Below are 144,179 nucleotides of genomic sequence, written 5' to 3' on the forward strand. Positions count from 1 at the left end.
CCACAAACTTGAAATTAACTAGCTGTGCATTACAATATCGATGTAGGTATTCAAAAAAAATCAATAATTAACTTTGTATATTTTTGTTTTTTAGGATTTGAGCTCTTCTAAAATATGTGTACTGAGGTATATTAATATTTTATTAACGTTAAGAATGGTAGACGATTCGTATATTTTAATTGGCAACTAATAAGCGCCTGATTTATCACACCGTGCATATATGAATTGAGAAAATAAATATGTTTTACCTGAATCTCGGGAAATAAAACCTTCCTGTTATCCTCATTTATAATCGCGATAATCGTGTGTCAGATAGTTATTAATGACGTACAATCGGAAAACTCGAATTTACTGTCAGATTCCGTTGACCACCCGACCAACCAATATGTAGGTACCTACTACCTTGAGTACCTACGATTACGTACGCTTCGTATATAGAAACGCACTAAATCCTATTTAAACAGTTAAACTGCAACTTTCGAGTTAACGTAAAAGTGTTATGAATTTCGTCAGCTGGTGGATGAGTGCACAAAAATGTAGGCGAAATAAAAAACGGTATAACAAATTCGCAGCTGGAACACAAAACTGGTGCGGTGCATCACTTCTACTGGTCGTGTTAAACGAATCTGACATCGATTTTGGATTAACGATCCTGTTAGCAACCTGTTGTCGTACACCCACAGTGCTGAATAAATACATACTTACCAAGTATTTTGGTTTTTACTTAGTGATGAGTTACGTCTTGACGTGTGCTTAAATAAGTCTCATACGTTGCAGACCGAATAGGAAAAATGGAAAGAAATAAATTGTACTGCAGCGTGCTGTTGCGTGAATTTTTAAATTTATTGAACAAAAAAATCATCATCATTATCATTCAAACGTCTAATTATAATTTATAATATTATGTATCGTCATAAATTATTGAAAATAGTAAGACTAATCATCCAAATCTATAATGTGCGTGTAACTAATACTATAATATTATAATATTTGGACTCGGCGTCGTGTGTCGAACTGTACAAACGAGTATATTTATGTTATTAGGTACAGTGTTAAAGGTATTAATCAATTTATTATGAGCTATAAATTACGATCAAGGTAACTATAGAGTACTCATATTGTTATACAATAATAAAGGCGTTTTGTTGATAATTAAAAATTCTAATAAAAATATTCAGTGTCTCCGCGGCGTGGTTAAATGTTTAAACAAGAAAATCAAAATCACTCCTTCTTGCAGTGGTAACATGAACAGCTCAATGCTGATTTGAACACCAGTTTTCTTACGCCCTCCAAACAGCGGACGTTTACTTCAACCTGAAATCAAAACAACAATCGGTCGTAATTAATACTTCATCGGTTAGCAGTGTTAATCAGAAGAAAAATACGAAATTCATCTCCGTCGGGAATTGGTGGAATGATAGTTCCATAGTAATAATTTCAATCATACGCTAGCTATAATATTAATGTTGCGGGTATATCATGATACTGGTGTTTGTGACTAAGACTATTAATGTTTCCGGACATAGTTAACGCTATCAACAATTATTATGAAATTTGTGATTTTTATAAGATAATATATTATTTATAACATCCCGGTATTGAACTCGTATAATATATGAATATGAATAGACTAAACTGGATTATACGTGTATAACATTAATGCTTGGCAAACTATTATATCAACGACGCTTCCATCGGCATTAGTCCAAAGTCAAACTTTAGTGATTGAAATTCAATTTGCTCCACTTTGCTGAAAACATTTTATAATCCACTTAAATGCAATATTAAGTCGATTAATTACGTAGACGGCACCACCCAGGTAACCATAAACCTAAATTTATATTAGTATTTTTTTTTTTTTTTTTTACTTCAGACAAGTAATTTATTAAATTCGTTTATATAGGCAGTTGTTTGTATAAAGTGATATACTATGTGCATTAAGTGCAATTGCACATCTGATGATTGACCAGGAGAAGGGTGTGGTTGTGAAATGTTGTGTTGTGAACAACTCTTGATCTACCCCCTCCCCCTTAAACCATACGTATCGGTTGCAACCACGAATGTCAGATAAATAGAGCACAATACAAACGGCAAGCCACATCAACTAATACCGATTCTTATCGGTTATTATATTAATTAAATTTTCATTTACAGAGTTGACGTGTTCACGTCACAAGCGTATTTGACATGCATAATTTTAATACACGAAACGCGTGTTAATATTGTATTTTTTTGACGGTAAAAATGTTGTTTATCCATCACAGTGATGCCCAACCTTTTTTGTTCGACGTGCCAATTTGGTAAGCTATCATCTGCAAGCGGTCCACCAAATATATATATATATATATATATATATTTTATTATTATCATTACTATTATAAAATAAATAAATATAATTTTACTTGTTAAAAATTTGTAATGGGGCACTCAGAATACCTTCGAGTGCCACACGTCGTGGACCTATGTCGTGGGTGTCAGCCAATTTACAATACACAAAATTATCCCGTAATGCCCCACTCAATTTAAACCAATACGTTTTTGATCAAAATACTCTATGTTTTAATATCAATAAAGAAAACAATTATTTGAATAGCTCTTATATTAAAAGCCAGCTAACTAAACATAAACTAGATGACAACGAAAAACGTGAATGTATATTTATCATGTTATAAGAAAATTCTGCAACTGATACCAAAAGTAATTAACCGTAAAGTTACTTTTATAAAAGTTGTATTGTGATACAAATCATAAACTTGACAAGTGGTCGTATATCTATACTCTATGTAGGTATACACAAAAATAAAAATATTTTGAAAATTGGAATTCTTGTGATTTTGATTTTACAAACATTTTATACAACATGTAAATTTTAAGATAACGGACGCCATCCAATTATGTTTAGCAAGTAATGTATCGATCAGAAATTATAATGATTCAATAATAATTATAGTTTAGCATACCGAAGACGCGTATACGTACATAGTGCAAACATTTTTAGCTTACGTTTTTATTTGTTGAAATATAATAAAATTTATAGAACCGACCGAGCCAGTAATGCATAAATAATAATAACAATATTGAAATACTATACATACATAAGGTACTGTCAATGGTTTGACCAAACGCACGTATGTCATATTAATTCGAGTTTTATTAACTAGCATTTCAATAACATATATTATATTATATTGCTCGGATGTTGCGATGTGAGGAATAACAAGTGTTAACAACGTAATATTTGATCTACTAGACGTTTTCTAAGACTGGTGCGACGACATTGATGCATTGAAGCATCGTATTTCATAATAAATCTGCCGAAAGCTACCTACTTATGAAAACCAAAGTATTTATTGATTTTTATTCCACACTATAATTTTCATCCGTAAAATGTTCGACGCGTAAATATTATGTCGTTTAAACGTATCGTAAAAAACGATAACGCAAACAAATATTTACCGGTTGCAAAAAGGTTGTTCTTTGAACGCAGTTTACACGTTACGAGTCTGTGACACTTGAAGTATCTATTACGGGATAAGATGTAATAAAGAAAGCCGCGAAGGAAATTCAAATTAAATGTTTTGGAAGGAATTTGCGTTTAGGTTAAATATATATTTTTTCAACCCTATCGCCTATTTGTTAGTATTGTTTCCAAAGATACGTAGCGACTAGTTTGTGCATACTCTGTAATTTATTATAACAATATAGATAGTATTTATTTTGTCCGTTCATTTCCACGTACGCTTCAACTACTAAAATTATTGGCGATTCTGAAATACATTATATTTTAAAGATTTATACTAAACGATTCAAGTATGATACGTGAAAGATTTCTTTTGATTTTTAGTGCGTGCATTTTTAATGAGTACATATGACATTTTTCTGGACCATGTTGGTCTCAAGTTGAAGAAAAATCTATGTCATTAGGTTGGGTTGGGTTATCTCTGCCGTCCTTTGCCAGAAGACATTCGGTAAGTGTTTTGTTAATCTTACTCTTATTGGAAAATGTTTTATTATACCATAGCTTTAATTCTTCATAGTTTTAATTAATAGCATCTCAAATATTTATCTAGATATCTAATTTTTCAAGAAATTTTCCGATATTGCATGATGTAGTGTAGTTTGATATTTCTGGCAAAAATTCTATTTGTATATTTACAATACATCACATACATATGATATTCAAACTAAATATAAGTACAATGATTCACAGTCTATTTACCTACATTAGTACATTAAATATCTTCTTTATAACAAAAAGGTGTAAAGTGGAATATTTAATATGTATAAAAGCATTCTGTCAAACACAAGTAACTACCTGCAAAAAAAAAAAAAAATGTTTAGTAATGTCGAACCTAGCTGTCAAAATATTTCAAAATCTAAGAAATGTTTTCATTTAACATGAGAATATACGTTTCAACAATATTTCAATCAACATAATTGACGAATATCTATATTATAAAAATATATTCCTTGGCACTTAATTTATTATATTGAAAAACAAATAACCGTTTCAGGTTATTTATTCCAAAATAATAATTTTAAACGATAAGCCTTCGGTAAACAACGTTAAACTTTTAAGTATACCTACTAATTAATGCTAGTCTACCCACTCAAAAATGGCTTGCCTGAAAATGAGAAATATACTATAGGTTCTTGATACTATGTTGGTAACGTTTTTCTGTATAAATAGTTAAGAAATAATTCGGTATATTATTAAATTCGTGAGACGATATTGTAACTTAAAATAATAATGTGATCTGGAAAATCATTGCAATTAATTTCCAATCCACCAGCGACATCCCGTTTACAGAGTGGTTCATGAAGAATGTTCACTTCTTTATTTATTTTATATTTGTACTAACATCTTTTTTTAAATGTGGTGTTTAAAATTTTCAAATGTTTATTAAAAACATAATATGATATGACAATGTATTTTAAAATATTAAATGTATCATGCCTTTACGTATTGTGGCCACTGGCCTATAACTATAATATAAAACCTATTATTCAAAAAAAAAAAAAAAAATGTATTTATTTGTACTGTTGTATAACGAAGCAGATGATTATTATGAAAATCATAGTTAACAATAAATTAATTTACCGTCAATTCATGATTGTAAAAATTGTCCGAGTTTAATAGTAGACTAGACTAAAATTTTTTTTTTATATATACATTTATTAAGGCTTCGACATCAAAGGCTTTTAGCCTGCATTAAATTAATATAAATAAGTGAACATTATAATTATTACAATTTATGACTTATGTTTATACTATGGAAGAATACATTGATTGCGTCCGTATTGTCTTCATTGAGTGCTTGATGGAGTGAGGTGGGGTTTTTGAGGATCTTGCGGGCTTCCGTGTATTTGGTGCAATTAATGATGATATTATATTCTAGTGTTAGTGTCTCATTGCAAGTATCGCATACTGGGGCTGGTTCTTTTCTTATGAGATAAGCATGAGTTAAAAGTAGTGGCCTATTTTAGCTCGAGTAATATTTACTTCATCTCTTCGTTTGGTGTTGGGAGGATATTTTAATTTTTTAATAGATAATTTTACTTTTCTCAGTTTATTAGAGAAGGATAAGTTAGACCAGACTTTTTGCCATTCTTCCATTAATTTATGATGTACAATGTTGAAATTTTCGGATGAGGTTAGTGTGTTTATCTTTGTGGAGGAAGGAGATGTGGTGGCTTCATAGGCTATAGAGTCAGCTTTCTCATTTCCGGGTATCCCAATGTGAGAGGGGACCCACATGAAGCTTGTTGATCTATTTATTTCAGATATTTTTCAGAAACTGGTTTCGTATAATTAAATTTTCAGTGTTTTGTTTACAGTATTCAGTCAGTTTGGTGTTGATGATTGGCGACCAGGCCCAGGGAGGGTGAGACGGTTGAATTTTATTTAGTGCTTGTGCTTGGAAGGATAGGTTTTCACTAATAGTTTTAAAGTTTTCAAATAATGTTCTTCTAGAGGGTAATAGATTAGGGGGTAATGGGATGTGAAGAATATGGTTGGTGATGTGATCAGGCGGATTTTTAATTTTAGTTACATATTTTAAGATATGTTTTTGGCGTCTGAAATGGAGGGGAGCTTCTCCTGCGTAGTAGAGTATACTGTCAACTGAGCTCGTCCTAAAGGCTCCTACGGCTAAACGTATGCCTTGATTGTGTATGGGTTCTAGCGTACTTAGCACTTTTTTTTTTTGCAAAATTGTAGATTATATCTCCATAGTCTATTTTTGATAGAATGAGGGCTTTGTAGACTGTGATTAGTCTGTTTTTGTCGGCACCCCAGTCATTATTCCCAACTAGACTAAATTGTACGTCTATTTTATGTCTAACCATAGCTTCTATATAATACTCTAAATCTAAACCATAGAATATTATTACTTAGTAAATAGTAAGTAGGTTGTTCCTAAAGTTTAATAAGTCAAAAGCTACTCGCTTGAATTTTTAAATATAGTTATTATCATCGTTTTCAAAAAGTTAGCCTTCTTAACAATTTCAAATAAAATAAGGTTCTTAATGGTACCCGTCTTGTGTGGAAGAGATGAAACACGAATAGTACACAGGAACATGCAGATACAGCAGATACAATTAATAGGCAATTACGTTTTCATTATGTTTACCGCAGCGGGCTGTCGTCGTCTAAACATTAATATCACATACAATATAATATATTATTATATAAATATTATAATATCAATATTTATGTATAGAATTATCGCGTCATTCGTAGGACGTATTCGACACAAAACACTAACAAAAGGAATTTCAATGATATGATCGATATAATAATATTATGTATAGATACAACAACACGCGCCGGGTGGCATACGTAAACACGTATATACTATATACAGGGTGATTTTTTTATCGAAGAACACTCATACTCATACACTCATACTTTTTAAATAATGAGTGTTCTTCGATAAAAAAATCACCCTGTATAGGTTAATAGTAGAAAATAATTTGTGAATGGACGCCTTCCCACTTTAATAATATTATTATATCTATTGCTGGAAAATCTTCCTCTCCAGCAGTCATGCGTGACGATGACGTCAATTTTCTGACAAAAATACGAAACTGATACGCACGGCGCCCATTGATATTTATTTTCATGGCCTAAAAGAGGTCTAAAAGAGGCAACGGAGAGTCGGAGAAGGACGATATTAGATTCGGACAAATATCTATAATTGTATCAAAAAATAACGATTTGTTATTGTGGAATTATGTGAAGTTGGATATTATTTATTTTAATCGATATGTGTTATTTATTCATGATACTAAGTCGTGATAGCCGGTTCAACTAAACACGGTTGTAACTCAACTAATTTTGGGAACAAATAAAAATCATACTTCCCTTTTATAATATAAAAGAAAATAATAAGACTATTTTTATAGTGGACTGTATAAAAGTATAAATTGTATATTTTATAGTACTATATAATTAATACGTATACATGAGCGTGGCTTAATGCTATGTTAGTCCTAACACAATACAAAATAAGTATAATAATGATGAAGATCAAGCAGGTGATTGATAATACAAAAAAAAAACAACGATTGCGTTCGATGCTGATGACAACAATTGTCGCATTAACAAAACATTAATAATAATAATAATAATATCCGATCTTTGAACGGAAGATATTAAGGAGGATCTATGGACCCAAAAAAAACCAACGAAGGTAAATATGGGACGATAACAAACCAGGAGATTAAAGACCTATATGGAGAAGCAGCCATCAATGGTGTCTTAAAAAGTAATATACTAAGATGGGCTGGCCACGTGTGGAGATCAGAGAGAATAATTGGACAAGTTATAGATTGGAAACCAAACACAAAATAACCAAGAGAACGCCCCAGACAAAGATGGAAGGATAGAGTGGACAAGGACTTAGAAAATCTTGGAATTGAGAACGGAGCTGAACTGGCTAAGGAGAGAGATAAGTGGAGGCAAGTGGTTGTTGCGGCAATGGGCCTAAATCGCTTGTAAAACGCCATAGAAGAAGATGAACGAACGGCTCATAATATAAAAAATAGACCATACGCATCAGACGGCTACGCACCAAACCACACACGTGACGAACAAAAAATTTAAAAACGCACATGGTTGGTAAATAAGACACTACATTATATTATTAAAGTGTGAATATGGGTCGGTCACGACGGTCATGAAGACGGACTGGTGTTGCTAAAAAATTCACGAGAGCACCGGCGTGATGCGTAACATGAACCGGCCTCATATCGCAACCGATTTATGTAAACGTTGAAAATTCAGACTTTATATTGGAAAAGATAAAATTAAAAATGTCTAATGATCTATTATGACATCATATACTAGTATGCATGTGTACATGTTATTATGTTAGTTAGTTATTTAAACCATAATCAATATTGTAAAGCAAAAAAAAAAAAAAAATGTATAAGTTAGGTTAAATTTAAACGCTATATTTTCTTTGTGAGACTCGAAGAGTCGGTTAAGAATAAAAAAAAATGAACCCAAATGCATTAATCTACCTAATATTAGTTATAAAAGTTGAATAAAAGTTTAAATCAGCAGATTGAATTTATTTTTTTTTCCATTAACAACCAAGAAGGTATATTTTTTTAAATTAAAATATGATTTGAATTTTAGTATGAAATATATTGTACATACAAATAATATACCAAATAATACAAAATGTAATAGAATCGTTAAAGTGGGGTAAAGTGATTTAATTCACTAAAAAATTCAAACGAAACAAGATCATATTTTAGAGAAAAAAACCAAATATTAATCTACAAACTTAGCTTAATCTTATCCATGTATTATACCATTAAGTTTTACATATTTTAAACAAACTTACCAAAGTAATAGCGTGGTGCAGTATAATATTATAGGGAATAAGGTGTAGGTTATAAGTAACTTGGATTTGTATTCGATATAATTATTAATTATTATATAAGTTGTTGTAACGTAATAATACAATACACAGCATTTCAATGCATTATATTTAGTGTGGTTTGTATGGTATCATAATAATATTATTGTAAGTATTTGTAATGAACGGACGGTGGTGCCGGAAAGTCGTTCTTCCCACGACGAATGGGTGGGTACCGTTGCCGTGGGGTGGTGGGTGATAGGGTCCGCCCGAAACGATGTACAGCCAGCGCACGTGTCCTGATTTACTTGGATTTAAAAGTGCGTTTGACGCGTACAACGAAGATAATAATAAACGCTGAGGAGAAAAAATGTATACATCATATTATGATAAAATATAATACTGATTTATACCATAATTTATATACCAAGTCGTTTGAAAAAGCGTTATATGATTAATGTGAGCTAGGTATACGGTAAACATATTATACATATTATATTTCTTTTTTTTTTCGCGACAAAATATTTTCACTTGAGAAATAACTCAATAAACGTTTGACATCTCACATACACATGCGAAGTTGTGCAGTTATAACTTATAACGTCGTTACATCACCTGCAACTGGTCTTATACTAATTATGTGCGTAAACAATGTTTTTGAATTTAAATTACATTAAAAAAAAAAAAAAAAACATTTGAACTATTATACTAACTTTATGGTTTTATGCTTTGAAATAAAAAAAAAAATATTTGCAAAAATCAAATATACTTATTATTATAATTATTCATTTTTTAATTCTATACATCTCTTATGGCTTATTATTTTTATAAATTTTTTAAATATTGCATTTTAAATTTTTGATATGGATACGAAACTACTTGTTAGAACGAATTGTATTTGAATGGTATTAACGAGATAATGCGATGAGCCCTGTATCAAATTACATTACTAGTGAGTGGTGGAAGGATAACCGACAACGATAACTGATAAGTACCACATTAAGTACCTATATTATATTACAAAAATAAATTAATCGATTCGATGTATGTATTATGTGCATATTATTTTTGTTATCTTGGCATATCATCGAGTGCATGCACAACAGGTGAATAATGTTTAATATATTGACAACTTAACGATTTACGAGATGGCTCACAGGGTCTTACATAAGTATACAACGAAACTTCAACGGAGAAGAATAATTTAGATACCTGAAATATCCAAGACGAGTACTCAACAAATTTCTCTCCTAGTTCGATTAAATAAATCAGACAAGGTACTATTAATTATTGTAATTCGTCCAGTTTGAAAAGATCGCTTTCCTATATTTTATTAAAAATCATTAGCTTATTCCTGACAGAATGTGAACGTAAAGGAAATTCATATTTTAACTAGGATGATTTTCAGGTCATTAAAATTAAATACATTTTTGATTATTAAGATTGTTATAGTATGAAACATTTTTTTTTTTTACTTTGATTTCACCTTTAGCAGCAAAGACATTGAGATTTACAAAAAATATTAACAACACTCTGCATACAATAAAATATTATAATATATCTGATAAACAACTAACTCACAATTTATTTAATAGTATGAAATAAGGCATAGGTAATTACATATTATGATAATATTACTTAAACAAAATTTCATAAAAACTCAAATTATTTCAAAATTAAACAGTATAGTATTTTTCACGAAATTTCAAAAGACTCCGTTACGACTTGTTTGAATGTTAAATTTCATCAAAATACGAAATCATATTATTATTATTTTTTTTTTTTTATTGGTTAAGCATCAACTACATAGGTTATTACTTATTAGCTTACATGTGTTAATTTCTACATTAAATGATTATATGCTATTGTACAATTCTATTTTTTTAAAGTATAAAATTATGCTATGAAAGTTTGAAAATGGACCAATTGCTTCGTACAGGTTGTCTGGGATGTTGAAATCTTTTCTAGCTTCGTTGAAGTTTGGGCAGTGGATGATGATATGTTTGATGGAGTAGTTTGTATTGCATGTTGGGCAAAGGGGTGGATCTGTCTTTGCCATAAGATGTCCGTGTGTCAGTTTCGTGTGACCGATTCTGAGTCGATTAAGAATCACTTCATTTTTTCTGTTTATGTCAGTGTATTTCGGCCAGAGCACGACAGAGTGTTTTATTTCTCTTAGTTTATTTTCCGTGGTCGTGTGCCACTGTGAGTTCCACAATTCAATACAGTATTTGTTTATGTTTCTTCTTATATCTACAAGTGAGGAAAAAGGAATGATTTCACCATCAGGACTGTTGACTGCATTTCTAGCCGCTTCGTCTGCCTTCTCGTTTCCCTTTATGTTGCAGTGACCTGGGGTCCATATAAATCTTATTTCTTTGTTTGATTTGGAAAGAAGGTTGCTAATTGAAAGAGCCAATGGTTCTGATAGGGTTTTGGATTGTAGATTTGTTAAGGCACTGAGTGAGTCAGAACATATATCGATTTTAGTATTATTGATATCGAGGGCTAATTGAACTCCTTTCAATAGTGCTAGGTATTCAGCTGAATAAATACTGCATAATTTATTGAGTTTGTACTGTTTGGTTGTATTGAGGTGTACTACTGCAAGTCCAATGCCCAAATCGGTTTTGGATGCATCCGTATAGATCTGAGTGCTGGTATTTGAAGTGTGTATTAGTTCATTAAATAGGTTATTATAAATAGTATTTGGTGTTTCTTTTTTAAGGTGTTCTGTTACGCTTGTATCAACTAGGTAATTTGGTTGTTGTCAGGTGGGAATGAGACTGCTTTCGCGTTGACATATTTCGTTATATTCAATGTTGATATCCATCATGAAATCATATTATTATTATTATTATTATTATTGTATTTAAGGTACTCTAACGTGTACATGTTAATTTAAAAATAATTGAATTTACGGTTTATGTCACACGTGATTCAAATATTTTAATCGTATCAAAATATTTCGTCTTTTATGCAAGTTTTACTATAATATCATTTAATCAAAAAACATGCACTCGAAAATCTGAACCAGAGGTCACCAATTGTTTCAAATCAAGATATTTGAGTAGTAATATTAAAGGTATCACATTATCAACTAGTCTACGATGGGGTGATGAACCGGAAAACGGTCTTAGTGCTAACATAATATTATATTATATTGTGCACACCCGCAGCATATTGCACAGATTTTTAATTTATTTCGTAAGATGACACCAGCTTTGTTACTTCTTATTTATTTATTTATTTTTTTTTTTTTTGTCCATCTTTCTCGACGTTGTTTTATTTATTATTATTTTTTTTTTTTACGAGGCACGTTTTTATGCGACCGATTATTATTAATCTCGTGCAGCCTATGTGTCCGTAGTCAGCGCACGTGTTGCAACTAAATCACGCGCCCAATATGAATTAAATCTCTATTGCTTTATGTAAAATGGCACGTGTGATGGCTATGACAACCATGATAAGTGTACAAAAAACGATTCCAATAAAAAAAAACGTATAAATACACAGCGTTTCGAGATTTATGAATAAAAAGCTCCAAACCGAACTCAAAAGCGATTTGTATTAGTATTACTACCTAACAGTGGTCCTCATCGGGTATTAAATATATATATATGAGTATATGTGTAAGTGTGTATGTTTCGACTCGTAAAATATTATATTTGTTTGAACAAACGGCCCTCGGGAAATCACCCATGTGAGTTATTTCGAGTCTTTCTCTCTTTCTCTCTCTCTCACAGTCTTTTCACATCCCTCGACGTATCCTTGACGATAACGCTTCAGTAAGCACAATAATACCAACATACTTTTTATCTAGTATATTTGGCGCCCACGCTTTCCACTGGATCTGAAACAACGAACTTCAGACACGTTGTCAAAATTAAAGCGAATTTCGGATCACTCTGTATAATATATAAAAATAATAACAGTAGGTGTATATTACGAATATACACTGAAAGGTATATTATCTGCGCAAGAGTTCAAAGTCTTTCGTGCGTCAATGGCGTAAATGAGTTAACTCCACCGGTGAACAACAATATACTCGTAATTCACGACGTAAACTGCTAGTCTTTTTTTGCCCTTGGCGTTCTCTTTTCCCGACACTAGTCTTCTTGGCCATTTTTTTTTTTTTTTGTGACTTTTTGAGACAGAACAAACAAAAAAAGGTTCTTGAAACATACACGATTTTTTCCTACTATATACCATAAATACAACAAGTCTTATGTTTCGGCCTTGGGGTGCACAAGTTTTCATTACGCGCTTTTTGATATTGACCAAAACTCGATCGGGGTGACTAACGATAAATATTACGCAGGTGGTGAGCATGCCCATAACATGTTTATAAGACTAGACACTGAGTGGATAATATGTATTGAAACGGTACAATAATTTATGCACCAGTGATAATAATATTGTAACATTTTACAATATTCAATAAAAAATGTATCTATATTGCATACACAATGCGCCGTGTTACACATTTTATTAATCATATAACACCAATGACAAGAGAAGTCATACAAAAATGATTCTGAACGCATCTAGGTCTCCTATAGTGTTATAATGTTGAAGTTTCTATTCAATTTTGGTTTTTCATAAGTCATAAGATATTATTAAAACTTTTAACTAACCATAAAATACAAAAAAGTTTTTAATATTTTCATCATACTGTGCATTATACGATAATGTAATCAAACATAAAAGTTGAAGTTTAAAATCTATTAGGCCGTTAGTATTTTAAATCACAGTCAAACGGTTTTTGGTAAAAAAAAACATAATTCAATAATATAGTGAAATATCGAGAGCAAAATTATGTATGATATTGATTTATAGTGTCTCTGAGTAGAAAATTCTAAAAATGCCCATTCGTTGAAAGAAAATTAAATCCAACGTACGAACAGAAATCTTTGAAATGGTGTTTTACATTTTAGAAAATATACAGGTATTTATTGATGCATAAAAAATAGAGATGTAAACATGTTTTTATGGGTTGTCCAAATTGAACGAAAAGAAGTTTTTCATTTGATTGAAATTAATATTTTTCGCTTCACTCATAATAAAATGGAAATCGTTTGATATAACATTTTCTAAACGGATAATATCTTAACACTGGATTTGAGGAAATAACTAAATCTCTCATCAACATTTTTATGTCTTTTACCACACGTATTTCATAAAATGTGCAGTAATATATTTTTACTCCCACGTCTAGAATAAAAATATATACTTGGCTGTATTTATAATATATATGCATTATGCACGACACTAATACTTTTGAATTCAAATGTAGTTAGTATAATATTACAATATAAGTTGTTACTTTCCAATCATTTACATTTTGCGTACTAAATAAATTGGAAAAAAAATTATATTCACTATAAACTAATATTTTTGTATGAAAACTATGGAAAAAATAGCTTTACCAACTACAATGATGATTTGTAACCATACTATTCATACCTAAAATATTTTGATTTTCCTATAATTATTCCATGTGTAAATGTTTTATATCATACAAAACAAGAAGCACGTTTGCAGAATTCAAGACAAAAAAAAAGCATAATAATTACTAAATTCAACACATGTGTTTTTAAATCAAACCTTTACAACCGAGTGATGATGCGAAGTATTTTATAATACTTTATGGCTATATCGTTTCTCGTGCGAAGCTCATATACATTTTTACAATTTTAAATCCGATAAAGCTGTTCACAAATCTATATACACTCACTATGGTGTTTTATGTAATACATCGACTTAAGTTCGTGTCTATATGTAGATGCGCGTTTAAGCCAATGATATTATCAATGGGAGATATTTTTTTCATTTATATTCATGAAACATTAAACATCATTTAACTCGATTTCCATCGAGATGACATATACTGTGTTTGCATTTCAGAAGCATTATAAAATGTTTTTATTTTTTGTTTTGGTACTTCAACGTGAACATTATATTTCATGGTAATTGTACACTCGGTCTGTTATTATGTAAGTCGATTTTTAAGAAAAACAAAAACTTCACGATAAATATAAATGTAAATACTAAATTATTCAATATGCAAAATGAAAACAGGAAAAACCATAAATTGTATTATAAGTACTATTACTTATAATTTTAAAATAAAATACGAATATATATGCTCTAACTTATTTGTATACTTGAGTATATAATATCATTTTTTAATCAATTAGCTAACGGAAATAAGCTATTCTTTAAAAATGAACAGCATTTATAGAACATGTAGTTTTAGATAACTATAATATGAGAAATATAAACGTGTTTTTTTTTTTTTTTTTGCTATTATACGTATGTACTCAACTAATACAAATAAATTAATAAATTAGACAAATACCATATCGTGTCTAATTGATTTACTGTGGTTAATTAATCTAAACATTTACATTAAAAAATAAATCAGTATTATATTTATTATGTAATCAACCATATTATAATATTATCTGAAACGTATACTCGTATATCTCGGATGTTTATTTTATTTTCCCTGCGCCATTAATAATTTTACTAAATAGATGTAACTATTCGGCTCGCATTATTAACTAAACTGAAACGGAATAAAAAACGACGCGCGACGCGTTAAAACGAGTGAACTATAATAATAACCATTTGTAAAAACGCAGTTTTAAACAGTTTTTGATATCATGAAATAAGCAAGTTGTAGTGGGCTATACCAACAATTGACTACAACTCAACTTTTATACCATATTCGGTAACCAGTTGTGAACATAGTTACCACGCCCACGCACGACAAGACACTCGACGTAGTTGCTGTGAATCCGGCCAAGTCAAAACGTAATTTGGCTCGTGACGGAATATTAATATGTTCTCTTTAACGTTACGCGTCACGTACGATGCGCATACGACCCACGCGCATTATTTATATTATATAATAATGACATGTTACCCATTATTATAACAAAATCATATAATTAAACGGTGGTAATGTTAGCCATTTTTATAATATTGTTAAATACTTACGTTCTCGGTGTCCATGATGTTGCAGCATTGGCCAACGGACGTGATACGCTGGTGTGGGTTGATCATCACTGTGTCCGCGGGTGACGGTACCGCCCATGATTCGCAATATCCTCTGCACGCGTTGGTCGTGATGGGGAATTCAACGCAGTTGGGTATGCTGATTTTCCTTGTGTGACCTGTCGATGAGATGACAAACATAATATAATAAAAATAATAAAGCGACGCGTTGACGTTTTATATCGTGTGTGTGCGTAATTTTATAGAACAAATTGCAGTCACGACGACTGGCGATGGCGGTTAGGTTGGTTATCAAACATTGGACGACTTCAGCATTGCGACGACCGGTCAGTACAACTGCGAAGAATTGAAATGTATGTTTTATATTTTGCAATAATTACTATTTACTACTCATATTTAATTTTTAATTCACGAAATTAATTCCTTCTATTGTTAGACTGGTAGACACCTTGGTGGTGTTTTAGTACCCGAAGTCAGCTGAATGTTCCCTAAAAATTCTTTTTTTTTTTTAACAACAAACCGTAACACAAACAAATAGTGTTTTAATTGACTTTCAGCTTCTCGTTATAAGTTTTTAATCAAATCGTGAAAATTTAATATTATTTCTTACGTTGTAGGTATATGTTATACTACTTAAGACCTTAGGTATATAAAATCGAAAGTTGATTTTCCGCGCTTTTCGATATCTCGGGTCATAAAATGAATAAATAATAGTAATGGCAAGCGGTGGATCAAAAATGGAAGATTTAGTTCAACAACGGTTTGGTTAAGTCAGGTATACACGCCAGCGGGGAACACTGATTAAAGGTTTTTTTTAGCCACTCAACAACAATATTATAATACTCGTGAATTTTAATGAAGTCTGTATCATGTTAGGTTAATAAAGCACCACTAGCACATACCATTCTTTTTCCCAACCACAGTTGTGTTTAACTCCTAAAGCCATTCCACGACACTTCGAAAGGCATTGGTGGTTGGTGGAGGGGGATGAAATGGGAGACATCGGTGATTATGGAAGATTGTGGTGATTATGGTGGTGCTATACTATCGTATAGTCTTACAATATTTTTCAGAAGCCCATAAAAATTATGTGGATTTATTTGTATAGATGTGGAAATGTCGTATAATATGATAGACGTCGTCATTTATCGAACAACACGATAGTAATATTACCATATCAAATTAATGGTCCGTATACTATTTACATGATATTCGATAGTATTACATAATATTATAAATTATTATTATACTGATATGATCCATACAAATGCAGTTTCGAAAAAAATATTTAAAAAATAAAATATCGTAATTTATAGATATACTATGTCTTTTTGAGAGATGAAATGAAATTCGACACACACGCTATAATTTTCGGTACTTTTTTAGATTGATATTATAAAAAAATATGGTTATTTAATACAACCATTGAGTGTAATATAAATATTATTATAGTCTGTAAACGAATTAATATTATTATAGTCTTTATCGTGGCACAATATGTAATAGTTTTAAACGGTTCTTACACAATATTGTAGCAAATTTTCGATACATTTAAAACTAACCCATTAAGCTTTACTCTACAAATGACACTGGTCATAATTATATTATGGTTCAAAACCAAAGAATTCTACATAACATTTTTTCCCATTAATTATTTGACTTACATATTATACAAGATGAATAACGCTTGGTCAATCACATAAAAATTATTAAATCTCCAAGTACAAAAATCTTGAATTTTTTATTATATATAACCAATGGAAAAAAAAAATCACGTGTTCCTAACTATGTTAGTAATTTATATCGAAAACTTGAGTGAAACGTCGTAGAAATGTCGTCGACACCCGTGGAAGTTACGCGGACGGCGTGAGAATTATGCTTGTCCCAGATGCTGGGCGATGGTTTGAGAAAAAAAAACGCGTTTTCTCAAAATACTTACACTGCACGCGGTGAGCTATCTCATTTATAAATGGCTGATAAAAAGAAATGAAAACAATAAATTCGAAAAACTAATTGTTATAATAAGTAAGAGTAAGTATAAAGTTGTATAGAAAATAAATATATAGGCGCTGATACAGATACAATAGAATATAAAAAGAAATAAGGACGAATACTATACAAATGACTCATATTTATGGCGTCAAATGGCGACCCGGATTAAGCGTCGTCGCCTTTATAGAATAAACAAAATGAGCGTAACGATGAAGACCGTTGCCGAGATAATGACACACAAATGTCCACAGTTTAGCTGTTTTCGTTTCAATCACACGCTTGAAGGCCATAAATTGGCATATGTAATATCGTATTATTTTATGCTTGTTTTAGTTGTATGATTTTTTTTCAATACTATGCTTAAATATTCACATTCTGGATTGATAAAAAAAATCATCCATCAGCTCTTGATTATCAAACTGCGACAACTTGTACCTATTTACAAGTATTATGGAGCAAAACACCTTTCTGATAATAAGGTTGTTATGAAAAAAAAACCAAAACATATCGGTTATCGAATATTATAAATCATTTTTATGACCAAACATTTAAAGCTTACACAAGCCAGTGTTCTGAAAATTTTACTCGGTGCTGACTGTTCAAGCATTTTATTTTATGATCTGTGTCTATCCGGTACCAGTTGTCTGTATACCATGGGGTGTACGATCATGATTTTTATTAATTGTCGTGTACTCACCTACTTTGTGACAACCCGGTTTCTGCCAAGTGTTAGAACCAATAGCCAACTGGGATGGTAGGATCGCCAAGATGAATATCAAGATCATTGCGGCGCTTTTCCACCACCGAAACTTGTTCATAGCACTGAAGTTAGACATCAGACTCGATCTGAAAACCAATATTTGTTTTACACGTCATTATATTATTTATATTATTATTATTATTATGATTGCTTTGATTAATGAATTCTGAAATGTTAAAACACTATTACAAATAATTTATATAATATGCAATATTTATGGTTTTTTTTTTTTAAATAAATTAAAAATATTTCTGATACGTTTCGTTGGATTTAATATCACGTGGACGTGCAATAAATAAAAAGTACTAAACATAAAAAATATAAATTTCACGGTAGAGTGCTCAAATGATACAAATTTTCTGCAGATATAACTTATGCTACATATATGTAAATATGTTAACTATATACAGTATGTCAGTATGGTATTATTATATAGTATAAATATCAAATATGGTATATAATATATAATATGTTTTATTTAGTAAGAAATATAAATAGATTTAGGTATACTATTTAGTATTAAATCTTTTATCGGGTATAAAATGTAGATATTATATGAACAAGAACCAAAAAGAAACGGTTATTAATAATTTTAATAATTAGATGATACTCTATTGATTAGAAACATGGTAACCATGATAAAAGTCACTCGACAAAAGAGCGTAGGACGAATTTCGAGTTATTCCTTTTTAGTTTTTGTCTTGAATTGTTTTTAATTCAAATCCTCCATAGTAAAACATGACTTCACTATTCCACCGAAAATATATCGTCTAGCATAGCATTCGGACAATCGAGAAAGAAATATAGGTACATCTACATACTTCACTAGTTTTCAACTAACACGACTACTGTATAATATACGAACATAATACCATTTATTTGTATAAATATTATTGAAATATGTATAATCATTAATATTTGTGCAGCACTCATTAGTTTTTCAATCTAATAATTTTATTTCAAACGTTCCAAATGTTGGTACTGAATTATTCAAAAATTCAAAAATTAATTGCGTGGTGAAAATTAAAACGCTAGCTCTTAAAATAAGATTTCTTTTTACTGCAAATTCACACTTTAATACTTTTACCCCGTTAAAAGTTTTAATTGTGTATTCTGAAATGCCAATTCTCTTAATGGATCCTATGAAAACTTATAATACAAACGATAATAAACGACACAATTCTAAACTAATAAACCATATAAACTGTTAAAACCAGTGCGTGTGTACAGTGTATACGAAAAAAAAATTATGTCTGTTGTATTTTTATATTTTTAAAACACTGAAAGTACAACACTATTTATTTATCTTGTATTACATTAAAATTAAAATTAATATATCAATAATTTTTAATTACAAAATAATTTAATAATTTTCATGATACTATAACAAATTTCGTACAAATTTAAGCTGCCCATTATCCACTCTGTTATTTTTTTAGATCAGCAGCAGGCATATTAATATTAAAAATGTTATATTGTGAGTGGTATCAAGTAGAATGAAACTTAAAAAAAAAATGTGTTCATTGAGTAAACGAAATAATTTACGTAGTTGTAAATTGTCACGTTTACGTTTTATAACGTTCCACTATGTTCTACATTATATTATTTTTAGGGAACAAATTATATACTTAAAGATTAGTGATTTTGTCAGTCATGTCCATTAAAATTAGTACTTTGAACAACAGAGCTGGTAAATTAAGAGGTTGTTAATAAATCACGTTCATAATATTCTTTTAAAAAATTAGTTTAGACTAATACCAGCTGGTATCAATAATAGTAACTTTGAATATTTTTTCTCAATATTAAATGCCTAATGTATCGCTAAATGTATTACTTATAGTCATAATACACCAACCATTCGTACAAAGCAAACGAGCGAGTATGTAAGTTGAAAAATAATTATCTGTTTACTAGAGTGAGTTCCATTAATAGTAACTTCCCACTAGCTTATATAGTCGATTGTTTATTGGAATCATAGAAGAAGAATTAAAAATAAAAATGACTAAATGTAATGCTAAATTTACCAAACATTCGTATAACTTTGAAACGGGCAATTAAATGAATTGTATTGATATAATGGTTTTAAACTACAACTTACTTTGACATGACGAAATTTGATTATAAGCTGATACCATTATTATGAAAAATTAATCGTGTAAACTTTATGTGAAGAACTTACTACAATTACAAACTGGCATTCAAATTTCTTTATAATAAATAGCACCAACGATTAACCATGAATTCAAAAATTATAAATTTACTCAAAATAAATATTTTTATTCAAATTAGAATGTTGAATGATAGATTATAGTATCGCTAATTTTATAATTGGATTCTAGACAGCAGCAGGCCCGTATACAGGAGGGAGGGGGGTTAGATGTTCAACCCTCCTAAAAAAAATTTTAAGTAGGTATATATTTGTAATATAACAAAAACTAACTACACACGTCTTTATATATATAATATGTATAATTGTACAACTACAGTTTATTATAAGTATTTGTCCATTTCCCTCTAGTCATTACATGTTATCTGTTTTAGAAAATGACAAACGTATACTTATTATGTTATCGCAATCTTGTCGGAAGGCGGACTTAATCGCTTTATAGCTGTTCAATTGTTTCGTGCTCGCCAATATTGTGCAGTCTGTTTTTCAGAAGTATTCAGTAATGTTATAAAATATAACGTGTATTTAATTTGATTATATTTCTTAATAACTATGTGTCTGTGTATCTGTTAACTGTTACATTATATGTTATTCATTTTTTTGAAAAATGAAACGAAGTTTGCCATATCAGTCGTCAATATTAAATTTTTTTCCTAAGAAAACCAATCAAACTAAATTGGATTCAGAATTAATTACTACAGAAGAAGTTCCGTGTGTGTCTACTACTGAAAATGGTGCAAGAGAAAGTACTGTAGATTTACCAGAACTTCGAGATATTGGACGGTATGTAGATGTTAGAATAACTGAAAATAAATTGAAGTACGATTTATTAAAAAATCCGTGGATTCCTTCTTCAAATTATAATTTTCCGATAGTGTCAAATAGAAAATTTAAATTCCAAATGTCTTGGTTAACCCGATTTTCTTGGTTAGTTTATTCAAAACAATTAGAAGGAGCATTATGTAAAGTATGTGTTTTATTTTCTAATGAGTGCACCGGAAAAGGTTCAAATCAAAAAGTGGGTCCTTTAGTAAATAAACCTTTTATTAAATGGAAAGATGCTTTAGAATATTTTAAATTACATTCTAATGTAGAATAACATAAATTGTCTGTTATACGCGCGGATGAATTTTTAAAAATAATGAATAATAAAAAATTCGACATAGATTTGGAAAATCGTGCTAAACTAGTTTCAATTTTTGAAACAATTATTTTTTGTGGTCGTCAGGAAATGGCATTAAGAGGAGATAATGACAGTGGACCTATTAACAATAACGGAAATTTTAGATCGTTGTTAAGATTTAGAGCGCAATCTGGAGATTTTATATTGAAAGCCCATTTAGAAAATTCAGCAGCTAATGCTGTTTACATAAGCCATCTTATACAAAACGAGTTAATACATATTTGTGGTGCATCCATCCAGACTCAAATAGTAACCAAAATTAAAAATGCAGGTTTTTTTTTCTATTTTAGCAGACGAAACTTGCGACATATCACGAGTAGAACAAATGTCCTTATGTGTAAGGTATATTGAAGATTGTCGTATTAGGGAAGATTTTTTAACTTTTATTCCTATATATGACGCATCAGGAAAAGGATTAGCCCGTACAATAATGATTTAAATAGAAAAATTAGGTTTAAAAAAGGAAAATTTAGTTGGTCATGGCTACGATGGTGCTTCTTCGATGAGTGGTATATTTAATGGAGTTCAAAAAAATATATGCGATATAATACCTCACGCTTTATACGTTCATTGCGCCGCCCATTCATTAAACCTCACCATTAGTAAATCATGTAACATTCCCGAAATAAGAAATTGTATTGGATCTATATCTACAATAACTTCATTCTTTCGAAAATCTCCAATAAGGTCAGAAGTTCTTAAAAAATTCATAAAAGACTTAATTCCATGCGCACGCCACCAAACACTTTTAAAAATGTGTGAAACCCATTGGGTTGAACGCCACGACAGCTTGTTACGGTTTAAAGAACTATATTTACCAATAACTAACACATTAAGGGAACTCGAACAGCATCATAATTTAGAAACATCAAAACTTGCATTTCAACATTCAAAAACTATGACCTCAAGTTCGTTTGTAATTTCATTGTACATTACTGAAAAATTATTTGCTTTAACACTGCCTTTATGTAAATCTTTACAACAAATAAATGCAGATTTATCCGAATGTTATGAAAATGTCAATAACTGTGTGCAAGTTATTAATTCAATTCATGAAAATAGTGAGGAAGAATTCCACAAATTATTTTTAAATGTCAAAAATGTATTAAGCCTAGTAGATGAAACGGTTAAAACGCCACGATTAATTAAGCAATCTACCTATCGCAACAATATTTTAGCAGATTCGCCAGAACAGTACTATAGGAAATCAATTTTTTTGCCATTTTTAAACTACTTCAAAAGTCAATTAATTGAAAGATTTATAAAACACAATCATATTATTTTTGGTTTTCAATATTTGATTCCAAGTATTTTAATCAAATTAAATCCCAGTAGTAATGGGTTTAAAAAATGCATTGATTTTTACAAAACTATTTTACCAACTTATGAAACTTTTGAATCAGAATTGAAGGTGTGGGTGGAAAAATGGAAATCAGTACCCGATAATGAACTTCCTAAATCTGCTATCGATACTTTAGGCGTCACGTCGAAGGACCTTTATCCAAACATTTGGTGTTTAATATCCATACTTGCAACGATCCCGGTGTCGACTTCGTCTGCAGAACGTTCTTTTTCAACTTTAAGGCGATTAAAATCCTATTTGAGGAATAGCTGCAGTGAAGACCGTCTAACAGGTTTAGCCTTACTGTCAGTCCACCGAGGTATCCAAATAAATATTGAAGAAATAATCAATACATTTTCCAGAATGTCACGTAAAGTTAACTTTGTTTTATGAATCAAAAATTGTATTAAACCATTTTTTTAAATTATTTATATTTTATACACACTATTATTTTATATTTTGTAATGTATAATATGATTAATCAAATTATAATAGAATTATGTATTTTTAGTTCATGTATTAAAAATATTTTAACCCCCCCCCCCCCCCCGAAAATGTATCCTGGATACGTGCTTGGACAACAGAATGCTTAATTTTAAATGTAGGTGTAATAAATTTGATTAATGAACAAAAATGTATTATTTTTCTTCTAAAAATGTACATGAATCAATAAGAATATAGAAAAAAATACTTAAACATCGCAATGATACAAAAAAGATCATATTACTATCAAACGTAAAATAAAAAAAAATTAACACATTAATTATCATACTTGGATTGTTTCAAGAGAACCCAGAAATAAAATTTAAATTTAAAATGTCTTGAAGACTTATCGTATTATATTATAGATATTATATAGATGTATTTTCTTCATTTATAATAAAGTATTTTTTCTTTATGGTTATTTACATGAATAAATTTAAATTTTTTTCTCATTATTCCTGTTTTGTTTCAGCGTCTATACAGTAGTAAAATATAAAAATAATGGTCGTCCGCCTCCACATTTTTTAGTCGGTTAAGGAACTTTTGTTATTGGAATAATAACATCGGGAATCAAGAATTTAAAATTCAGTCACTTTAGAAAATCCTCGGATCTTCCCACCCCATAGAATATAATAGTCTGGTACCTTATAGAGTTATATGAATCATAATGCTATGGTGTAAGAAAAAATATGAACGTAAAGGTCTGACAATAAAAAAAAAAACTCAAAACTTTGTTCATGATCATTACAGACGTGTCCTGCTGCGTTTACGTTCACGTCCAACTACCTACATCAAGGTAAATAAAAACCAAACGCATCTGGACTAGTTGAGACAAAATTATCAAAGAAATTACCCCATCACTGTTGTATTGGTGCGGCTCTTAAATAGAGAACTCTCTCGTTCGTTCCCGACGGCGTTTTCGAAAAATTAGACAGTTATCCAATGCCCTACTTAACCTCATACTTAAATTAGTGCAATTTTTTTTTTACGTCGTTTAGTGACGACTATTCACAGAACAGCTCCGACCCGAGTTGGGAAGGGCGCGAAACTTTCACGATAACGCCCGAGAAAAATAAAAATCGATGCCAGACGAATATACCATATATCCTAGAAACGCAGTTAAAAGTATCAAATGTCCACGTATTTAGTTCTCGTCGAAAATGTGACGGAACAGCAACCCGTCGCAGATAATACGAATCGCCCTCGAACTGTCATAGCTATTGCCCATAATATATTATTACGTAATGCATACCGCACGTGTTAAGGTATGTATATAATTTTATATTGTGCATGCAAACAATATCGTCACCGCCACCACCACCACCGATGAGACGTAAAAACTTTGACGGTGCGATAAACTTACAATACGAGACTCCATTGAAATGCAATGTACGTACAATATAGGTGGTCCAGTTTGTACGATGTATCGTGCATATTATTATTAGTTATTACCCACTTCGTGGATGGAACTATAGCTCTAGCGTTTTTTGAGATTTGGGAAGGTGGGAGACGATGATGAATTTTCTCGGTGAATAAAAATAATTGGTATCAATAATATTTTACTGTGTTATTTTTTCTGAAAACATATTAAAAATCATTTCGGTGGCAATTTCATTAAATGCTTCCATTTCCATAGTTATCAGGAATGATGGAATAGTTCTTCATTAAGTTTTGAGTCTTCTCAGTTTTCGTCGCACAAAATATCGCTTATTACCTGCGTTAGTAATTCGATGGGAAAATACGTCAACAATCGGATTTTCGATAATATTTTAAAACGAAAAAATATGTTAGTATACTTTGCGAAATTAATTTATTACGTTTCAAAGTGTTAAGCTACTATCTGCTACAGTATCATGACAAACTGTATGATGAATACTATTTCTTTATTTAGGTTTATTTATCCACCAAAGAGCTGTATTAAAAATCATACGGAACGAACATTTTATGGAAGGCTAAATCCACAATTCACAACATAATGATTAATGACCGCTTGAGTAATATATATTTCTGAATAACATGAAACACTTATAATTTGAATTCTTTTAAACTAGGGCCGTTTGTTTTGACCCCAACAAAAAGATTTTGAAAACGTTCTAAACAATAGAAAAAGATATGACATGTCTTTAGTTTGAAACTCCTCATAAAGCGTAAGCTTAAAACTATAATACGAGCGCCACGATATCAATTATTATTCATGATATTATTCAGGAACAAATTGAACATTATTATTTCTAATATATATTAGGAGGTAAAAATCTTAACATAAAAGTATTGTGTTCAGATATAATTAAGTATTTTCATTTTACAAATATTTCTATGCAGCTGATAAATTTGTATTTATATTATTATTACATTCAACGAAATAAGTATTCCTACAAAAGTTTAAAACGTTCCAAATAAACAAACTTCATTTTAAAATTGTATAATTATTTATTTTCATTTCAAAACTTTGTAATATTTACAAAATGTATGACATTAAAAAGTGTAATGGTATTACTAGATTTTCAAAAGTAGAAAATAAAAAAAATTAATAATAGATACCTATCAAAAATAAATTAAATTTACAAAAAATATATAAATATGATTAAAACATGCCTCAAAGAACAAAAATATATAGTCTGTCTATTAAGATTTTGATGACTTACACCGAAAATCTAAAATTTAAATTTATGTGTTTTCAAATTATTACATAAAGAGAACGTAACGCTATATAGTACATAATATTTGAATCATTTTTGTATTGTAAACTTATAAGAGAGAGTTTATATATTGGTAAAATCACTAAATATTTTTGCACGCCCGTTTTTTTTGATATTATATTAAATTTTAAACAAGACGCGAGGATTTTAAATATTTTATACACTTATGACGTGCTTAAAAAAATTTAATATCGTTAAAAAAACGAATGTACAGACTTAAATAATTTAGTTTTTTAAGTTCAATAATAGATCAGTTCACTCATGTACTTATCAAATGTATAACTACATATAATTGGTTCTCTTAAACACAAATTTTCAATATCGAATGTTTGTAACACTTAGTGTTTGAAAATTTCATGAAATTTTAAATTTTGAAATATTTCAATTATTATTATTTTTGTAGTTTTGTCTTGTAAAATATTAAATAATTAATCTAAATAAATTAAATACCTCATTAGTTATTGAGAATCATTTTTTCTCAGTTTCAATGTGTAATAATATGTTGTATTTTTTTACTGTACCTATTATTTGATGTAAAAATTTAAAATAAATAAGGATTGGTAGGTACGTATAATATGTTAAAAAGCAGATCATAGCTTTCTTGATCATGAATCTTGATGACATTTATTTGTATAATTGTATATAAAAACAGAATACAAATTTTTAAAAAAGCACTTAGGTATACATGTATGTTTATCATATACTCGTAATGTTATGCTATGTTATGAAGATCATCGTTTCTTGTTAATGATAACATGTATTTATATAATTATATAAAAGAAAAAACATAACAAATAATAAAAAGAAATACTAAACCCCCGATTTTTAGGAAACAAATACTTAGGTATATATTATAAAGATCACAGTTTTCTTGCTAATCATCCACATGAAATAATATATAGTTATAATTTATATAATATAATAAAAATATAAAGCAAAATAATATTTGAAAAAACACAAAAGACCTGATTTATAGGATACCACTTTATAAAGATCATAGTTTTCTTACTAATAATTAACATGTAATTATATAATTACAACTTAAATAGTTAATTAATCACTTAAATGTGGATTAGTGATGAGAAAATGATAACACTGTAATCTAGTTATCTCCTAAATTGGCGAGAATATAAAATTTATAATGCAGTAGGGCCAAATAGTGAAATAATCAATACAAATCTAATATTTCAAAATGAAATATTTCCCACTTTAAACACTAGTAACACTATTTTGTATTTTGTAGGTGGATAATACATTGTGTAGTAGACGTGACTCCCTCTGATGAAATAATTTCGCATAAAAATTAAACAAAACATATTCCTTATAATATCTTAATATTAAAAAAATACTTTAGTAGAATGGATAAGTTTTATTGTTTTGGATTAAACGTAACAAGCACATCGTATACGTAATATCAATAAAAAGAAACACATAAATAAGCAGTAAAAATGTCTATTCTACGTAAAAAAAACTTATAACCAGTGATAAATTCACTTTATTCTTATATAAACCTCTTCGTTTTAATATTATTGAATTACCTGTAAGAAAAAAAATATTTAAAAATAACGTTGTGATCATGTTACATGAATTAAGAATTGTATTCGAATTGAAAAAAAAATATTATAAGATAAGTCATTTTGGATACTATTTTGACTACGAGCGAATTAACATTTTAAACGACTTATATTAACTAACCAACGAATTCTAAAAATTAATTCATATTAACCTTCATTTAGTTATTCAAAAGCTGAATATATTTGTTTAATAAATCAGAGTATCGTTTTAAATCATTTAATCAGAAATTTCTATTTTCCGATTATTTTAATACAGGATTTTACAAAATCTTCCTAATAATACCTATTGAAAAAAAAATATTTGAAATACAAAAATTTGACTGGAATATTAAGCAAAAATTTAATCTGATTGAAATTTAAGCATAAATTAAATAGATTATAATATTTTCAGAAATTTATTATTTTAGTTTTAAATAGAAAAATCAAAAACCGTATTTTGGTAATATTTTTTAAAAATCTAGGACTATAATCACACTTTATAAAAGTAAATTTGGTTTTTTTTTTATTCAATTGAAATCCTTAACTTCGATAACGTTGTTTAAAACGTCATGCGTACTTAATTAATATATTTTCCAAGAAAATTTGGATTTGGAGTTTATAAGTTAATATTTCAAAGATGTATGATGACTCTTTAATAATGGATTTAACAATCAACACTTTATGGATACTTCGTATTTATTTTAAAACGTTTATAGAAGAACTATACATTAAAAATAATAAAATCTCTCTATCATATTGTAAAAAAGATTTAAATACAATTGAGGGTTTTTACGATTATCAGAGAAAACAAAAAATAGATAAATCATAAAAATAAATGTTTAGAAAGTTACATAATATATGACTTTATGATTATTATATAAAAAGCATTGTAGACATACAATTCTAGTTGGTTGGCTAAAATATAGGAGGGTTAGTAGACTAGCGTGCTAGGAATTATAAATTACTTGAACATTTCAAAAATAATTTCATAGTAGCCGTGAAAAATGTTTTAAATGTTTCATACGACATTTTCCACTGCTAAACTGTTGCTATTCGAAAACGTAGATATTTAAAACCTACATTTTCCTGCACACCTGTACTTCACAACGGTTACGTGTCAACGCTATACGTCTGTCATGATAATAGTGTTATTGTATTATTATTATTATTATTATTATTATTATCATTATTATTATTATTACAATTAGTAATTACCTACCAGCCGTATATTGTTGGTGGTTTTCGAAATGCCGGTGGAAAAACGAGCAGTGCGTGTGATATATATAATATTTAAGTGCGTAGCACATTATTATCATCATCATTACACGGTGCAACTTCTGTGTCTTACCGAAACGGTCGTCGAAATGAAAACGTTTGTGCCTGAAGGGTGGTAATAAACAAAGTCGCGACTAATGCGTTGCGATTTGTAGACGACAAGGGTTGGTGCTCACGGCGTAGGAGGTGGACGAGTATAGCGTATACAAATCCGCCCGACATTGGATCGCTCCGGAAAGTTTTCATGCAGTTCGTACCTATTGTACGGTCTGTACCCCGTCGAAGCGGAGTTTCGGATTAAAAATAAAAATTACAAAACAAAACGGAAGCCTAACGAAAGCGCCGCGCCGTGCATTCGCCGGCAGACTAGGTAATAATTAACTGCCACTAAAGAATCTTCAATTGAACACGCGACGTAACTTATTGCTGACGCGCAACCATCCGTGAACTTTGAAATGATTAGAATCCCGTTGACAGTCGGTGGTGTTTTGAGACTACTTCATCTGTAAGTCCTGCAGTGCACACTCAAAAATCCGTCATATTATCGTAATAGACAGTGTTGAATCCAGGTATACTTCAGGGGGGTGAATGCCCCCCCTGACAAATACAACTTTCTGACTTTCAACAAAATGTACTTATTTATTAAATGCACAATACTAATTTAAATATAAATAATTAATAGGTTTCTAATTTATTTTGTAATTTTTTTAATATTTATAATTTCTGAATTGTAATAAATTAAAATAATACAATTTATAATAGGTGGCGACCTTAGATTAACCTTAGATTGATTTAAAAATTTTAAAAAAATAATTTGTTTTGTAGTTTTCTATAAATTTGAAATGTCTAAATTATAAATTGTAATAAGAATAACTACCTATTAATAGATATAATTCATAATAGTAAAATGACGTATCACCGTTCACCAATGAAAAAAAAAAGTGAGCCCCCCCCCCCCCCCCAGAAAAATTGTCTGGATTCAACACTGGTTATAGATATTGACGTATCAAAACGATGTATTGATATAATAATATAATAATATTAATATTCGTGTAGTCAGGGGCGTGTCTAAGGGGGTGGGGGAGGTTTGGGTGTTCAACCCCCCCCCCCCCCCGAGATCTTAACGAATTTATTAAAAGAGTATCGCTTAATATTTGTATATAATTGAAGTTTTATATTAAAAGCATTTGTAGGAAACTAGTGTATTTATATAAACCATTATCGTCATTATCGATCTCTCTACTACTAAAGAATAGATTACATTGGCCATCGACCGTAATCCGTGAAATCTATATGATAAATTATTATTATTTTTTTTATTTTTTAATGTTACTATTGAAGTATTGAATAATTTGACATCTGACCAATGTATATTGTATGAATATTGTATAATGTAAATATATTCGACAAATTAATACATAATAAATAAGTACAGTTGAAATGAAATACGTGTTAGTAAAAATATTGAACACCCTCCCCCCCCCCCCGAAAAATTTTTTTAGACACACCCCTGAGCGTAGCCGACTAACAATTATTATCGATTAAAATTTCGCAAGAAAAAAATCGACCAGCAACAAAACGTCATGTTGATCGTTCTTTCTATTGAAACGACGTACTATTATTATTAATAATAATACTTTTAGTAATGGACATAATATGAGTAAGAGTTTTTTTTTTTTTTAATCATATTTTATATAAACTAATTATGTAATATATTTAAGAAAAAAAAATTGTAAACACAGTTTACACGAATAATCTTCGTTTTTGAATCGAATTGCTCAAAAACAAAAAAACTATCTTAGCACTTTTACTTTTAGAATAACTATTTTAGCGTTAAGTTTAAACGACTGTCAGATTTCAGATTAAATTTAAAAGAAAAAACACGCACAAAACTCACATTTGTAAATTCAGGAAGGAGAATTTATTTAAATCTTTATATTGACCTGAAATAAAATAAAATTTTTGTGGCTTGGTGAGGCGCGGTCGTACGCTCAATCTGCGGAAACGCACTGAGCGTACGTACCGGCCGCAGTTGCTAGCTCCCGGATGGGTAACCACTCGGGATTTTTAGCAACATATCCTTGCCACACTTACACAAACACGTGTTACAACCCTACCCAATTAAAAAACCTACAAACAAATATACAAAAATAATCCCTACCGTACCACCCCACACCCAATGGCCTATGTTGCCACGGGTTCTCCTTACAAAAAAAAAAAAATAAATAAATAAATAAAATTGGTGTTTTAATATCTTTCTATATATAAATAAGTTACGATCATTATAAGAACATTTTCATAGCTAATAAGCTTAATATGTTAAACATTAAAGGTAATAAATATTTTGTTCAACGTGTCATTATATTATCAGTATACTATTTATTAGATTACATGACTCTATATGTGACTTGGTGAAGCACAGTCGTACGCTCAATCTGTGGAAATGCGCTGAGCGTACGTACCGGTCGCAATTGCTAGCTCCCGGATGGGTGACCACCCGAGATTTTAGCAACATATCCTTGCCACACATACACAAACACGTGCTACAACCCTGCCAACTCAAAAACCTACAAAAAAAATATACAAAAATAACCCACACCATACCACCCACACCCAATAACAAACGTTGCCGCGGGTTCCCCCACTCGATAAAAAAAAATTACTCTATATTCTATGGAACCGTTTGAGTCCGAGGGTAATCATTAGAAAAAACTGTATTATTCATTCTTAATTCCTGATTTTTATTCCAATAACAAAAGTCCCATAACTTACTACAAACTGCAGAGGCAGACAACTATTATATATTTATATTCATATTTTACTACCACAAACACAGAAAAAACAATAACAATAAGAAATAAATTTAAATTTATGCCTGTGAATAACCATAAAGTAAAAACTTCATTCTGAACGAAAATAATAAAACTATATAGGTATAATATACGATAAATCTATGCCTCAAATTTCTTAGAACTTATCATTTGACATTTACATTTTAGTTTTTTGTGTAATCTTAACGGTAAATCCAATAATACAAATGTGGTTCTTACATGCATATATCACGTATAGTAAAAAAAACGTTGTAACAGCAAAATTATTATTTCCAAGTGTTTTTTGATAGGTTTATTCTTCCATATTTAAACACTTTTCATGCTATCTAATCACAATGAATAAATAAATAGATTGAAGTAAATATAAATTATTAAAGTGTTGAGTGCAAAGTGACACATTTTTGATCACGACTGTGTAAAACTCAAAATGGATAGCATTCTACGAAGTCAATTATAAATAGTTATTTGCGTTACAGGCTGTGTTTTTTACATATTAAGCCTAATAATCTGTAATTACTGCAGTTTATATGATTGCAGTATTGTTACTATAACTAATATGTTTACTGGCAACAGAATTTCACGTAATACGCCGTTATCCCTAAATCTCTCGAAAATATAATATTATATTGCTGATGTTCATATAAATATTTTTTGAACCAATCCCCTTGAACAACCTACCTGGATCCGATAGCGCCTTACAAAGGGATTCAGCTGAAATGGTAAAAAAAAAACTGATAATCGTAACCGATAGTGACAACATAATATACAATATGGTTAATATATATACGTTAAATATACGAATAATAGGCTACAGGTGTGCAAAAGATGGAGAAAAAATGGTTTCCACGGCGGTCTCAATTTGACCCCAACCCCACCTTCACAATGCCTTGCACATATATAGCCTTGGCGGATCCAGACATTTCGGCGTGGGTCTATTTGGGCGTATAGTCATTTTTTTCATAAAATTATTTTAATCGCGTTTAGATAATATAATGTTAGCATTTATCTCACTTTCGTCGTTTCCGTATGAACTGTATATAATAATAATAATAATAATAATACATTATATATTATACTGTCACACATCATAATCTATATTACGATAAAAGTATACCTATACGATGTATCGATAGACGATAATTGAGTAATATAAGATAGTCAGTCAAGTAGTCAGTAGTTAGAAGTCACCATGGCACAACTAATCAAAATTTTAATAAGTTTTTAATAAGGAGAATACAAAGTGGTCGAAACACCTTCTTTTGCAGATAGAAACAGGCAAAAGTCCATAAAAATACATCGACGTTGATAAATTTATTTTAAAATTAGTCAGCGATTATGATAATCGTAATATTATGAGTTTTTTAAGAGGAATAGCACATAATTTAATTATGATGACCTGAATATTTTTATTCATGATTTTTATAGCATTCTCTTAATTATAGGTACCTAATAATTATATACAGTTTTTATACGAAAATAATAATATAATAAGTATAATTTTTATAGCATTCTCCTTATTTTAAATTATTTATATATTTATATTTTATAGTGACCTACCTAATTTCTTACAAATGGCCTTACGGCCATACGCCGAAACGGCCCTATGCCGAAACGGCCACGTCGAAATGGCCACGCCGAGATAACCACGCCGAAATGTCCTAGACCGTAGCCTTGGAAACGATACAATACGCGTGTGAAGATTGTATGATAATATAATAATATTATATAGACCAATTATTTCTTTTTACTAAAAAGATTTTAAGCGCATATTTTGATAGTTATTTGTGCATGAACTTCCGAGCCCTATATATAGTCAGAGAGACCTGTCCTGTGAAACGTACGAAAATCCTATCGGGCGTGCAACAGGTTGTTAGATTGTCGAAGACGCTATTTAATAATTGTGACATCGCGAAAGTTGTGAACCGTACCAACAATTGCACAAATCGTAATGGCATAATTATGTACAGTGGTACCCGCACTTAAGATAATAATAATGTTAATACATAAGCGCAAATGTTCGAGAAATGTAAAATGTTAATAACAAATGGCTACTGCAAAGTTCTATAGAAATTACACGAGTATCAAATGCAAATCTCTGGTAACTGAATTAGGCGTGCAAATATGTTCAGTTTCGACAGTCCAAAAAAACACACTTTCCTTTGTAGTATTCTCGTCAGTAGTATTACTTGTTTACATTTTCAGGTCACGGTAAAAAATATTTTTAATTCTTATAAAAGTATGGTATAACAATAAAATAATAATAATAATATATAAGGATTGCATTCCTAGAAGATTTAAACCGCCATATTGAAAGGCAATTTAGAGAATTTATAAGCAAAGATTTTTTTTTCATTTCGTGAAATATAAAAACTCCGAACGCCTATTTCAATGTGAATACCTAACATTAAGTTTAAAGGAATCTTAGCTTTCCATTAGTAACGTAATAAAATTGTATACCTATCGACAGCGGCGTAGCCAGGATTTTTTCGGGGGGGGGGGGCTGATTAATTTTTTACACAGCGGTGCATTAAATACCTATTAGCAAGGCCGAAGCTATAGAAAACTAACAAAATAAAGATGACAATTTAAAATTAGTAAAATACAATTTAAGACTTTTTGAGTGAATATTGTAGACCATTGAAATAATTTTTAAATTTTATTAACATTTCGGGGGGGGGCTGCAGCCCCCTCAGCCCTCCCCCTGGCTACGCCACTGCCTATCGATTATATTAATACTACTTGTCTATTTATACTCTAAAACAAAGAAATATATAATATACAATAAAACAAATTATATATACGAATATATATATATATAATTGAGTTGACTATGGATATTTACGGTGTACACTGTACGTACTACGTACACACTTCGTACGAAATTCGAAAATTATTAGGCTAATAAATGAAGTACTCTGAAAATAGTTTTTCAATGTATAAATTCTATGTATTTTTGCTTGCAAATATTAACAAAATATAACCCTTGTTTCTTGTTTGCCAGTAAAGCGTACGTCTAAGATAATTAAAACTTATACCTTTTCAAAGTTCACAAGATTACGAAAGTAAAAAGCAGTGTTAGGATTAACAAAAAATAATTAAGACCCAGATACATTTTACTTTTGAAAATATTAAAACATTGCAGATTAATACTGAAATGAAAATAAATTGTTCTGGTTAAAAGCAATTAATATTTCACGGCGCATATAAGTTTTTAAAGGTTGAGATAAAATGTTGTGGTTTTGTGCGATTTTACAGGACAAACCATGAACACCAAAATACAGACTAAACAAAAAGACGCATTATATAGGCCTAATATTTTTAATATGTAATTCGATAAAACACGTCTCCCGTCCCCCCTCCCACCCAGCTTATCTACACTGAAGGAATGTTAACCGATACGATTTCGGAGCGAAAAACCTACTCATTTTCATTCATTTTACTAAACTTATTGTTTCAAAACTCCTCTATTAGTAAGCGGGATGACACGGAAAATGGAAACGCATTGTTAAAACTATTCAATTTAATCGAATATAGTTGCACGTTTAATGAATATTACGAGTTGAATAAAAACCAAATTACTTTCGTGCTCGGTCTAACGTAAAGAAATGTGTATCAATAATCATGTCTAGACTACTTTCACGTAATCACGTCTGTATAATTTTCATCGCGTTACTCGTATCCAAAGCGATTCCGTGAGAAAATATGTTCAAAAATGCCGGACAAGATTTCTTTCATTTCGACTGAAAAACAAAGTCGTTAATAAGAACATTACATTGGAAGCAATTATACAATACCGAGTATTTTTAGAATCCGTAGAAAATTACCTCTACTCTTCCAATGCGAATTCTGAAAAACTTAGATTTCATCTACTATACGACAACGTCGAAAACGCTTGTTTTATAACTATTATTATTAAATATTTTTACAACGAAAAACACCATATAATTAATGTAATTCCTTTCCGAATCACTCTCCGAAATACTTCAAAATCATCCCAAGGCCATAACAGACATCATCCAATTCATCACAACAGCAAACCTTCAATCCAAAATCTAGAATTAAGTTCTCTCATTTATGTTTCTTACTGTGAATATTTAATTTAAGCTATTCATATTTTATAAGCCCAATGGCCTATGCTGCCGAGGGCTCTTTCCTAATAAAAAAAAAAAAAAAAATTAATGTAATAACGTAATATTATATGAATGCTGACCCGTAATTTGGTCAAGATAATTATATCCGGCGAAAATTGATCCGGTTCAAAAATAAGCTGTACAAAATATGCCCGGTTGTAAAAATAATAAAAATAAATATAAAATACAAATATTTAAGAATTAGGATTATAATTTTGGAAAAATATTCTAGAATATTTTAGAATACAACTATATTTCTTTTAAAATTTGTATAGATTAAACAATAATTTATAATTTATACATTAACTAATTATTTATTTTTTTACATTTTACCTGACGTTTTTAGCCGTATATTTTTGGTATAGCTAGGTTCTTTTTGAACCGGATCAAATGTCGTGGATCAATTATCACCGGATATAATTTATCGGACCAAACCACGTGGAACCAATTAGGTAGCGGTAACTCTATTAATTAAACGTAAAAGTTATCTTAACAAGACTCAGAATCGGGCACACTCAAATCTCCCACAGTTTCTTAATGGCCATAGAATTGGTGTTCAAGTCGCCCACCAATCTTAATATTCTTACAAAAATCCAAATATACCACATCAGAACAAGCTTGCAACCTGCACGAATCATTAGCTGAATACTTTTAAATAATCTCCAGTCATCAATCATACAGAATTCATCAAAGCCGCCAAACTTAAAAACAAATTAAAAATATACTTAGACTAATTAAATAAGAGACAATACATGTAATTAAAACATTTGTAGACCCAATGGCTAATGTTTTCAAGAGTCATTATAATAAAAATTGAAAAAATAAATAAACGTAAAAACAAGTAGAACTGATATTGTTTATGTTAAACACTGTACGAATGCTTAATTGACACGGACTTACGCAATCATTTAATATTTTATCTATTGTGAATACTTTCATTAATTAATATAATCTTAAAAGAAATGGAAACAACAGTTTAAGACGTTCTTATTATTTTAAACCCTTAAAACCCAAAACGACGATTTAGCGTTACATAATAGAAATAAATCCAGAAAACAAGTAAAGTAAAAATTAATGATCGTAGTCCATTAATAATTTTATTTTCAATGTTATCATAAGCATGTACTTATATATATATAGCTGTATAAATATCGTGGGCGTTCTGTTAAAAGTTACTAAGTGACTTTTTCTCGAGGTTACTATTAAACTAGCAGATAGAAAATTGCAATATTACATTCTTAATAAAACTTATATCAACATCAAGGAATAATAAATTGTGTCATGAGGTTTGTTATGTACGACCATTTTATGTTTGATAGTTGAACAATTTTCATTTATAGCCATCGTACCATTTTATTTGTAGTTATTTAATTACTATAAAAAAAAACTATGAAAACTAATAACACATCCTACGCATATTTCAATCGAAGTCTGCAATGTTAGATTTATTTTATTTTGTTTACCAATATGTTATGGATATTATTATTATGGTCGTGGTTAATTATGCCGATGTTAGCCACGACTAGAGCCCCTGAAATTCTTACTGATATGCCGATTTTAAACATAAAACAGTTTTCAGCTGCTCAAATAAAGACTATTCGTAAAATTCAGAAGACGATTCGGTTCTGTTTTAGTTTAGGTTTTGATTTCTACGATGAAAGAACTGTAGAGAATTGGCGTCGTTAGCTTGTTACCGCTTGTCCGCTTCTATTTACTGCCAGTTATGGTATACAACGAAATAGTATAATATTATGCATTCGGTTCGAGGTACAATTACTTCCACACTAAAAGATAATAACTACGTTTTTCGTCTTAAAATTTGTACTCCGTTGCACTGCAGTTATTATACGTCGAAAGAAAAAGAAGAAGGACTACACACGACAACAGAGTATATTTCGAGACCGGATAAATGGCAGGACCCGAATACAGCATTTCTGTAATAATATTGTATACGACGATCATTATTCTATACATTATTTTCTATTTCTATATATCATTATAATAGGTTGGCGACAATATCCGAGATTAGGTCGATTATCGGCATTCGAGTTTGTCGACACGAGTGTACACTCGCCGGAAGACTCGTCGAGTTTGATAATATAATATAGTCAGCAGACTCTGTGGGATGAAAATAAAATTTCGCCGTTAAAATATAGTACCCATCATGCGAACTGCTAAACGAAAAACGTGGACTTGGATACATATTATTCGTTCAGCCATGCCACAATAATATGTGTATATAATAATAATATGCATATTAAATTATTATTAGGTATATTATAATATAATATTATGACGGTATAAAACCACTCGATTTAAACCCCGAACACTTTGTCCGAACGATGAATGTTTCTAATTTTGATATATTGTGTTCGAGTCTGCGTGCGAGATTTGACAAAACTCTGTTATGAGAATAACAATCCGCAGATTTTTTTCCTCGATGAATTGATTACTATTGGGTCTCATACCTATGAAAAATCGGATCACATATTTGAGCCATCGGGAAACTTTTCATTTATTTTCCTCTCAATGCTTATGCATACAATAATATGTACGTATTAATTATAAGTATAACGACTGTAAATAAAGACGACAACGTTTTTGCGGAGGCCGTGCGTCCATTTTCCGGCACTTTGAGAAGTTTACACAACTGTATGTTTTATATTGTGATTTGTGACGTACACAAAATTTGAAAACGCTGAAAATGGCCGAAAATAAACAACCGTTTGTTTTCGTGCAGACTTCATTTTACCACAACAACGTTATTAGATTATTTTGCATTTCGTTCAATAATTTTTGGAACACTTAAATGTATTTATTTTAAATTTATGCGAAAACACTTTCAAGGCGTGCGCAAATCATCATGACCGTTATAGTCTCGTCATATTTTAATTTTACATGCCCATACTTGGCAATGCATAATATTATTGTTCATATTTTAATTTTCTTCCGTTTGTGGCAGTCATTAAAAAATGCAATGATGATTTATTTCATTGTTGATTAAAGTTCATAACAAGAATATTTTCAACTAAATAATAATATATTTACATAAAATATCCAATTAGAGTAGGAATAAGTATTGAAAAGAGGAATTCAAAGTTAACACTTACTACTTTGAAATCGAAGTTAATACAAAAATAATGAGTTAGCATATTGAATATTTTATAAAACGAAAGCTTTACCCGACGAGTAAATTGTGCAACAAAAAATGAAGACCGAACACATTCCAAATTCTCTGTACGTCAAATTAGTTTTGTTACACAAAAATTTGTTGTAAGACGAGCGCAAGGAATAAAAGAGGTAAAAAAAAAAAAATGTTTTTATACAATCGTCGTACCTATACTTAAATTACATTTTGTCGACAATCTGTGGATTAGCTGAATACAAGAATGTATGAATATTAAATAGTCGTGGAAAGCTGATACTGCTGAATTTGAAGTAAGGCGGACGTCACGCCTCACTCACTTTTCAGCACTCGGTATTATAGACGGTATTAACTAAGGAATTCTTAGGCTATTATCAGAAATCATTTGAAAGCAAAGATTTAAAGCATTTTAAACTGACTTTTAAAAGGGAACAGGTAGAAAATAATATTATGATTATCAGTTATTTAATTTTACTATACAAAAAAATAAACCCCACCGAATTTAAAGTTTAGTTTACATTGTAAAAAAATTCGTTAAAATATCGAATTAAAACCATTTAACAATGATAATATTATCGTTAAAATAATATACGTTAGTAATATAAAAATGTTCGCTATGCACATTGCACATGAAGGACGAAACACGCAATTCTATAATTAAAATATTTTTATTGGTTGACTAATAACATTTTATTGTTATTCTTTAACGTTAAAAATATGATTTAAAGTTTTAACTAGACAATAAAATAAGTGTACAACTAATAAAACTGTGATTTGATATTGACTTATATCATACAATCTATACGTTTATGATAAATAAGTATGAATGTTAAACGAATAATAGCAAGACACATTTGTCCAGCGACACCACTTCAGCTTATTAATATATACATACAGCTATTCATTTATATAGATATTATAGTCATATGAAGTCGAATAGGTATCTGTTTTTTAAACCTAAAACTTATAATCATTATATGTCCTTGTTTAAATCACATCGGTTTTTGGTCAGTCAACAAACCTCGACTCCGCTGACAATCAACTGACAGTAATGTATTATAAATTCATTAAATTTATCATTACAGTGCTCGACTCTGGGGGGACGCAGTGGAGCAGAGTACCCCAACAAATTTTTCAGGTATTTTGGCGTACTTCTACTTTATTTTTAAGTGGAACGCAAGGGACGCTGCAACGTTCTGCGTTTTTATCAAAAAATACGTGATATCATCATAGTTTTTCTTACCATGGATTTAATAATAACAATTATTATTATTTAATTAATTATCTTTAATCATTTTTCATAGCCTATATAATATATTATCAGTTAAGTACCACTTTTATCATTATTCACTAATATTTGTTAGCAACTAATAAAGATTGTTTTTTTTTTTAAATTTAATTTTGTAAGTTTAAACTGTCTTATTTTCTTAGTGTTAAAAGTTACTATAAGTACCTAAATCTAATTGATTAGATAAAATAGATATAGTAATTGATAAAATCGTTAGGTAAATTATAGTAATTTATAGTTTATACATCACATATTATTAAAATAAATACAATAAAACAAATAATTAGATTTTAACATGCACTTATTTAAAAATGTTCTTATAAAATATTTTTAAAAAGCTTTATTATTATTTGAAATTACAAGGTTTCTAACATAAACTATAAGATCGTAATTTACTTAACGAAAATATTTATATTTAAAAAAATTGTAAAAAATCAGCCATTTGATTTAAATAAGTGTTTTTACCATATACATTTTTCTAAAAATCAGATTTACAAATTGGCTATATTGAATATTTCAAAAAAAATTTTATCAATTTTTAAGTTTTTTATTTTCAGTATTAAAAAATAAAAAATAAAAAATGTATTCTAAAAATGTAGCGCAAGTGTCTATGAATTATATTTAAAAGAAATTTTTTAAAAATATTGGTTAGAACAAAAGTTATTTCATTTGTCAGAATGTCAGATCTCTGTGGGACACCCTATATATATATATATATATATATATATATATTAATATTATATAATATGTTTAGGCTATGAAGAAGGACTCAAAGACACTTTAAACGTGTTAACTTGCATTGTCGGTCATAATTTATTTTAAATTTTTCAAAAACATGACATTTGAAATAAATTTATGAAACACGTAGCTCTGTAATATATATAGTCAAACGACCGACGTAATAAATGATTAGTTTCGTTATGGGTTGTGTAATAAAATATTATAAGTAGGTAATATTATCATACTTATAAAATATAAAATATGTTTTTATTGCATAACTTTACAGGCACTTATCTTGTGTACACATACTTTTGGATTATTAATATTGATATGTTCGATAGTTTTGGCATTCGTCTATTTCAAATTTAAACGTGACATATTTTATTATCTTTCATCGTCATGTTTCACATAACACTATACTATATGCTCTTCTTTGCCAACATGTTTTAAACTGTCAAATAGTATTGTTGAACTTATTTTCTCGAGACAATCTCTTTTATTATAACATTATAATAGGGTTTTTATTTTTTACATGGGACGGCTCGTAGCGTATAAAACATTTCATCGTAAAATGGGCTTATGGCGTCTAATATATTTATTTTGTTAGCCATTCGTCTAAACATGAAACTCGTACGATATTACGTCAAATACTTTTTTCCATAAAAATTATTTCACCATTTGATCACACTCGTGATTTAAGATATTAGAAGTTATTGAAGAGTTTTTATATTGTAATATTTTGTTATCACGGGAATTTTAAGACTTGCATCAGTGGTGAAAAACAAAAATAAAAAACCAACACGAATTCGAAATAAAATAAAACCATTTTAATTTAAAATATAATATAAATGATTTTCCACTGTTTTAGTAAGAATAGTAAAGTAAAACTGTCACGATGAAAGTGTTTATTCGGTCTGACTGTAGACGATAAAACTATTTCACTAGTTTCAAAATGTTCAATTTAAACAAAAATAAAACGCAACATAAAAATACGAATCGCCTACTTGCTACTCTTGTTAAGAAGTACCTACAATACACACTCAAGATTATGCTAATCCTACCTGTATGCGGATTAGAGTTAATTCGATTTCATAAATCGTATTAAATAAATAATGCACTTCACTACATTAGCTTAATATGCGTATTAAAAATTTAGTTTAAATGAACCGAACTCCCAAATTAGCTTAATCTAATCATGTGTAAACTCTCGCAAATAAAAATGATATTATTGTTAATCCACTAAAATATTCATCTATTCTTAGTTTGTATTGGTTTTAATTTAAAAAAATCGGAATTCATCATTCAATGTATTTTTTTTTTCCAAATATGAAATAAAAACAACAATACTTAAAAATCATCGCGATTATAGTGAAATTTATTCATACAATATAATTTGATTCATATTTTAACCAACATTATAATTTACCTAATTTAAATTTGTAAACAAACCGATTAATATATCATCAAAACACGAGTTCGAATATTTACTATTACGCATTGGCATTACCATTTCAAGTACCGCATAAAAAGTAATGCATTACTGTTCACCGTCACAATTTATTTTTCTATGTTTTTAACACCATAATTATTTGCACTATTTTTTATTTAATTAACTCTTTTCAATCTATTTCTTTTTGATATTTTAATTTATTTAAGTAGGTAACAAATAAAGTGCTTTATTACAATTTTAATTGAATAGCGAGTAAAATAACTTAATTACTTTTGACTCTCGGAAACGAGTACTTAACGTAACTTAATTACCTGTATATTCTTTCAAGCAGATAGATATAGCCACACTACCTATCTGTTATGACTTATCATAAAATTGAAATTACATTTGTTTACAATTGAAAATCGCTTTGTTCCTATAATTTAAGATATTTTTTTACATACAATTAAATTTGTAATATTGGTATTATGTTTTCATTTTGATTAAAATGCAAAATGTTCATATAGACCGGTGTGACTGAACATAAATACACATCGAAATGTCTATGAACTTAAACGTGGTTCTTCGTACCCTTATTTAATTTTAATTCGCAATGAAAATGCACGTAGAACATTATAGGTATAGGAGTACACCGGAATCAACATCTTACGTATTCCATATTATTTACCAATACATTCCATATACCTTTAACAGATTCAAACGGTAATTTCGGAACTAAAACATTATAAAATAATTAGTGTTATAACTGTTATGAGAATATTATTTTCCAGAATCACAAAAAAAACAAACATGAGAAAATAATTAGCGTCTAGCATTAAAAGCATAACATAAAATTGTACTCAGTTACAAGTATACGAGAAAATAATAGATTGCTCGTAGTTACGTCGTTTATTACTATTTTATTTATAATAATTTATATGAACGAACACAATTTTAATCTACGGAGATTCTGAAGTATCTACCCACGCGTGCTGTTGGGTGAATGGCCAACGATGTGAGATCCGTCAACGTACCTCGCTGTCTATAAGGTTCACCACACATTTTTTATTTATTTAGTTCTACTCCGTTTTATTTTTTTACAAACAAATAAGTTTCGGAAGCGTGAATTGTACCACCTGCGTGTCACGATGTAATATAATATACCCAATAACAATGTATCTATATTATGCGATTAAAGTCCATTTTTCCTTATTCTTTTTTATTCCTCGTTATATAATATTACCATACTTATTTATAATAATAACTTATCAACGAAATCACATAGGTAGGTACTACAGTAATCCCCTCCAACGCTGAATTCCAAAAAAATTAACATCGACATTATTGTGTTGGTTTTAAGCGGTAAATTTTCCTCATCATATTATTAAACAGTTAATGTTTTTCTTTTAATCACGTCGTCACAATAAAGTAGGTGAATTCGATTTTTTACTTTTTAATTTTATCCACTCAAACATACTTTTTCTCTTTTCGCCATAAATATTTATGTTATGCAAACGACACGAATTATGCATTGATTGGTTTTTGAAAATGCTGGCGAATTGAATTCACCGCATAATGTTGTTAAATTTTAAAAATTAAAATACAAATGCGTATTAATTAGTTTAAAACTATACCTATATTGGTATATTAAAATATATACTTCCCAGTTCAATGTAAATATTATGTTATCATAAATAATTAATATAGTCGTTCATTGTTTTTTTCCCTTTATTTTCAGAAGTGGCCTAAAATTTTTTGCCCCTCAGTTTCCCGGAAGTTATATGGGTGGTTGGACGTGTTATAATAATTCTATTAAATATCAAAGGATTCTCATTTTATTAATAAAAGGTTAGGTTAGGTGAGTTTAAAAAAAAGTGTTGTACTCACAATAAAATTGTTAAAAACCTAAGCTGTCGATAATTTATAATATTAGATGCATAATACAGAATTTATCAAACACCATACGTATCCAAGTGCTAATAGACTCCAGTCGTCAATAAATTTATGAAATGATAATTATTGGATTTTATTTATGATGGTAACATTTGTATCAATTAACAATCGATTGGCTAGAATTGTGTGTCATTTTTTTTTTAAAATTAAAAACGTATGTAGTGCTTAAAAATATAGGTACGTTAAACTTTAAACACAATCAATTATGTATTAAAGATTTTAATTTTTTTAGATTTCCTGATATATTTTAACCCTACCAATAACTATAGACACCTATTTTTCATGAAAACGATTTTGGGTTTCTACCGTGATAAAAGAAAATAATTAGTAGCCCTATCCATCAAATTGAAATCAAGTCAACTGGTTTTCTTAGGAGATCATAAGTTTATATTTGTTAAGTAGTTTCTTCATAATATTAACAAGACGAAAGTATTATTGGTGGGTGGCTTCTTCATTAAAAATGTTCAATTTTTTTTTTGTCGATTAGCTCATACTCTTATTTTGCCGATCGTGTATATTATTAATAAACAAAAAAATTTAGTTTACTAAAGTATAACGATTAACTACCATAAGGAGAAAACTATAAAACATTTTGATGAATCTAATCACTTGTTAAATTTCGACAATATTCATCAAAAATCGAAAATTTAATTCTATATAATATATCAATGCAATATTTGGAAATTTAATATCATGTGAATATTATTTAGAGATTTTAAGACCAAAGTTAGAAAACAACTTGCGCTTTAGGTGTACACCTTTTTTCATTTATATTGTTAAATAATAATGAAGCGCAAATGATGTAGAACCTTTTAAACAGCCAATGCGCAAACGATGTATAACCCAAAAATCGAACGATGCATATAATTGTCTTACAAAAAAGGTCAAAATTAACAATAGTGATGCGCAAACGACAACCGGCGCTCTGGTGTGTCAATTAATCGATCTGTGCATTAGTTACCCGTTTATAAGGTTTTAGGCAAACAATTACCTATTAAAGTATCTATACAATGCCTTAAGGGAACTACGTAACAATAGAAAAGATCTAGATTTTTTCAATTTATCTATCAATAATTCTCATAAAAACTATATAACTGTCTAAAACTATTAGTAATAAGTTCGTTATAATTTTATTTATTCAAATACCTAGTTAAATTTATATTCTCACACTTGACTTATCGTTTATCACTATACAGTACCATATATTATACCTACTTATATTTTATTTAATTAGATATATTATTATGATTAATTGTTTACGGCATCGACAACGAAGTTATGAGCCGGCGTTAATTTTTTTTGAATTTACATTATTTGTATTATGTTTTTATTTATTATTATTTGTTATTATTATTATAAACCTATGTAAATATTACACTGTATTATACTGTAAGTTTTAAAATTGAAATTGGAAATGTGTTATATAAAATAAAGATTATTATAGTTACAAGTGTTTGTGTGTAAAACAATTATAATGTTTTATAACCATAGTTCTATGAAACTTAAATTCAATACTAATCAAAATTAAGAAACTTCAAACAATGAATATTTAATATAAGTTCATATTAGCCAACATTAAACAATATTTACCAAAATATGAGTTACCAAAAAAATTATTTTTAAACTGTATAACAGCATGGAATTATAGTGTATTGCGTTGCATAAAAATACTTTTAGAAACTGCGAATTTAACACTAACAGAGTCAGCTTTCCTAACTTATTTTTCTAATATAAATAATATAATGATTAATTATTCATAAATTCGTATTAATATAAATAATAAATCACTATCCTGCGTCTAGGTAAAAGAAACAAGAGAAGTGCACGGAGTACAACATTGTGTAATATGTACCCTGTCCCATTGTTTTTTAATATTATATTTAAATTGGTTTTTCCCGTTATCATAACAAAATAATGGGTTAGCTAAAAATTGATTTTGGTGAAAGGTTTTCATCGACAATAAAATACTATATATCAAATAACGGGTTTTTCTTAGTTCTGTTTTAGTTCTATTTCCGTAAATATTGTTCTCAATTAAAAATAAAATAAAACTGTAAGCCTATATTGTGAATAATTTACATAGACTTTACAGTTATTATTTTACTTAAAATATCTTAACATAACAAAACATATTTTATTCTTTAATTAGATATAAAAGTTAAATTGCATTATACTAATGACGACTGAGTATAATTACTGGTTTCATATAACATGGTCTTATTTCCAACGGTTGAACGAAATAAATTATAGTTATAACAAAAAATGTGTTGCTTGATGAAATATATTTGTCGTGAATAAAATTATCTCGAAATTTGAAACTGAAACTGAAATTGGAATTTCTTAATGACAATTATTAATTAATACCATTAATTTTGATGTTCGTCGTGTTTAGTTGTGTATGAGTATCAATATTAAAGTACTGAATTGTTCTGATGCATAATAATTTAGCATTAAACTACACACTCTGCAACTTCTCGAATGTTCGACGAATTTAAGCGTCTAATAATATCTTCGTTAGCATCGATCACCGCCAATGATTTCAATATAATAATAATGTAATAGTTATTTATAATAGGTATACAGATTTAGAAAATATACTTAAAGAAAACATATTAAAGACTATGGATATGTACAAAAGAGTAATATTACTGATGTTGACAAATTCAACACATTTTTTTACTAATGGTAAAAAAAAATATCGTAAAAAATAATTACAATATTTTACCACTACTTATATAAATCGTACATAAAATAACAGTTTAATACTGCACAGTGCTAATTTAATCTATGAATCTATCATATTGTATAGAAATTAACAAGGAGGGGACAAAATATAATTCCTAGATTTCAGACACTCAACTTGGAACTTTGTTTGAACAAAAAAATGTACATTATTTCTTGGCTTGGCCATAATCTCTTTATTCGCTGAGTTCATTCGTTTAGCCACTGAGCCACTGAGATGATCAATAAAATAAGGCCTGTTTAAAGTGCGATGTGTGTTTAATCTTTACAATAGATTGAACGTCCAATGCGATTTTTTTAGAGCACTCGCAGGACTACTCTATCAAGAGAAAATAAAATTATCATACTCTCGTCGTTGTACGACCAATGAGAAATATTAGACTTTTAAAGAAACCCATGAACGAGGACAGTATTTAGAAAACTAAGAGAAGCCTTTAACCAAACAGCCACAAATAAACTGACTTCATATATGTATTTCAAATGAATTGCTGTATTCATATATTATCATAATTTGTATTGCATGAATACGAATAGTGATAATAAATTATACGTTTTCTTATGTTTCTCTGTACAAAATTTATCACATTGTAAACCAATACATCGTGCACAAAAAAAAATAAATCCAAAAGATCTTCCTATATACTTTGAATTGGCTTTACTCCAAGCAGCAATAAAATAAAATAATTGTATATGATTATTCATACATAAAATGATAAAAGTCGGATTGATAGAGTGTATTACTCGGAAGTTATTTGAGAGTATTATAGTTTATAAGGACTCAATAACCGTTGTATTATGACGTGTTTGTATGTATGTTGTTTATTTTTATTTCTTTTCATTAAATATAATATTTTTTTTTACTACGAATTTTTTTCAATAAAATCACTAACTATCTAAAAAGCAATTTTCACTCGAAAATGAAAATGATACATATAGTGGAAATACTATTCGATGTAATTAATTTATGTTCTAATTTTATTTGTCATTAATTGCTTAAGTATTTACTTGTTTCCTATTTGAAACGTCGCTTCAAATATTTACATGAACTAACTTGTATAGAATTATATAGTATGACTGAGCTCTATAATCTACAAATATGTAGTTAATTTACACCTACTACAATTGTTTGTAAATTTGTATAGTTCAAACCCATCAAACGGCGGTATTTCCGTTTGTTGCTCATTTGTATGGTTACATTATTCAATTATTGTGACTGACAGTTTTAGATTAAATACAAAACTATAATACTTAGGGAAACAGCAAGCAGTAACAGTCTAATAGACACGCAATAGGTTACCAAATATGTCACTCAAAAATTAAGTGCAAAACCACAATAAGTGCAGCAGTAGGGTAGAACGTGTAGTTCTGAATGTCACAAATCTCTAAATTGTAAAACAAATAATATCTGCACACATTTTTAAATATTGTAAATTTTTAATGATTGTTAAAAGATAACAATTACTCTTTTAGTTTTGATTTTGACTTTAATTGTGATATTAATTTAAATTATAATGAATGAAAAATATTTATTATTTATCCAATATAAAATTGAATCTTTTCTAAATAATTTTTCTATACAATTTAAATTGTTTTATTTGGTGTGAACATCAGTAACTAATAGGTAATGCTTTAAATTAACTTTAACATACTACGGATACCATAGTTATACTAGTAACAAATTATTCGTTAAAAACATGTAATATACTGAAAAATAATTTCAACATTAGTCTAATGTCTTTTACTATAATTTAATATACACGTAGTATAATTTCTGGTAGATTTAAATCACACTTTTAATACAAGTATAGAAAAACAACTTAATATTTATTGTCCATATTAGCGATTTTGAGTTGTTAAATATTTTTGACCTTAACTCATCATCGTTATTATGTATTGTTATAATATTATGTTGACAATTAATAAAATACGTTTAGTAAATGGCAATGATTCGAGGCCAAAGGTCTCAAAGTAAATAGTTTGATACAAATCCCATGGATTTAGAACCGAGGTGGCAAAGCTGTTAAGGATGTAGAAGTATCACGTGTGTGCCACCACTGTTGCAAGTCACACGGTCACGAGACAAAGCCTCGATTTTCTGAAGAGTCCGTTGAGCAGATCCACGATGTCGCGATAAACATTGCAATTGATAAATGAGATCGGTTCAACAGTCACAACAGCAGAGAAAAATATAAATCGTAGGTGAACACAGTTGATTCACCAAAAGTGATAAAATCGAAAGACTACTGACTTATCCTCCATTAATAGTCGTTTGTCATTTAGTCATCGACAGTAGCGATGACGTCCAAACTGGGTAACCCGATTATTAATCATCAGGTTTGAGATCAGCCGGTAAAACGTTATGAATTCGATATACTGATATTGTAACAATCAGTGGTGAAAATGATACGTTAGTTATGCCGAACCAGTTGAGCTCTAAAGAAATATCTTTTAGTATAATATCACACTAGATATGTGCCAAATTTGATTTCTGATTTATTACTAAATACTATTTTTTTGGAATGATAATTGATAATGTACCTAATATAAATTTCATATTTTCATTCCAAAAAAACGTAGATGCCTATAGTAAACTAAATATATATATCATATTAATTAATTACTTTTAAAAAAAAATATTATGGTATATTAATCATAAAAATAATTTAAAATATTGTTCAATAAAAAATTAATATATATATATAGGCCAATGCTCATTTATCTAGTCTATAAGACGAATAAAAATATATGTATACATAATACTCTGAATATATTTATACTATAATCATTATATTATATTGTTATATTAAATGGATCGTTAAATTAAATTATTGTAAAATAATAACAAAATACAGATATTGTAATAAAAATACATGCATCTGGCATCTGCCATCACAAATTACGGTTGAAATTAAAAATCATATTTAACTTATTTATAACATAAGTCTTAAATATTTCGCATAATACACACGAATCCATTAATGTACTTCATTTATTATAAGTATAATAAATTACTAATAATTACTAAAATATATATAAACAAATTATAATATTATTTTTTTTATTATTAGGAGGAAATCTCAGCGATCTGGGTCATAGCCTCATAGGGTCTGGAATGATACGGCAGGGTTTTTTTTTATATTTTGTTTTGTAGGTTTTTAAGTTGGTATGGTTGTAACACGTATTTGTTTATGTATGATAAAGATATGTTGCTAAAAATCCCGAGTGGTCAACCATCCAGGAGCTAGCAACTACGACCGGTACATATACGCTCAGTGCGTTTCCGCAGATGGAGCATACGACCGCCCCTCACCAAGCCACATTTTTATATTATTGTTACCTATAATATAATATTTTTATGTTATTGTATTAAATTTGATTGCAAAAAAATCTTTAAAATAAAAACCTAGTATAATTTGGTACAATTTGCCAATTTAAAATAAATACAAGTAAACACAAGTCGATAACATTCGTATGGGCCGCTTCAACTACTCGTGCTAAAAATGCATGTAGTAATATTGCATAACCAACGCGCCGTTATACATATTAAAATCACTTAAGGACAATAAAAATACATATACTTCTCTACATTCATTGATGATGTACCTAAAGACAGAACATCATAATACATTTTATTTTCAAAAAAAAAGTTTAAGTGGAAACTAATTCTTCAAAATTGCATACATCAAAACTTAATATGCATAAAAAAAAACTTTTGTGGTTTTAATAAAAACGTTAATTTCAAATTTAAAGCAAACGACGACGACTGCAACAGTAATTTTGATAAAAAGTGGTGAATAAAAATAAATCTTTAGTTATGTTTTTGTAGTTAAAACACCAACACAAAAATCAAATTGTAAGTTTAACGCTAAGGAAATTTATTATTATTTAAACCAAACGATAAGTGGATCCTAAATCTTAATGAAGATCCAATTTCACTAGTAACCAAACAATGCAAATGATAATCAGATCTAACCATAATCTGACTAGTTATTCATATAGAAATAAATAATTAATGTTAGTATTATGATAAGAACATTGTAAACACGCGCTGCTTCTACATATTATGAATAATGTAATTCACGATTATCCTTTCTCAATAATGCTAAGTACACCTATACACCTATCATTACTTCCAATTGTTACGCTGGCATAGGTATTATGTTTATGTATGACGTCAATGGTGGCGTATATATTATATAAGAACTTACATTGTACGTACAGTGTACATCGATAATCATCGATCACAAAACGTCATAATACTGTGTAATCAGTTCTTGATACAACTCAATTGTAAGTCACATAATTACAACATTATTATAATCATAGATACTCGTGCTTTTATAGGTACATACTAAAGAATAAATGCCAACAATTTTAAGTCTATGCAAGTTTCGATTTTAACAATTTGCATTGGAAAATATATTATTAAATAAAAATTTAATTAATTTTTAAAGATAACAGCATATTATAAATTACAACAGAGGATATACATTTTTAAACAACAATTTACAGTTCAAAAATATTATTCGTATTATTTTGGTTAATATTAATATTAATATGTATTTCAATTGAATTATCAATTTATAAATGAAACAAAATTTGACGCCAAAAAGTCAGTTAAATTAAACATCTGTACTGTGTACATTTTAATCCTTTTTTTAAAAAAACAAATTTTTAGTAAGATCGTATAATTGTAAGCATTTTACAATGTCATCTTTCATGATACGTCTACGAGTCGAATATTCGAACGATACCTTTCAGTTTTTAATAGTATGATATATTAGGTAATGTGATTACTTGAACAGTATTTATGCAAGAACATAAAATTTACTGAGCGCAATCGAAAGAGGGACCCACCGAAAACAAGCAAACAAAATTAGTTGCATACATGTTAATCGTAATAATTAGGGAGAAACAAAATGTTGATTGATTAACAAAAATGGTACAAAAAAAGTTATAGTGAACAATAAATTCATATTTTATTATACAATACATCGCCATTATATTACAGTAAATGTAAAAGCTTATTTTGTATCCGACAAATCTTAATCGCATGGTAAAATAGGTACCGACCTACCTACTACGGTGTCTACGAACAGCTATAACGTCGATAACCATTGGTTAGAACTCGCCTTTACTTGATTTTATTAGTGAGTTATAAATTACAATTCATTTTCCGTCAAAATAATAACAGTTATACGTAATCATAATATTATATTATATTATATCAATATGTTATTGTCTTGCATGGTACTCTGACGTAGATACCGTGAGTCGTATTATACTAATATCTATTTACCGGTTAAATAATAACTTAAAAGGGGGTGGAGTGGCCGAGTAGACTAAAGCGTCGGTTGCGACGCACGCAGTCGCCGGTTCGAATCTCGGTCACGGGCGGCATCGCTCTTTGGGCATTTCGCGGTGTCTGGAGAAAGAGGCCGCCGGCCCCCCACCGGGCATGGCAGAAACCCACGGGTGCCCATTCAAAATTCTACCAAAAACCCAAGTGTTAAAACCTACAGTACCTTCCCCTACAGTTCCCCAGGCTAATGATCTCAGTTGTCGAAGCCCTAACCATAAAAAAAAAAAAATAAATAATAATAACTTAAAAGTACAAAAAATATGTAGGCTTTTCGATTAAAAGAAAATTTTTTTTAAAACGTAATGAAGAAATAACTGCGTGGTAGTTTACATAAATTTACTGTTGTAACTAGTTCATCTTCAAGCTCACAATCATCAGGTAATTATAAAGTTTTAATAACAATTTTATACAAATTATTTCATTAGTGATGACTAGAGGTCGAGACATAACACATTTACATATTTGTCCGTAAAGTAAATAGAATAAACCATTTTGATAAATGGATGTAAGATTGAAAAGTTTATAGTACATATTTTAGTAATATTATGTTATATTGTTTTTTCATAAATGCAAAACAGAAGTTACTAAAGAATTCCCTAACGAAAATAAAATCACTGAAACTGAAAAATCCACTTAATTCCGTGATACTAATACTAATAAAAAATGTGCAATTGATAATTCTAATATAATTTTATTGAAACTGTGGTATGTTTGATTGATAAAAATTACATACTAAATCCAGATTTACCACCAAACTTAAATACATCAAAGATATGCAAATATCGTATGCATTTCAAAATGTAAAAATGTATCTACAAATTGTTCTTATAATACCTGTCACAAACTACTAAAATGAAAACCATTCGTATACAAATAATAAACTGTGTTCATGTCCAGACATAGGTATGTATGATAAGTGGTACAAGAATAGTCCGAAAAAAATTATATCCGTAATAAAATAAATAAAGGCAAAACTCGTTTGGAACACTCGAAAAAAAATTTATATCATTTAAAAATTACAACTCACTTGAACCAATTATTATATTATTTAAGAAAATTATTAATCTGTTTACTAATAATATTAATTGTTGAATAATTATCGTTATTGATAGATAATTACATTATTTTTTTTTTTAATTTATGACAATATTAGCATATTATTATCACGATTGATTTTAATCAAAAACGTTCTACGTTATGGACAAGATTATGAAAAAATATTGTAACAATGTTAATCCTCTTTGATATTGAGAATTGATTACATATTTTTCATTGAAAAGTCTCTCTATATATTCCACCATCTGAATCTGACGATGGATTTACTCCGTTAATAATTTCAATTTCCTAGAACACTTTTCTAGTTTTGTGATGCACGTAATGTTTTCTATCCTTCGCTATGGCTGCAAAGTGACAAAAGCATTCTAGCCACCAATACTTACCACAGACACAGAAATTACAGTTTAAAAATCGGCCGTATTTAGGAAGAGTCTCGTACAATCGGTATTTGATGTAAATTCATATTAACGGTAAAGTAATAAAATAATATACTACGGTTTAATATGAACATCCAAAATTTGTTCTATAATCAGTAGTAGTTTTGTTATCATCTAAAATAACTGGTCCTGTACCCTATGATTGAAATTCCTCGCGATCCCATGATCATCTCTCGTGATATTTTCAATATATATACACGCGTGGTATAGGTACATACATGCTATAATTGTTTAACGCATCAGACAACCTACGTTTAAAATATTCGAGGCGAAACCCATTTAATTGCGATAATGTTCGAGGTCTCGTGTGATAAACTGATAACAATATACCTATAAAAGAGCGCATAAGTACAGGGTGGTGGTCCCCTCCCCTCCTTGATGCGTCTCCCGCCGCGCTCCGTTCCGCCCACCGACCAATGGACAAAAACTTACGGAGTGATGCGTAGGTGGTATGAGCGCACTGAAATTACGGGCGTATTAAATTATATGTATATAATATATAATAATAATATTATTGTATATTGTTTTGTGATATAAACGTTGTGTAAGAATCGTTGGATTTATTTGTTGTGTTATTTAAAAAATATTATGACATCTAATGTGTAAAAATGAAAAACAACGTCGCCCTGTCATAGTATAACATAATGCCTATGGCCTAGTCAGCTACCGCCATACTAGAAATTATCATGTCATTAAACTAGAACGATATGTATAGAATAAAGCTATAATATATGTATGACATTATACTATACACATACAACACGTTTAAACTATGTATTGTCATGACATCAACATCAACAACAATAATAACAGTTGTGAAGAATAATTACTACATACACTATATAGCAATTAAATGATAATAATATATTAAATATGCTGTTCAATATTAATGTCTTAGCTGTATAATAATCACTCTGGTAATCGGAATAGTATTGACACGAACATCGCAACAGGTGGCGAAGAATCGTGTATTTTTGATGCAAAACTCCAAGCCATCCCCTCGCGCATAATAAACCATTATTATTATTAATTAAAAATTACAATTGAATATGTATTTATGACTTTGTAACCCGATAATAAATATATTATATCATAGTTTATGTAAACATATTACTCACCTCTCGTGTCCGGCGACCACTTGCCGATCGACGACTTCGATTAATGAGCGAGTGGCACGTGCTTGTAGACGACGACTGTACCAGCGATACACTGACTGGCGTTCGTTCCCCCCGCGCTGAACACGGCACTGAACAACCCCGTGACGAACGCGGCGTGTGGACGGTCTTCGCGCCACCCGCGCCGCCCCTCCGGTCATGGATCAGTGGATTTTTTCCGCGCCGCCTGGCGAGACGATCACTCCGGTACTGTTACGATAACAGTACCTATCGTCGCCAGAAATAATGTGATGGCCAAACATGCATAATAATAGTATCGTGTCAGTAACAGGTCTGTTAAATATTTATTGTGCTAAGCACTAGCTAGAACTCGAATCTGCTATGCATGATGTATTTGCATACAACTTATATCATTTTTAATAATTATAAATATGACAATAATTTGATTAGAGGTAGGGTTATAAGTCGGTAAAATATTAATTTCATTTTCTACAAAATGGGTGTGCGATAAAAATAAGGTAAAATATGCGTTGTCTGCAATAACACCCATTGACGAAATGACGACACCCCATGAAAGCTTACTTTTTATACTTGCATTTTATTCTTTGGGTTTTGTAACTTTGACGCTTAGAATTTACCATAAATTTCACTAACTTGAAGTCAATTACATGATTAATTAAGATTGTCTATTAAGATCGTCAAAAATAATCTGTATTTATAAAAAAAAAAAAAAAATTAAGCCAACTTACCCCATCAACAAGTTGATTTCGTATAAATATTATAAAAAACTTATTTATAAATTGTTGTTTATATTTAAAAAAGAAAAACACTATACTAAAAAAATTAAAAGAAGTTAATAATTTTAAATATATAATAAACAATATTTTTATATCTTTATATAATATAATTTTATATTTGTAAAAATAAAACTAGTATATACCATACAAATATATCTTTAAACAAGCAATGTTTGAATAAAACTTCTTAAATAATTTATACCTGACCAAGAGTTAAACATAACACCTGTATTTATAAAAAAAACAACAATATTCAAATTACACAAACGTCGAGCAAGATGTGCTCTTGCTGCCCCTGATGGACGGTTTGAATATATTTGTATGGGCCGAACTATATAATAATAACATAACATAATAATACTTATATAAGCGTATTATAATAATAAAGAATAATGTGTTATTGATATTTGATGTATTTTTAATAATTATGATATGGTATACCGGTGTTGATGCAAAAACAATCTATGATTAACCAATGATTATAGTTTAAAATTTTTTTTTATTTAAAGGTCAAAGGTTAAATTTTGATTTTGAGCTTAAAAATGTTTACTTCATACCCATGTATGGGCCAGTAAAAATATTCGCTGCCCCTGACTTGAAACTCTGCGCACGCCTATGCTAGGGTATATGACCTTTTCATTATTTTGAAACTCTAATAAATTGTATGGACATAGTTATGAATGTTATGATGAATAATAATGAAGCTTTAACCTCCGCGTTTGGAGACACTGCCAGTTGTATCTATATTATAATAATATGAACCTAACAAATTATGCTTTTTTTATTCAAATTGATCCTCTTGTGCCTTCAATAATTTAACTATACAGTAATTTATACATTGAAATTTCTGACATTTACCTCTCAACCCCCCCCCCCCCCCCCAAATCATCATTTTCCTGTTTTTCGTGATATGGATTTTGTACATTTTATATTATATTAATTCAATAATACTGTAAAGATGAGACGGCGTTCTGGATAGGCTATTTAGCTACATGTCACTGTTGTGGCAGGATATTATGTACATTTTTCGACATCGCATAACTGAAGTCATATTATTCATAATCATAACTCTATAATTTATATTTATATTTTCAGAAAAATAAACTCTACAAAATAGCTATTATGAATTTTTTTTTGGAAACAATTAAATAAAAAAATATATTTTTTAACTTTTTTATAAAAAACATTTAAATAAATTAAAATATGAAATAATTGTAGTTCTTATCCCTGCGAGTTCTATTTCAAAACCAGAATATTGATATCTCCATTATTTCAGTGGATATCGCAAGGGGTAAATCCTCGCGGGACACCCTGTATAATGTAGCCGAATCCTGAAGAGAGAACCCGGCGAAAGCGTGCAGATGGATATATTAATATTATATTGCAGTGGCGTATTTATGGGGGTGGGGGTGCTGGGGGTTTCCACCACCCCCCCCCCCCAAAGAATTATTGAATGCGTCTGGAAACCTTAAATTTTAAATATTTAAATATTATAATAATAATTATATTTATAAATTATTGTATTATGATATGACACCCCCCCTAATCAAAAATTGTAAATACGCCACTGTTATATTGTATTCACTGTGCAAGTATTATTGTCATAATAATTATTGCATGTACGATTAAATGGCACATTGTTTCGTAGAGCCCGCGTCTTCACGTTTAAGTCTCGTACGCAATTGTTGTGTGTTGGGTACGTCTTAAAGTCAATCCGGGCGATAAAATATAGAGCTGAAAATAGAGAGCGGCTCGAAATTCAGTTTATTGTAATGTTATTAATTATTATTATTATTGTATGTAACATCGGATTTCCAAATAACGACGACGTACAATATATAATTATACGTCACGACAGGAAACGACCTTAAAACGCGCGGTTTCCGCGATGGTTCTCGATCGTTCGTCGCGGTAGTGCAAGCGATCGCGTAATACTATCAATGTCGTCAAGTGTGAGGTGTGAATAAATCGACTATTTGCAGCGATCCGTGGGCGGACAAACGACTTTTACGATATCATAATATTATTATATAGTTAAGAACTTACCTCCTACGCGTCGTGCGTCATAATGTATGCTTTTTATATGGGCAAAGACGGGGACCAGTGGAACACCAATTTCCGAACAAGACGAAAAGCCGGAATCGCGTAACTATCGTCGTATATAAATATAGATATGGGGCTGTGTGCCTGTATATATGCCTACGATATGATAATTATGATATTATAAAAAAAATAAAAAAAACGTTTAAGCCGTCCGTTTTTCTAATTAAGATTCAGAAAAATTTAATTTTTAATACATAGGTAATATTTTATACTGTAGAAACCTACATATTATAAGCCTACCTGTATAATGCAACGTTACATTCCGATCTTATATTATTCTAAAAGCAATTAAGCGCCATTGTTTTCCATAGTCTTGCATAAACTTGAATTTACGAACAACTATGACACAATATACTTCAGCTATGTATTAGCATGCCATATTACCTATGTTATTTATACCTCTTTTGTCGTCCAAAGTACATTATCGAGCGTTCAAACACATCTAAAGAAAAACTAAACGGATATTAAATATTATATTAATGTGTTTTTTATTTTTATTTAATCTATATAATATAGTATACCTGTCAATTTTTATAAAATTCAGTTTTATATTGTGCGCAGATTTACTTACACGATAAATCAAAACTAACTTACTAACCTATAGAAATAAGCAAATGAAAGAACACTAGCTATCTCGTTATTGACTTTTTTTAAAAACGCAAAAAATGTGGTCATTTTCTTCTTCAGATATTCTGTATATGAATGCCACGAGTATAAGTTGTAATAACATAATCCTTAAGCCCGCAATATTATTCCTTACACGAGTTAACTAAAGATATAACAAAGAGCACTTCATCTGAAACACGCTTGTTTTTATCGTTGTACACGTCATATTGAATGAAAAAAAAGAAATAATAAAATATTATGTTTTTTAGTTTTAATATACGATTATTATTCTAATCAGATAATTTTTGTTATTATTTTTATCATATAATATCATAATATTTAAAATGTACCTATCCGAATTCGAACTAATTAAAATATACATATAAATTATAATTTTTTTTTTATATATATTAAATCTTACAAAAAAGTTAATTAAAGAATAGTAAGTATACTACTGTTCTTTGTGATGTTCTAATGAACAACCGTTAATCGAACGGAGTAATTGAATTAACTATTAATCTTTGATAACGAATATAAACACAACATAAGTTATAAAAATTTGAATACTTAATGATAACCTAATAAATTTATTCAACTAGATAACAATGAAGTTTCTTAATAAGAAAAAATATTTGAATTATAATCACTAATTATAATGAATACTGAATAGGTACTAACCAAAATTGAAAATTATTATCTAACGAAAAATAATGGACATTAATAATATACTATTCATAACACACGCGGAGATACAGTTGACAGAATACAATACCTATTTAAATTTGTTAGATAGTAAAAAAAAACATAAAAAAGTATCTTCCCGATATAAAAAAAAAATTATAAATCCAAATAATAAGAACAAAAATTAATTTTAAATACATAAATCAGATACCTAACCAAATCTAAGTGCCATTATTGCGATAAGACTTTAACAACTTTCAAATTGAAATTTTACAGTATCTCATAACGATACTCGATAACCATAACAACCTATTAATGAAAATTGTATACCATAATACTGTATTTAACACATACTCAGCCTGATAAAAATATTTAACTTACATTTTTGTTATAAATACCTATTATATGACAATATAACTATAAATACAATATAATGTGACAAACACAGAAATAAAAAAAGAAAAATATATTTATTGTTAATTTTTTAATTCATAACTATAAATATTTATAATAAAATAATGTACCTATGTAAAATCTAATATTATATTTGTTTTATTTAGTGGTTTTATTATTGTTTTCTTCAGAACTCCAAATAATGATTTACAAATATGCAATGGTTGCAAACAGTATAAAACATTTTTACTTGTTATGTGAATGCATTTGTCTAAAATTTTGCTTTCAAAATTCAAATTCATAATTAATAAAAAAAAAATACAACACTGTTCAATAAACATCATAAAATGAAGACGAGTTATCAACATTTTAAATTCTATATAACTTCTTTGACCAATAATTAACAATTTTAAATGTTCAAATAATAAACTCATTATTAAATCATTTATTGTAATTCATAACATAAAAATATTATTTACTAATTAGCGTGATACTAAAAAAAATATAAAAATTACTCTTAAATTAATTTACATAAGTGTAAATGTTCAACTTATATGAATCTACACAAGTATTCTCTTTATTTTTGGATATAGTTACTTTTAATAGACTGCATATTTTGTAATAGCTGGTCATTGTGTATCTGTAAATTTACCATAAAATAAAATATTAATATATTTAATAAAAATAATCATAAAAGGTGGTTTCATTCATAAATAAAATGAGTACATAATTATCTGAATACTTGACCAACTCGATAAACTTAATAGTATTTAAAATAGGTTTATTAATTGTTTAAATTATAATATTTTAGTTTGAGTGAACAACTTTTAAGAACCCTTAGTTAATCTAAATTAAGATATAAAATTGATGATAGTCCAGACAAATAGATTTTCATTTCGAAAAAATTAATATAAAGCTAAATTTTGGTACTTATTTATATATAAACAATGTGTGAAAATTTTAACATGAGATCTTATTGTGCGTGTCAAAAGTCACAAAAATGATCTTTTTTGAATAGATCGTACATAATATAATATATTTAGGTAGATTTTTTATACATTATTTGTAACCTATAATGGTAAGTACCAACATTTAACTTTGGCAATAATTTTTTGAGTTGAAGCAACATTTTTTTCCAATTTGATTGGGCTATAAGTTAATTTTATAGAAATTATATTAAATCAATGAGTCTATGAATTCATTTTTCCTTTATAACTTGGTAGCTCTTTATAGAATCTACCAAATATAATGTTGATACTAAAAAAAAATCAAAACTTTTAATGCAGACTTAAATTGAGTATTAAACATAGATTGCTGAGATAAAAAGGAAAGGTTATCAGAGGTACTAATTAGGAAAATATAGAAAAATATTAATTAAAAAAAAATCTTAACAACGTAAAAAAGTGTTGTCAAATATAGTTTTAACAAACAAAAAATAATTTTTTTTTATTTTATTTATTTTACAATACGGGACGAACCCTTTAATACATGATTATAATAGTATAATAATAATAGTTTTGTTTATGGAAACGAGGCTCAATTTTGGAGAGAGAATGAAGGGTCAGTGTTGGCAATGTGCATAAGACGAATGATCGATGAGTTAAGATAGTAGTTTGAGGAAGAGAAAGGTATATGAAATGGAACAGATGATCGTGTACGGCGGGAGGGGACATTAAATGAGACATGGGATAGTGATTCAGGACTGTCAATTTTAGATGAAAGAAGATTGAATAGAAATGTCAAGTTAGCTGAATGACGACGATCGGCGAGGCTTTCTAAGGAAAAGAGACGTTGGATTGGCGTGTAATCGTGAGGCGGACAGACTATCTTTAGTTTGTAAGCAGCTTGATGGAGGAATTTTCTTTGAACCCTTTCTATCATGCTACGTGCGGAAGCGGTGGACGGGTCCCAGAGGACGGAACCATATTCAAGGATGGGACGCACTACGGAGCAGAAAAGAGTTTTCAGAGGGGAGAGCAAGTGGAAGTCTGAAGAGACACGGTTTATGAAACCTAGCAGTTTAAGAGCTTTACAACATATTATCTGAATATGCATATTAGGGCACAGGTTCCGTGTGAGAGTAAATGAGAGTAATATTATTATTATTTTAATTTGTTTACTAAAAATGATCATATGTACCATAAGAAAAAAATTCCCGAGTCTATTGTTAATTAGCTTAGTGAAAATCACCTGAATTATTAATAAATAATAAATACCATATACCTTAACAAACTCTTTTGTTTCCTCAATGAGTTCAGCATGTTTTTTCAAAGAGTTAAAGGCTTTTGTAAAAATGTACTTCTTTTCTTCCTCCATTTCACAAATCCTGAAAAAAGTGTAAAATATATTAAATAATATTATAATAAACATATATTTAGGTATTTTAAACAATCAAACACCTATACTGTCTAAACTTACTGCTGACATAAATTATTTTTTTCTTCTGTTTTTACTTTAATCTCAGTATTATCGAGATTAATACTTTTCATTTCAGCTTGAATCTCGTACAACCTATTTTCGTGCTCTTGTTTTTCCTAAAATAATCATTGGATATAGTAATTTAATAAATTTAATTTGAAAAATAAAAAAATAAATACAATATATATAAATCCAAATGAAGTATTGGAGTTAATATAGTGGTACTACTAGTACTATTGATGGACACTACCAATGTTAAGCGACAATCAAATAATTAGAATATTTTTATACGTAACACCAAATTTAATAGTTTTTCAAATAAAATAAACCTAAATACCAAATACTATTAGAATTGTTAAGAGTTACAGACTATAGTTGAGGTTAAATAGTGCAATAGTGTTTGGACAAATTATATTGAGTTAATCAAAAGTTGTAGTTAAAATTAATTACAACTAATAGACATTGTTTATGATTTACATTATTTTCATTCAAAAGTATGTGGTTTTATGCATGTATAATCGCATAAATAAAATATATTTATTAAATGGGAGTATGGAGTGATCAAGCTTAACTCGAGTTCAATTTCTCAAAAATTATATATTTTTTTGATAATTTTTTTGTTTTTTATTAACAAAATTTACCCTAATTGACATAGGCCATTGGGATACAAGGTTTATTGTTTAGTTATTTTATTATTATTTGTAAGTACCAACATCAACCTTTTTATATATAAATATTCTTACACAGTATACAAACTTTACGCTTCAAAACTAAGCGCAGTACAAATTATTTAAGATTTGATGGTACTTACTATTTTTCATATTTTTAAATTATTGCAAAAATAACACTTATGAAGATGTTTTACTATATTAATTGTAAACTTTTTGATCTATAAACTTTTTTTTATCAATGTAAATTGTAAAAAAACTAAAAAAGATCAATATTTTTAAATTACTATAATGATATATAGATAAATTATTTTGAAAAGTTCTAAGAATTCTTTACTTTTAATTGAGCTTATTAATAATTATAATTTAGAGACTAAAAAGATTATATGATTATAAATTTAATTTTGCTGTCTTGGCAATGAACATTTAGAATATTAAAATCATAATTACCTCAAACTGACGATCAGTGATTTCTAGCAGGCGTTTTTTATCAGCATCACGTTCAGGACCTAATTTTTCAGCTATTTTCTTCAATTTATTATACTCCAGCTCTGCCTAGGTTCGCATAATAATATGTTAGTAGTATACTTATTTAATATTTTCATTAAATTTGTAACTTACTGAGTCCAGTTCTATTTGTATAGAAGCCATTTTGTGTTCAACTTCTTTCAGTTTTTCAACATTTTTAGTTTTTAAACTTTTCAGTAATTCATCAACTTCTTTCAAAGATTCTCTTATGTGCAAAGCAAGTACATTCTTATCCGCTATTGCATTTTCAAGTTCAGGTAATACAACAATATTTTCTGCACACAGTTTATTGTACTGTACGAATAATTTGTCCAGCTAAACAATACAAAGTTAAATAATTATAATCAAGATAATTACAATAATTGAATTATAGTTGTTACTAGACCATATTCTATAAATAATTAAATATAACTGATAAAAAGAAAAAATAAACAGCTATAAAACATTAATACGACTTAATTTAAAATTATCATATTTAAAATACCAAAAAAATGTAATCAATAATGTAAAGTTTAAGACTAATGGCCGTTGTCGCCGATGTCCTTTTGATCAATAAAAAAAAAAAAAAAACATTAATATAATTAAAATGTTTATGAAAATAATTAATTAAAAGTAAATAAAATAACTATGTGTTTAATTATAGATTTTGAGTAAAAAAAAATATTTGCAAGTAATAATCTATAATTAAAACAGAATGTAATACTAATTAGTAGCTCTTTAGTAATTGAGTGTTAAATTAAATACAACCTATCAAATAGGTAATACTTTTTGAGAAAGATCTTTTAAAGAAATACTAACTAATACTAACTTTTAATCTAACATCAACAACATTTAAATCTTCAGAATACACTATATTTGAGTATTCTTCTAAACAATTTGTTTCATATTGTATGTCTTGTTTCAGACTAATTATATCTTCTTCAATATTTTTTTTATCGACTTGAGTAATCTGTTGACCATTGATACAACTATTGACCGCATTTAATTCCCTTTGTAAGTTTTCAATATCTTTTTCTAAACAATATCAAATAATAATATAAATGTAAAAAATATGAATTAACAAATTTTAGTTTATTTGTCTGTAACTGACATAAGTTAACATACAAATTTAAATGTTTCAAGGCAACATAAGAAAAAATACTATACTCTAACTCATATAAGAGTAATCTAAGGCAGCCACAAATTTTTGTGCAGTTTGGTCATACACACCTCTCAATTAACTGGCTTTTTATTAATGCCGGATTATATTTCAAACAATCAGCCACAAATTTCAAAATATTCATCTTATACATCTTATCAATATATGAGCTAGGCAGTTGCTGAAATAATAAAGTGAGGATTCTAAGAGTACAATACTTGGTGTATATTAACAACATCAAATACCTATGTCATGAACAAAAGCCTGCTGCCTGAGGTAACTCTAATATGAGAAATAGTATATAAATATACTATCAGTGTATCAATGAAAATAAATAAATAACTCATTATTATTGCACTGACTAAGGTTTAACTTCAGAATTCAATAATAAATTCCAACATAAAATTGAAATACAAATACATTTTGAAAAAGTTTACGCTATAATATAATTTATCAGGTTTATATTAACAAAAATTATGTTAAAAATAAAATATCAAACAAAATTCAAATGTTATCCCACTATACCTACTCAATATCATAAATAAATAAGTTATTAAGATTGAATTTAATACCTTGATAAACACGTTCGTCTTTTTTCTTTGAAATATATTCCAGTACTTCTCCATGACAAGTTTGTAAATCTTTGATATATTTTTTTGAGTTCACAATATCTTTTTGTAATGCAACTTTCATAGCTTTCATTTCCTAAAATACAAACATATTTTAATTAATATATTCCTTGGACTTTTAACATAAATAAACATACTTAGACAGATTAGTTTTTATTTTATAATTTAATTATTACGCTTTGCATATTCTATTAAAAACTAATAGAATAATATTAAAATGAATAACAAATAGCTAGGTAATTTACCTTTTACTAAGAGTGTAATACCTGCATTATTAGTCAAGCGTAAAAATTAGCAGGTATAAAATTTTTATAATGTGTATAATTAAATTAGAGTTTTTTTTAACATTATAAATACAACTAAAAACTAGAAATTTAAATAGTAATTTAAAAACAGATTAAAAAAAACAACCATAACCATTGTAGAAGGTTAATAATTAATATATTGAAATGTCAAGTTTATAATTCTCATATAATAATATCAATGTACTGTACTTTTTGTTACTTAAATTTTTCAATACCTTTACTTTTTCAAGTAATTAAATTATTATTTATAGCATTTAAGTAGTTTATTTAATCATACCTCCAATTTCTGTTCTTCAGTAAGGTCATTTAGTAAATCTAGCTCTTCTTTATGACTATTAACTTCTGCTTCTAGTTTAATCAATAGTTCTTCATCAACACCGAGTGTTTTTTCTAATTAAAATAAGAAATAATATAGTTTTATAATTACAATAACATAAAATAAAATAACATTAACAAACTATAATTTTCCAGTAAGAGCTCTTCTTGTTTCTTAAGGAATTCTTGATCTGCAGGTTTATTAGATCCTCTACTCTCAACTTGATATGAATTTAATAAAAATGGCAAGTACATCTATAAACATAATTTACATTTATTAAATAATAACTAATTAAAAATATACTTTTGTAATACATAAAATAAACAAATGTTTTATAAAAGACTAGAATTATCCAAGTCTTTGATAATTTAAATAAATATAACAAAACAATAATTTAAGTTTACTTATAAAACTTAAAATAAGAGTGTAGCAAGCACCTTAAATTCCACTGTTTGTTCATAATCTTCATCTTCAGACTCGTCTGGATCAAGAATTGTTGGATACAATGTATCCATAACGTTAAATCGATTTTGAGTTTCACATAATTCTACTAACCAGAGAAGTAAACCAACTACTTGAGGAAAGGAATGACTAGCATTTACTATATAAACATAAAATAAAAAAGAATCATTATTATAAATCTATATTTAAAGGTTTAACAAAAGAATTAGTGTTACACCAATCATGATTAAATTTTAGTTTAAACTTAATACTTAAAAATCATAGCTGAAATTAATCAAGTCACTATTATGACTATATATTGTACTACTATAGTTTACTAACAGAAAATATTATATTTCCTTCAAAATTAAATGGAGTTGAATACATAAATAATTAATTTAAAAAAAGAAATCACATTACTAGTATAACTATCAAACTTATTATTTGATTATTTTAAACTTAAATATAAATTAAAAACAAATATTAACTCTATAAGCATAATAAATATTACCAGTAATAAGCCATGATTTATCCACTTTTCCTTTATAATAATACTTTTTCATTATTTTGGGTAATTCTTCCATGTATTTGCTTTTATTTAATACTTGATTTCGGTCTAGCTTATGTAATAAATACTCGCACATATCAGTAAACATAGTAGTTGTCATTGGCTTCATACTACCATTGTTCAAAATGTGACTAGCATTAGGAGCAGTCAAAAAATAGTTTTGAATCTACAAAATAAATACTTAAACAGTATCAAATAAGACTTATTTTAATTATATTATGTATTATAGAACCTTAAGTACTATATAAAAATTTAAAAAGTTAAACAAATATTACATACATATACTACATAATAATAATATAATGTTTCTGCCATAATCACGATGATACACACATTAACAGTCCTCTCATTATGCAAGAAATAGAAACAGCCCTTGGTAGCAACTAGCAAGAAAAGCAACGCACGCGAAACAGACAATATACCCACAATCTTTATTCTTAACCTTCCAAAAAACGGTAGAAAATCATGTATCTAGTTACCGTCCTGTCCGTCCCATAACTATTATATTATGCTCCATGACAAAACTACTAGACAAAATTATTAACACAAGATTAATGTGGTATCTAGAAACTAACAATCTATCTCAAATCTAAAACACGGCTTCCGCAAAAATAACTCTTCTTTGGGTCTCTAGCAATTATTTTAAATGAAATCAAAAAACCTTCAATAAAAAGCAATACTTCAATACTTGGTATTAGTCAGCCTTGACCTACAAAAAGCTTTCGACACTAATTGGCGGCACAAACTTATTAAATATATGAAATATTTGAATCTTAATGGCAATATTATTAACTTTACCATAAATTATCTCATAAATAGAATAAATCCAAATAATCCATATTATATCCAATAATAGATATAATAATATAATAATAATCCAATCTGCTCATTCCATTCTTGAAAATGGCAGTCCTCAAGGTTTTCCTTTAAGCTCAACTCTCTTTCTGATGGCATTCAATGACCTCCCATCTATCATAAGTCCCCTAAACAAAATCATAATGCATGCAGATGAAATCAATATATTTTGTAGGGGCAATAATTTACCAACAATTATTCAATAAATACAAAATTGTATAAACAACTTACTATCATAGAGTAAAACCTCAGACTTTACTTTCTCTCCAGTTAAATCACAACTTATCATTTTCTATAAGAAAAACCACCCCTACAACCCTCCTCTAAAAATGGAAAACACAAACATTCTTAGAGTCTTCAATATAGAAATACTGGGCCTAACTTTGACTCAAAGCTCTCATGGCATACACATATATCCAAAATAAAAATTGAAGTTAAATATAATAAAAACACTAAGTAACCTCGAATCGGGAGCAGAAAGCAAAACACTACATCAAATACACAACTCAATAATTCTCTCAGCACTAGAATACGGCTCAATACTATGTGCAGGTGAAACTTCAACTACAATCAAGACATTAGACCCTATTCACAATACAGCCCTAAGATTGTCAATAGGTGCTTTAAAAAGCAGCCCAGTTTTCAGCATTATAAACATCACAGGTTCAAAATCACTCGAAAAAAGAAGAATAAAATATACATTAGAATACTCTTCAAGAACAATAATAGCTACAAAAAATCTGATTAGCACAATATTAAGAAACTCAATTGGCAGATATCAAATTAATGATCTAAGCAACCTTGGCACTTGTACAGCCACTTACGCCTCTGACCTCAAAATTATTCTTATAAACCAACTCAACCTTCAAGTCTCTAAGCAGCACCCATGGATCACCGAAAATTCTCTCATCTATTTCAATCTAACTCTATACGTAAAAAAAGAAACCGGCTCCAACATTCACAAACCAAACTCCTTAGATTTATAAAACAGCCTTCCACCACATTGTCAAATTTATGTAGACGCATCCAAAAACATAGAAGGAACTGCAATCGCATTAATTCAGTCAAACTCTCAAACAGCACTTTAGATCCCAGCTTACAAGTCTACTTACACAGCAGAATATCTAACTCTTTTAAAAGCCACAGAATTAGCTGCCACCTCGGATAGTCAATGTACAATCATATACACTGACTCTCTAAGTGCTCTCAAAAACTTAGTGAATCCCAAAAAGGCCAACCCCATGTGTGCACCCATATATTGAACATTCTATTCATATACAAAAATACATCAGTTATATATGGGTACCTGGACACAACAGTATACCAGGTAATGAAATTGCAGACGAAATAGCCAAAAGAGCAACCAAAGAACAAACCGAATTCTGGAATATTACAACCCATTTCGACAAAAAACATCAAATAAATGCTAACCTCAATCAAACATGTCTTGGAGATTAATACAAAATGACAAATTAAGAGAACTTAAATCCTCCAACCTCTTTTGGATGCACGATTTGTCACTACCATGCAAACATTAAATCATCACCGACAGACTACGAATTGGCCACACATTATAAATTCATGAGCATTTAATGAACAAAAAGGAACAACGGATATGCACCTCATGTAATACCGCGATCACAGTAAAACATCTTTTAACTGAATGCCTCCCCAACAATCTGTGTGAAATACTTGCACCAAACAAAGAGAGAACATCATCACTTTTAAAATTTCTCAAAGACACCTTCTGCATAAAATATAATAGCATTAACAAAATTTAAAATATCACACAAAATGTAAACATATTTCTCTTAAAACTTATTGTGTCAATTTTTCACCTATTTACAATTTATTATTTTGTAAAAATTAAGTAAACTATAATTTTTATTTTGAAACGCCAATAACCCTAGTAGTTGAGGTGTATTTGTTAAATAAAAATAACAAATATGAATATAACTTATTCAAAACACAAAAATAAGTTGTTATCTCAGACAGAATAAAAAGAAATATTTTATTATTAATTATATAATTAGTACTTTATATATAGCTGTTTGTTGAAAGTCTTTTTCAGTCAATGGTCGCACTTCTTTTCTATTCTTAAGTACACCACCATAGTTACTATAACGTGATTCTGAGCTTAGCCTTCGATTCCTACAAAAATATTAATTTTTATCACATGATATATTGGTTAATTTAAATTTAGAACTCAGTAAATAATATAGTTACTTGTAACTAGAATTTATTCCTGGTAAATTTGGATTAAGCCCAGGTGTAACACATGGTGTAGATGCAACTAAATTAATACCAGTAATATTCATGGATGTAGTTGAACGAACTAAAGTATTCCTTTGTTGGTTGGCTGGCTTTTTCACAGTTGATGACCATTGTTTTGGATCATGTGCAGATAAATTGTCTGAGGATGCAGATCTTTTTTTTGCAGAGAATCCAGGTTTCAAAAGCAGTGATTTTTTTTCCATACCGCGACTTTCTCGACGACTCAATCTATTCAAAAAAAAAAATTAATCATAGCTATAATAAAATATTGCATAGCTAATTAGCTTCACAATTAGTAGCACCGATCACCTAATTTATCTATGACATGTAACAGTAGACTTTTTAAATGGGAGGCCACTATAAGATATTGCATACGATTACACGTTACATTTCTTATTTTTAGATGCTTTGATTTGAATCTGATAATCAACTTATAAAAATGGGATTATGATGTAGGTCTCTTGATATATAATGTTGTAATATATTTTAAGCACTTTAACACCACTGTACACAACAATGTATTGTAAAATTGGTTTATAAATGAAATTTATTTTATTTTAAATATTAGATGCTCTTAGTCTAGGCTTTTTACATAGGTATATGGACATAGATAGATTAATGATTTTTGACTATTTTAACATGATAAACTAATATTAATAGCCTTTAAACAATAAGAAGCTAATATTGGAATTAATGAATACTTTATATCATTTCCATCAAATGAATTCTGTCGTCCAAATGTGCCAAAAGTGTTTCGCCCAGCTGCTGACGAACGTCTTCCAAAAGATGCCTTCTTCATTATTTTATGTTTTTATTTCATTGAATATGTTCAATCTAAACAAAGAAGAATAGAAATTTTAATAATATTATTGAAACAAATATAACATATTATTATGTGACATTTCTAATAGGTACCTATTTTATATACAACAATAATTAAACAAGTTATAATAACAATAATAATGACTTAAATCGTTTTTAAAAACTGAAATTTCAATAATTATTGAATTATAAGCTATAAAATACAATTTACATAATTACAAGCTAGGTTCATTATTCATACCCACAAACAACAATAAAGTTTATACATTTGAATTTTGTATTAGTAACAATGCGAGTTATATTTGTAACGTTAAACTCTGTAATCTAAAAATCAAATTGCAAACTGCAATATATTATACTTTATACTTACTATTTTGTATAGAGTACAGACAATACAATTTTCATATTTAAAAAAAAGTAATAACTAAAAAGGTAAAACCACTAACCAGGAATCAGAAATTCAGAAAGCAGTAGTACGACAGACGAGTAGATTCGTTATTATAAACATGAAAAAAAAAACGGTTAATACTTGAACTTGTTATCATATTATTATTATTATTATTATTATTATTATTATTATTATTATTATTATATCATTGCTAGAAAATAAACGGTTAATATCAGTACATCATGGAAGAAAAATAGACATGAACATGAAGGAAGCCGAACAATGCATATCAAAATGGTCTGAAATCATCGCATTCGACGCATTGTGCCATTCGCCATTGCCATTTGCCACGCATTCCACCAGAATGTGTGTCAGAACATTAATGATGTTTTTGTTTTTATATGAACAGCACTACAGCAGAAGGAATTTATTAATTTTTTAATATTATATTTTATATTCCCAATATTTCCCATTGATGCAACTCATGAAATAGAAGTTATTTTAAGACTAAATTTTTCTCGATCGAATATAATATGTTTCCTATAATAAACAACTTCTATAAAAAGAGATATAGGTAGATGTTTTAAAAATCCTGTGTGGTCCCCTGTCACATGACTTGCCAGAAGACGCCCAAGCCCGAAGAAGAATTATTAAACAGTTCGAAACTAATCGCCTGGAGTTCATCCGCATGGTCGAGACGATTCTGTCGACCAAGGAAAAGGATGAACGCGAGGAAGAGGCCTTGCGAAGGGCATAGGGGAACGTGCGACCGCCCTGATGGAGAACGAAACATCCAGAGTGGTAGACTCCGGTCGGCTCGCCAATCGGATGACAGGCACGCGAATTCAAGGGCGGCGGACTCCGGTCAGCCCGAGAAGAACAGGAAGAAGCCAAGTAAAACTTGTAATGTAATTAATATTTGATAATGTCAATAAACGATGGCGGCGCCGCGGAAGCAATGCGAAAGCAGATCCCGCGGCGTCGTCGGTTAAAACAGAAAAAAAAAAAAAAAAAAAAAAAAAAAAGATGTTTTAAAAATACATTCGTATTTTTTATAGGTATGTAACATAATATACAATATTTATTTTATTTTTAATACAATAAAATAATATATTACTACTACCTTCATCATTTATGAAAATAAAATGAAAATATATAATAATTTATATATAATATTGTATTATGTAGTTTAATAATATAAGTAGTAATTACACATTATTTATATACCTAATAAAATATCCAAAAATTGATATTGTATTATATATATATTCAAATTCAACCCAGCTGATATGAATTAGATTTAATTTGGAAGTTTTATGTCGTGGGTCATGACATTACAGAATATTTAATGTTCATGAGCGTAGAATTATAAATATTTACTACGTTTACGTGATACGTGTTACTGTTCTTAACTTAAACCATTTTATTATAAGTCGATCCAAATTGCCAATTTTGTTTACATGTGAGTTTTTAATATTAAAGTGGTATATCTATGCTGCAGCGCCTGCAGCAGAATTATTGTGGCCAGTGCTCGAATTGGAAAATTGAAAGAAAGGGAACTCAAGTAAAAAATTCAAAAAACAGCGTTCCAACTAAACATTTATAGAGTACTAACCCGTGGGGGGCTTTGTCCCCCACACTCCCATGATTACTACCACAGTATCACTATATTTTTATTAGTTTATATATTTTATTTCTCTTAATGTTAATATTTAAAAATAATAATAATGTATTGAATAGAATTAAATTCTCCAACACTTACGAGTTTATTTTATTTTTTACAGTAGGTATCTATTTAATATTTTATAAGATTGAATAAATACAAAATAAAAATATTCATTGGCATTTAATACCGCGTAGCTCGTATCGGCGTACCCGTGCGTTCTTTTAGAAAAATGTAGTATGGGAACGCTATTTAAAATCAAAAGGTAGTATAAGAGCCGAATTCCCATGCGCCCCCCCCCCCCAATTCGAGTAGTGAAAAAAAAAACAAAAAAAAACCTAAATTCGCATTACAAACATCACATTTTAGAAAAGACCTTCTTTACATTGTCATGATCGTGGGCAGAACTTTGTAAAATAATAACATTATCTTTTATGAATGAATTATCCACAGACTGTTTCTTTTAAAAAATAATAAAGTTATTTTTAAATTACTTGAATTAAATTATCGACGGTAATATAGTTTAAACTATATAAAAAAATAATATTATTAACCGAATTATATACTTTAAAAAAAAAATTAATTTGAATTTTATCACTTAAATAGTAAAATAATATTGAATAATACCTCTTTAAAATTATTGCGAGATCTCGTGCAAATTATAAACGCGAGGTGACGGATTTAAATCCAAATTACCATATTTTTTTTTGCAAACACATAATTATAATGTTTTGGCATGATAGTATAATTAATAACATTTTTTTTTTTTAAATTGTTATTAAATATTTTATATTTTCATTCATAGTTATTTTAAGATATAGGTAAGGCAGGGGCGTATTTAAGGGAGGGGCACATGGGGCCCGTGCCTCCCCCATTCACCGTATTTTATACTTATTTTTATTAAATGAGTAATTTTACAACTCTACACCCCATGTACGTAAATTTGAACTTTTTGTTTGTGCCCCCCCCCCCTTAAGACATTTCTAAATACGCCCCTGAGGTAAGGTACTTATGAGTTATGACATATAGTCTGACTTTATTCTTCTATAGATTATTGAATTAATATTTAAAAAAATACTAAAATTAAGCATATTGAAAAACATAAAATTATTAATAGGGCAGTAGTAAGAACCAGTAGCGCCAGAAAACCAAATTTGTACCCTTCATCCTGTTATCCTATTACGCTAAAAATAAACGACAGATTTTTTTTAATTTATCATTTTTTTTTTTTTTTTCGAGAATATGAAATCTACACACAAAGGTATAATAAGAATATTTACTACAATTTAATTTGGAAAAACCTGAATAGAGTGAGGGAAGAAACCATCCAAGTGATCGCACTTCCTTTTGCTTAGATATAATTTAATATATATATATATATATTTTTTATTTATTTAATTAATTAATATTATTAAAATTATCATATTTTAATTAAAAATACCATTCGATGAAATAGCGCCACTTGCTAATTGAAACTATGGCCCGTGCAAGATGTATATTTAATTTTTGGCCCTTGAAATCAAAAAGGCTACTGACCCCTGCATGGCTGCATTATAGTACTGTTAGTGACCAGTCATTTATTAAGTACATTATGTAATTTTTATTTTTATCTGATGCTATATATAAGGTCTGTATGGGCAAATCATGGGCAGAAAATACTACTTTGAATATTGCATGTTTTTGTATGAATAATATTAGATGCTAATATTTCCTCAAGAAATAATCTAAAGGAAATCTAACAGTTCATTAATCTTTGTTGGAAATTGGACATTAACAGGTTATTATTAGTATTTAAATTATAAAATACTAAAATTAAAATCAATAAGCATCTAGATTTCCTATTACTACTTGAAGTATTGTATTAGTATTACCTTTTTTTGCAAAGATGATACCAACTACCAAGTGTTATAACTTATAAACATATTAAATATAAACTATTTCTGCAGTAGAACCTGTCATTTCGACTGTCTTCATAAAATTTACATCATGTTATAATTTATATTATACAACATCTAATTCAGTCCTGTAAAGTATTTGAGTAAAAGTATTCAAATACTTTTTTAAGTATTGAATACATTTTTAAATACTTTCAGCATGAAGTATTTTGAATGGTATTTTAAATACTTTTTTAAGTATTATTATATTAAGTACTTGTTTGTATTGAATACTTTGGTTTTTTTATTTCGAACATTTTATTTTTTCATTAAATTCAATACTTCACTGCCAAGTGCTTCAGTGGAACGGGTATTTAGTTTGGGTAGAGCAACCATGACCAAAAAGAGAAGCAGTATGACTGATGAACATTTTGAAAACATCATGTTCTTAAAATTTAACAAATATTTATTCAATCAATAATACATAAAATAAAAATTATTATAAACTTACTATGTGTCTATATTACGATAAATCATTAGAAACCTACTTTAAAAACCAAAAGTACTTGAAAAGTATTCCAAATACTTTTTAAAAGTATTCTTTACAGGACTGATCTAATTAAAGAACTTAACACCATTAACACAAGCAGCTGCTTTGAGGTTCCCACACACTGTAATGGTGGCGGTAACATTCTTTTGTATTGGTAGTTCTGTAGCAGTCGCAGTAAATTCTGTCTGGACTGACTTTACCGCTGCAGTCTGTGTGAATTTTTAAGAAGATGTAAAAATTGATGTATGTGTTTAATTGTAATTGTTTTATACCAAGTATGAAACTTGGGTAAAAAGTGTAAATCAATGTTAGGTTATTATAACACTGAACATTAATAGACCAATAAACAATGATTAAATAACTAAATAAGTTTAATTTAAGATAAAACATTTTAAATAAATCAAAGAGTAGGAAAAAAATCATAACATCTTATTGATGAGTAATCATCAAATATAACATTTTTCAAAGAAGTTAATTGCAATTATTAATATGGAATACTATTAAAACGACATACTCAGGGGGACTTGTTGAACATGAGCATCTTTAGGATGACCAATTCTCAAAAACTTTAACAAATCACTGTCTCCATGGATATGCTGTTAGTGATACACATTATCTTATTAGCCTGGTTGTGTATTCTTGTTTGTATCAGTAATATGTACAATCTTCATCGTAGTAAAGTAAACAGTTGAATTTAATATACTCAATCAGAATTCAAACAATTAACATCATAAAATAAAATAATAAAATAATATATATTGGAAATTACCGAGAGATCATGATGATCGCTGTTGAAATTCTACTAACTGATTATTAATAATATGTGCACTCCTGTAAAAAAAACAAGATTTTAAATTACAACATAAAAATTATATGACATTATTTTTTACGCCAAAGTACTCTTCAAATTTTAATGAACAATAAGATAACCTAACCTAACCTAACCTATTAATCATAGAAGTATCAAACCAAGATTGATAAATGTATACACAATAAATACTAAACACACAGCAGAGTATAGTATTAATATAGTATTAGTATTTAAAGTAATAATTTTTGATACTAGTTTTAAAATTATTTTATATTAAGCAGAGCTTGAATTGGGGAAAAAAATTGAAGGCGGATGAAAAAGTGTGAAAAAATGTTTGTAACTGAAAATCTATTGTCTTATTTTGAATAAAAATAAAAGACGGACTCGGGGATGAGTTCATCTACTAGTCAGCAATCAGAGACTGGCTTGTCCACCGTATTATATAATTTGTTTCTACATTATTTTTAAGAATAAAATATGAAAACAGACAAAAATGCATCTTATAATATGATGAATTAAGAACACTGAATAATACAAATTACAAAATATACCGAAGTATACCGAAAATGAATGAAAATATATTTTATTTTTTTTATAAATGTATTATATTTTCGTTCCAAATTAAATCCTAACACAGGTATACTTGCACTATACCCAATATCAAACTAATATTTTTTTTTCTCTCTATTTGTTCATTGAAATGATCTTAAGATCTTTGTCAATGCGTATCACAAGTGGCCAAGTGGGTAGTAGGGAGATCATATTGTGATATATTTATCTATGTATATAATATATATCATAATATACATGATACTACCCCCCTTCACCAAGAGGAGACATGTGCAGTCTTCTCTCCCAGTAGAGTGAGACTTAGTTGGAAATTGGATGATGGATGATGCAAACCGCAAACGGACGACAGCACGAGAAATTGGTGATCGCGTAAAACCACGCAATTTTTTTTTTGCACTTTGCTATGAATTGTACCAATGACTGTGTGACCACTACGCCACTCGGGCTTACTATTATAATATAAATATTAATATTTAATTTTCGGTAAAAGATAATTCAACATTTTAAAATCAATGACTGGCCTGTCACTTACCCAGTCCAGTTAACGATACAACAGTTGTCAGTTTGTATATTGTTACTATGGTAAGTGTTACTTCAAGAATATCAACTATCAAGGATATCAAAGATGTTAAATTGTGGGATGTTGCGACATTAACAAATAAAACTAAAAAATTCTAGAAACAAAATTCTATAACAAAATGGGTTTTTTAGCATTTCCCAACATAATTATGGGTATTCAAATTTCCAATCCAATGACATGATATAGGTCACTGTTTTAAAATTATGGGAGATGAAGTCCCTCCTAGTTATGCCACTGAATGACACCTTTTTCTAACTATTGTTTTTCATGATAACATAAAATATATTAATGCAACTTACTGATCGTCGTAATCGTAATCTTCTCATTCTTTTCACTCTTGCTTGTGTTTGTTTAAATGAGTAATTTTTAGCTGCTTCTTGATGCCTGCCCAAAATGATAACAAATAAATAGATATTTAAGAGTATCATAACAAAAATTTCAGTCAAAAAGAAACAATAAAATTAATTTTAAACGAATAAGTCCAAGTCAAATTAAATTTTATATCAATTTTAAGAAGAGGTAGACCGGACTGTTAAAAGTCCTAAACCTAAACCTAGTTTTAAAAACCCAACCAAACTAAACTTGAAAAATAATTTTAAATCTCATAATTAATTCAAACTTCGAAAAAAAATATTGACTAGTAAAGTATTAACATACTAAATAATATGATTGATCGAATAAAAATCAATTTACCTGATTATTTCACTGTTATAAATACTTCGAACAGACTGTGTTCTAATTGGATCTAGACATCTTTCAGCCAGAGCATCTCTCAATAATGGAACATTCATGTCAATTATTTGAGGCTCATGGTTGTGAGGAGTTCCAATAAAAATTCGTTTATCCGTCTCATCTTTATTTATAGATGCTGTACCATGACACATTGGGCGGCTTCGATTTCTTTGTCGCTCACATATTAAGGTTATTTTATTAACTAGTAACTTTTTCTTATAATATTTATATCCCAAATCATCTACATATATTTTTGTATTGCGTTGAACACCGGGGAGGATTCTGTATACTCTTGGTTCATCAACAATTATTTTATCAGGTAAATCTTCATTAGGAACATCTTCATCAGGAAAATATTCATCAGGAACATCTTCATCAGGAAAATATTCATCAGGAACATCTTCATCAGGAACATCTTCATCGTAATCCTCTTTCTTAATGATTGGTGTAGCATAGTCATGGTCAACTATCTGGTATGGAAATTTTATTTCTTCTTTAACATGCAGAATGTGATAATTGTGGTCAATCAAATGCTGATTTTGAACTTTAAAGTGATTTTTCTGATCCATATTTATGTATATATTAAACTTATAACCTAAACACAAAACAAATTTAAAAATTATTAAATAAAAACATAAACATAAATAATTATAAATTAGCTGACAATTTATTGCAGGGAGCACTAAATTAACGCAAAGATAAAATTGATCAGGATGAACTAGGACTAAACACTGAAATCAAAATATTGAAATTTAAATCAATGTAAAACAAGGTTTAGTGATGTACTGCCTAGTATGATTAAATCTTAAAATTAACTATTATCAATTGATGTAAATGTCCCTCCTTGTTCTACCAATTTACCTGCTCAAATGCTCAATTTCTAACTTGAATATATTTTTTTTTAATTTAAATCAGAAAAATGTTTGACAAAAAACATATTAAATAAACATTAAATTGATTTATCTATCTCCTGAAAGCTTATGCTTGTGTTGGATATAAAGAGTTATAAAACGTTAATTTTTAACTTCAAATTATGTATAATATAGAAATAACATTAATAACATTAATAACATAGAAACATATTATATTAGATTTTTACTTTCAGTGTGATTAAAAGAAAAATAGAAAATACAATATCAGAAACAAAACTTAAATACAAGCAGAATATAACAACTAGGTATAAAAATCATCACAGGAAAACATTAACATTTATCATATTTTTGCTTAATGTTTCATAATAATTATTAACCCTAGAATAATATATTAAAGTTTGTCTATATTTCAATATTTGTAAACAGCCAATCAGTTATAATTGTTTTCACACAATTAGGTGATACACATATTGCATTTTTAAATTAATTATTCATAGAATTGAAACAAGTAGGACCTAGATAGTTCAGAAATATTTGACCGAACGAGGCATTTGTATAGGCTATAGGGGCATTATATGCTCTGTTTTTTCATTTATTTTGTTAACATTGTACCAAGTGTTTATATTTTTAACTACCCATAATATCTCAAATGGTTGGTAAATTAATTTAAAAAGCTATACGTTTAACTCATTATAATTGAGTACTGTTGACCCCAGTAAATGCTAAACCACTTCCTACCAATTATGTACCTGATGAATTAATTCGTTGAATTATGCTATTAGCCAATAAGTATTTAATTTATGGCAAGTAAGTATAAAATTTGTAGTGTTTAACATTTCAGATTGATTTCAAATTAATACAAAACTAGAGTGTACATTATTTCTTCAAAACTAACATTACCGATGTGTGATAACCAATCACATCACAACATCTGAAACAAATTAAATATAAATTAAGTACTAACTAAAAAAAATAGTTTAAATATATAATTTACATAATATAATAACACATAAGGTATTTCTGCTTTTTAACATAGATAATTGAGGAATTGTTATTAGATAAATAATAGGTAATACGTTTATAATAATTGAGACCTTGAAATTTAACTATTTACAGTTTAGTACTAAATATTTACCACAGCATCATACTTTTTGTAAACGTTTAACAATAAATTCTTAATAGGTATTTAAAATCATAATATTGAAATATATGATGAAAAAACTTAATAATAGGTACTTCTATAATTCTGCAATGCAGAAAAATATAGCTTTGGTTTTGAATTTAATATTGTATTCAATACATTACTTACCACATTTTACTTTGAACAACATTTGTAGATCACAATCAAAATAATATTAAGTACAAAATATTAGCCCGGACATCTGATTTGGATTGAATTTCTAGGTTTTTGTAGAAGCAAAATATAAAAACAATACACCTAACATAAACATAAATTAAGTATTAGTTATTTTAAATGAGAAGATATGTCAAGAAAGTTATTGCCTCTATTAGTATTTGGCAATAAAAAATGTTATATTAATTTTATAACTGCACATTTATGTCATAAATTATTTTTGAAAAATCATTTTCCAAGAAAAATATTATACTTCAAACAAATGTTACCTACAATTACCTATAACAATGTAATTATTAAAATGGTTTATATGTATATATGTATGTAATTAAAAGCTAGTGTTCTGACAATGAACAGAAGTTTATTATAATAATATTATACTGTTAAAATAGGTACTGTTGATTGTTCTGTTCAAATATCTAGATATGGCTATTGGCTTTCTAGTTTCTATAGGCTTCAAAACATCGTCTAAAACCGTGTTTTTGAGTTTTTAACTACCCGATTGCTCTTATCAGAATATCAGCTATAACTGTTATCAGGGGCAGATCTGAAAATATCATAGACGTATTAATTAATATGTTCATCAAATTTTATGTTGGCAACAAATTTTATGCGGCCACGACGTCTCGTCATAATAATAATATACAATAAAAATGAACATTACAGCTTAGTGCTTAGTGCTTAGTGCTTACTGCTTAGATCATCTAAGCATTACGGTAGTGCTTATGTTCTATAAATATCTTATATTTTATTCGTATATTGATTATCTATACACATAAAATCCAATTAATCCAAATACCACTTGGTCACTGATCGCTGTAACTCAAAAACCACCGCGCCAGAAAAATGGATTTTCAAAAATGTTGCGTTTTAATGGAGTAATATTAACAATTATAATTATTCACTGCCAATACGTATTGTGCAATTGTGCTGCTCGGTTGCCTGCGGCTTTCCAGTTATCTGCAACGTATCGTTGTTCTTCGTGTCGATAAGAATAAGAATTTTAAAAATTGAATTGATTTGATATTATTATAATGTTATACAATTGTTTTGAATTATGTTTTTATATTTTATTCCTGGTAAGTTGGATTATTAATCTAAATTTTTAATTAGAAAACTAAAACCTATGTCCAATGAAATATGACATAATAAAGCAAAATTAAAAAATTTGGTTTTTTTTCAGTTGGTTTATTTTCCGTGGTCTTTTATTCCTTTGGTTTTAATGTTTTAGTTTTTTTTCCGTGGTTTTTTTTGTACTTGGTTTTTTTTCCGTTTACCCCTTAGATCATATACTATGATATCCCAATGATATATTGAAGCACATATAAACGAGTAAACGACGATCTAAGAATGCAAGAAATTATTATGATTGAATGCAGTAATTTTCGTCCTGTATTTTAAATGACTGTAAAACCTCTTTAATGGATATTAAAAAAAAAAATGGGCGTAAATTCACGGGAAGTTTTGTACATCACTAGCTACACCGGGTACGAGGTATTGGACGACAAATTAAACACAAATTTTGAGTCATATTGAGTTTTTAGTTGGTATTTTTAATGGACAACGAAGTGCACGGGTATCAGATAGTATTGTATATACTATATAATCATAAAGATATGTTCATGACAATATTAGTATACTATGCATAATATAACGTTTATGCCACGATATAGACAGTGTTGTAGAGTATTTGAGTAAAAATATTTGAATAAAAGTATTCAAATACTTTTTTACGTATTGAATACTTTTTAAAATACTTTTATTTTTGAAGTGTTTGAACGGTATTTTAAATACATTTTTTTAGTATTGAATACTATTTTATTGAATACTTTTTTTATTCCTATAATTCTTTATTCATTGTCAAATAATAATATTATAAATATAATATTATTTTATCATTTATGAACAATTCGATATAGGTTTTAGTTTTCGTCTATTAATAGCCTAACTAAATATGTTTTACTCCAAGAAACCGTCTGTTTATCGTCGACGACGATCGCAATTCGCAACGGTACGTTATCGGTACCTACTACCCTAGCAGTGCGTCAGTAGAGAGAGTGTTTAGTGTTGGTGGTGCAACAATCACCAAAAAAAGAACTAATATGACTGCTAAGCATTTCGAACAAATTATGTTCTTAAAATGCAACACACAAATGTTCGATTAATATTATAATTTATATTAATATATTATGAATGATTCAGAATTAAATTGATTTTTTTGTTTTGTATTTGAAAATTATGTCAAATACTTTACTGTAGATAGTATTTGGGTGGTATTTTAAATACTTTATTTTATAAGTATTTGAGTAATTACCTACTTAAATACTTTTTAAAAGTATTTTTTACAACACTGGATATAGATATCTTCTCTATACATCGTGGTCTATGCTATGCATTGAGTTTTGGCTAGGAATCTCATAACTTTCCGGACTACTGCAGTCTTTAAAATTGTGTGTAGTACGAAAAATTTAGTGTGCAGTACGAAATTTAAAAGTGTGTTATTCTGGTTATTCACACTAAACCTTTATAATAATACATTCTATACAATTTTAAAATAACAATATTAATACAGGATATCAGAAAGTTCTTCGACCACAAAGAATAAAAAAAAACTATAATATTTACATTTTGCATACCTAATTTAAATTTATTTTTATTTATTTCTGATATTATGTGTTATTATTTTCATGAATGTTGTACACTTAAAATGATGAGTTATATTTAAAAAAAAATTGTTTTCAACAAAAATTCTATTTCACAAATTTGTTTAAAGAACCTTTAAATTTGTTAAATAGAAGTTCTACTTTATTTAAATAAAATTATTTATTGTAAATACATATTAATATTAATTGATAGGTTGATAGGTACTATGTATAATTTAGATTTGACTGATTTGGGACTATGTGTGTATTGTGTATTACGAACATTTGGATATTTTAGAGACTGGACTACTGTTACTAATCTATTCTGTGCTACTGCCCCACACATAAAGTAAATAAATTGTCTATAGTTTCCGATGAAAAAATTGGTATTGCAACTTTGCAACGACTTAGCAGGTTTTTATTTAATTTGATAAAACATTTGACGCCGTGTGGCATTCTATAGTCATTCTACATGCTACAATAGTCAATGAATTACCACAGGATAAAATGGATAAATTAAATTTCAATTCATAGTCAATGTTATAGCAGTGGTCACGGGGTTACTATACATATTTATTTATAAGTTTTATTTTTCAACTTAAATCAATATTATAGATATACGCTAAAAATAAATATATTACATAAATTATGACATTATGATTGTTTGTCAATATAATGATTAATGACTAATATAATATACTATACGACTAACGAAATTCATTTAAAAATTCTTCCTTCCGAAATTCGTTATGTCACAAATTTTAGTCCTAGTTTAAACTTCAAATAAACACTTATAAAAAAAAAAATCATTGTCTTAAAATCTTAAATGTATTATATTTAATATGTAAATAAACGGGTTGTTATTTAAATTTGAAAAACATCATATATATTTTTACATAATATTGATAATGGTTGTTATATTAGTCACCTTTTTTTATGGCTTACCTATTAAATATTGTTGACTGTTGTTGCACATTTTATGTGTACCTATTAAATTATTATATGAATTTTTTATTCTAATGACGTATAATTTAGTTATTTTTTTTAAGGTACCTACACATATACTTTGATTTCCTCAACGCCATATATACTTATGGACATATTCCACATGTTTTAAAATACATTTTAGTCCCAGAGCCATCGTCATAGCATGACACATTAATAGTAATAAAAATATATGTTTTCATTTTTCAATGTTGATTAATTGTTTATTCAAGTTCCAAGGTCAAGCATGTACATGGAAATATTTTAATAATGCAAATATTGTTAGAACCATAGACCATAATATAAAAAGTAGTATCTATATTATATATTATTATATCTATATTATACCTACACTATAGTATACATATTATAATCGAAGTGTGCTAAATGATGATAGAACCGTACGAGCCGTACGAGATATTGATGATTATATTGAGTAGACATAGCTGTTAGCTAAGTAAATAATATGTCCAACTTAGTAAAATGACATCGTTAAGGTTGGAGGGGGAAGGTGGCATTCCCTCCTTGTCATTATTGGACTGGGTATGGGCTTGTGTCGGGCTAGTTTTGGGTCGTTAGCCCGCAAACATGATTCGTATCAACTATCATTACTCATTGTTAAATAAAATTTAACCAAGATTCGTGGCTCGTGCTAATACACGTAAAAAATTTGGTGTAGGGTGTGGGTATCTGTCTGTACCTAATGTATTTCTAATATTTATGTATATTAATTAATAGATCATAGAAGTACTATTATGGTCTATGTCACGATTTAAGATAGTATATCAACAAATTATTGTAGTAAGTTGTAATTGTAATGTAATGTAATTGTTAGCAAGCGATTATTTTCAGTTTAATTATGAGCCAGTCAAAACTTATGCTCCCCACTCTCAAAAACTGAGATGACGCTACTGATTTAGTATGAAGGTATACATGTATTTATAGCATACCTACTATACTTATTGGCCTATTACTTACCTACCTATAATTTTATTTTACCTAGTTACCTACTGTTATAGTTATTAGGTTATATTAAATAAGTTCCTAATATTATATATAGGTTTATAGCTTCTCATTTATTTCAACTATTCACAAGTTAAAAACCATAATATGCACATCTAGTTTCTATAGGTACTATTTTAGATCTTTAATTTCTTTATTTTTTAAATTTTATTCTATAAGCCATGTTCAATTGTATTGAACGGTAAACTGTGTGTCTGTGTCGTAAGGCACACAGAGTGAGCAGTCTGCTATATTTATATAATTATATTAATAAAATTGTTTAATTTTTATATATTATAATATGATTTTAATGAATTATTGAACTTATAGTACATTTTTTGTATTCAATTTTCTACTTTAATTTATGTCATAAATTAATAGTTTACTGTTTAACTAAAAGGTATCCGCAATGTGCCAGTGTATCACTATATTATATATTCATTGATTGTTGGGCAGTACGTAACTCCCTGGGTCAGCTGTATAGTTTGATTATAAAATGAATCCTTAGGTGTTCAAGTTTTCCTTTTCCTTATAAATTACAAATAATTATCATGTTAGTTGTAAATTTGTAATATAGGTACTCGTATTATTTAGTCATCTGTACCCAGACCCCGGTGTATTGTCATAATGAATAATGATTATGCCATTTATGAAACTTTGATGTCATAGTTTATTATTATTATTATTATTATATGGGAGACCTCGCTAGCTACTATTCCAATTATTGTAATATGTTTGCAATACACCGTTTACATTGGCGGTTAATTAAATTAATATCCGTTACAGTTTTAATTTTTGGTCTTCAATGTATCTATTTAAATAATATTTTATTCAATAATAATATTATAAATTATTGTAATGAGTATTCTCATTGACGCGTGATTAGCGTGGACGGTTATTCGAAATGTGGACGGGACTGGACAAAAAATCCATAATATTGCATAACCTAGCCATATATATATATATGTGTGTGTAACATATTCAAATTATGGATTTTAACCACGCCATATAAATAAAACTGAAATAGAAGAGGTAGCTATAATAACGTATAATCATTAATCGTACCGTGTTTATGACATCGTCCGGTATTAACTATATATTATGTAGTATGTACTGCCGTCGAATGGTCAAGATCCATTAAAATTTTGAGAGGTTCCATTTATATCTTGAAATTCGAGATATCGGGTTCCTCCACAAAAAAAAGGTTAGTTTCCATTTTCCTCCAATATTTTAGCAAATATTTTTGTTGTAGACTTGTAGTATTACATTCTGTTTTAAAAAGATAAAGTAAAACTAGGATCACATTTTACGCTTATCGGTTGATGATTACATTCTGGTGACTGGTATCGGCTATCTATATTAGCTATCGGTTAAGCCTAATAAAGATACGTATACTGTTACTGTATACATTATATAAAATACGGGAATATACGTATATACTTATATATATTTTATTGTGTAGGTATCAGTTGTTAGTGATTATTATGATTACACCATTAAGTGAGACAGACACACGAATGTATAGGATTAAAGGCGCAGTTTCAATAAAAAAAAACTAAGGATGCTTAAGCTATGCATTTTGTCATTTTAGTTTTTTTTTTTGTAAGAAGTTTTTTATACATATAATTAACAACATTATTTGAGGATGCTAATTTTAAAATTGGGTGTGCTTAAGCCACCCCCTATTTGGACCTATGTATACGATATACTCGCATTAATAAGACTACACATATTTTAAGTAGCGAACTGTACATCGAATAGTGTCTATAGTGTTGGATGTGTTTATAGTTCTTTTGTGTCTATTGAATTTTAATTTAAACATGTCTGAAAAAGCGGCGTTTATTGATTTATTTGTATTAAACATAATACCTGACAAATATTTTTTTTTTGGCTATGCATAAGTTATTTGTATTAACTATTTTGTTGTTTTATTTATTGGAGGAAAATGTTCAAGAATTATTTTTTATATTTTTGGTGTAAAATGGACAGTGGAGCAAAATGGTATCTCATTTTTGAAGGAAAATGGCTACGGCCAAAATTTCAAAAGAGTCTATATTCTATAATTTATTAGTTATTACAAAGCTTAAAACTTTCAATGACTTACGTCTTACAGCACATGATCGCAATATTTTATATGTGGGCAGTTGCCAGTTGGGCTAGGATTGAGATACCTATTTAGTAAATTTGAAATCAAGATCATTGATAATATGTCATATATTCTCGAAATAAATAAGAGCCATAGTCCTCAGTTAAATTTTGAATAGTGAACAGGAGAAACAGGATGAGCGTCATCTGCCGTGTTAGAGGATATCATGAATGCGAATGTGGACCCTAAAATTATTAAGGCTTACGTTTAATTTAAATTCACTGATGCGTCCTATCATATTTTGGATGTTTTAATGATGAAGGTGAATATTTAAATACTTATTTAATAGGTTAATTTATCATTGCATATTTGGTGTATTCGTATCAACCATGGTACATTAAACTTTCACATCGTAGTTGACAATATTCTCTTTTTCTATACCTCAATGTGTCTATTATATAGTCTATACCATACTACAATGGCATACTTGAACCTGAATTTTTCTTTGTTTTTTGGCTGGGGGATTAATATATTTTAGTTTTTCCTTTTTCATTACTAATAATCAAAATTAATCAGAAAAATACATCTCATAAGAAATTAATATTCTTTTGAAAAATTTTTGGTGAGGTTTTATCTCCTACTCCGTTTATACGTTCTGGTAACGCGTGTATAGCTAGGTATAGAATTGAGGGTAAATATTAAACTTTTTTTTCTTCTCGTTTACATATTCTTTCTGATTCGAATTGTTCATTTGTTCGTCTCCTATCATATTATTTTGTTGAATCGAGTATTATTAGACCATTACCATGCACATTATGAAATGATACAATTTAGTGACTACCCAATTTTAAATAAAGAATATATATATATTTATATATGTCACTACTCAGTAGTATACTAGTATACTATAGTATTATATATAATATATAGTAATAATATCATCAAAATAGTAATACGCGCTTGTCTGACTAGAAAACGATAATTCGATAGCGGCATAAATCACATAATTTAATCGCGGTTTCGTATTTATTTATTTATTATTTTTACACTGCTGCGTGACGATCATCGTAAGTATACATCGGTCCGGCCGTCCGCGCAACCGCAGTGTGTGTCTACCGTAGTGGTGCCTCGGCGCTAGTAGTATTATTGCTTTACACGCCGCGGCTGTGATATATATATATTTTTTTTAATATCTTCATAGGTATACCCACTGTTGAGTAACAATTCACTATTCAGTAATTCAGTATGCACCCGAGGGCGGTGCGCGACAACAGCTGTTCGGAGTTTACATAATATTATTATTATTATTGTTGTTGTTGCTGTCTTGTGTCCGGCGTGAGGACCGATCAGCAGCTGCTTCAAGTGTTCCAATCGCACTCGGCACTTTCGCAGTTTCGTCGTGCTCGTACTACAGTCTACCTACCCGCGTGCGTTAGTCGATGCGATATTATTGTACCTATTTCAAATAATACAATTGATATATTATTATATTATACCTACGTGTTTTCAGCACGTGGAAAGGTGAGTTTTTAATTTATTTTCTAATAATAATAAGTAATTACTGCAGTTTATCTTTACAATATGTGTTATATTTCTGTGAATTGTGATATATATTTTATAATTTGTGTATCTGTTTATAAAAACTATAGGCAATAAACTGTGCGTTTCATTTTTAGTTTTTCTCGTAGTAAAAAATGACTCGTCGCGATCATCGCGATCAATATACCACGTGCATTAAAAAAAAAAAAATAGTATTTTTCTCTACCTATACTAATATTTTCGTATATTGTGCTCGCTTAGGTTTACGCATTTTAAAACAACTAGTCATAAATTACTAGTTATTTCAATGTTTTTATATATATATAATTTAAGGTGTGCCATAATCTACGTGATATCGAATTTCGTTAGTCTATTGAAAACCAATGCCTAAGAATTACGATCAGTGGCGCCACGAACATATTTTTTGGCGCCAATTACTACAAATAATATTAAGGTAGGCAATTTTGTTAAGGTGTAAAATATTTTCATGTTCAACTATCATTTTTTGATTTATATTAAATAAGTAATTTGTCGATTTTAACATTTGCTTAATCTATTTTATGGTTTAATTTAGTGCGGTAAATTAGCATTAAACAGCCGGTGTAGTTTAATGATTTATAGTTTAAAACTCAGCACTTAGGTAACAAAACTCATGCTGTGTTATTGTTGTATGTAACAACCAACAAGGAAACTTGGAAGATAATATTATATTGCACGTTTTATCCTATAATAATAAATACTCTATTGATTATAGGTATTAGTAGTAGTAGTAGTACTAGTACATTTATTTTATTTATGTTTTAAATAATATAAATATAATAAAAAAAATCATTATAAAATATCTACCTAGGAACTAGGAAGATGTGCTTTTAATATATAAAATGTTCGTATAACGTCACTGATTATAATAGGTAATACTTAATTATTGCAGTTAGCAGGTACTTGATATTTTTACAATTTAAATTATTCATTTTTTCTATCCATCTGCTTAATACTAAAACAGTAAACTATCAACCTGAGAAATATTTTGTGTTCCATGCACGTGAATCGGAATATTACGATTTGCAAACAAACTTAATTATTTTTAATTTTTAATGTAAACCACTAAGTGTCTTCAACATTAAAAATGTAGTTGGTATATTTATAATTATAATATTATGCTCATTACCATAAATTAAAATTGTATATAAATATTAAATAACTATGATTTCATGAAGTTTGAAATAAGATAGCTAATCTCAATTTTATTACAGAAAAACTATATTATTCTATGGCCTAAATCTTAGAAAACCTATTCATAAATATTGTGAAGCTTGGATATTAATGAATTAACTGCCGATAAAGATCTTATAGTTTAAAACGCAAATGTATTATAATTTACGGACTATTAATAATGATTTTATAATAATAAAATTTTAAATGCTTATAAAAATTTTTGAAATGCCAAATGTTTAAATCCTAATTTAAATTTCTAAAATGACATTTATAATTTCCACTGTAGTCTTGCTTTCAATTTACATGAATGGTTTTATTAAATGTTTAGATAATTTATTTTAATTTCTTCCAGTAATAATAATTGTGCATAAAAAAAAAATAACGCTTCATTGTAAGCCCTTAACAATTCCTCCGCTCTCGTGATTAACTATAGGAAATGAAAGAAGTACGTCTACTATTTTAGGGCCAAAATAATATAATAGTGTATAAATACTAAGTTACACTATCGTTACTACCTTCCAAACTATACACACAGTGCAAGAACTAAACAATTTTTTCTGATTTCCTATATGTTGTCAATTTTTTTCTAAACACATTATTAATCTGATTAAATACCTAATAAATTATAAAGTTATCTTAGTAATTATTTATTTAATAATCTTAAATCCATTTTTTTATTAGGTAGATTCAAAATGTTTAACTTGGAGATTACATTTTATTAAATTATAGGAAGTAGTTATTTCTTGGTAGGAATATGCACACAAAAAAAGTGAAAGTATCAGTAACCAATGTAGCTGTATGATATAAACTCAACACGGAAACCGTTTTAAAATACTGTTTGCTGTACACCGGAAAGGAAAGTAAAAGTGTTGGCCATGTGTTTTATATATGGTATAATATATTATTCGGACGAAATTATTCCACCTAATATATCTATATTAGACTATAAATAATATAGATATATAATATTTATAGTGGCTAGCGACAAACTGCTGCAGACGATATAAAACGAATGCCCAGCCGACATTTAAGTTCACGGATTGACAGATTCAAATAGGTTGAGCAGCCATGATCCTGGTTTTTAGTCTCCTAATTTTCACATTATGATGATTGAATTTTTCACTGGCAAGAAATCTTGCTTTGTCACTAAAGGTTCTTGTTCATAGGTTTCAATAATGAATGATGTATCATGGTTGGAAATCTCATATTAGAGACATCTAATGACTTTACATTTACATTTACAATTGACAATTTGTACAGTTTTCAAGTCACGGCACCTGCAGTTTCGTTTGAGTCGTCTGATGGTCGGGTTTTCGGTATGGTAATAAGGTCCCTGATGAACTAGCTGGTTGGGGTTGGATTGTAGTTTTACGTGGAAGCGTCTGTAGTATAGGGTATAGCAGTTTCTTTGAGAGAACAGAATTTTAGGTCAGAGTTTATTGTATTGATATAGATATACCAGGCCACCAGGGTGCAGCTACAGTGATTATACGACACCAGATATTCTGGAAGACTTGGATAGTTCTCTTTTTTGATGTTTTAGTGGAACTCCATGTATAACTATTCTGTATACTTAACTAGTAACTAGAGCGATTATTGGAGAGTTCTATATAGTATGGGTTTAAATGGTAATGTTATAAGTTTGAGCGGAGAAGTGGCCTATTAGTATAGGTTTTTTTTTTTTTTTAGTATAGGTGAAGAATTGTATTGAGTTTTTTGCGTTTGTCCTTAAGATGAGATGACCATGTTAGACGTCTATCGATGATGTTTCGGCATATGTGTACCTATAGTGCAATAGAGTAGTCTGGTAAGATGTTATTTGTTCACAAAAAATCTTTAACTAAAAAACTAAAAAAGACAGGTCAACACGGTCAACGCCTTAGACCTTTTGCAGACTTTAAATGTAAAATATAATATAACTTGAGACCTGACAGTCTTTGTTTCTGAAGTTATAAAGTTATATACATATTTAATGTGCAAAAATTGTATTTTAGTTTATCATTTATGCAGAACCTTCTCGAAAAGATGTACCCTATGATGAATTAATCGCAAAATAGTCATTAGTTCGTGTTTGTGCAGGGGTTCAGACCCCCGACATTTTAATTATAAATAGTTTTATCACTTTTAAAAATCAAAAATATATGTGTTGTGCTATCAAAGATTTTTCACTCTCCCACTGATGGTTATATATTTCCGAGGGCGCCCTTGTGCTTGAGCCGTATATATAGTTATATATTGCAACTATACTTAATACTCAGTTTAATTTTAATTTTCAATTTTAGTGATAATTTTCGTATCATTATAAATAAAAATAAAATCTCACATTTTTTATATAAGCAATAATTGTAAAGATAATTGGATGTTAAGTCCCGTTTGCAATTTTATTCTACAATAGGTGCCTATATATAGAACTTAAAATGAATAATTATATTCAATAAAGTACATATTAATACAAATTAATCTTTGGACACTTTATAAATCACTTCTATAAAATGTTTACAATAGTGTACCTATAAAACTCTTTTTGTACTTACTCACATACATTATAGCAAATAGTTGTAGCGAGCCGATTTCTAATAAAATATAAATAACGATAATACAAATAATTACCTACATCACTCAATTGGTTTTTACATATTATCATCTCGTACATATTCTACTACGCGTATAATTATTGTATAACTATTTATCATAATTAACTCGAATGTTGTAGAGGCCATTTGATTAAAAGTATAAAAACAGATAAAATAAATTAGGTTATACAAAGTATATATAGGTAGGTTAATCGTTATTATTACTTATGTTTAATTTTTTCGATGATAATATTATTTTCACGTGTGAATTATTTAAATTATTTGTTGGTAAATAAATATTGTAATCTTGTTCAATTTAAGAAGACATTGTCAAAAAATAATTTCATACCATACTTAGGTCCTAAGTATTTAGAAGTTTCTAAGTTATTAAATAACCTTATGTAACAAGGATAATTTAATCTTATATGCAATGGTCTCAATTAAAATAGGAATTACTTTATTTCTCAAATCATTATCATTTAAAACTATTTTAATAGCCTGTAGATTGTGGCGAAAAATTTGAAGATCTTACGAATAATTTTTGAGTTGCAACAAAATAACTGAAATTGTTCAATTTATATAGGTTGAAGATTGAAAAAGGAAATCAATATAATCATGTATATGTTACTGTAAATGCCCAATCACTAGTAAACTTGGGTTTTACTGTTTGTACTCAGTAATTAATGCTGAAATTCTTAATTTTATTCGGGCTTTTACTAAACACGTTGTGTACATCCTAGGATAGACAAATTGACTTAGTAAAAGCTGATCAATACACGACACACAATATTTAAGCAATAAGCTGCGTAAAAATTATAATTATATATATTATTAAAACAAACTACTGACAGTTATTTAAATTTGTATACAAAATAAAAATACATTTAAAATGCCATTAAAGTAAAACATGTACGAATAAATAAAAATTTAAATAATTATTTCTAACAACCCACCAATTTTTCTAATTTTTATGAACAAATAAATAATATTTCTGGTTTTAAATGCATTTTTATTTTGTTTATTTATTATGTATAATTTAAATAACTGTCAGTACCTAGCTTGTTTTAATGATATATAATTATATTTTAACGCATCTTATCGCTTAAATCCCGTTAGATACATCAACTAGATTCACTTTTCAACCAAAAAAGCTACTGAAGTTGAAAATCTAAGCATTATTTCGATAGCTTATCGTGTACACAGACACACAAAAAAACCACAACATCGTAAAATCAATACATTCATCGCTCTGCTCAGAATTTAAAAGATTATTCTAGGCCGTCAAGTTTATGAACCTTTGCGATAGATTGTTCAAGTGGACAACTGTATTTTTTTTCTTCAGTAATTCAAAAGTAAAAGCTACAAAATCTGATGACTTAAAATTGTAAATCATGAGAATTACCGTGAACTCGTTTTTAAAACGTTGATAATTTGTAGGTGAACCTAATCAGAACAATTATTATATTAATAAGTAAATTATAACTTCTTATCTTAGTACCCTTAAGGCCTTAACATAACCAATTTTAATTCACAGATATATAGGTAGGTACTTCTTATCTAGAGAGCAAGCTAATTATAAAATCTTTAGCCAGTACAACATTTTAAACGTTTGAATATTTGTTCAATATTGCCGGCTGCATTTGTTCATAACATAATATACATCATTATAAGTGACAACTAGCAGCTATTACTCAACTCATTTAACTCGCAAATTAATTAAAACAATTATCATAATAGGTAATATGTAGAAGCTGGTAACTATTGCATATTAACAGAGCGTGAATTTCAATCTTTCTTACAGTCGTAATAGGTATATAACACGTCTATATAATATAATAGACTCGTAATATTCGTAAAAATGCGTCCCGAATTCAAAGTTTACCCAAAGTAACTCAATCTCGCGCTATGTCGGAGACAGATTTTGTTTCTATAATCTATATCTCTTTGTTGTATTGAAATAATATTTTATTATATATTATTACTATTATGATTATCGCCACATAAAAATGATAATATAGAACAGTAAAACACTAGGTGTATACTTACATAGGTACAGTGAACTATATATAGCTACAGATAGTGGACGAAAGTGTTTGAACTTTAAACCGCTGCACATTCGACGCCGCAAAAGCGCGAGTCAATAAACGAACATTTTATCCGTCCGATCGCGAGTGTATCTATTGAAAACTGGAAGTTTTCCGACGACAATAATAGAGTGTACACACAAGATCACGATGTTGTTTAAAAATTATATTATAGTTATACTTACAAACATATATATATATATATATAATATGTAAATGCGTGTGTTGTCACATGAACTGTAGGATTGTGGTTGAATGAAAATGCGGATAAGTACGATATGTGTGAATGGTCATCACCTATATTATATTTTGTATGCGATGCATGGGATTAAAAAAATTAATTTAAAAAACTATTATCTATCTAAACCCGTATAGGTAGTGTCTATAAAAACTGTTTTCTTTTTTTAAAGATATTAATAGATCTTCGTTTGCGCTTTGTTGAAACACAAAACCATCTTTTCGATTTTCATCATAGCAGCTATAATAGAGCCTGTGTTATTGTATAATATGTGTAACTAAAAATATAGGAATATATTATAATAATTATACATTTACATTATCTGTTCACTTAAAATTAACTTTCGTGTATTATATTATGAATGAAAAATCTTGATGTTAGAGTATAATATATTATAGAAAATAATTTGTATAATATCGATCGAACAGTTGATAATCGTTTTTTAGGCACACGCATTGTTGAGCCTCGTGCATTGATATTTTTATGTATTATGATATAAATATGTATGCTTAATATTTATTGTAGGAAATCCACTATCACAAGCCTAATCATCCTCATTATTTATTATTCACTGGTTGGCTATAGTCACGTATCATTAAGCAACAGTCGTCATAATATTGAACACCGTCGCAATTATATTGATTTCAGATCTCCCATCGTCGTTTAGCTCTACACAACTGCCCGCCATATTTTAGAGTATCCAACGTTCATCATGTGAGTATAATATATAATAAATAACAATCCTTATATAACATTAAAATTAAATACTTTAAATATATCATTAGTAAAAACATCCATCTTCATAGAAAATGTCTGAACTCACCACCGCTACAGATTGTCCTTTTTTAGCGTTTAATATTCCTACAATTCGATACTCGCGGTGTAACATGCAGCTTAATTTTACCTATTTTACGGAAAAGTACATGTGACTTGAGTTATTAAGATAAAAAACATGTAACATTATACAATATTATAATATTTAAATAATTAATACTATAAATGTTTGTCAAGACCCATCAAAATAAACTTACTTTTAAATATTAAATTATTTTTTTAGTCTGTGTTGTGTCCGTCCTCTTTGTGTTGAGCAACAAATTTGTTAGATCACAGATTTTTCTTTATTTCGTTTTTAATTAATTGGTTGAAATGTATTAATACATTTTCAATTTTGACTTGTACAGATATAAAATAAATGCTTGTGATACGGTGTCTGACTTTTATTCACAAGACGTGTCTAAGAGCCAGCACCTTCCGATACCACTAGTTTCCCGGATGTGTGCACGGGTTCCTCCTAGTCCTAGTGGTACGCGTCCTTGCCACACATACACGTGTTTCAACCAACCGTATATCAACCATGCCAACCGAACCCCTATACAATAGTAGAAAATGGCCATAGTTGTCGGGCTCAAAATCAAATAAAAATAATTTGTATACACATAAATTAATTACAAACCTAATATATTATTCGTAATTTATTGTTAACTATAATAGCTTATGAATAATGAATGAACCATATATGCTTTCAAGCTTGATATAGTTTGATACTATTTGTTGTGATGTATAGCCTCTACTTTTATACTCTGTAGAGTGTAGATAAAGAAAAATAGAAATTTGCTACTCCATGTTTATGTGTATATGACATTTTATGTATTAAATACACTTTAGAGTTTAGGGGTGTAGCGTGTAGAGCTGAAGTCCACCGCTGCAACGCCAAGTGTAATATAGTGTGTATTATGAAAAAAAATTATATTTTAGCCTCTAAATACAACACAACAATTTATAACATATTAAAATACTCAACAATGATGTTCATTCACAGTCATACCACTCATGCCTCATACCTAGGCATTTAATATATCTATATGTCCACAGTATATCAAGTATAAATATCAGTTAAATAAATTATTATTAATCAGTATGTTAGTATGTGAAAATAGTAAATACCGCTAAACTTTATTAGTAGTTAGGTACCTACTATAGGTATATGTAGTTTTTGGTAGGTAGCGCATATACTACACAAGTACCCAAAATTCCTCTCTTATATTACGCAGTGAGTTTTAAACGTTATACACATGTCATTTTTACCGCACAGGACCAATAAAACGGACAAAATGAAGTGGAAAAGCATCTTGACGGAACTGTTACTGCTGTTGGTTAAAAGCGTTTACTACATTGGCGAGTCCATTTATTACATGTTTGTGCCGTTACCGGAAAAATCTTTAGCCGATGACATCGTTTTGGTAAGTGCAGATCAGATATCCACTTAATGTTATAAAAAACCAACAATGGTTTCTGCAAGATTTTAATAATTTGTACGCAAACAACAATCATTGAAATTAGTATCAACATTTTCCTTGTTTTTGTTTCATGCTCTGTTAAAAGTATTGGAGTATTCATATAATAGATTATTAACGACGGCTTGACTGTTAGAGAGTTAGAGGTTATAATAACAAAGGTAAATTAGTAATGACTAATGAATATAATAACAGTAATGTCGACTATATAATAACGATTAATGACTACTTACTTTACGGTATACGAGACCGGTAATCAGTAAAAAAAATCCCCGACCCTGAGAAAAAAAATCCCCAAACTTCAATATTACTCACTATCTCATTCACAAATATTTTTTAAACGTTAATTAGTATCTATAATTATCGCATTATTAATATTTAATTATAATACGTATATTATATTATATCATTCAATAAATTAATATAAAGGGTGATTCTTTTATCATGAACCACTCATTATTTAAAAAGTATCGATGTTTTTGAAAATAATTTTTTACCTAGTTTCAAGTTGTTAAAAAACAACGTTTTTATTAAAAAATTATATTTTTTATTCTTATAATTTTTTAAGTGTTTTACTTTCTTGAACAACAACATAGAGTTTTAATTTAATATTCCAAAGCAGAATATTTTTCTAAGTATTTTGATTCATAAAAATCGAATTTAGGGAGAGAAGTTTATGAGTTATATGTATTAAAAGTGATAAAATTCTAAAAATTAACAATAACACTTTATATTACGATATTAATACTAATTTTATGTTGGTATAAGTCTGTAAAAATTAAATCCCCAAAATAAAATATCATAATTTTTATATGCCATGTTTTTACTGTGAGTAGGTATCAGTAGGTGACTACGTTTAATGATTGTTGTTTGATAATATTATTATTATCTATATTTTGTACTATTGACGCATTAATTATTCGAAATATTTTTATATGTTATGTTTTTACTGTGAGTAGGTGTTATCGGAATATAAAACAAAATATCAATACAATTATTTATATTATCATTAATATTCTGTTATTACTAAATATTAATTTTTGAATGTATTTGTAATTAAATATTAATAATGTCCTAATTATACATAATAATGGACGTTTTAAAATATTTGTTCTGCAACCATTTTCATGAGGTTGTGAGTAATATTGCAGTCTGGTGATTTTTTCCCCGGGGATATTTTACATTTAATATTTAAAAACAAATGTATTTAACTAGCCACAATCAGTTACTGTTCAAATGTCCAATGCAATAAAATTAAAATTAAACTAAAGAATTTAATAATAATCAATAACAAACTACAGGATAATTTATATTGAATTCCAAAAATATTTCAGGCTAAAATAAAAGACTTAAAAAATCCAACTTATGTTGTACGAAGAAACAATTAAAATAAATGTATCCACAAGTATAATTGCAAACAAAATTTTTTTTCATATTTGTATTACCTAAGTTAAAAAAAAAATAATGCTCTTAAATCATTTTTTTTTTTTAGCAATTTATTATATAATTTAAACAAAGAATATTTCATTACAATTATTCGAGAAATTATTTTGTTGCATTTTTCAGTGCGTTAACTCATTTACAATATACTATGTATTTGTATGTACCTATAGATCACAGGCACAGGGCACGGAATAGGGAAATGTTTGGCGATGCAGTTTGCCGACGTGTCTGCCAAAGTGGTGTGCGTTGACATCAACGAGAAGTCTAATGTGGAGACCGTAAAGGAAATCAACGCCAAGTGGAAAGGAAAAGCTTTCGCTTATACGTGAGTGTACAATGCACATATTATTCTAACTGGCTAATATTTTGGTGCACGGATTTCTGCAGAGATAGCTTTACAGGCGTGGCAATAAATGAGCGTTAGACATTAAATATTTTCGTGGTATTTTAGCTAAATATAACAAGATAATTACCATACAAAATATTGGTGAACTATCAACTAGTAACGAAATCTCGAGGTTGGTATACAGCAGAGGGGCCCCAACGAGGCTCGCGAGCCGCATGCGGCTTCCGAGTGAGTCACGTGTGACTGTTGAAAGTTGAAACTAAGCTTAGAGTAAAATTAATTCATATTATAATATAAAAAATACTCCTCAAAAGTAAAATCCCATTTATTAATACCTACTATCTTACTACCTGAACAATTATGCTCTGTGTAGTGTAAAAAATGAATGTTCCTTTATTTGCTATAAAATCAAAAATATATTTTCATTTTATATAAACATACCTACTACCTATCTTAACAAAGTGGCTCACTTCAAAATAGCTTCATAAATTTGCGGCTCCCAAAATAAAGGTTAGTAGCCACCCCTGGTATAGAGTGTAGACTATAAACCAGTGGGGCACAACCTTTTTTAATCCAAGACTCTCAAATTAATTCATTTCGACGAGGTGACCTCATTCCTACCAGAATTATGTAAATGTATAGTATTTTTATATAATATAATATGCATATTGCATAGTGTACAAGTTTTTCGTTCGGTGTTAAACTATTGGAGACTCCTAATAAAATTTTGTTACCCCCAGGTTGCGCACCACTGCTATAGACTTTTGCTCTTATTTTGACGCCACTGACTGTTAATAAGGTACTTACGAGTTAAACTTGCAGCGTCTAGACGCGTCGATTAGCGTCCATACTACCGGTTCGGAAACATGGTCCGTGTCTAGACGACATGACGCCCTGCTGTTCCACCGTTTTACACTGTAAGGAAAACTTACGTTACTTCTGCACAGTGCACACGTCTTACGCGTATTGTTAAAAATCATAATATAAATCAAAAATATTTAAACGAAATGGAATACGTGTATAGATTCAATTATATAATATTATTATATCTAATAAAGAGATTCAATAATATATATATAGCGTAAATGTACTTATAATGACTAATGTCTATAATTATGATACACACATATTATGTATATAATATAATAGTTTGTTACTGAACGTTTGAATATCAGTTGAGTTGTACTATATTTATATAGGTACCTATTTTTACTATTATAATATACTTAATATTTTAATATAATATAATGCGTCAGACACCAGTATCTGTATACAATTATTGTAAGTATAGTGAGATGAAGATATCCCATTAGTGAAATCTACAAAAGACTTCTTTTAAGTTTTGATTCAATAGCGGACTACAACTCGACAGCGGAACTTCATGGATGTATGATTCTATTTTCATGCGTAATACGATTTTCATTACTAATAAACGGGTTTTTTTTTTACAACTATACAGATAAACGTTCCAAAGTGGTTACTATAATATTATCACTTAAAATAAATAACATGTCATAAATATTATTAATGTGATTAATTATTGTTTATTATTATACGTACTCTAATATTTAAAATACTTTCGGATTTCGTCTGTCATATAATAGTGTTGATTGTACGATTTACTATACCTACAATTACTATAATCTTTATTAATAGGTACCTACTACCTATAGAATAGAATATTTAATAGTTTAATACTATAAAATATTTATAGCCTGTGTATATTATTACAGTCGAAACGTATAGACTATAGACTAGTGTTCTATTATAGTGGTATAACGATAGAGTTTTTCTTATAGATAAGTCTAATTAAAAGTGAAAACTGACAATCACCTGATCAAATTTAGATTTATATTACAACAATTTGTTTTTTGAGGGCGCATAGCGTCTCTGTTTATATTTTGAAAACGATTTTTGAAGAGACTTGAGTGATGAATGATTTGGTGTCTCCCTATATAGCTTCATTTAAACGCTAGTGTTTATTCAAACAGACTATCATTATTATTTTTATTTTTACTTTCTGGTATACAAATATTATATGGTAAATGTTATTTTGCAACTGGATTTTTAGATGTGACGTGTCGACATTAGAAAAAGTTAGAGAGCTGGGCGAGAAGGTCAAGAGCGAAGTTGGCACTGTTACAATTCTGGTTAACAACGCAGGGATAATGCCATGTAAACCTCTTGAGGCTCACGATGAAGTAACCATAAGGAAAATTTTCGATATCAACGTGTTTGCTCATTTCTGGGTAAGTATCTAATATACTCGTCGGATTATCTATATAAATGCGACAAATAAAATAAAATAATAAAAATATGGACGCCAAATATTCCCATGCTTAAATGGAAATTATATCTCTTCAACGAATGAAATAAATACTATTTTTTTTTTTTACAAGGTTTTACTGGTCATTAAGGCCTCTTGCTGCTTCTACCAAATTCTTCCATATCTCATCTCTATTATCTGCATCTTGCATTTCCTCCACTTAGCTTAGATTTGCCTTTACACGATCTAACCAGCGCTGGCGTGATCTCCCACTGGGACGTGTTTTATGAAATTGTATGACTAGTACTCTCGTCTCATCAAACTTTCCTTATGTCTCCATATATGACCGGTCCATTCCAGTTTTTTTAAGACAATACATTTTTGGATATTTAGTCCATTTAAGAATATCTCAATATTTACATTTGTTTGCTTTTCATATTGCCCTGTCGCCGTATATAGTAAATAGGGTGATATATTTTCCTAAGGACCTTTCCTTTCAAAGGTTAGTAACTTGTTATTGTCCCCTTTTATTGTTGTTTACATGTTCAAATGTATAGTCATCTATTGTTAAATTTTGTTAAATGAAATAAAACTGAATTGAAATAAATATATTTTCAGTATTTACAAATAATGTATCAAAATCACGTTTATAGTTACGTACCTACTGAATACTGATATGCATAATACTATAATAAATTAATGCATGGTATTGTAACAATAACAATATCACATTTTATTATCATTAATAATCGTAATTAGTTTGTTTTTAAATTTTACCAAATTAAAATACCATGATAAAAAATGAATAAAAACAATACGCATCTCAAAACACGGGATAACACACGTATTATAAAAACAATGCATAAAAGACTGTATAATAATAATTGTATTATGTGTGTGTACTGTGTTTTTATGAAAGCTGTTTAGCAAGAAATATAATATTCGATCCATATTAGAAATTATTTCAGTATTGTCAGTAATGTTACAGTAATTGTACAGATTGTTCAATGGGTGAAGAGTTACTGTTTCATTTATCCGGGGAAGTAAAATTTTAAAATTTTAATGAGTTTAAAAATCCTATACGTTTTATAGACCTACATTATCAGGCACACGCGGAAGTTGTCGGCTTTAAAATATTATCAAGTGATGATGAAAATTGATTTTCTTATTTACTGAACGTTATATCTATGGCGTATATTGATTTTTTTGTCACGTATTTCGTTTTATTGTTGTCTACGTTTTACTAGCGTACAAAATAGCATATTTTACGTTCACAGTAATACGTTTTATTCTGTAATTTATAAAATTAGAGTGAATAAAATTAACCTCTAATAAAATTTAAAGACAAGAATATTATCTATGGTATCGCGGAGTATTTTTATTGATGTTGTTAATCTTATGTAAGTTATGACCATTTTTAAACTATTGTTTTTGTATATTTTAAAACGATCATAATTTACTTAAAAATAATAACATCAATAAAATCCTCCGAGATGTCCAAGATAACATTCTTGCCTTTATAAAATGTATAGGAGATATTTTAGAAATTACAGGGTAAAACGTATTATTTTTAATCTAGAATTTGCCATGTTGTACGTTTTTAAGACGAAGAAAACAAAATATGCCCGTCTGGCGTCTTCTTAATATAAGCACTATTACCTATTATTGATTAACGAGTAACGATGATTATTGAGAGTTTGATAATTATGATTTGAGACTTCAATAATGTTTGAATCTGATGATTTTTACGTAGAACTTGGACCATATTACCTGCAATTAATAATAATGAATAGTACTTCATACTCATGCATGTAACATGTATTATTCACAGGTTTGAAGTTACAGCTGTATGTATAATTAGTAATAATATATTCTATCGTAGAGACGTTGACTATATTAGTATTTGCATGAACTTTAAACGTAACAACTTTCTGTTCGTAAACGTATATAAACAGTCAATAACAGATATCATACCTAATATGCCGACATGCAGGCAGTGACTGCATAACAGCGTAATTAATAATATAATAATGGTCTTTGCGTTACAAGTCAATCATCAGTATCTTTTTATTATTATAGAAGGAAATTGTTCACCGATAACTATGACTTAAATTTTTTGTAATCCTAGGGGGTCTATATCCTGCAACATGAAAATATTGAACTATGCATGCCAAAAGTGTCAACTATACTTTGTAGGTATATTTTTCTCGACATTGAATACATATTTTTTTCGGTGGACTGTGTCATTAGATTTCCGATTTAATAGTGTATACAAATATATGAAATTGCATTAAAATATACCTAGTTGAAAAACAAAATTGTTTAGAATTAATAATTTAAATATTATGTAATTTCATTTAGTGTACATCATACCGTACATCAAAGTGCTTAAAAAGTTAAAACAAAATCGCCGGTTAAAAATAAAGACATGCGTCTTCTTTTTTATTTTTTGAAACCATAAGTGCCAAACGACATAAGTTACACATTGTATATTATGCAAAACACTGCAAGAGCTGTAAAATTTTTAGTCCTAAGAATTAATAATCAGATTGTAGTTTAGCCTCGTGTCCCGCAAACCAGAACAAAAAAAAATACATAGGGTATTGCGTGTACCTATTATATAAGTAACTGAGTTATGGCGTGTGAATGAAGACTGAACGTACTATATGACGTACATTACTATTTTAAAACCTCTAAACATTTTACATGATTATGTTATAAATAAAAATTTCGTTCTGGAGACGCGAAGACTGCAAATAAATTAATAATAAATTTTAATACACTTGCAAATCGCGATGATTAAACGAAAATGCACATAAATTATACTATTAATTTTTATATTTTATTTGTTTATTGTATATCCTAATATGCAGGTACTTATGCATGATTTATTATTTTCCGCGTTGATACATTATAAATATAATCGATTTCTTTAAATCATCTATAATAATAGCTATACATATAAAATACACATGACAGATCATTATTAAAGCGTACTTTTGTAAATATTAGAGCATTCAAAATGATTGCATTATAGGCAGTAATTTATTGACTTGGTGCCTATACACAAACTAAACCTTGGCGTTATGGGTCATATAATTAGTAAAAATTACAACTACAATTGCTCTTGGACGTACTATGTATAAGCACTATCGCTATTATAATATAACTGCCCAATCATTGACCGTCTAGTAATTTGTTTTATTAAAATATATTATATGTATATAATAACAGATGGGTATAACACAACCTGCAATTATTGGCTATTACAATAATAATAGACGTAATCATACATTTTTACATAACATTGTTGTCAATCGACGGGTTAAACTGAAATAGCATATTATACTGAATGGTTCGAATATTTTGTTCGGCTAAGACGCTAAATATTCCCATTACAGGAGTATCAATGAAGTATCAATTATTAATATGGCTACCAAATAAAGATAGGTTCATGTTTGTATTTATGAAAATTTTTATGTAACGCCATTTATTTTATAATATATAAAAATTATAAAATCAATAATAACACGTATTAGGTACTTTATTATTTTATATCTAACTAACAAAAGCTGAGCAAGTTTATTCAACCGGTTTAGTTAAGTTGCTTTATTATTAAACTAATAAAATTAGAATATTGCATTAGTTGATTTCTAATATTCCCTAAATGTCTAACTTGGTTAAAAGTTGTAAGTTATTGATATATTTTTTTATAGCATAAATTTAAAATCCATTCGTTCAAAATGCAAAATATTAGAATAAAATTATTACGGTAATATTGACTAACTAAAATTATCGAATACGAGTGATGGTTGATTATTAAATAAGTAAATTTTGTTCTGCGCTATTTTACAGATACTTTTGTGACACCAACACACTAAGTTACCCAACCTACCGCATGCGGCACCCACTACCTATATTGTGTTACAAGAAATGAAATAATGTTATTAGTACTTTTGTATACTGATATGATTAAAAAAAAATACTATCCATGTTTATATGATTAATTACTGTCATGATTTTTAGTGTGAATGCAAACATATTAAATAATTAGCGTGTCATCACTACAGAATATAGGCCCAATTAAGGTTAGGTTAGACGGGTTGGTCCCCTGCAGTTTTAAATCATATTTTAGTTTAAAATTATTAGGGTCTGCTTAGGTTAGGTTAGGTTTGGTGAAACAATTTTAGCCCCCAGAAAAATCTCCCTAGTTGTGCCATGCGTGTCAGATTAGATATAATTTGATACATTCAATTCAATTCGTTGCTAGTAAATTTAATTCTAATTTATAACATCATACACTCTAACTATAAGTAGTTAATTACAAATCATACTGTCTATATAGGTTACCATCTCGTGTATAGCATGAGAGATATATACGACTGCACAGCAAATAATATGTACCAACATAATTTCAGTATAGGTGATCATGTTTTGTATTAACTACGAGAATTCGACTGAGACACAGACAGTTGGGATACAAGTATGGATATATTTGGATTTTTTTTGTTTTTACTACCATCTACTACTAACACAATATATTTAGGTTACACGTAAACCTAATGTACTTCAAATTTATTTTCAATAATTTTTTCTAAGTGTTCCTATCTATTTAACGTAAAAAAAAGTATTCAAATACCTATAGGTGTTATACAGGTGATTTAACCTAACAAAATAGAATCAATTTTAAATTGTCGTTTTGAAAATGTATGCTTGCACGTGCTAATCAAAATTGAATTGTATATATAACTTATATTGGCGGTACACTATGTGCGTACACACACACACACATAATATATAACACTTTATAGCATATAAAGTGCTATTTAGAATAATTCTTGGACAAATTAAAATATTTATGTATACCTAGTCCAATTTTGTATTGTAATCTACTGCATGACTTTCATTTTGTTTGCATTTAAATAACATATATATTTACATAATATTTTGATTTTTATAATAGTGCTTATATATTGTATTACATATTTTCTACTTAAATGAAAAAAAAAACCGGTGTTGTCAATCGATATCGATTATCATTTTGGATTCATAAGAATAAAATCGTTTTCGAAATACCTAGTGTTCTTTTGTGTACTATGTTCTCATAGTTTAGAAATTATAATGAACAATTCAACAACCACAAAATGTTCTACCAATATTCTGTGTATAATAGACGTATATATATATATATATATATATGTTACATTGTTGTCGATTATATTTCCAAGCAATAACGCTGCAGTAATAGGTATATATAGACATTAGGCGCACATACGAATATATCTATTTGCTCATACATATATTTTTATTATTGTAGTTTCTACCTATTCGCAAAAAACCATAATCACAAAAAAGTCAAAGGTTCCGTGAATTACAACAGTATACTAATACCCATAATCCGTGCTATAATGATGAATAAAAAATTATAGTGCACGTTTTTATCCGACTAATCTCTAATTAGGTCTTTATAATATTTAATGATTTCGTGGCTTATTACTGACGTAGGTATAATAGGTAATAGTATTATAGGTACACGTTGCGATTTGTTATTTTTATTATTTGTAATTACGCCCCAATGATGTTCAGTATAGGATAATAATTTAGATAAATTATCATTTATCAATAGAGTTCACCGTATCAGCTATAGGTGCCCTATATTTTATATAACAAGTTTTGTAGACTGAAGCTTATACCGGTATACTATATTTATTTTAATAATTTCGTAAACAAGCACAAGAAGGTGATAACATTGCATAAACCACTGGAAAAATGCGCTTTTACCTATACGGCACTTACATCGTATCCAAGATGCATCAAAATTGACAAAATGACTAGTTATCGTACCTACAAAAATGATTAAATCCATTCACATTTAAACTTGGAAACTATACGATATCTGCGTCTGCATAAGAAATACAATAATGCTGTACTTATAAATACTATCTGGAAATTCTAATATTATTAAAACACCGTTTATATAGTTATTAGTATTTTTTTCAATTTTTTTTATTTTTTAACCTACCTACTTTGCATGATATAATGAGTACTTATGTACGTGATATGGTCACAAAATATCAGTGAAAATGTGCTAATTTATAAACCATACAAAATACGACAGAAATAGATGACGAAATTATAATGTAATCAACCAATTATACGTACAAAACTTCTTTTGATTTTATTATAGTGTTGAAAATGTGTTTTTATAATTAATATATTCATTAATATCTTTTTTTCCTTCATTAATTGGAATAAAAGTTATTACATTTTTAGTTATAATTATATTTGTCATTTTTTTTTTCTGTTACACCTTGTAGTATACGATTAGGTACCTAACAAATATTGATTATACATACTGTAGGTATTAATAATCAATGAAGTATGATTATATTTAGGCGGTATACTTATACATGAGAATAACTTTATAAGGTTTCAGCCGATTAAAGAAAGACATTCATTCCATGAATCATATTAGCACAGTAAACACAGCGTGTTAAAATCGGTTCGTTGAAAAAAATTTGTTAGTTTGCGCATTCTAAATTATATTAGTATAATAGTATATACCTACAATGTTTTCCATTAAATAAGTCGAATCGATATCAATGATACCGGTACATATAATTAGCTTAGGTGTATTAAAATATAATTATCGTTATGTAATACATAATATATTCTATTAATGAGACGACTTAAAGGAATGGCTAAAAATCACAGTTATACAACAACAGTAATACGTAGTCATGTTAACAATAATAATCTGGAGATTAGAATTTAAGAACCGGTACATTCATGACATTAAACATCATAAACATTTACGATTTTGAATGACCTAATTAAGTAGTATATTCTCTTGTTCTTTTCATACATCTAAAACTGTACACTTAAGTATTAAATATAGTTCAAAGTTCTAGAATCTAGACATTGGTCAAGCTCAGTAATACGGTTGTTATTACTAACCTACAAAGCAGATCATTTATACAGTTAAAAACAATAAGTAGAAAGGTAGGTAATAATGATGACTATCAAAAAACTTAAGTTCAAGCCAACCGATGATAACTTATTACAGTATTATACTTTTTTTTACAATATGTCCACGATGTGTATTATACTATTATATAATATACAGAAAGCAAGAGATAGCTAGAATTTAAAAATATTTTGAATTTAAGCATAATTTCCGGAAAAAAAAAACTAAAATAATTTACTTAAATATTTATATTAAATATTTGGTGTTATAATTTTGAATATTATTGTAGACATTGTTTGATATAGGTAGGAACTATATAAATTATAATTGCATTGTAATAGAAATAACATCAAACCATTTTGATTTACGGTACTGAATAGAGACGAGTGAAAGGGAAAGAGAAAGATTACATGTACTCTGTAGAAATCGAAGTTAAAAAAATACAAAGGAACCATAAGCATATTGATTATTAATTATTAATTTTTGTTTTTAAATTATGTAATCATTGCTAACATTACAGCATAGTAATTAGTAATATAATATAGTAGGTAACAGCTGACTATAATATAATTATTTTGCCGAAATGTAAACTTTAAACGCTCATAAAAAATGAATTTGGCTCAACGGTGAACTAATTTTTCAATCCAAGAAGAACTATTACGAGGAACTTAGTATTACATTTTCAAACTTTTTGATTAGGGAAAAAAAATGTCTAGTAATAACACTAGCTGACAATTTAAAATGTACCTAGAAAATATTAAGATAAATATACCGTGAAAATTTCAAGAATTTACAGTAATACGTTTTTTAATTATAAACTGTACTATAATAGCTATTATTATTAATTAAAATATATTATACATTTAAGTTTTAAGCCGATTTGTGAATAATTATTTTTTCAACGATTTGATACCTATATAATATATAATATTATTGTTTTTCTAAAACGAATTAATAAATTTTGTCTTACATGTTTAGATGCTGGATACATTTTTACCCGGAATGAAAGCTCTGAACAAAGGACATGTTGTGTTCTTGTCGTCGATGGCTGGTATAATTGGCTTGAAGAACTTGGTGCCTTATTGTGCGTCTAAATTCGCAGTGAGAGGTTAGTGGTTGTCAGCTTGAAAACAATAACAATAATAATGAGCGGTCATCACCTAAACATTTTCATTGGTTTTAGGTCTATCAGAAGCGATAATGGACGAGTGTAGGGATGATGGCTTTAAAAATCTCCGTTTCACCTGTATTTATCCATACATGGTGGACACCGGTCTGTGTAAGAAACCTATAATTCGGTAAGTACACAATATTTATGTACAACCACGGATTATATAAAATAATCTGATTTATTATATTACATAAATTAATATAATCTGTGGTACAACAGTACGCTGTTTATAAACGCGTATATTACTGATAAAACGATTGTAAATAGTTTCCCCGGTTTGTTACCACTTGTAACACCCGAATCGACAGCGAGAGAGATAATATCAGCCGTCAAAAAGAACTTACTTGAACAATCCATCCCGAGTCCATTGCTCGTCATCAATAACATATTTAGGTAAATTAAAATTATTTGGTAATAATATAATGCCCAACGAAAGCTGTGTACCTACTAAAATACATATTATAATATTGTGGTCTGTTGTTTTAACTCGTTACAGATGTTATCCGCACAAAATGGCAATGGACTTCAAAGATTTCATGGGCGGTGGAGTTGATGCACATGATGATTAATTATTATCAAATATGCATGCGTGAAAACTATAATCCTATAACGAAATTAACATCATGTTCGTATAATACTGCAGTGGACCGCTAATTGAGCAATCGTGTACTATTATATACCTAATATGGAACTATGAACGTATAAAGTGACTTCACATTTATAATAATAAATTATTTTTAATTTAAGTGATTTAATACCTACTCTAAAACTCCTAGTTTTAAGAAAAACATCTGCCTTTAGCTTGCAGATGCATTCTGCTCTGCTTATTGTTATTATTTATTTTTTTTTTTTTTTTTGGATATTAAGTACTTTTTTGATGTATGTTAATTTGTTTTAACTTTAGCTATTTGTAATACAATACCATGTACTCTACCCATAGACTCTACCTAATTTATCTAATTTGATATAATTCGTAAATTGAATTGTTTAACCACAAGCACAATCATCATTGTTTAAACATGAATAATTTGAATTTTAAAATGTAATTTAAGACTGTTATATGGAATACTTACCTAACTTAAATGTATTTGAATGTGTAATTAATACACTGGAATTTGGTATTTGAGTTAGAGAAATTAAAATAAATTTATATTTTTTATTTATGTAATACCTACCTAATACATGCACCTAATTATAAAAATTAAAAATATATGGTACATGCTTGAGACATTTTCAGTTTAACATTGGGTGAATTTGATGATTAAAAAAAAAATTATTTACACAAACATTTTTTTTTTTTACTTACGTAACATGTAATACAATAATGTATTGATCTTTAAATGTATTTTTTAGTTATATTTGCGTGCATTCACACCATAAGTAGTCGAAATAAAGTTTTGATTTTCAACTTCAATAACATTTCTGGTGTGAAAGTGAATCTAATTAGTGTATTAGTCTAATTGGTGTATTAGTGTTTAAGAGATCAACATTTCAAATTCTCAGTAGTTCTCAAAAGCGTCGGGAAAAATGAATACATCCCATATTTATATTATCACCTATAGTCAATTTACCTACCATGAATCCTGCTGGTATTCTCCAATAATTTCTTTAATAAACGGTTTCAATCTGTTCATTTAGATAATATTTTGTATGAAATTTTTAACAGAGAAATTCCTCTATAGTTCTTTGGGTCAATTTAATTTCCCTTTTTATATACTGAGCATATAGGACAGATATCCTTCATGAATCTGGAATCTCTTCCTGTTCCAAAATATCAGTGATTAGTTTATGAAATCGTTGAAACCGCTACTTTCCTCCTTTTTTTGAGCATTCAGAAACTATTTCATCAATCATTGGAGCATTTCTATTTCTTGTATTGTTGATTTGTCCAAAAATTTTTCCACTGTACATTAACTTCTACTGTGGTCTGTGGTCCTATTTTCTGGTTGATTCAACTTTTCCTCAAACATTTTTAAATTCGTTCGCTATTTTTTCTTTATCTATTAAAATCTCGATTAAAATAGTTCCATCATCCTTTCTTATCATAGATGATTTTGGCATGTAACCTGTTATTACATTATTCACTTTTTCGAAGAAAACTTTTGTGATTGTTATTGTTTGTTATTTCCGTAATTCTTTATTTTTCCTATTGTCTCCTCTTCACTATTTTTATAGTTCTTTTTGCCTCTCTTTGTTTATTTGCTAGAGTTTGTTTGTTTTCATTCCTTTGGTTCTCAATCACCTTCAGGCGTGCTTTATTCCTTATATCTAAGGCTTTTTTTTGCATATTTCATAAAACTATATTTTTGTTTTTTCACTTTGTGTGTTTTCCAATATTCTTTCGTATACAATTTAAATTAAATAAAGGTAATTATGTTTACTTATTTCAAATTCATGTAAAATTGAATTTAAAATATTTTGGAATTTGTAGTGTTTATTAACAGCGACATAAATGGCTGTTTTTAATTTTTATCCTACAGACTAGAGTAATAATTTAGTTTTAAAAATACATTGTTTTCAGTGATAAATAACAAATGTATAGTCTTATACATGTAATAACTTGAAATACAATCAAATTACATTTGATACTAAATAAATAGTTACTACTGAATTAAAGTAATATTAAAAATATATTTATCAAAAATAAAATAATATATAATACAACTTAGGATTCAGAAAAACATACTATAAATATAAAATAATGTCAATCATTAATATTAAATACTGAATAAATTTTTACAGTATAATGTACTATATTATATAGTTATATTATTACCATGTCTGTAATAATTGGTTTTTTTTTTTCATCTAATGAATAGGTCAAAGTTATCTTACCTTTGAATAAGTGCAACTTTCTATACGCCCCTTTAATTCCCTAAACATAAAATTTTTCAGGTAAATATTTATAGTTTAAGAATAAGTTACACAATTTTGCATACTTTTTCAATTTTTTCTTTTAGTTGGGCACAGTTTAAAGGATTGTTTTTTAACTGAAGAACTTCTGTTGGTGTAATTCCAATTAAATGTTCCAATACCTAAAAGAAAAATTATACATATACTTTACTCTGTGTGCATATAAAATGATAATAACTAATAAGACATTCATGACCTAATTTAAAATATAAACTTATGTATTATTATATTTATTAGAATTAATTTTTACTTTTACTTATTAGTTTAGACTTACATCTGATGAGAATTCAGCTTCTTCATGTTTAGATTCATCCATCACGATACCAGAACATATCCATTCGTTTTGTTTCACTTGTATTTTTGAGTTCTTCACAATAGAAGCAGAATTTATGACTTTAATCAATGGGTTTGAAACATCAATATGCATATCAATATCACCCCAATCATCATCTGGTCTGTGCAGTTCAATTGATGGCTTTTTAGTTTCAGTATATACTGGCGAACTAGCAATACGTTTCCCTGATATTTGTTTAACATTCATGCTATTGCTACTATCATTTTGAAACCTAGTTGGTTCAGCTACTGAACTTCTAGATGCTGTTGAAGTACTTGGAGCTAACATATCAGATATTTTAGTCTGTCTTCCAGTAACTGCTGGCTTCTTATTTGTTATGTTGTTTTTAGGAACTGAAATTTTAGTATTATTGACATTGGTATTATTTAGGGGTGTATTAAATGTTTGTAATGGTACTGAATTTGTCTCATTGGATTGAGTGAGTCTTGTTTCAATTTCTGCCATTTGAGTCAGATATAACAAATCATCATCACCATCAAAAAAATCATCATACTTCACAAATATATAAAAAAAAATCAATAAAATACCTAGAATGAACATATAATATTGAATACTTACTGTAATAGTTCCATTTCCAATATGGTTGCTATTATTACTTTGATTTGTATTAGTTGGGGGTATTGTAGAGTTCTGTTCTCGTATACCAACTGCAGAAACATTTTCTATCTGTCTAGGTGGAATAATATGTGGTTCATGTTCTTCCATAACAGCGTTTTCGACTTCAATATTTGAAAAAATGTATGGATTTTCTAATTCGGGTTTGTTTCTAAAAAAATATTTTGTAAGATTAAATGAATAAAGATTACAAAGTTTGCAATGAAATACTTACAGGGCCCTACATAATACATTTAATGGTGCATTTTTAATTAATAAATGTTCAACCTCGCCACCAATGAAGTGTACATTACTAGATTTTAATAGTAACACTCCTTTTCTATATTCAACTGGACCAACAACCACTATCTGAAACAACAATTTAAAATCTATTTATCATCCACAGAGCAGCTTACTTAAATTTAATTAGAACATACTTTGAAGCCAGGTATAAATGGTTCTTTAAGACATTGCAATGGCTCATATTCCATAGCTACTATATCCTGTTGACCATCAGAACACATCATCTTTAACATTCTATGTGATTTAGGTTCCCAAGGGGCTGGTTTATTATCACCAATTTCAGTATTACTAGTATCTCTTTTTACTAATATGTTGTATTGTGAATAACATGATTGGCCAACATCTAGAATGGTATTCACCTATAAGTTTAAGAACATGTTTGTACAATGATATTAAGAATAAAGTTATTGGATAAGATATGGAAACCAGATGCCTTGAATGGCTCATATTTAATATTTATTATTACTATGATAAATTTAAATTCTTGACTACAGCATTTAACCTGGCTGTACTAATTAGTTTTATTAGAAATATTTTTTTGTATTGGAGATTTCCAATTTATATAATGAAAGTAAAAAGAAATCGAACACGCAGCAGTAGTATGTCAGTTAGGTATTGTCACGTAAAATAAAAACATTAAAAGCAATAATTAATCAATGAATTATAACATCCATTCAGAGTTGCAGCTTGCTAAGCTTACTTTGATATTTTTTTTTGATACTGTAATTATTACACGTACAGAAAAAACTGAGAAAATTGAAACAACTAATATGTATTATAAAATAAATAGATAAGCCTACGTTGAAATGTTACAACATTTTCCACTGGGAAAAAATCATAAAAATAGATAATAAAAAATAAAAATAATCTATATTAGTTGTTTTGTTTAAAATCTAAAATAAAATATACTCACTCAAAAATTATTAAATGTATGGATAAAATATAATTACAAAATACCTGAAGGCAATATTTTCCGGTTAAAACTTTTTTATCACAATTATTTAAATTGGCTGGTAAACTGAACAATGCAATTTCTTGAAAATCAGATAAACTTAATTGTTCAATCACCATTGCCGATAAACCTTTTGCATCACACTAAAAATAAAATAATTAAAGTTATCTGTTAATAATTTTACTTATTTTCATATCTTTTCATTAATTACATTTGGATTATCAGACATAAAGAATTCCACACATTGCTTAAACCATTCGTTTTCGGATGATATTATAATATGAGAATTCTCCAAATGACGAGTTACACGATTGTGCATTTCTATATTGGAAATAGCCATCGCGCAGGTTTATATTTTGATATCACTCGAATCTAATAGATAAACAAATTAAATACAAACAGATTTAATTAGTGAATTGAATGGTACATAAAAAGTATTAGGAATCATGAATTTAATAAAATATAATAATTGATTATAAACACTTTAACCAAAACATTTTACTATAAATATCAGGTTAGAAATGTCAGGTAGCAATACGCATGTAACATGTTGGATATTAAAAGTCTGAAAACTCTTTTAACTATAGTTAATTGCACAGTAAAAATAATTTTCACTTAAATTTACTAAACATAATATAATGGAAAATAATATTAAATAACTAGTTGAGTAAATTAAACGGTCGAGATAATATTACCCTTAAAACATAATATTTGCTATACACATGAAATACAGATGATATAACTATTTAAAATAAATATACAACTAATGTACAAATGTATAAATATTTACAATAAAAGTAATAGGTAACCTAATTCAAAATAATTTTTAAAATTCAATACGTTTAACTTTTGACGGCAAAATTCAAAATTAGGCGCTTCAATCTCACTTTATCAAATTTCTTATCATTATTCACCTAGTTTATAAAATTAATTTAATCACAGGTATTTGATTTTTTGATAAGAAAATAAATCCAGTGATAAAAATATTAACTGGATGTAAATACTTGACAGGGTGGAAATAAAACACTGTGAAAAACATAATGGACAGGGAAAAGGGCCGAAAATCTGATCAGAAACATCCAAGTAAGTAGTGTAGTTAGTAAATTAGTACGATTTTAAAAGTGTATTCATATTAGCAACGAATCTCGTCGGGTTATAAATGGGATTAATTTCTCCACCGCTGTCGTTTTACGCGCTTGATAAAATACGGTTTAGAACGTCGTATTACTTTTTGTGAACTATGATCCAGAATGTTGAGTTAATAAGAAGTAAGACGTGACATTACTTACTTTTGATGGTCGTAATTGAATATGTTATGTTTACGAAAAAATCGTAAATATTGAAAAATGAATATGTAAACAAAACAACAGAACGAACAGTGTACCCGGATGAAGCGGACGTCGAGCCGTCGAGGACAACCTGTGAAAGACTACCCACCGACGACTGGTTGATGATAAGGCGATCTGTTATCTTCTGTAAACACAACCACGTGCATAATGAAATAATGATTATGATTCGTATAATATTCCTCACGTCAAGTAACAATACTGAACGCCGAACGGAGGACTCTCGATAAATAGTGACGTACACTATACACAATATTTGAATGTTTATCGTATTTTGGTGAACACCGATTGCTGCCACTACCCCGCCAGTATTAATTATTAAAATTAATTTCCGTCGATTTTGTCACCAAAAATCATGTTACGCCGGCAAGCTCGACTCCGGCGCGAGTACCTGTACCGGAAGAGTTTGGAAACCCGTCAGAAGGTGATCCAGGACAAGAAGGAACGGTTGAAACACTGTCTGGACGAGAACGTTCCAATTCATTATGACTTGCGCGCAGAGGCATTGCATTTGCAAGAAAAACTAGAATGGGACGACGGGGCACCAGGGCTGTCGGCCATCGGCGGTGGCGAGGAGGGCGGTGCGGGCACTTCGCACGAGGACGATGAGTACCGTTGGGCCGGTGTCGAAGACCCGAAAATCATGATCACCACGTCGCATGACCCGTCGGCCAGGCTGAAAAAGTTCGTCAAGGAGCTCAGGCTGATATTTCCAAATGCCCAGCGAATGAATCGTGGTAACTATGAGATCAAGCAATTGGTCCAAGCCTGTCGGGCAAACGAGGTTACCGATTTCATTGTTGTGCACGAGCACAGAGGTGTCCCGGACACATTGATCGTTTGTCATATGCCATATGGCCCAACGGCATATTTCAACTTAACAGATGTGGTCATGAGGCACGACGTGCCTGATATTGGTACAATGTCTGAACAGTATCCACATTTGATTTTCCACAATTTTGAAACCCCGCTCGGTAAAAGAACAATGAACATTTTAAAGTATTTGTACCCGGTTCCTAAAGAAGACAGCAAGAGAGTCATTTCTTTTGCCAACCATGATGACTATATATCGTTTAGACACCATACTTACAAGACAGTAAGGTTTATTTTAATCAATAATATACTTTCATTTCAGTTATTTAATGGAAAATGTTTTTAGGTGGATGGTAACAAAATTGAAATGAGTGAAGTTGGTCCTCGTTTTCAATTGAAACTTTACCAAATAAAATTAGGAACCTTAGAATCAGCTGATTCCGCAGATACAGAATGGATGTTAAGACCTTATATGAACACTGCATCCAAGCGAAGATTCCTATCATTAAATGATGGATGGGCTCAAGATGACACGATTTTTTCTTAAACAGTGATTGTTCGATTGTAAATAAAAAAATTAACCTAAATAGTTGTATTTTTATTTAATGATGCGATAAATTCCAATACTAAACTTTTCATCATGTGTATTAGAACTGTAAGAAAAGTTCAACTTGTATTTTAAAAATAATAGTACCACTAAAATCATTGGAGAACAAAAATGTATTGCAAAACAAATCTGAATTCGTATTTTTTCTTGATTATTATTTTATAAAATTTAATATTTCGTATAATAAATAATAGTAAATACTAATTACTGGCGGTGACAAAATCTTTAGCTGGTCAGCTAACACTTAAATAGGCAAATAAAATTATATAATCATTATAATCTGATTCCCCCTATAAATTTTTAAATACAATAAGCAATAAAGTTATTAAAACACATATATGTCGAATGACAGTTTAAAGTTATCAAACAACGCTATTTGTTGTACTTTTTAGCAAAGATGTAAACATTTATATGACTGTCATTGAGCAATATATATATAATATATTGAAGAAAAAGTAGTTTAATGTTACATCTACGTACTTATAAAGCTATACTACTACAAATATACTAACTTTAAAGAAATAAAAATGTTTTAATTAACATGCAAATGTTTTGAATTCAAAACGGCTTATAATACTCACTATATAGACTTAGACAGGAAAACACGGCTTCTTGGTTCTTTTTTACATTTAAAATTTAAAAAAAATAATTTTTGATCATCCACTATGAATTTAATTAAAAGTTTAAATCAATTTAACGTAGTACACTCCATAAGCACCTAATGAAACCATGAAAGTATATTTTGATTTTTGATCAAGACTTCACAATTAATCACGAGTGTCAGTGTGTCACTATGACATAACACAAAATTGAGCACAGTGTGAGATAATACTAATTATTATTTATTACTAAATAGTAAACTAAACTAAACTCGATAGTCGATACTCGACCGTCTCGACCACAGAATAGATACAACTGAGTAGTGATTATTCGACTCGACGTCCTTTAAGTTCAGTAGCTTATTTATTGTTATCATAAGTTATCATTTTAAACGGTTTTTATCTCTGTGAAAAGACGGCGACCACGGAAATATATATATATTATACTCCAAAAATAGAATCTTAATTGAAATATTGGTCATAATGATAAATTATTGTTCGTTCTGTTATTACTTTAAAAGTTGCTAACTTTAACTTACTAAAATACTAACCGATGAAATACAATGAAGTATTGTAATATGTACAATTCTACAAGCTAGCTATAAATACAAATTACTATTATTGTAATATCCAAATATGTTTCTACATTCTACACCTTAATAAATAGAAACGGCTTATTACTGCTTATTTAGATTGATCGACTGACCTGTCTTGTCCAACGTCCATAGTTACTCACTCAAAATTGTGCAATATTTTAAGGTTTTATTTGATAACGAAAATTTTCGATTGATGGTAACTAAACTTATTTGTTACCAAATGATGAATTAGTGCACTGTAATTGTCAATAACAATATTATCATACATTATTATTCTAACATTTTCTGTGTTCAATGTTTAAGACGAACCGGAAGTAACAGCGGTTTCGAGATCTGGACGAATCATAAAGAAGTCTTCCAAATTGCTTGATTTTGAATCGTCGGACTCACGTACGTAAAAAATCGTTTAATAATCAAAAACGAACGTTTAGCTTTATGTGTGTGTTTTACAAAATGTTAACTATTGTCTTGCAGAAGAAAAAGAAAAAACGCCCAAGTCGTCGAAACAAAGTTCAAAAAGACAATCGTCCAACCACGAGCCACTTGATCAAGTCAGTATTTTGTATTTTTTTTTTTTGTTTTTTTTTTTTAAAACCTAGAGTATAAAAATCGTATCATTTTACCGCGTACCTATTATATCGTCAAGAGGATATTGTATCGTGCACGACCAACAGTTCTAACTTTGTTAGTTTCTAAGTGAACTCTGAGCATTTTCAAATATTTATTTTTTACTTATCATACTTAGAAATTTAATTATTATTTAAAACCAACTTCAGAACATGGATAATGTTCTTAAATTTAAGTTTGATAATAGGAAAATTTGCTCTAAAATTTAAGCTACCAACACAAAATTGGAACTGCTGTAGTGCTGTGGATGTTTTGATATTCTATGTGTTATGAATATAGGCACAACATGTGCAGGTATGATGTTCTCTTAAATGTCAATAAAAAAATAAGTAATAACTACGGATAATAAAGTAACACTTTTTCTCAGTTTAATGAAGACGATAACAGTATGGAATTTTTAGAAGATCAACAACACACCGAAAGCGGTGAATGGACAGTAGACACCAAAGATTGTGGTGAGTACATAACAATAAACACATTTAGTAAGAATAAAGTATGTATCTATATTGTGATTGAGGGCAAAGATCCTCCAATTAATATGTGCATTATGAATTATATTTTTCAATTGCAAACAATAATTATGTTATTTAATGGTTAAAATTTGTCTTTCACTGTTGATGATATCACTTATAAATTTAAACATTATAATTTAAATGGTTATAGATGACACTGAACCCAGCGGTACTTCTGTATCAGTAGGAGAACACAATCAAGTATATTTTTTCTTTCTTGTTTTACAGATATATTGTATATGCCTAATACAATTTTTTTTGCATTTGTTTAGTTTATGTATGCTCTCAAAAATTTAAACATGAAAGAGCCAGGGTTTGTGGCATATGCATTGTGGGCTAAAGAAGTGCGTAAGACTTTGATGAATGCTTATCCAAACTTTAGTAAGTTTTTGCAATATCTTGTAATTGCTGTTAATTGATTTTTAACTATGAATCAATTTATTAAGGTGCATCACAAATTAACCAACAGCTCAGAGACATGTGGAAATCTGTACCGACTGAAGATAAAAGTGTAAGTTTCAGTTAATGAAATTATGAATCTAATAATTTATTTTTAATTTTGTAGCGATGGGTACGCAAGGCCAAGAGATTATTAGAACGTGAAGGATTGGATGATAATAGTACAAATGATTCAAAAATAACAGTTTTAAAACCAACCTCAGAAATTATTGATAATTCAATAGATGCTAGCAATAAGTAAATACAATTTGACATAATACATTAGAGTAGCCACTAGATGTCTAAATGTGTTGTAATTTTATTGTTTAAAATATTCAGAAATAAACCTAAAATAGAGCCGCTAAGATCGACGCAGCCTATTGATGTAGCAGCTCATTTGGCTTTACTAGGTGAATCATTGGGTATAATTGGTCAAAGACTGAAAGAACATCAGGTGAGCAGATTAGTAGGACTAACTTTAAAATACTTTTTCTTTCTTATTGCCAACCATGTATTTATGTTGTGTGTTCAGGGCCAGATAGCTGTAAATGGAAGTGTATCGGTTCTTCTAGATTCTCTGTTATGTGCCTTGGGACCTCTACTTTGTCTTACTCAACAAGTTACAGAAATTAATGTGAACTCCCAAGAAACAATGTCGAGGCTAATGGACGATATCGCTTATATAATGCCAGGATTGTAAAAAAAATTAAAGTGGTTGTTGGATTTTCCTGTATGTTCATAATTTTTACTAGTGATGGGCATAATCGAGATATCTCGATTATTAAAATAATATCGATCATATAATCGAGATATTTTGAATTTTGATTATATAATAATCGAATGATCTTTTTTCGATGATATCTCGTTTATTTTGAAAACAATGATTACTAATTATTTTATAATTATAAGTAGATACTTATTAATTTAATGTTTATAGTTATACACGTACAGTGGCGTGACGGACCATATTTGAGACACATGCCTCAGTTTTAGAGGTGGTGGGTGTCCTCATAGATCATCTGATGTGTTAAAAAATCATTACTATTTAAATGAATAAATATATTTTATCTTAAGACATTTTTTTAATGTTTTTTGTGATAGGTGGAGTGGGTGGTTGGTCTATGGGTCTGACAATATAACTGTGCCTCATAACTTAATGAAGTTCACCACGCCACTGTACACATATAATAATGTATAAAATATTACGAGTTGTAATTAATTGTATTAATCTATTTACCGTTTTTAATGTTTTTATGAATTTCTATATTTTTCAAAGGTTTAAATATTAAATAAAACGTGTAAAAATATTTTACTATTTTATTAAAAATTAAAATGTTTAAATAAATTTATAACGCATCGAAATGTTTCTATTATTCAGTACTCAGTAGCATAATAAGAAATAACGAAACAATTTCTGTAGTATAAACATTAAAAGCTAAGAATCTATATTTCTTACCAATTAAAATCAATTTATTTAAAAATTTGGTTAAAAGTCTTGATAACTAATTCGATTATGGCAATATCTTGATTAATAATGTTTCAATCGGAATTTGGTAGTTTTGAATAATTATTTTGAGTGATATCTCGATTATGGAAATGTCTCGATTACTAATCATTCGATTATGCCCATCACAAATTTTTACCAATTTATGATATGAAATAATATAAATGTTTAGAGTAAGCTAATAGCAATCATTGTACAAAATGTATATATTTGTGTTGCATTTTAAGCTTTTTTTCCAACATGATTTTTTTTTTAGTATCATAGTACAAAACATTTATTTATCTTTGTATTATTATTTATAGACAACCAAATAAAACAAATATAAAAATAATCATGTGAATTAGCATTATTTTTTCCTATTGCTCATTTAATTTAATTTCTAAATCTAAGAAGAACTGCATAATATAGGTACAGGGCATATAATATAGTTTGATAATTATCAAACTTGAAGATATAATATGAGGACATTGGGTATAGGATGAGCTTTTAAAAAATTGAATACAGTTTAAAATGCAAAAAAAACACAACTATATTTTTTCATTATTTTGTTATCTTACAAATAAACTTTAACACACTTAAATTAATTTATTCTAAACTCAACTAAAAGCATATTAACACATAACATTATTTATAATTTATTCACTTAACAAGTGATTATGACAATATGATCAAATATGTCACTGCAAAAGTGAACTATTGGCATTACCTATATTTTTATATTTACATACACATAGGTTTGTACAAATAAATTACAATTTGAAATAAATGCGAATGGTGTGATATAATATATTATATTAATTGTTTTTAACATGATTGTATCTACTAATTAAGTAATCAAATAAATTAGTTTATATAAAAAACCCATTTGTAAAGATGGAACAATATATAAATCATATTATGTTGTTTGAAAATTTATAGTTCTTATGACTTATAATATACAAACAATAGTTTAATAGTATTAATAATATATATGGTAGTACAATTAACTGGAAAACATATTTTACGGTTAAATTATTTATGGCCTAATTTAACATTTTTTTTGTTTTTTGTTTTTACACAATTAATAATTAGTACATAAAATACAAGTAGGTACACGTTTGATTTAGTAAGCATTTAAAGCAAAAATTGTATAGCTAAATAGTATGTTAAATCTAATGGAGTTAAACCAGTGGAGAGGTATGAGTCTAAATACTCGGGGAGATGTCGAAAAAAAAATATAAATTGGGTGTAATGATAATATTATTGATACTAATATTTAGACAATGTCATACTAGAAATAAACTAACCACAATAAAGAGTTTTGAGGAGGTTGATAACACAAGATCAGTAACTGAGTAATATGATTGCTTAAGATAAAAAAAAAACAAAAATAAAAATCCTGAGACATGCTCATAGCATAGTTATAATTTATGCCTGTTTTCCAATTACCCTACAATCATTGTGTCCTATGAAGCTTCATCACTGCTATAAACTACAAATCATGGTTTGTTATGTATATTTGACTTTCTGTGGCGAAAAAAACTTTATGAATCTACCACATAAAGTCCTATCAAACTGAAATGATCCTGGATAATATTAATATAATACTATAACACGTCTTAATATATTATATAGTTAAAACTATAAAAGTGAAACAATACATGGTAAAATAAGTGTAAAATAAGTAGAAAATAATGGTATACATCTGAATTTTATGAAAATAATAAATAGACTTATTGAGATATAAAAGATATTAATTTAGCCATGAAATTTTCAAAAACTAAAAAAGTAGAATAGCCGACATTTTTTAACATAAATATTGTAAAGTAAATCAAATGAATATTTTAATACCCAATGCAATTAATCATACAAAATTAGAAATGCTGTTATAGTTTTAAAACACCATTGCATATAATGTTATTGATACAGCATTGATCAATAAAACATTTTAACATTATCATCATTTGTCTAAAAATAAACAATTTGATGTGTTTGTGTATAACATCAAATACTGGTAGCAGATGGTAAATTAAATTATAATTATTTTTTATCATTTGAAAAATATAAATGTGATTTTAACATACTAATGTTAGCTATATAAATTAGGAAGTAGGTATATTGATCGTAATATGATGTTTTTGAACATTTGTGAAACTAGTAGACGTAATTATCTGTATGCTATTAAGTGCAATACAAAAGTGTTTTATACTATTTTATGGTATAATATATACAAACATCAATTACATGAAACATAATGTCTGAGTGACTGAGTGTATTCTCAATATTAAGAAAACAATTTTCTTATAAATCAGGTGCATGAAAATTAATTAACTACTGTAAAAACATATTAAAACAATAATTTAGTAATCAAAACCACCATTAACTTAAAAATAAAAATTCCAAAACATCTATAACACTTATATTCTTGTATATTGTGAAAAATTAAATTAAATCAGATCACCTTTTTAAAAGTAAATACAACTGTATTAAGAAATATGTATAATCATTATTATTTATCTAAAAGGAATATTTAAAAAAAGGTAGGTCACAACTAAGGTTCTAACTTAAATGCATTTATTTTTTATTTTTTGGTAGATCAATCTGTATAGTTATGTTAAAAATTGACTTATATATTTTATAAAAAAATATAGATTAGACAAATTTAGGCATTTTTAAGTGCAATATATCCTGAATTGTAATTAATAATCAATGTTACTATTTTATTTAATCATATTTTTGTTCATAAATGTTTAAAAAAATGTTTTGGTCATTTTAATTTTGTATTTTTTATTTATATTAGAACATTATTAGTGCAAAATGTCCCGAACCTTAGTCATAATGTAAAATGTTTTTATTGATATATCTATAGAATATATATTGTTAATTCTACAACTTAAAATTAAAATACTGTTTAAATAATTTTTTAACTATTGATATTATACCAATGCCATTATAGAATTAGTAAACATTAAAATTTATAAAATCCTAAAGAGTTAAAAAGTATTAATAGCTGCCAATTTTTGAAATATATCAAAATTAAACATTTACAATAGATCTATAAAATCATTATTTGTATTGAAAATGTATGGATAACAAATACTAAAATTAATGTTTATTAGTAAAAAAAAATTACTGAGAGTTGTTAAGTAAGAAAATAAATTGGCAAACAATAACAAAGAATCTTGCTTAAAATTTGAATTCTAGCTAAACAAAAAAAAATTAATTTATTATCACAGAAAATTAATTATATGAATCATTGAGAGTAGTTTTCAAATAGTTAGATTTAACAAAACAAAATCTATATAATATGTATTAAATATACTAAGTTATTCAAATTGTACATTCCATAAAATATAATGGTGATTGTTTACAAACTAACAGATAGAATATTCATGTTTGTGAAACATTAAATGTTATCAACTCTGTATACTAATATGCAGCAGGTTATCCATAGTATATTAATACATATTTTAAATTTTAATAAAAAATAAAGATAGAAAACATAATTACCTAATATATGTCAACGAATTTCAAAAATTAATTTACCTTTCAAAATGTTTAACATACAATAAAAATGCATAAACAAAGTTCTCGACATTCCAAACATATAAATCACGACAATTATACAACTCATTGATGCATTCTATATTGAGAATTACGTCCTTTAACAGGAAGTGGATGAGCTTCTGAATTAAATACCCATTTATCCAATGGAATTAGGTTATCATCACTGAATAATAGGTATAAATACTAGAACATAATTTATAAATAAGTAAAATTATAATTGTTTTATTTTATCTAAATTACTAATCAATATAACATACTTTGAGAGTTTCTGCAAAAAAGTAACTCTGCTGAACATCATCTTTAATTGAATCTATTTGATAAACATCTTTAATTCCACTGTATCCACCTGATACTCTACAGTGTTTTTCAAAAGCCTTAATACAATAAAACCAAAATGTATTAAACCATGTTAAGACTGAGACTAATAATAATTATCTATTAGCACTTTTGCAGTCATTTGAAAAAGTAAAATGGCTCTTACTTGTACGGCCTCCCATCCCCATTCTCGATATTTATTGTCATGAGTTAATCGCCATAAAACAAAATATGATTCAACTGTTTCAGGCCGAAGAATATTATATTTTTCAGTACCACGTACTGCGACTGCTTCATAATTATCTGTAAATCTAAAAGCTTCAGGCCCTAATTTTGTAGCAGTTTTATCATAAGCTGCATGACATGTTTCTGTTAAACTAGCTCCAAGATCAGTATAGTGTTTAGATGCATCGCTGCCAAGAGTTTCACCAGCAAGTGCAAACATTCCACCTGAAATTACATAAGCATAAAATTAAGTTTTTATTAATTTTTGAATACAATAATAAGCTCTAATTATAATTGTCCATGTATTATTTGAGTGTTCAAAAATTTAAGCCATTATAGTGTTTTAGACTTTTTAGTTCATACATTTTATTCAATAAAAAATTAGAAAATATTTTATGTTTAAGAAAATTTAGTGATAATTTGTATAGATTTAGTAAACGAAAAAAGTAATGCTTTAAAAACTTCATAAGACATAAGAATTTCTACAAAATACTTATAAAATCTAGACAAAACTGAGTTTTTAACGACCAGGTGTTAAGTAAAAATCAACTATCATGTTTAATATTATTTACCTGCAAAACATGATAAGTGGTCCATTTTATGTTCAAGTCGATCAAAACGCATGTCAGCTAAATAAGTTAGTCCAGTAGAAGATGTTTGTACTAGGTTATCCATCACACTTGCCATGGCATCATCAAACATGTCACGTGCAATTAAATCTTTACCATTAGATTGTATATACGCTTTCAGCAAATATTCATAAAAACTATCACCAAGGCCTCCTAATGATACATGACCTGAAATTATACAATGCAATCATGAATAATATGTATATAACACATTATGCACAGGTAGATTGTAGATAATATGATAAATATTAGCTGTAAAAATTTAGTCATGTCATAATTATTTTATATTCAAAAATATGTAAAAGACAAACATCTGTAAAGTTAAATAGTTTAATTTTATCCGATTTATAGTTTTAAAAATAATGCATTTAAATGTATACAAATTACAAAATATGTCACGTAAATAATAGTACATTTTAAGTTTTTATAATTGATTGCTTGTTATGTATGGTTCCTGATAAAACAATTATAGTTAAGTATAGGTAAAAATTTCTGATTCAATTCTGCTTATTGTCTATTTACTAATTGTTTCTTTTTTTATGCAATCTGAAGTGTCAAACTGTCTTTTGATTGTAGATATTAGTTTGAATTACATTTAAATTATATATTTTTAACAAGGTGATTATTTTTCTTAGACTGAAGACACTATGAATACAAAATATCTAGCACAGAAGATAAGCAAGTATTTATAAGATAATATAAAATAAACCCAACATTTCTAAATTGTATAAAATAATTGAAGATAAGCATGATTTGTTTAAGATTGTTTATTAAAACATTAATATTAAGTGAAATATGTTGTACTCAGTAGTATAGTCTCAATTAACCAAGTGATGATACTCAATTAAATATAATATTATATAAAATATTCATGCCAATTGCCAATTTACTAAGCATGTTCACTGTTCAAATAACCTTCAATTAATTTATTCAAATTCTGATATTTAGGCTTTTTAAGTATCTAATAAGTACTATAAGTACCAAGATAAATACTATATAAGTACTAATAAAAGAATAAAAACTTATTATAAAAATCTATTTTCAAGAAATTTGATTTTTTTACTCCATTTAAGGGGTACCCTGTGATGTTTTAAACTTTTTTTTCAAAATAGAACTAACCTATTTTCGTTATAATAACTAAGCAGATAATTTCTTTTAATAGTGTAGATATAGATATAATTATTTTACTTAGTATTTGAATATTTAATAAGGTATACATTAGTAGAATTTTGTTTACTTAACTAAATTGTATTTCAATTAATATTAATAATCAGAAACAATTTAAAAATTATACAAAAACACTTACGTTGTCCCCATTTTCCAGTAATTGGATTTAAGAAATTTGGATATAATCCATTAGGTCGATCAAGACTCCTTACAAACTGTCTAATATGTTCAACTTTTTGTCTATAAATATCATTTCCAGTGATATCAGATAAGTATAGAAATTCCAAATGTAGCGTACCAAATTCTGATAGTATACTACTACTACCACTTGCCCACAAATAATTCTTGCTATTCTAAAAAAAGTAAAACCAACAAAACTATATAATTATGTAGTGGTAAAAATAATTATATAGTTTCATAATACACCATAAAATTAATGAATAGATATGCTAAGGATCAGAAGTTTTCGTGCTTAAACCTACCAAAAATTAAAATTATCAAGCCCTATAAAATGAAAACAATTATTTTTTTCTTTTTCTAGAATCAAAAATGTACCATCTTTAATATTTATATATCAATCCTTTAATTTTAATTTTTATAATTTATATTAAAAACATTTTGAAAATAATTGATTCCTCTATTTGAATTAATATTATCAACAATAAATCATAACATTTTACAAATCATTCTAAACTTCACTCATATTAGTCACAATAATTGAAGTGTAGATAATAAGATTTTATAATTTTTTATGTTTCATTTTTGTCAGGTAACACCACTAAGTGCCTAAACATGTTAATTCATTGCTAAGAATAGTCTTCGTTACCAAACTTACATATACAAACTACAGATAGTAAGAAATTCATTAGAATTTCATAATTACCTATTTCATTATTTAACTATTATTATAATGCAAAATACTCCAAACGTGTATAATCAATTCACATAAAAATAAATAATATTAAATGTACCTACTTAAAAAGTAATAATTGCAGAAGCGTACTTATCAGTTATGACAACTTACAAATTTAAATTTAGACTAGTTTAAACATAATAATTAAAATTTTGATATAATAAATGTTAAGTTATACCTATGTGGGCTACTTAATTATCACTTTCTATAATACTTTAGATCCCCCTATACCAAAAAAATGTTTGGCATTGAATAAATGAGATTGAAAACTATATTGTAACTCAACTATTAGAAATTCTGACCAACAATGTTATTTTTTTGATTATAATACATCTCGTTCTTGTATTAAGAGTTGAAATTTAAATGTAACATTTTACATTGAATGTTATATCTTACTAACCTTTAGTAATGTATCTTCATCTATTTGGGATGATTTTTAATATTTTTACAATAATTTATTATTGACTATAAAACCCTTTTCAACATATCATCATAAATTGTAAACACATGTAAATACTTGTAATAATTATTATGTTCACTTATTTATATTAATTTAATGCAGGCTTAAGACCTTTGATGTCGAAGCATTAATAAATTTATAAAAAAAAAAAAACCTTTTAATATGCAATAATGAATTTAAATTACTTTATAAGTATGTTAAGAATATATTGATACAAATTAAAAGGAATTATTTAAATATAGTATGGGCCAAACGATCTTAAATTAAAATTTTCAGACAGGCTTCAGAACTCATTATTCAAGCACTGCATGATAGTAAAAGATATTAAACTAACTTAAAAATAATACTTACCCCAGTTTTTAGATTGACTAATGAATATGGGATACCAGTTGGAGTTTGAAATGCAGGTAATAATTTTTTTGCAACATAATCAGCTTTATCACGGAAAATAGTATCACCAGTCATAGCATAACAAGTAAGAAAACCACCAATAAATCGAATATTTGTTTCAAAAACTGATATATCTATTTTCTGTAAGAAAAAAATAATAGCATATCAATTAATACTAATTTGTAAATACCTACACAAATATGAGTGGGAGAGGAAAATAATATTTTTATGAGCATACTAGGCAACTAAATGCATATAAAATAGTTCTATTTTATGCTATAATAGTACCTAAGTGTTATGTACCAAAAGCCAAAAGAAAAAAATATGCTCTAATTTCTAACACAACATAGGTAGGTAGATAGTTGTTATATTAAGACTTTTGTACATATCTTAACAATGTTTTTATATAAATATAATTCGCAAGTTTTTTTAATGTAATGTTATTAATTATTGTCAATTTATTAGGATATTTTTAATTTGTAGGGAACCATAAAGCCAAGGAAAAATATGATCATTAACTTTTGATAAACTTGACTTTAAACATTTATTAATAATATTATACTGCTGTACCTACCTATTGCACTGTAAACGTATTATTATAGAAATAGAATATTATTATAAAACAAGAGGGTAAAAATAATAAATATTAGAAAACTGACTGAATAAAAGAAATAGTCTGACCAAAAACATTTACTTACCACATTTTCTAAAGTAAAATTATCAGCAACCCAATCTCTTCCAAGTTTATACTCATCGTGTAAGCCCATAATTAATAATGTATCCAATGAATCGACAATAGTTGCACCCATACTTGCAGATCCAAATACGCTTCCAGAATGATCTCGTTTTGATACAGGTTTTAATTCATTTTTACCCCATGCATATTTAACATAATTATCCCAGCCATGCTTCATCATCTAAATAAGAAACAAATTAGAGTAAGTATGTAATAATAAATTAAATAAAACACATTATTCAAATTAAAAAATATATTTTATAGTATAATATATTACATTTGTATTGCCATTTTATAAATTTTTATCTAAAATATTAAATAATATTAAAAAAAAAAAAATATATGGACAATGTATATACATTTATAACAATATTTATTTTAAATAATTCACATACAACTTTATTGTCCAGTTAAGCTAGACAGTATTACACACCTCAAACACATACCTGGCCAGAATTTAAATGTTGACAGTTTGTTTCTTTATAATATAAACACATAGGTACCTAGCTAGTAGCCTTTTTTAACACATTTAGTTTACTCACTTCTTTAACTTTGTTTCGCCTTTTACTCAATTCGGAATTCTCATAAGTTTGACTGGTATCAACATGTTCAGCGATTGATTCTACTTCAGGATTGAAACTACTGTTACTGATAATATACCGTTTGATAGTATTGCCTGTATCAGGTCTTTCTAACACTTTGCGTTTGTCTGAATAGTCCTCATCAATTTTAGCTGAGAGTATTTGCTTGTCCCAAGCGGCATGTGGGTCCTCCAATACTCCATCATGTCTAGAGTTTCCATGGGCTGGCAACAACAGTTCGGGCCCTGCATTCTGTATGTGCTTGTACACATTGTTGATGGTACCACCGTAAGTCGCCTTAAACTCAGGTAAATAGAACACGGCACCAAAGCAGATGATTGTCAGGGAGATGAATACCAGCACGACCAGACACAGTTCGCTGTTCCTCCGCGTCCGCCTGCTGAACGGCACTGGTGCACCATTGAGATACTTGTGGTATTGAGGCAGTAACAAAGTCGAATTCGTCATCTTTAAAACAATTTCTCATGGACATGCACTTTCACATAATAACAACAACGATAATAATTAGTATTGCGTACTGATGATGGCCGCATTAGATTTTGAGTAAAATAATATGATTGAGCGTCGTGCCTCTTGTGCGGAGAGGAACGGGGATTCGATTATTTTTGAAAAAAATGTTTACCATTAATTAGCATTTAAGGTAGTAAGGAAGTAGGAACCTATAAATAAGCGATGATCGGTCTCGTTATTGACGACGAATGATGACGGCCGTAGCTGCACTGTTGCAGATGTAGCAGCACGTTCACAGTCCACACTCCACCTACCAACTAAATTGCCAATTTGCCATGTAATAGGTGCAATATGAATCTGCTGCTGCTCGACTGAAGAGCAAATATTTTCGATACAGATCATCTCTCACCACCAACCAAAACAATACCATTATCAGTTATCACTCCACGTACTGCATCAGCCAACACTGCCCGACAGTCATTTTAATATTTTTTTTTTGGTACGATAACAATCACAGTTTCCGAGAGCGAGAGGTTATAATATATCTTTTATAATTATAAAATATTAAACTATATTTTATAGAACCGTATATCATCCATTCGCCACGGCACGTCGGTACACCCAACATCATAACTACTAATTACTATACTACCAGAAATCAGACTACCTACATTATTGCCCAATAATTACGAATATTAAATTATATTTAATATTTTTATATTTATAAATTATGATATTATTGAATAATTATAATTTATTGGGTACTTTAACGTAGTGGTCGTAATCCATGGACGATTGGCCGTAATTGGGAGTTTGGAACAGAGATTTAGATTAAATTAATCTCACATTTTCATTTATTCTATGATTGGAATTTATTAAAAAGTAAATATTGTTGTTTGGCAGGTTATTGAATAATACATTAGTATTATATTATACTGATCTGTGGGGAGGGGGATACGAAAATGTCTAGGTATTTTTATTTTCTATTTAATTATTGTAATTATTGGACTAAATATCTTCACCCATAGGGTACCTAGTTAGCGTGCTAGAACCCGAAAGTCGAATAACACAATAAATTGTAGTAAATAGTAGTTCGGCAAAAAAAAAAAAAAATTAAACAATATTATATTGTATTGGTCCCGTTTCCGTCACTTCATTACCTACCGGATAACGACACACCTACCACCTACGACCTACCTACCGTACTACACATAATTTCACAATATTATTAGGATTATAAAGGACACAGGAATAAAAAATATCCAAACACGTGATGTCAATAATGAATATATATTTATTGATTTAGTGTATTGCCTGGTTTCGAAATGATTACAATAAGACATTCAAGAAAATATTTTAATAATTATAGCCAAAATATCAGCATTACCGTTAAAACAGAATTACCTACCTTTTTTTCATAAAATGTTTCATTCTGATTTATTATTCGTTTTATATAATATACCTATTATGCTATGAATTGTCCCGCTAGATAAAAACGGTCATTTATGTGATTAGGGCTATCGCCTAGACATCCCACCATATATCAAAATGTCAAAGGGTGGCAATCACTAGTTAAAAAGTTAAAAATATTTTTTTTAAACTATTTGACTTAACTAGTTTAATTATCGCCGCGGTGGACGCTTAGTCAGGCAAAGTAGGCAGTTGTCTAGGGCGGCAATTCTAGGCCAATATTTTTTTGAAATACTAGGTTTTTTAGATTTTGTAATAAAGGCCAAAGGGTGAATTTATTCTGAAGGATGGCAAATCAAAATGTTCATTACTAAAAAACGAAAATTTGTTTTGTTTTTGTTGAGCGTGGGCCAGAGAGAAAAAACAAGCGGTGGCCTTTTTTTAATTTTTAATACATAGGTAAGTTGATTTCATTCATTCAAAATTCATCAGATTTCAAATTGTTTTTTTCTCCATATTACAATATTACTCGCGTATAAATGAATATTCCAACCATAATATTATAACCATTTTAATAATTTTTTTTAATAAAAAGAATTATAAGCGTCTCTTAAATTTTGTTTTAAAAAGGAGCTGGAAGATTAGTCATATTATTATATATTATTAATATTACATTAAAAAAAAACTGCATATTATTTCGAATTAGATACTGACTAACACATTCACACCAACCTACATTACTGCAATAGACATCATTCTGTAGACTATAACTATTTGTTTGAAACTGTTTCTTGTTACTTGTAGTTGATTCATAATCTATAGTAGTATAGTACCTATTAATATATTGTATTTAGGGCTTAGGCGATGGGTTCATAATCTGTTATCTGTGATAGTCGACCGCGAGTATGAAGTTATAGAGTGCGATATGAGAATGATTGGTGTTTGTGAGGAGGATGCTAAGGATCTTAGTAAGTGGAAATTGAGGACTAGGGTTGAGGGTTGCCGACCCCAAATAGTTGGAAGAGAAGGCGAAGTAAAAGAAGAAAAATATTTTATTTATGAGACACTCAGTTAGATATGATGGCAATCGGTAAAAAAATATTCTGAAATAAATAAACGACCATCATGTACAAATCCAAACAGCTAAAAACGATAAAGTTTATAAACGTCAAATATATTTTACTTATAATATTATAATATTATTATTTTACTTCTAATTAGTCACAAATATTAGTGGCTAATAGCAGTAATAGCAAGCTGTTAATTTCCGACTAAATAACTGCCATCATATGGTTATACCTTATACCTATATTTAGAGTTACCATACGTCCGGATTTCGTCCGGACAGTCCGGATTTCAAACACATGTCCGGATTTGAAAAATGTCCGGATTTTACAAAGGTAATCGTTTAACGTGGTTAAATTGATATAAAAAGTTATATCAGGTGGCAGATTTTTGGGTTCACTCTGTATAAATGAATATATCTAATTTCTATTTTTATACATATTTTTTCATTTGACATGTTCACAAATTCATGATAAAATTAAAATTGACAAATGTTTTCTGAAGAAAATTAACGCATCTGAAAAATATGAAAAGAAAAAAGACGATGAAGAATATTGCGAATCAGGACCAAGCACGAACTAAATAATGAACTAATAAAAATTATTACGTAACACATTTTATAACATATTTAACCTAATTTATAGATCTAAATAAAATTGTATTAATGAAAGAACAATTATTTTTTTTTATTCCCCCCCCCCAAACAGAACTGATGTCCGGATTTGGTCTAAAAAAAAATGGTAACCCTACCTATATTGGAACTTGTCAGGATTTTTTTTTGGAGGGGCGGTGAGGGCTAAATAAAATTATTTTCAAATAGTGATAGAAATTATTTTTAAACGTCTACAGAAATCCGAAAACACTCTTGTTGAAGAAAACTTTACATTCATATTAAGTTTTGCAATTTGGGTTTTGATTTAGACGCAGTGATACTTATTATTAAATAAGTAATAACTAATAATGTGAAAATTAAATTTGTTAATACAATGATACCTAAACTAAATAGTCATTCCTGAGTGGTACTTGTTCTATGTTGGTACAATAAACCAAATTTCATCGATAAACGTGTAATCGTAAGACGTTTCCGTTTCGTAGGACGTAGGTATGCAATATTTAATGCCTATTGCCTTGGTTCATAAATCATAATTTATGTATAATATTCTATAATATTTTGTGTAAAATTTAAACGTACCGATACCAACACATGACTCATAAATCATAATATTAATAAATAAATGTATTTAGTCATTCTGATTCAGCGATACGTATCGATGCACTTCAACTCCTTCAGAGAAAATCTTTGTTGTTATCTATTTTTGATAACGATAAAATAAATTAAAATATCAATATTTACAATAACAACAACGCGTGCAATTTAAAATTGTTATTGTGAATTGTATTCGATCATTATAATTGTCAATGGAATACTTTTACCTTAATAAATTGAATATTACTGAACAGATTCATAATTTTGTCGTTTTCATAGTTAAAAGTGATTGTACATTTTATGTTCAAAATAAGTGTGATACACCTCATGCTGTATAATATCGTTAAACTTGACTTGTAAATAGGTATATACAATTGATCATTTATTTTAATTCTCAATTTAATAAGTCCGCTATTTTTTATTCACTAAAATCTAATATATTTAAGGTTTGTTGAAATCATCAATCATGGATTGGATGTACGATGGTACACGAGTACAAAAAGACGACTATCTATTGGGAAAAAAAATTGATAGAAAATATGGAGAAAGCACAGATAACGGTAATTGTCAAAAGAATTGTTGCACATATAATTTATTTTATATTATTCATATTCAATAATCAATAGCTTATTTATAAATTGCTTTGATATTCAAATTTGATTTAAGTTTATTTTTAAAATGTTATAAATATCTTACATTAAATACATCAGTTCCAGTGGTTGTAAAGAACAACGTTCATAAACACTATAAGTTCATAAGTCGCTAATTAAGAAATTACACTTTAAAATTTAAATAAATGTATCATAATCATTTATAATTAGAGTTAATAAATTATCAATCTCCTCCGGAATACCTATATTTGTATTAATAAATAAAACTGATATTAAGTTAGTTGTAAATATTTAATGATGACAATCAATTAGTATGACACATAGTTTTTGGCTGATCATTATATTTAGTTTTTAAATTGATATAACCCATATAGGTACCATCAAACATTAATAAATTTAAATTTGATTTTTTTTTTTTAATTGTTTATTTTAAAGTTTAGTTTACTCATCATGATAATATATTGAATTGAATTTATATTCATAATTCATACTGTACTTTATTTATGTATTTTAGATTCAATTTTGCCACCAAAAATATGCTCATCAGACAAATTTTCTCAAGTAGACTTGACAAAAAAAATTTCAGAAGATCCATTGGTTAATATAAAAAAGCGGGAAATTGAATGCACTCAAAAAATTCTTCAAAATCCAATGCGCCTGAAAAAACAACAAAATATCCAAAATGAAAAACATATTATTGATGATCATCAGTTAGATATGATACTAGTTAGTCGTTTGAAATCATATGAAAAAGCTGGATTAGGTCTTGAAAAAATTTTGTCAATTACCAAACATAAAGATAAAAAAGAACATAAAAAAAAAAACAAAACTGATAGTTCTAGTTCTGAAGATGATGAAAAATTGTCTAATAAGAAAAAAAAACATGTACAAAAGTCTGGAAATTTTGAACGAGAAGACAAAAAGCAAAATGATAAAAAATTTCTCAAATATGGAGAAGACAAGCAAAAAGACAACAAAATTAAAAGGGATAAACAGAGGTCAATTTCATCTTCGAATGATGAAGATTCTAGTAAGAGAAATAAATTAGCAAAAGAATATAAACATAATAAAAGTGATAACCATAAATATAAAGATCATCGTAGAAAACATAGATCAACTAGTACTGATGATAGCGATGACAATCAGAAAAATTTAAAAAAAAAAAGAAGTGAACGCAACAGATCCATCTCGGAAGAAAAATATGATCAAAATGATAAAATTTCAAAAAATAAATATAGAAATAATCATTATGTCAAACAAGATAATAAAAAAAAATACAGTGATAATATAAAAAAAGATGAACAATATAAACAACAAGAATCTAAAAGTAGAGAGAAACAACATGATAATAAAAGGAAACGAACATCAAGTTCAGATAGAGAACTGGAACGGAAAAAACCTATAAATGCTTCTGAACATAGTAAATATAATATTAAAAGTAATAACCATCATCACAGACCAAACAGTTCTGACAAAGACCATGAGTCAAAGGTTACCAAAAATTCAAAAAATAGTGATGGATATCGTAAACATTTAAATACCCATAGAAATAGATCATCAGAGAGTCCCCCAAAAAGGAACAAATATCAAAAAGTAAATGAAATTAAAAAAGATAAAAAAAGGCAAAAGTCAAGTAGTTTGTCAAGTTCAGATGATGAAAAAAAGAATAATGATACAATGAAGCAGACTTCCAAACAACGACATAGTCCAAAGTTTCAATCAGATACTGAAAAAGATGAACACAAAGGAAACATGAACTATGGATTAATAGTAAGATATTCAAATTAATTAAATCTTTCAGTTTTAGTTGTATATCAATAGCCAAGAAAAACTGTTTTATATATCTCAAGGTAGTGATGGGTAATTTCTATTAAAGCGCAATTAAAATGATTCCATAAGTTGTTACAATGTAAAAATATAAAAGTTAGTAATTTTTTACTAATTATTTTAATTGATAATTATATCAGATACAAATTTAAAGATAATTTTTAGAACTACTCAGTTCTAGTCATTTAAAATGTTTGTAATTTTTTCATTTTTGAATATTTTAAAATAATTGTATCACATTTTGACCATGTTGATGCTAAAAATATTAAATTATATGTATATTTAAAATTAAACAATACTAAAAGAATAGTGAAGTTAAATAATATTAAAATATTTAATTAGTATTTGTTATTTGGATAATAATCATGGTTGGAAAGAAAGTGACCGCTCTGATTTATGGTAGGAGTATGATGATATCTCATCATTAAGTAGGTGATCATAATAGATGTGTTAATTGAATTCAAGGATACATCATTGCATACATAATACGATTCGGAGCAGTGCTAGGTCTGTCAGACTATACTATTGAGGTGGTATATTTTCTCATATTGAAAAATAATATTATAGTAATTTATTCTAGAATTAATAAAGTTAAAACTTTAACTAGGAAAAATACTATGAAAATGTACATTTTATCAAAATTTGAATTTGAATTAACTATAAAAAATGTATGGGTACTAATTTAGCTGACGTCCTCCAACTCGCGTATTCTCACACCTCTCAGGTTTAGTTGAAGCATTCCACTTATATTTCTCGTATTTTCTGTTATTTATTTTCTATAAAATTAGGAACTAGGTATTTAAAAATAATAATAACTATAACACAATAAATACAAAAGTATAAAAAATTATATTAAATATTCTATTTACGGATACTATAAAATAATCGTTAAAATTAAAAATACATAAACTTATGCAGGTGGCCAAAATTCGAATATATCTCAGTATTTCCTCAAACAGATTCATAGATAAAATATTTAATATAATTTTTCATACTTTTGTATATATTATGTTATAGTTATTATTATTTTTTAATACCTAGTTCCTAATTTTATAGAAAATACGAGAAATATAAATGTCGGACGTCAATTAAACCTAAGTGGCAGGCGTCAACTAAACGAGTACCAAAATATGCTTACTTAAATATTTTAGGATTTCAATAACAATAAGTTATGAGGAATACCTTTTTTTTTTTTAGCCTTAGATATTATTTGTGTCTTGAAATTTACTTTAATACAATAGATAAATCAATAAAAATTAATTATTTAATAGGTTCCTAAAGGTAACATTGTAAAAAGGTCATCTATTAGTCCGGTGTTTATAAAAGATAAAAAAAAACCAAACATTGTTCGACCCAAAACACCACCTGCCAAGAAAAAGAAATTAACAGAAAAAGAAATGGAGAAAATGAGAATAGAAATGATTGAAAATGCTAAAATTAGAGATAAAGAACGTTCTTCTAATGTAAAACGTTATAGAAAAGAAGACAAAAAAGAGGAAGAAAAACAAAAACCATATAATAAAGAGTTTTTAATGTAAGTACATTCTATATTTTTTTTTAAGTATTTCATATAATTAACATATTAAAAATATTTTTAGTAAACAATTTGCACATGCTGCTTCACAAGTCAGTGTTGAAAGAAGTATCAAGTCAAATGTCAATAAACTGCAAAAAAATAGTAATAATATTGCTGATTAATCTTAAATATTTGAATGTAAAATATCAATCTTGCTTTTTAAGCCGATAATTTAGATCATTATACATTTAATAATATTTGTATTTTCATGCAATACTTAAGTTAATCTGTTTTTAATTATTCATTACATTTATATGCTCTCATTGATGTGCATTAAGATTAATTTGATTTATTTACCTCACATTCACCTCATGTGAATTAAAAATTAATTTATATGATCTAATTCCATATGTTAAAACAATTTCAGCACTATTTGTTTTCTCTCTAATCACCATGTACAACCTAGCAAATTTGTATACAGCAGAACCAATTTTGTGGGGTTAGCTTTAATATAGGATTGAATTTATCTGTTACCAAATTTAAAGCCAAGAATATGTTAGCATGTTGAATATTCACATTGTCACATTGATTTTTAAATTTTCTGCAATATGTGAGAAATTTTAAATTGAAATATTGTGGAAAAAACCTAAGCAAAAATTCAGGTAATATTCCTTACTTGAAGGTTGATAATATTTAAATTTATTTTATAGACATAAAATTCTATAGTTATATAAGTTATAATATATCTATGATTCACTTTAATTTTAAAGCTTAATAGCATAAAATTGATTTTACTGAATGCAAATTTAGTATGTGGTACATGGTTTGGACAGAGAAAACAAGTAGTACATTAATTATTGCGTTTTAATTTAACAGGATAATTGTTTTTGTGTAATTTAAATATTATAACCTATAAAATATATGTATGACATTTAAATAATAATTATTGTTTTGTCCAGTATACTTTTAAGTAATTATCACACTTTGTTTCTTTTAATATTAAAAAAAATCTCAATAAGTAAAAAAAAATGTATGATATAATTTTTAAAACATTGATAATACCATTATTATTTCAATAATGTCTTTTATGCCATCATATTTTATATAACACGTGGATGTACAAATTAAAATATAATATTTAATATTAAACAATATTTATGTATTGATACTTATGTAAAAACATGGTTTAAAAAAGCGATTCTATGTTGATAAATAATATTGTCTTATTAGTTCTCACTATAATGATGTGAATAAACAATATTCATGAAAATTTTGTAATTATGTGATATTGAATTAGAACAAACTAAGTTTTACAATTTAATATTGTAAAATAGGTAATTAGACACTTGTGCATTATTATCTAAAAATCTACCAATATTTAAGTGTATGCATTATACTGTGTGAATCACCAAGCATGCTCACCTCCATTTTTTTGTTATTATAACAAAATTATTTACATTCTGATTTTTGACATTTTTATTCCCAATTCATAATATTAACTACACTGTTTCCAAATATATGAAATGTATTGTGTTTTAAAACATAGTCTCTTGCTAAAATTAGTGGTAATCTGTGGTGATTTTCTCCAATAATGTCAGTTTTCAACTCCTTCAGAATCTACTGAGTTATAAACAAAGAGACTTGAGCGCAAATATTGTACATATTATGTTCTGAACAGTAGGTAGGTACCATTTTTTTTATCCCTGTATGGTTTATTCACCAAATAAGACACGTAGGTAGGTACCTATCTATATATCTATTATTGTGATTTGTGAGAATTGTGAACAACTGCCATTAATATATGTACTTCAATGTTCCATCTTCCAATCTACAGTGTGCTGAACATATACCATGTTTCATTAATGGATGGTTATTGATTGGCCAACATAGGTTTCTCTAATGTGGTGTAACACACTAACACAATATCCATACTAGAAGTAGTGGCGTTGGAGGTCTCTTTAGCATTGCAATAAACCATTATGAAAGTTAAAACTTGATTATGCAATCAAATTTCTGATTGCTTAAGTAGCTAAGTGCTGTCACTACTCATAATGTGAGTTCTTTTAGTTCACTTATACCCAGTATGGTCCATTTAGTTTTTTTTTTTATATGAATATTGCTTGAGTACCGTATTTTTTATAATTAATTGAAAATATTATCAGGAGGTTTATCTTTTAATACTGAAGACAAATTATCAAAATATGAATTTATTGTAGCAGGGGAGACTCGGGGTGATATTGAGAAATGTTTGTAGTGATTCTTTGAGTCAGTGTATTGTGTCTTTTTAACAAACTCCGTGCCCAATTATCACCTGGAAGGTTATCCTTAAACTTTTGTACTATTATTCCTCTTTTGTCTAGTGATGTTTTTGCGATTAATCTAAAACAAAATAATTATAATTAATTTTAAGACTAATTGTAATATAAGCAAACTGTGTATGTTTACCTCAAATCCATTAAAGTTAAAGGGAATCCCCAATCACCACATTTTGATACAGCAGCTATCATATTTTTTTCATCCTCATCACTAAATATTGCCCTCCAGGTTTTTTGCCATGTTTCCCATTAAAACGATTGTGTAATGTGCCATAAGGAATGTTATACATTTTACTCGCTCTTAAAATTGAAAGTCTCCTATCAGTAACTTTTTGAAGAGCTTCTTCCACAACTTCATCTCTTCTATTAGCATATGGGCGACTGCCCACTTTTCTTTTGTACACACGAACCACTAAAATAATTTAAATACATGAAATATAAACAAAAATAAGATTATCAAAGTCGCCCCAATAATACTATCAATGTCACCCCACGACAATAAACACTTAATCGTTTGCGACATTATGAACGAAAATCATAGTATGATTTGAATCATGATGACTAGGAGCGCTTTTACCCCTAGTTGTACCTTTCGGCGGCCTATTACTTATTAGGACGGGGGAATGGCGGTGTCGAAACATTTGAGGACCGTTCCTCTACTACCCCCCAACCTTGTCGATACCAGTCCATACTATCTTAGTCCGTGGGTATATAGGTACTAGATTTTTCAGTGGTGTATCTAAAACTAAGGAAGTAGTTAACCAATGACATCCCTTGATTTAAGCAATTTAAAAAAATAGTAATTTTCTTCAAAATATTATGAGGAGCCTCACAATTTACCCCTCTTCACACACATAAAAAGTCAACAGTTATTTTTCAATGACAGATTTATCTTTTAATACATTTTATCTAATTATTATTATCATTTGTTTTTTATTCATCTAACAAATTTAAATGCTAAGCTTATAAAAATAAATAACTAGATAATTACAAAAGTGTATCTATATGGAATAATGAAGGTAGGTAGGTATACTTACCTATAGATATCTATAGTGTACAAATTAAATCAATTAATCATATTAATTGTTTTTGGAAAAGAAAAAAATGTCTTTAAGTTGTCTTCTTGAAGATTCAAGACTTCATATAAGTGTTAAGTTGTCAGAAATGTTATTACCTATGTGTGTAGTGTGTTTTGGCAGTAAACAAGAAGATGTTTTACTGCTAAAAGTTCACCACAGGTTTGGTACAATATTGTTTCCTACTCTTATTGACTTATATTAATTAAAAATGTAAGTAAAAATAAATAACATTTTTAAAGACTTAAAGTGAAAATATAGATCTTCCATTTCCATTTGCCAATTATTGTTATATGATTGGTTGGATTTCCGTTTCAATCTACGTAACTACCTATATTGGTTTACAAATTATCTATTAAAAGAGCCAAACTAGTTGCTGGTTATTCGGTTGACGTAAAAATGACTTAATTACAATAGTGAGCTGTTAGTTTTGTTACATAACATTATCCTAACATTATCCTCGTCCCCTCGTTAGTTTTTTTACGATATTTTAATTTTTAAACGATTTATGACTGTTATGAGTAGGTATCTAAAATATGTAGGTATTAATATTTTAAAATGCTCATAATTCAATTAAAAATTAAAGTATCGTAAAAAACCAACGATAGAACATATATAATATTCTTACCTAAAAGTTTTATAGGTGGTCAATTCAATCTAATTTCAAAACTAACAGCACACTAATACACTATTGAAACTGAGCGAAAATTTCCCGTCGTAGGTAGATATGTATGTAAGACGGAGGCAACACAATATACGACACTGCGACGTCCTCTTAACATGCTCAAGGACAATAAGTTACTTACGAAAACAGCACCGCTAAAAAAAATTAAATGATGGACAATCCATCTATCGCTGCTGCCACCCCTCATCCCACATAGACACCACTGAGCTCCTATTTATTCCAAGTACAACTTTGACCTATTTGAAATTAATTTTGTCTTACAATTTTGTATTTTTCAAGATTATAATAATTTTTTGTTGATTTTCTGATTTACGTGGTAGCGTTGCATCCACTTTTACATATTTTAAACTTAGGTACATAAATGCACTGCGCGCATAGATTGTGAAATTTTAAAATAAAACAATTGATAAAGTGTTTCAAATCAATTTAAGCATTTATACTGCAGTGAGTCGACTATAATATGCGTAGGTATATAACGTGTTATATTATTGACCAGTAGGTACATAGGTTAAGTTAGGTTATAGGTATGAACAATGACTGATGATTGATACAAAAGATTTAAATTGTTAAAAAAAAAAAAAATTACCGATCAAACATTATTAACGTCGTACCGGACGTTTATGAAATATACTTATATGTTATAATTAATAATACATGATGGGCGTGTAGGTAGGTATGGCCAAATATGCAATAATAGGTAAACAGTTACATGATTTGAAATAATTTATTCAATATTCTTATCATGATTTATGATATTATGCATAATCAGATGTGTATTATCATTACTCAACGAAAAATATGTACCTAATGAAACGAAAATTTGTTCCCAGGCCGTACTAAGTGCCAAGTGTACAATGTAGGTAGGTATATAGACGTATATAAGTACACATGATGATTGAATGACTGTATGAAATGTGTGTTTACATTTTGTAACTCGTTGAAGGCATACAAATCTCCCTACTTAAAATTTTAAAATTTAAATCTATTTCAAGCATTAAACCACGGACCTCTGTCCCATATAGCCCATATAGGTACCCAATGGTTAAACTTTCATTAGACTTGGAACAAGAAGACTAAAAGTAGTATATTTTAGTCTATAATAATATAGGGGAAATGTCTACTACTTACTTTATATCCCTTAAGCTTAAATTGGAAGTAGTGTCATTCCCTTTTCTCAAGTTTTCACGTCTTGTAATATTATGTCGTCACATTTACTTATTATATTAACTTGTATAATATATAAATTGTGAATTTCTTTTATATAATTAATAAAAAAAAAAAATAATATTATATAGGTAGGTACAATGCCGGTACAATGGCCTACAATGTACGCTTGCCGGCTATATATTACATTTATGTCATATTATATATATTATATTATATAATATATTAAAGCCTAAAGACCTTCACGGCAATCTTAACACTATTTTAATACGACAATATTATTTAGGCGTATACCTATCTATATCTATAGGTATAATATACAGGGTGTCCCTTAAGGATTTACCTATTGCAATATCTCCCGAAATAATGA

The 144,179-nt window shown here is 28.3% G+C and overlaps 10 protein-coding genes and 1 pseudogene across 22 annotated transcripts; 5 read left to right on the forward strand and 6 right to left on the reverse strand.

Moving 5' to 3' along the window:
- Positions 1-819: 819 nt before the first annotated feature.
- Positions 820-55,717, reverse strand: Gpa2 (Glycoprotein hormone alpha 2). Its single transcript, XM_089220770.1, has 4 exons — positions 55,559-55,717; positions 18,583-18,731; positions 15,876-16,051; positions 820-1,314 (listed from the first exon to the last, which is right to left on the reverse strand). Exons 2-4 carry the CDS (start codon positions 18,719-18,721, stop codon positions 1,222-1,224), a joined length of 408 nt encoding a protein of 135 aa, XP_089076896.1. The 5' UTR covers positions 18,722-18,731; positions 55,559-55,717; the 3' UTR covers positions 820-1,221.
- Positions 21,308-24,128, forward strand: LOC149057990 (uncharacterized). 2 transcript variants are annotated; one of them, XM_089220772.1, is made up of 2 exons: positions 21,308-21,595; positions 23,399-24,128. In XM_089220772.1, the coding sequence occupies exons 1-2, from the start codon at positions 21,420-21,422 to the stop codon at positions 23,439-23,441; spliced, it is 219 nt and encodes a 72-aa protein (XP_089076898.1). In that variant the 5' UTR covers positions 21,308-21,419; the 3' UTR covers positions 23,442-24,128. The 2 variants fall into 2 exon arrangements, with proteins under 2 accessions (XP_089076898.1, XP_089076897.1); XM_089220771.1 differs by having other exon boundaries at positions 23,474-24,128.
- A 4,476-nt stretch (positions 55,718-60,193) lies between the features above and the next one.
- Positions 60,194-71,636, reverse strand: LOC107170686 (kinetochore protein NDC80 homolog). Of its 2 annotated transcripts, none has more exons than XM_089220774.1 (15): positions 71,544-71,636; positions 70,977-71,109; positions 70,228-70,503; positions 70,038-70,152; positions 67,090-67,312; positions 66,575-66,738; positions 66,280-66,391; positions 66,099-66,211; positions 65,460-65,592; positions 64,558-64,763; positions 63,843-64,064; positions 63,672-63,776; positions 62,554-62,669; positions 62,359-62,461; positions 60,194-60,775 (listed from the first exon to the last, which is right to left on the reverse strand). In XM_089220774.1, exons 2-15 carry the CDS (start codon positions 71,072-71,074, stop codon positions 60,713-60,715), a joined length of 2,049 nt encoding a protein of 682 aa, XP_089076900.1. In that variant the 5' UTR covers positions 71,075-71,109; positions 71,544-71,636; the 3' UTR covers positions 60,194-60,712. The 2 variants fall into 2 exon arrangements, with proteins under 2 accessions (XP_089076900.1, XP_089076899.1); XM_089220773.1 differs by having other exon boundaries at positions 71,468-71,621.
- A 3,831-nt stretch (positions 71,637-75,467) lies between these two features.
- LOC107170687 (uncharacterized) lies at positions 75,468-81,037 on the reverse strand. 5 transcript variants are annotated; one of them, XR_016190183.1, is made up of 6 exons: positions 80,771-81,017; positions 80,447-80,575; positions 78,227-78,860; positions 77,833-77,917; positions 76,087-76,403; positions 75,468-75,781 (listed from the first exon to the last, which is right to left on the reverse strand). XR_016190183.1 is itself a non-coding variant. In XM_089219066.1 (6 exons), the coding sequence occupies exons 2-5, from the start codon at positions 80,466-80,468 to the stop codon at positions 76,386-76,388; spliced, it is 759 nt and encodes a 252-aa protein (XP_089075192.1). In that variant the 5' UTR covers positions 80,469-80,575; positions 80,771-81,020; the 3' UTR covers positions 75,926-76,237; positions 76,342-76,385. The 5 variants fall into 5 exon arrangements, 4 of the variants coding, with proteins under 4 accessions (XP_089075192.1, XP_089075191.1, XP_089075190.1 ...); XM_089219066.1 differs by lacking the exon at positions 75,468-75,781 and having other exon boundaries at positions 75,926-76,237; positions 76,342-76,403; positions 80,771-81,020; XM_089219065.1 differs by lacking the exon at positions 75,468-75,781 and having other exon boundaries at positions 75,926-76,403; positions 80,888-81,037.
- Positions 81,038-88,436: 7,399 nt separating this feature from the next.
- LOC107168849 (short-chain dehydrogenase/reductase family 16C member 6-like) lies at positions 88,437-110,500 on the forward strand. 3 transcript variants are annotated; one of them, XM_089219062.1, is made up of 10 exons: positions 88,437-88,726; positions 89,078-89,198; positions 95,503-95,568; positions 96,947-97,094; positions 98,762-98,916; positions 101,009-101,186; positions 109,149-109,278; positions 109,354-109,468; positions 109,609-109,734; positions 109,838-110,500. In XM_089219062.1, coding segments are annotated over exons 3-10 (927 nt in total). In that variant the 5' UTR covers positions 88,437-88,726; positions 89,078-89,198; positions 95,503-95,566; the 3' UTR covers positions 109,911-110,500. The 3 variants fall into 3 exon arrangements, with proteins under 3 accessions (XP_089075188.1, XP_089075187.1, XP_089075189.1); XM_089219061.1 differs by lacking the exon at positions 89,078-89,198; XM_089219063.1 differs by lacking the exons at positions 89,078-89,198; positions 95,503-95,568.
- Positions 110,501-111,952: 1,452 nt separating this feature from the next.
- On the reverse strand, positions 111,953-117,942 carry LOC107168853 (uncharacterized). 2 transcript variants are annotated; one of them, XM_015518393.2, is made up of 9 exons: positions 117,806-117,942; positions 114,670-114,830; positions 114,464-114,601; positions 113,641-113,865; positions 113,439-113,572; positions 113,168-113,375; positions 112,529-113,101; positions 112,281-112,376; positions 111,953-112,216 (listed from the first exon to the last, which is right to left on the reverse strand). In XM_015518393.2, exons 2-9 carry the CDS (start codon positions 114,796-114,798, stop codon positions 112,106-112,108), a joined length of 1,614 nt encoding a protein of 537 aa, XP_015373879.2. In that variant the 5' UTR covers positions 114,799-114,830; positions 117,806-117,942; the 3' UTR covers positions 111,953-112,105. The 2 variants fall into 2 exon arrangements, with proteins under 2 accessions (XP_015373879.2, XP_089074730.1); XM_089218604.1 differs by lacking the exon at positions 117,806-117,942 and adding an exon at positions 115,748-115,914.
- Positions 115,408-121,831, forward strand: LOC107168855 (HMG box-containing protein 4). Its single transcript, XM_015518395.2, has 10 exons — positions 115,408-115,541; positions 118,723-118,809; positions 118,894-118,970; positions 119,414-119,501; positions 119,710-119,759; positions 119,831-119,939; positions 120,005-120,069; positions 120,124-120,254; positions 120,336-120,450; positions 120,529-121,831. The coding sequence occupies exons 1-10, from the start codon at positions 115,499-115,501 to the stop codon at positions 120,694-120,696; spliced, it is 933 nt and encodes a 310-aa protein (XP_015373881.1). The 5' UTR covers positions 115,408-115,498; the 3' UTR covers positions 120,697-121,831.
- Positions 115,964-118,809, forward strand: LOC107168854 (U3 small nucleolar ribonucleoprotein IMP4). 3 transcript variants are annotated; one of them, XM_089218605.1, is made up of 4 exons: positions 115,964-116,900; positions 116,964-118,446; positions 118,491-118,615; positions 118,723-118,809. In XM_089218605.1, exons 1-2 carry the CDS (start codon positions 116,160-116,162, stop codon positions 117,162-117,164), a joined length of 942 nt encoding a protein of 313 aa, XP_089074731.1. In that variant the 5' UTR covers positions 115,964-116,159; the 3' UTR covers positions 117,165-118,446; positions 118,491-118,615; positions 118,723-118,809. The 3 variants fall into 3 exon arrangements, with proteins under 3 accessions (XP_089074731.1, XP_089074732.1, XP_015373880.1); XM_089218606.1 differs by having other exon boundaries at positions 118,516-118,615; XM_015518394.2 differs by having other exon boundaries at positions 116,964-118,615.
- A 173-nt stretch (positions 121,832-122,004) lies between the features above and the next one.
- Positions 122,005-131,379, reverse strand: alpha-Man-Ia (alpha-Mannosidase class I a). Its single transcript, XM_089218602.1, has 8 exons — positions 130,424-131,379; positions 129,844-130,062; positions 129,107-129,286; positions 127,522-127,735; positions 126,159-126,383; positions 125,528-125,811; positions 125,304-125,420; positions 122,005-125,229 (listed from the first exon to the last, which is right to left on the reverse strand). Exons 1-8 carry the CDS (start codon positions 130,928-130,930, stop codon positions 125,110-125,112), a joined length of 1,866 nt encoding a protein of 621 aa, XP_089074728.1. The 5' UTR covers positions 130,931-131,379; the 3' UTR covers positions 122,005-125,109.
- A 3,383-nt stretch (positions 131,380-134,762) lies between these two features.
- LOC107172349 (uncharacterized) lies at positions 134,763-140,033 on the forward strand. Its single transcript, XM_089220757.1, has 5 exons — positions 134,763-134,979; positions 135,062-135,175; positions 135,741-136,996; positions 138,325-138,587; positions 138,652-140,033. Exons 2-5 carry the CDS (start codon positions 135,082-135,084, stop codon positions 138,749-138,751), a joined length of 1,713 nt encoding a protein of 570 aa, XP_089076883.1. The 5' UTR covers positions 134,763-134,979; positions 135,062-135,081; the 3' UTR covers positions 138,752-140,033.
- LOC149057991 (uncharacterized) lies at positions 139,926-141,297 on the reverse strand (annotated as a pseudogene). Its single transcript, XR_016190474.1, has 2 exons — positions 141,015-141,297; positions 139,926-140,948 (listed from the first exon to the last, which is right to left on the reverse strand). The product of XR_016190474.1 is annotated as an uncharacterized LOC149057991 (transcript).
- Between the last annotated feature and the right edge of the window lie 2,882 nt (positions 141,298-144,179).

The sequence above is a fragment of the Diuraphis noxia genome, unplaced genomic scaffold (assembly GCF_037042655.1).
Source record: "Diuraphis noxia isolate RWA-SAM2 unplaced genomic scaffold, SU_Dnox_SAM2 contig0002, whole genome shotgun sequence".
Taxonomy (NCBI): domain Eukaryota; kingdom Metazoa; phylum Arthropoda; class Insecta; order Hemiptera; family Aphididae; genus Diuraphis; species Diuraphis noxia.

Excerpts from the sequence above, each read along its gene's own strand:
- LOC107170687 (XM_089219065.1), bottom strand. The coding sequence starts at position 80,468 with ATGTTGTTCAAAGTAAAATGTG. Across the intron at positions 78,861-80,446 it reads GTTGTTCAAAGTAAAATGTG|GTTATAAGTTTAATATATAC; the intron begins GTAAGTAATGTA and ends TTTTGTGTTTAG. Across the intron at positions 77,918-78,226 it reads TATAACAGTGAAATAATCAG|GCATCAAGAAGCAGCTAAAA; the intron begins GTAAATTGATTT and ends CATTTTGGGCAG.
- LOC107168853 (XM_015518393.2), bottom strand. The coding sequence starts at position 114,798 with ATGGCTATTTCCAATATAGAAATGCACAATCGTGTAACTCGTCATTTG. Across the intron at positions 113,866-114,463 it reads CCGGAAAATATTGCCTTCAG|GTGAATACCATTCTAGATGT; the intron begins GTATTTTGTAAT and ends TTAAACTTATAG. Across the intron at positions 112,377-112,528 it reads AAGCTGAATTCTCATCAGAT|GTATTGGAACATTTAATTGG; the intron begins GTAAGTCTAAAC and ends TTTTTCTTTTAG.
- LOC107170686 (XM_089220774.1), bottom strand. The coding sequence starts at position 71,074 with ATGAAGAAGGCATCTTTTGGAAGACGTTCGTCAGCAGCTGGGCGAAAC. Across the intron at positions 70,153-70,227 it reads GGAATAAATTCTAGTTACAA|GAATCGAAGGCTAAGCTCAG; the intron begins GTAACTATATTA and ends ATATTTTTGTAG. Across the intron at positions 66,212-66,279 it reads GCTCTTACTGGAAAATTATA|AAAAAACACTCGGTGTTGAT; the intron begins GTTTGTTAATGT and ends TATTTTAATTAG.
- LOC107168854 (XM_015518394.2), top strand. The coding sequence starts at position 116,160 with ATGTTACGCCGGCAAGCTCGACTCCGGCGCGAGTACCTGTACCGGAAG. Across the intron at positions 116,901-116,963 it reads GACACCATACTTACAAGACA|GTGGATGGTAACAAAATTGA; the intron begins GTAAGGTTTATT and ends AAATGTTTTTAG.
- LOC107168849 (XM_089219062.1), top strand. Across the intron at positions 98,917-101,008 it reads GGAAAAGCTTTCGCTTATAC|ATGTGACGTGTCGACATTAG; the intron begins GTGAGTGTACAA and ends CTGGATTTTTAG. Across the intron at positions 109,735-109,837 it reads GTCATCAATAACATATTTAG|ATGTTATCCGCACAAAATGG; the intron begins GTAAATTAAAAT and ends AACTCGTTACAG.
- LOC149057990 (XM_089220771.1), top strand. The coding sequence starts at position 21,420 with ATGAAACGAAGTTTGCCATATCAGTCGTCAATATTAAATTTTTTTCCT. Across the intron at positions 21,596-23,473 it reads GAACTTCGAGATATTGGACG|GCGTCACGTCGAAGGACCTT; the intron begins GTATGTAGATGT and ends TCGATACTTTAG.
- LOC107168855 (XM_015518395.2), top strand. The coding sequence starts at position 115,499 with ATGGACAGGGAAAAGGGCCGAAAATCTGATCAGAAACATCCAA. Across the intron at positions 119,502-119,709 it reads AGTAGACACCAAAGATTGTG|ATGACACTGAACCCAGCGGT; the intron begins GTGAGTACATAA and ends AAATGGTTATAG. Across the intron at positions 119,940-120,004 it reads GAATGCTTATCCAAACTTTA|GTGCATCACAAATTAACCAA; the intron begins GTAAGTTTTTGC and ends CAATTTATTAAG.
- Gpa2 (XM_089220770.1), bottom strand. The coding sequence starts at position 18,721 with ATGTCTAACTTCAGTGCTATGAACAAGTTTCGGTGGTGGAAAAGCGCC. Across the intron at positions 16,052-18,582 it reads ACCGGGTTGTCACAAAGTAG|GTCACACAAGGAAAATCAGC; the intron begins GTGAGTACACGA and ends TCTCATCGACAG. Across the intron at positions 1,315-15,875 it reads ACATCATGGACACCGAGAAC|GTTGAAGTAAACGTCCGCTG; the intron begins GTAAGTATTTAA and ends TTTTGATTTCAG.
- LOC107172349 (XM_089220757.1), top strand. The coding sequence starts at position 135,082 with ATGGATTGGATGTACGATGGTACACGAGTACAAAAAGACGACTATCTA. Across the intron at positions 136,997-138,324 it reads ACATGAACTATGGATTAATA|GTTCCTAAAGGTAACATTGT; the intron begins GTAAGATATTCA and ends ATTATTTAATAG. Across the intron at positions 138,588-138,651 it reads TATAATAAAGAGTTTTTAAT|TAAACAATTTGCACATGCTG; the intron begins GTAAGTACATTC and ends AAATATTTTTAG.
- alpha-Man-Ia (XM_089218602.1), bottom strand. The coding sequence starts at position 130,930 with ATGACGAATTCGACTTTGTTACTGCCTCAATACCACAAGTATCTCAAT. Across the intron at positions 125,812-126,158 it reads CCACTTATCATGTTTTGCAG|GTGGAATGTTTGCACTTGCT; the intron begins GTAAATAATATT and ends ATGTAATTTCAG. Across the intron at positions 125,230-125,303 it reads TTTTTGCAGAAACTCTCAAA|TATTTATACCTATTATTCAG; the intron begins GTATGTTATATT and ends ATTATGTTCTAG.